Here is a 144179-nt window from a genome sequence, read left to right on the forward strand (position 1 = left end):
CCCATTCTCTAAAGGAAAGGTTATCTATTGTAAAAGGGATTAGCTGATTTTTGCGTCAGTATTAATTTTGGAAATTGGTAATTGGTTTTATTCCTTTCTACATGAATCTTCTTCCAAATATTGAGCAGATGATGTAATACTGGAGAATTCCTACGTTGTACCAATTTTTCATCCCATTTATATAATATATGTTCAGGTATCTTCTCCCCTATTTTATCTAGTTCTAATCTAGTCCAATCTGGCTTTTCCCTTGTTTGATAAAAATCTGATAGGTATCTTAATTGTGCAGCTCTATAGTAATTTTTAAAGTTTGGCAGTTGTAAGCCTCCTTGTTTATACCATTCTGTTAATTTATCTAGTGCTATCCTCGGTTTCCCTCCTTTCCATAAAAATTTCCTTATTATTTTCTTTAATTCCTTGAAGAATTTCTCCGTCAAGTGTATTGGCAATGCCTGAAATAGGTATTGTATCCTTGGGAAAATTTTCATTTTAATGCAGTTTATCCTTCCTATTAGTGTTAGTGGTAAGTCTTTCCAATGCTCTAAGTTGTCCTGTAATTTTTTCATTAGTGGATAATAAGTGAGTTTATATAGATGGCCGAGGTTTTTATTTATTTGTATACCTAGGTATCTTATTGCTTGCATTTGCCATCTGAATGGTGATTCTTTCTCAAATTTTGAGAAATCCGCATTATTCATTGGCATTGCTTCACTTTTATTTGCGTTAATCTTGTATCCCGACACTTCTCCATATTCCTTCAATTTCTTATGTAATTCTTTTATTGATATTTCTGGTTCTGTTAAGTATACTATAACGTCATCTGCAAATAAACTGATTTTATATTCCTTGTCTTTTATTTTTATCCCTTTTATTTTATTTTCTGTTCTTATCAATTCTGCTAGTGGTTCTATAGCTAACGCGAACAATAAGGGCGATAGTGGGAATCCCTGCCTTGTTGATCTGCTTAAGTTAAATTGCTTTGATATATATCCATTTACTGTCACTTTCGCCAATGGCCCCTTATATAATGCTTTAAACCAATTAATATATTTCTCTGGTAAACTGAATTTTTGTAGTACTTCGAATAAATAATTCTATTCTACTCTGTCAAAGGCCTTCTCTGCGTCTAAAGCAACCGCTACTGTTGGAGCTTTATTTCCTTCTACTGCATGAATTAAGTTAATAAATTTACAAATATTGTCTGTTGTTCGTCTTTTTTTAATAAATCCAGTTTGGTCTAGATTTACTATTTTTGGTACGTGGTCGGCTAATCTGTTTGCTAATAGTTTAGCTATTATCTTATAACCTGTGTTATGTAAAGATATTGGTCTATATGACGCTGGTGCGAGTGGATCTTTCCCTGTCTTTGGTATTACTGTAATTATTGCTGTTTTGCATGAATCTGGTAAGCTTTGTGTTTTATCAATCTGGTTGATTACTTCCAGGAGGGGAGGAATTAATAAATCTTTAAATGTTTTATAGAATTCTATTGGGAATCCATCCTCTCCTGGTGTTTTATTATTCGGTAGTTTTTTTATTATCTCTTGTATTTCTACTATTTCAAATGGTTCTGTTAATTTATTTTGTTCTTCTATTTGTAATTTCGGTAGTTCAATTTTAGTTAAAAATTCATCTATTTTGTCTTCTTTCCCTTCGTTTTCAGTTTGGTATAATTGTTCGTAGAATTCTCTGAAGTTTTCATTAATCTCCGTTGGATTATATGTGATTTGTTTGTCTTTTTTCCTTGATGCCAATACCATTCTCTTAGTTTGTTCTATCTTAAGCTGCGATGCTACAATTTTGTGCGTTTCTTCTCCTAGTTCATAATATTTCTGTTCTTCTCCACCTTAAATGTTTGTAGTGTTTCATATTTTATTTTTTTATCTGCCAATTCTCTTCTTTTAGTTGTGTCTTCCTTCATTGCTAATTCTTTTTCTATATTTGCTATTTCCCTTTCCAACTGCTCTGTTTCCTGATTGTAGTCCTTCTTCATCTTGGTTACATAACTTATTATTTGCCCTCTGATGAATGCTTTCATTGCGTCCCATAGTATAAACTTATCTTTCACTGATTCTGTATTTATTTCAAAGTACATTTTAATTTGTCTTTCAATGAATTCTCTAAAATCCTGCCTTTTAAGTAGCATGGAGTTTAATCTCCATCTATACATTCTTGGAGGGATGTCCTCTAACTCTATTGTCAATATCAGGGGTGAGTGGTCCGATAATATTCTAGCTTTATATTCTGTTTTTCTTACTCTGTCTTGCATACGAGCTGATAACAGGAATAGGTCTATTCTTGAGTATGTTTTACGTCTACCCGAATAATATGAATATTCCTTTTCCTTTGGGTGTTGTTTCCTCCATATATCCAAAAGTTGCATTTCTTGCATCGATTTAATTATAAATTTGGTTACTTTGTTCTTTCTGTTAATTTTTTTCCCAGTTTTATCCATGTTTGAATCCAAATTAAGGTTGAAATCCCCTCCTATTAGTATGTTCCCTTGCGTGTCTGCTATCTTCAAAAAAATATCTTGCATAAATTTTTGATCTTTGTTAGGTGAATATACATTGAATAAATTCCAAAACTCCGAATATATCTGACATTTTATCATTACATATCTCCCTGCTGGATCTATTATTTCCTCTTCTATTTTAATTGGTACATTTTTACTGATTAATATAGCTACTCCTCTAGCTTTTGAATTATACGACGCTGCTGTTACATGTCCTACCCAATCTCTCTTTAATTTCTCGTGCTCCATTTCAGTAAAATGTGTTTCTTGCACGAATGCTATATCAATTTTTTCATTTTTTCAGTAAATTTAGCAGCTTCTTCCTTTTGATTTGGTTATGTATTCCGTTAATATTTAAAGTCATATAGTTCAATGTAGCCATTTCATACTTTGTTTATCTTTCCTTTCCGTTTCCTCATCATCACCTTTCCTTCTTACCCATTTCTGCTTTCTTTTTTTGGACACTTTATAAGACAACATTTCTAAAACATCAAACATTTCCCTTATTCTCCTATCTAAAATTTCTTTAACCCCATTATCCCCTCCCCTTCCTGAGTTGCCCTTTATCCCTTGTCGGGCAACCACATCTCCCCTCTCCATTTGGATTTGCGAATTCACTCGCAAGCGTCAACTGATTTCGCAGTGACCGTAACTCCTCCCCACCCAGCCCCCCCAGAAAAGATTTTAATTTTCATATATAACAAAGGTCACTCTCTTAATTCCCTCCTTACTTCCTCTCTTCCCTTTCTTTCCCTTATTAATTCTTATCTATACTCTATATATTTTCCTTTAAATACGGATACACTCATGTACACATATACACACACACACACACACACACATATATATATATATATATATATATATATATACCCATATACACACATACATATAGTTCGTGGTCATTTTTACTCTCGTTACATGTCTTCATCTCTCTGCCTGTTTTGTAGTTGTTCTGCAAATTTTCGTGCTTCCTATGGATCCGAGAATAGTCTGTTTTGCTGCCCTGGAATAACTATTTTAAGTACCGCTGGGTACTTTAGCATAAATTTATATCCTTTTTACCATAGGATCGCTTTTGCTGTATTAAACTCCTTTCTCTTCTTCAGGAGTTCAAAACTTATGTCTGGATAGAAAAAAATTTTTTGACCTTTGTATTCCAGTGGCTTTTTGTCTTCTCTTATTTTCTTCATTGCTTTCTCCAATATATTTTTTCTTGTTGTATATCTTAGGAATTTTACTAAAATGGATCTTGGTTTTTGTTGTGGCTGTGGTTTCGGGGCTAATGTTCTATGTGCCCTTTCTATTTCCATTTGTTCCTCTAATTCTGGTCTTCCTAGGACCCTGGGGATCCAATCTTTCATAAATTCTTTCATATTCTTGCCTTCTTCATCTTCCTTAAGGCCCACTATCTTTATATTATTTCTTCTATTATAATTTTCCATTATATCTATCTTCTGAGCTAACAGCTCTTGTGTCTCTTAAACTTTATTAGATTCTTCTAATTTCTTTTTTAAGTCCTCTACTTCCATTTCTACGGCTGTTTCTCGTTCTTCCACCTTGTCCACTCTTTTTCCTATATCTGACATGACCATCTCTAATCTATTCATTTTTTCTTCTGTACTTTTAATTCTTCTTTTTATTTCACTCAATTCTTGTGATTGCCATTCTTTTACTGATTCCACATATTCTTTAAAAAAATATATATCCATTGTCTTGCCTTTCCCTTCTTCTTCCATTTCTCTATGTTGTTGTTCTTCTTCTTCCTCTGGGTTGGTCATCTGTTGTTTCCTTGTTTTCTTTTTACTCTCTTCTTTCTTGTTCTCGTTGTTTTCTATGTTCTCTTCCTGTTGTTGTGTTGTAGCTGTGGAGATCGACTCCTCAGCTGTTCCCCCCTCCCATCAGTGTTTTTTTTTGTCATGCGCGGTTGCACACTTTTGCTTGGCTCCGCGAGCCATTTTTGTAGTCCCGAGCTGGGTAAGGCTTTCACCTTCTTCTTCCGACGTCCTTTCTTCTTCTCTTCTTCCCGTTGCTTTCGACTTTTCTTTCTTCGCTGCCATTTTCTTCCCACCTTTACTTTCACTTTATTTTAATTTTTATGTTTGTGCCTTTGTGTTTTCTGTGTTTTTTTTTACTTTTCCGGAGAGGGCTGGAGTTCCCCGACCGGCCACTACTCCATCACGTGACTCCTCTTCTTCAAGTTCTTAAGAAAAAATATTTCATGAGAACATGAGTGGGAGTCGGCCACCCGGCCTATCGAGCCCTGCTCCGCCATTCAATGAGATCGTGGCTGATCTGATGATGGGCTCATCTCCACCGACCTGCCTTTTCCCCATTTCCTTCCCCGACAATGTAAAAATCTATCCAATTTTCCAATGATCTGACCTGGGGACAAGCACATTGACATGATGGTCACGAATGATCACCAACGCAGAAGAATGAGGAAGTTCAGTATTGTGACTGAGTATATAGAGGTGTTTGGGAGATAAATTGGGAAAGGTTTGTTGGAGCAGGTCACACACAAACAGTTTAAAACAGAATCTTTGCTGGAGCTTTTACAAGAGGCTCAGACTCATCACGGTTGTTTGCAAAAGGCAACAAATGTAACAACAGGCAGTCGCAGCTTTGTCTGGAAAACAGAACCTACTGTCTGGAGGGTCATGTGATCTTTGCAGGCAGAGAAAGGAAAAAAAGAGGCTTTGCTCTCAGAGAGGAGGGAGTGAGAGAGAAAGAGGAGAGATACAGACATCGATTCCAGAGGGACAAGTTGGCAAGCTTTGGAAGACGGCCTGGTCAAAGGAGAGGACTGGCTGTCCAGTGTTTCCCTTGGAATAGGTGAAACAGAAAGGACCTCTGTGGTGACCTGAAAGAAAAAGGTTATCATCTGGAGAACCCTGAAAGGGGGCAAGTTTCGTCAGCAAGACACTGGAGTGGCTGATTAAAAAGGAATCAGTTGTGGATGTCCTGGAACAAGAACAACTCTCTCTCTGAAAACAAACAAGAACCCTCCTGAGTGGTAACCATTTACCTGTTAAGCACCAAAGCCTGGTGAACTTTATTAATGTTAACTTCTGTGCACAGTACAAGAATGTCCTGAAACCAGTGAGATTGGACTGTGAACCAAAGAACTTTGCTGAACATAATATACATGTGCGCTTAGAATTAGAAGGGGGTTAAGTGAGTCAATAGAGAGAAGTTAAAGTTTGATTCTATTTTCATGTTCAAAGATAATTAAAAGCAACTTTTGTTTAAGTAACCCTTTGTCATGGTGCATGTCTTTTGCTGCTGGGTTTTGGGATCTTCTGGACTCATAAAATTTTATAGGGGCTCCCCCCCGCACCACCCCCCCCCCCCCCCCCCAGTCTGACAACATCTTCCACAGGTACTCTATCAACAGCAGACTGGCTGGGTGCATCATGGCGCGGGATGGAAGCTGCTCTGCTCAAGTTTGGAAGGTGTTGAAGGAAGTGGTGAATCCTGCTTGGAACATCGCGCAAATCTCTGTCCCCTCTGCAGACTTTGCCTAAACCTCGCGCTATCGAGGAAAGGCAGCCAACATACTGAGAAACCAGTCACAATCTCATCTCCATTCGGCATGAAGGCTTAAGAGTTTGAAGCGTGAACTAATGGGCATCAAGACAGTTTTTCACTGCATCTATCGGGCTCTTGAACGAACAGTGTTGCTGTGTTGCCTTTGCTTCGTGCTTTGGCAGAACGGTTAGAACAGTGCTGTTACAGAACCAGCGACCAAGGTTCAAATCCCGTGCTGTCTGAAAGGAGTTTGTACGTTCTCCCTGTGTCTGCGTGTTTTCTCCATGGGCTCCGGTTTCCTTCCATCCTTCAAAAAACGTATGGGGGTTTGTAGGGGTTATTTGGGTGTAACTGGGATCATGTGCCGAAAGGGCCTGTTACCGTGCTGTGTGTCGAAATTAACAAATTTTAAATTTTCCTTTTCATTTCAATCCAATATTCTACAAATTTTGTTCTTTATCTCCAAGACATCTGTAAGCAGCAGTGTCTTAAGAAAGCAGCCGCTATCCTCAAGGACCCCCACCACCCAGGCCGTGCCCTCTTCACTCTCCTACCATCGGGAAGGAGGTCCAGGGGCACTCAGCTTCTATCCCTCTCCGCCATCAGATTCCTGAATGATCAATGAACCAGACACTGCCTCACTTTGACTTTTCCTTGAATTATTTTTATTTATTTTTGTAGGTTGTTTATATAAATGTTTGCCCTGTAACATGCCATAAAATAATGAATTTTGTGACATGTTCATGACAATAAATTATGTAATGTTGGAAGACTACAAGAAATGGGAGCAGAAGGAGGCCATTTGGCCCGTCGAGTAAGCTCTGCTATTTCATCATGAGCTGATTCATTCTCCCACTCGGCCCCACTCCCCATAACATTTGATACCCTGACTCTTCAGTTACCTAACAATCTCTGCTTTAAATACACCCAATGACCTGGCCCCCACAGTCACCTCCTGGCATCAAATTCCAGAGGTTCACCACTGTCCAGCTAAAGAAATTCCTTACACCTCTGTCTTAAATGGGTGCCCTTCAGGCCTGAAGTTATGCCTCCTTGTCCTAACCCGTGGGCCTGTGCAGAGAAGCCTTCTCACTGTACGAGTTATTTTGTGACAAATATCATTAATTGACAAGGCTCCGAGTCCACGTCCAAGTGAGCACACAGATCTGGGTGACCATAATATGTTAGAATGAGGGAAGGCAAAAGAGGAGAGACAGACAGAGAAAGAGACAGAGAGAGATACACAGAGAGAAGGACATGGAGATATTTATATATATATATATATATATATATATATAGACAGAGCGAACAATGAGAGAAAGGAAGAGAGATACTTAGAGGGAGACCGAGAGAGCGAGAGAGAGAGAGAGAGAGAGAGAGAGAGAGACAGAGACAGAGACAGAGACAGGACATAGATCGGAATAAGAGCACTGATACACGGTGTGAACTTGTTCAATGTTTAATAAATAAAACGTCAACTTTCAGAGATATACACAAAACTTTTCACTCCACACAATAGTTCAAATATAAACATTCAAAACTCTGAAAAATGTAAGAGGTACAGATCAATTAAACTGAAGCCTTATCACTCTGAATTAAACGTCAGTGGTATTTAAGAGTGCAATCTTCACTAAACTCTCAATGAAACACTTCTGAGATTTGGTTCCGTTGGCTACAGTCGAAACTAAATCTCCAAGATAATGGACAAAGACAGGGCAAATTTAAAACCTGGTTACTTTCCTATTGTGTACTGGAGGCAATTCACAGAACCTTTCCAGAATGACAGAATATTTCAACGTATAAGATGACCTTCAGATAAGACGGGTCCAATTAGTTGGTTTTATGAAGATGACCCCCCCCCCCCCAAAATACACATTGACGGAACTGCTGGGCGTGGCCAGAAGGTTGGGTGTTATCAGGGATGGTACTGAGGAGGATTGATTGTGGGGCACTGACAATGAGGCGGAAGCGGACTCATCAGATTCAGAGTGGGACCCGCGTAATGACAGTGTACACAGTGAGGCTCCGGATGTGCTCACCGAGGTCTTTGCCTCAGACAATGATAGTGATTTTGAATGATTTTAGACGAGCTTTTTTTTCCACAATTTCTTTTGGTAGCTTAAAAATTTGTTGTGGGGTGGCGTCTGAGAGGATTATGGAACCAATCGAGTGGCATTTTGAGTAGAATTTTAAGGACGTGTTTTTTTGTATCTGGTCAGTAAGTCAATCCCTGTATTTGTGTGCTTCAAGGGTCATCTTATATGCCAAAATATATGGTAGCCTGGTAAATTCTATTCCCACCCCCCCACCCCCAATCAACCTCAGGATCCAGTGGCGGTGGGGGTGGGGGGGTTAGTTCAGATCCCACCACAGTGTCTAGGGAATTTAAAATCATCGATTCAATGTTGCAGATGATCAGCGAGAAACCACCAGACTCTCGTTAAACTTTACACGATTTACCTGTTGCTGTGGGCAAGGGGCTTTGCTATTTTTATCCACAGCAGACCTATTGCCGACTCCAGTCCCACAGACATAAGAGGCCATTCGGCCCCTTGGAGCCTGCTTCACCAATCAGATCGCAGCTACTTTGAACTTCAGCTCAACTTCTGCATCCAGTTCCAAACCAACAGCTACATTTACGTACATCTCAGCCCCCAATCAGGCTGCTCTTAATGAGGACGATCCCAAAGGTTTGAATGTATACATTACAGCAGAGTACAGCCCTTCAGACCACAATGTTGTGCTGACCCATATAAACATACCAAAAAAAATAAACTAAACCTTCATAACACTTTATTTTTCTTTCATTCATGAGCCTGTCTTAAAGGCCCCTATTGTACCAGCCTCTATCACCATCCCTGCCAATGCATTGCAGGCACACACAACTCTCTGTGTAAACATCTGACTTATGTCTCCCCTAAACTTTCCTCCCTTCACTTTGTTTGCCACTCCCGCCTTGGAAAACAGGCGCTGGCTGTCCATCCTGTCTATGCCTCTCATAATCTTGTAGTCTTCTCTCCTCCTTCAGCACTCCAAAGAGAAAAGTCCCAGCTTTGCTACCTTCACCTCATGAGATTTGTTTCCCAATCCAGGCAACATCCTGGCAAATCTCCTCTGCAACCTCTCCAGAGCTTCCCCATCCTTCCAAGAGGAGACCAGAACTGAACGCAATACTCTGAAGTGTGGTCTCACCAGAGATTTATAAAGTTTATAACATGACCTCACAACTCCTGAACTCACTCCCCTGACTAATGAAGCCCAGCATCCCCTAGACCTTATTAACTGTCCTATCAACCTGTGAGGCCACCTTGAGAGTTGCATGGATTTCAACCCCAAGGTCCCTCTGTTCCTCCATACTGTTAAGTATCTATTAACCCTGTACTCTGCCTTCAAGTCCAAAATGCATCATCACACACTTGTCTGGATAGAATTCCATCTGCCATTCTTCCACCCAACTCTGCATCCTGTCTTTATCCTGTATGACAGCCTTCAACACTATCCACAGCACCTCCAACCTTTGGAATCCATGACATAAATTTGCCACCTGTATTAAATGGGCAAGCTCTCATCTCCTCACAAGTTCTAGATTGACCAACAAGAGGAATCATTCTCTAAGGATTTGTCCTATCAAGGCTGTAATATTTTTCCGCATAAAGACAACAATGTGACAGACTTGGATGTGTCCCAAACCACCCAGCAAGCCAACAGCCCCAATGACTGCAGAGGAGATTTACCGGGATGCTGTCTGGATTGGAGAGTATGTTAGAAGAAGCACAGATGACAGAGCTGGGGATTTTTCTCTTTGGAGTGATGTAGGATAAGAGGGGACTTGATAGACATGCACAAGATTATGAGGGGCTTCGATCGGGCAGACAACCAGAATCTTTCTCCCCCAAGGCGACAATAGCAAATACCAGAGGACATCCGTTTAAGTTGAGTGGAAGGAAGTTCAGGGGAGTACTGGCATCACTAGGTGGGTACAGACTGCACTGAGTGACACCATTAGAGGGGGTGACACCAAAGTGACTGTCCATAAAACGTTTGTGCAGTGTTTCAGCAGAAATTTATTATCTTTTAATAAAAATTTCCCTGTTGTTCATTATAACAACAAAAACATTCTTCATAAGCCCAGCTCACATGAATCAATATACCTACGAGGCTAAAACTCGAAGCTGCTCATTTACTGTTTGAACCTTCGAACGCGCTCTGGTCAGAGCTGCCGTTGTGACCCAATGACAACAAGGCTTCGAATCACATGGTTCCATCCGCACACGCCCATCAGCAAATGATGTTGTGCTTGTTGCTGCCGGGGTTTTTACAGTCACTGCTTTTGTCAAATGTTCTGGGGTTTCAGCTACAATATTGTGGTCATTAGTGTTTGTAAACTGAGATCAATAACATTTTGGAGAATGAAGTCGTACGATACTGTAGTTTAAAGGTGTAATTTTAATTTTGCTGGTTGTCTATTTCACTACTGTCACCGTTACATTCAGTGATCTACGGGAATTATGGGGTAACGTTAGTACAAAAAACATTACCAAGGATTCTGGATGGTCTGGGATGGGAGGAGGTCCATGGTGGGGTGTGGTGACACCATGAGTTACCGCACTGGGCAACACCAACCCTCATGATGCCACTGCAGGGGAGACGTCAGAGGCAAGTTTATTTTACACAGAGTGGTGGGGGCCTGGAAAGCATCACCTGGAGTGGTGGTGGAGGCTGGAACAATAGGGATATTCAAAATACTCTCAGGCAGAGTAAGAAAAACAGAGGGTTATGGGTGTGAGGTGGGGGAAAGTTAGATTGTAGGTTAACATCATGGGCTGAAGTGCTTGTACAGTTCTATGGAATATTCTATGGAATAAATGAAGATGATTCAGTGGCCAAAATGAGACACCACACCTACATAAACTTTGTAAGGAAAGTAATTCATTCTGTCCTGGACCAGTGATGTGGGCATTCAGGAAAAATATAAATGATTCTCTCCCTTTTAAGTGGTCAAGCATTAAGCATTTTGTACAAAAACGAGTAATTTGTGTAAAGTTTTCTTTAAAATCAGAGGGTATTCATTTTGAAAAGTCATGCAGGGAGGGATCCATTATGCCCACTGAGGCCCTGCTGGCCCCTATGTACATTCTGTGACTTTCACCTCCCTCCCTGCCAACTATAGTGCTGCTTTAAGGTAATAACAGTTTCTTGGGCGGCGCGGTTAGCACAGGTGTTACAGCGCCAGCGACCAGGACCGGGGTTCAGTAAGGATGCTCACATACGGACATCCATGCACACCCATGCATGCCCACAGACTTGCATGCATACTCATACACTCACATGTACACAGGCATTCACACACCCGTGTGCACACCCACTCATAAACGCACATACACTGGCACACACTCATAAATGCACATAGACATCATCGACCCCCCCCATAAAACACGGAAAAACCTAAATCCCCAGAAAACACGATGGCTATCTCACCAATCAGCCCAGGGAGGGAGTGGAAAACTGCTAGAGGATTTAATCCTTGATCCTAGTCACCCATACACCACAGGTCTTACTCAACATTATCAAGAATGCATAGCGTAGTTACACATTTCTAATTCGCACAGGGGTTGGCCAGCAGTGCCAGTGTGGAGGTAATTTGGCAGGGTCCAAGGATGCCTCCCCTCTTCTCCCATACATCCACCCCCTGAACCACCTTCATCATTGCACCCTTGAACTTCACCTGAACACACACTAAAAAACCTCCCTACAAAACAGCAGGGAAGTTGACCCTTCGGTCCACTGAGTCCATGCTGGTCCTCATCTACCCACCTGCACTCGTCTCTGTTCTTTACTCCCCGCATGCTTTTCCTTGACTCCCCCCCACATTCTGCTGTTCACCTCCAGGATCTCTCAGGGGGAAATGACCAAGGTGAATTAGCCCAGTGACCAGCGCTGTTTTGGGATAAACAAAAATGGCGGCGTTGCCGGAGCAGATGGGAGAGGGGAAAGCGGAGACACAGCGCTGCCACTGGAGCAGACTGGGGAGCGGGTGGGGGGGGGGGGTGGTGAGCAGAGACACAGTGCTGCTCCACAGGATACAACAGTTCTAATGCTGGCAGTTCTGTAGAGGTATTAGACAGCCTATTAGAGGAGCCGATGGGGCTTTTAAATTAAAATCCTGCCACCACAGAGGGGCAGCAAACCACGAGAGGTTGCAGACTCCAGGGGAGCAGTGGATTGGCACAAGGCACCAGAAATGAGGAGAACACTCCCGCTCCAGCCCCCTTCAAGAAGGACAAGCAGAGGAGGTGATCCTGCAGGGACACTGGCCATGGCAGTGGACCAGCAAGGAGCACAGCAGCTGAAGGAGCCCAACAGGCCCCACGTGGGCCGCTGGAGACTGGATCATGGGAACCAGGTATCAGAGCTGGGATTCGAGAGGGCGCTGAGGGAAAGAAGGGCCCCCTGGAGGGCCCTTGGGTGGTGAAGGCTTCCTGATCGGTGACAGAGGTTTGGATGTGGAGGCGATGGATCGGACAATTCAGTGTTGCTGCAGGGGCAGCAGGAGCACTGGAGGCGAATCCACTGGACCGTCACTGAAGGGACTCTCTTTGCTTCTCTTTCCCTCATATCATCAGGGGAGCAGGTCAACAGTTGGCACCGTTAATTGGGACGGCGAGGTAGTGGCTTCACCCGCTGCGACACTGTGAAACGTTCCTTTGTGCTTTATCGGGAGACGAAGAAACTCTCTGGGGGAAGGGAAACCCTCATCCCCATAGTAAATAACATTCCACAGAAGTGGAACCAGCCCATTCATACCACTGGAAGTGAATCCAACGCAAAATGCCTCAACAGTTTGCCACACTACAATGCATACAGAAAAGTAAAATGATTCTAGAATTAGCCTCTTTGTTGATGCAGATCTCAAGGAAGAGTTGAAAATCCTGCACATCTATCTGGAATAAATGTCTCCAGTCCTGGTTTTGCATCATCCCCCAAATAAACTCCCGCTAAAGATCCAGTTCTGGTTTTGCATCTTTCCTCAAAGAATCTCAGCCTCTACATATCCAGGTAAAGGACATCGGGGTTCTAGTGTGTACACAAAGAGTGCTGGAGAAACTCAGCAGGCCACGCGGCGTCCATAGAAAGTAAAAGGTGGGCATGAATAAAATCAGCCAGACGTCCAAGGGTGGGGGGAGGAGAGAAGAGGGAGGAACACAGGTAGATATTCATTTCTGGGTTTTGCATCCTTCTCCATCCATTGGATGACTCTAGCCAGGTTTTACCATCTTCCCCCTCTGGCTACTCCCACAGAAAATCCATTCTGGGTTACGTGGCTTTCCCCAACTACCCTCGCTGGTTAATCTCACCAATACTCTTGTAAATTTCTACAGGTGTATCATGGAGAGCATTCTGACTTGGGATGGAGATGCCAATGTACAGGACAGAAAAAGGTTACAGAACATGAACAGCACCATCATGGGCATCAGTCTCCATTCTTATCTTAGAACATTACAACACAGTACAGGCCCTTCAGCCTACAATGTTGAGCCGACCCATATAGACCTTCCAATAAAAAACTAAACCCTCTCTACTTCATCAACTACCCTCCATTTTTCTTTCATCCATGTGCCTAAGAATCTCTTAAACATTCCTATTGTTCCAGTCTTCACTACCATCCCTGGCAATGTGTGAAAAACAACATATCTCTGATTTCTCCATGAAACTTTCCATCTCTTTGCTTTGTACAGATGCCCCTCTGGTATTTGCTATTCCCGGACCTGGGGGGAAAAATATGCTGATTGTCTCAGATGAGGACATCTACAAGAGATGGTCCCTCAAGAAAGCAGCCTCTATCTTCAAGGACACCCCAACACCCAGGTCGGGTCCTCTTCGCTCTGCTACCATCGGGAAGGAGGCACGGGAGGCTGAAGATGAACACCCCACAGTTAAAAACAGCTTCTTCCCCTCTGCCATCAGATTTCTGAATGGGCAATGAACCACAGGCACTTCCTTGCTCTCTCTTCTTTTTGCCCTAATTTATTTATTTTTAAAAAAACGTAATCTAGAGCAATATTTGCACCTGTAATGCTATCACGAAACAACGAATTCTGTGGCACGTTCATGACAATAAATTCTGATTCCACTCCTCAAACTACCTTGGCTTGCTCAAGATCCAGACCTGATTTTGTAGCATTTCTCAACTGCAGCTTCATATCAGCTCTGGTTTCTTGCTCTCCCCCAATTAAGAACATAGGAAATAGGAGCAGGAGTCGGCCACCCGGCCCATCGAGCCTAAGATCATTGACTCAACTCCACCGACCTGCTTTCTCCCCATATCCCTTAGCTCCTTCTTTTATGTAAAATATCGATCTGTTTTTGGCCACCCTCCCACTTTCTGCCCAATTCTTCAGCTGCAGGAGCAGCGGAGATTGCACGGTTGTGCACTCTCTCCACCTGAAGATGCTGGACGGAACCGGAGGCCAAGCAGGGAAGTGGGAATGGGATATTCGGGATGCGAACTTCAATCGACAGACAGCGACGCCACACAGTCAAGGTTATGCAGGGTTTAGTGTTTTCCTTCGTCTCTCCCTCCCCCACCCCCACCACCCCCCACCCCAACCCCAGCTGAGCAAGATGTCTCTTTAAAGGCAGCCCGATCTAGGCCAAACCCATCTCTTCCAGAACACTGCGAGGCGATTCATCATCCTACAGAGAGAAACACATTGGGTTAACCCCATCGCAACGGGAATAGAAAAGTGCCACCTACAAATTAAAGGGTTATCGCACTTTCATGGATTGTCACTTTACACCTGTCCAAAGGAATTATAAATAAATTTTGATTGAAAAGGAACTGTAGAACATTAAGGACAGCATGGCTGGCTTTACAGCACCACCGATTGGGGCTGGGATTCGAATCCTGCGCTGTCTGTAGGGAGTTTGTACGTTCTCCCCATGTCTGCGTGTGGGTTCCGGTTTCCTCCCACCCTTCAAAACATATTGGGGACTGTAGGTTGATGGGGTGTAAATTGGGTGGCACGGTCTCGTGGGTGAAAGTGGCCTGTTACCATGCTATATGTCTAAACTTTTAAAAAAGTTAAACTACAGCACAGAAGCTGTGGTCCTTCTAGTCTGTGCTGAACCATTATTCTGCCTAGTCCCACTGACCTGCACCCAGTCCATATCCCTCCCATCCATGAACCCACATTCACCACTTCGGATTGATCCACACTCCCACCACTCTCCGTGTGAAGAAGTTCCCCCGAATGTTCCCCGCAAGCTTTTCAACTTTCACCCCTAAATCCCACATCCTCTGATTTGCATCTCACCGACCCTCAGTGGAAAAGGCCGACCTACATTTACTCAATGCAAATAAATAAAGTAAATGAAAGGCAGATCATTTGAAAAGTACAAACTTGGAGCAAGTGAAACAGAGATTTATAGGCTTGCTGCCTGGATTGGAGAGCAGGATAGGCCAAGATGGAGGATGAGTGGGTTCTGCATTCTGTACAGTGGGGGAAAGCATCTAGGTTGCCTTATGATTTTGGGGTCCGTGGTAATTGGTCACTCAAAGTTGATAGATTTGTTTCGAAGTGTATAGTGTGTTGGCCTTCATTAACTGTGGGATCAAGTTCAAGAGCCGTGATGCAATATTGCATTAGGAAAGGTATCAATGAGGTGGAAAGAGTGCAGAGAAGGTTTACTAGGACATTGCCTGGGCTTCAGTAACTGAGTTACAGGGAAGGGTTAAACAGGTTCGGACTTTATTTCCTGGAGCCAAGAAGAATGAGAAGAGATTTTATAGTTATTTAAAATTATGAAAGGGATAGACAGAGTAAATGAAGATGGGGTTTTTCCACTGAGGGTGGGTAAGATAGAAACCAGAGGGCATAGGTTAAGGGTGAAAAGGGAAAAGTTTTGGGGGGAAACATTCGGGGGAACTTCTTCACACAGAGGATGGTGGGGGTGTGGAACAAGCTTCCAGCTGAGGTGGTGAATGCAGGCTCAATTTTAGCATCTAAGAAGAATTTGGACAGGTATATGGATAGGAGAGGTATGGTGAGATATGGACTGGGTGCAGGTCAGTGGGTCTAGGAATAAAAAAATTGTTCGGCACAGACTAGAGGTGGCCTGTTTCTGTGCTGTGCTATGGTCCTAGATTAGACCCCACTGGGAATATTGTGCTCAATTCTGGTCACTTCACTACAAGAAGGAAGTGGATGCTCGAGAGAGGGTGCAAAGAGATTCACAAAGATGTTTCCTGGATTGGAGAGCACGCCTTACGAGGATAGATTAAGTGAACTTGGTCTTTTTGATGAAGGATGAAAGGTGACCTAATAGGGCAGCATGGTTAGCATAGCAGCTAGTGCAACACTGTTACTGCGCCAGCGGTCAAAACCTGCGTTCGAATCCTGCACTGTCTGTAAGGTGCTTGTACATTATCCTGTGTCTGTGTGGGTTTCCTCCAGGTGCTCTGGTTTCCTCCCATCATTCAAAAAAAAACGTACCGGATGTGTAGGTCAATGGGGTGTAATTAGGCAGCACGGCTTGTGGCCGAAATGGCCTGTTACCGTGATGAGAGGCATTGATCATGTGGATGGCTGGAGGCTTTTACCCTGGTGGCTAAAATGGCTAACACGGGGGGCATAGTTTTAAGGTGCTTGGGACTAAGTATAGGAGGGGATGTAAGAGGTAAGTTTTTCACACAGAGAGGGGTGGGGGCATGGAATTTGCTGCTGGCAATGGTGGTGGAGGCAGGGACAATAGGATCTTATAAGAGACTATTCGATAGGTCCACAGAGCTGAGAAAAATGGAGGGCCATGCAGTAGGGAAGTTCTAGACAGTTGTTAAAGAGTGGTTTATTAGGTTGGCACAGCACTGTGGGCTGAAGGGCTCCCGGTTTCTATGTTCTAAATGGAGAAAGATGCTAACTATGGGGTAGGGTAACATTGCACAGACAAAAATTGCTGGAGGAACTCAGTGGAACATGAAAGTCTGCAGATGCTCTGATTGTAGTAAAATCACACCAAAATGCCAGAGGAAGTCGGCCGGTCTTGCAGTGTCCATAGGAGATAAAGATATATTGCTGAGGTTTTGGGCCTGAGCCCTTCTTCAGCCTGGTGCAAGACTGGCCGAGTTCCTCCAGCATTTTGGTGTGCTTATGTTTGGCAGACAGCATCCAAGGGGAGGAATGGTCAGGCTTCAGGCCAGGTGCCTCAATGTGCGTGTATATTAATGAGAGTATTTCGCTCACCCCGCCCCCTCCCCCCCAACTCCATGTTCTGGTTTCTTCCCACACTTAAACATATGAGTTACTGGATTAACTGCCCACTGTAAATTGTCTCCTAGAGTGTGGGTGGGGTTAATGGAGGACTACTGTAAATGGGCGGTTGATGGTCGATGTGGATTGGATGGTCCGAAGGGCCTGTTCCTGACTCTGTATTTCTAACTGCATTTGGAGCTGAGTAATTCAGACTGGGGGATTTTCTTTCGAGGCCTGTAAACCATACAAGGCTGTGAGGGGGCCCTGGTTGGAAACCAAGGCATCTGCCTTCCTCTCTCCAGAGCCCAGACTGTAAAAGGAATGGCAGAAATACAGAGCCATCTGCATGGCTAACGCAAGGGGGCACAGTTTTAAGTTTAATGGGAGCAAGAGGCCAGCTTCTTCACACAGAGAATGCATGGAATGCGCCTGCCGGCAATGGTGGTGGAGGCAGGTACAATGGGATCTTTCCAGAGCTGAGAAAAATGGAGGGACAGGCAGCAGGGAAATTCTAGACAGCTGTTGGAGTAAGTTATTTGACCCTGATATTTTCATGTTAGTTTATATTTTGTCTGCGCGATTAAAGATCAGGACAATGAGCTGTTATCTCTGGAGCTAATCGACCGTAAGTGGAGTTGCTGGACAAGTAGTCTATTGTTAAACTTCATGGAGTGAGTCCTTTTGATGAAAATCGACCAGGTTACAGTTCACGGGGAGAAAGGTGTACAAAATTATGAGGGGTGCAGCTGGGGTAAATGCAAGCTGTTTTTTTCCCCACTGAGGATGAGTGAGAGAGGCAAGTACATGGCAATCACGTGTAGGATTCAGGTGGGACGGGCTCCCAAGAACAACATCTCAGCAGCGCCAAGGACCACACCATTCACGCAGCCTCCATTAGCCAGTCTGGCCCTGATTTCCAATATCCCTGCACCATCCGTCTCCCGCACTCACCTCCTGCATGAGGTCAGCTTGCTCGATGGCCTTCAAGACGTTCTTCTTGGAAGTATCTTGGATCTCGCCCCCCATAATGAACTCATCCAGAATGAAGTAGGCTTTCTCAAAGTTGAAGATAATGTCCAGTTCACACACCTGATGAATGACAGGAGCAAAGAGGTCAGCTACAGAGAAGTGAGTGGAGGTGGGGTGTTGCCTCAGCCAGCAGGAGATCGAATCCCACCATAACATCTATAGCAGTTAATTAAATAACAATGGTCAACGAGGATTTTGCTTCCTGAACTCTTTTGGGTGTATTTTATGGATTTTGGGCTGCTGATCACAAAAATCACCTCAAAAATTTCCTGTCACATTTTGGATTTTAGATAGAACCCATTTTGGGGATTTCCTGTCATATTTTAAGTCGACTTCAAGCAGAAAAAAAAACCATGAAGGGCAACATGTTATTGAAAATTCATTTCCTGCACTCGCCCTTGGACATTTTCCCGGCTGATCTTGGTGCAGTCAGTAACAAACACCGTGAAAAGTTTCACCAGGACATTGTGACCGTGGAAAAGCAGCATCAGGGCAACTGGAATCCATCGATGTCGGCCGACTATTGTTAGACACTGACATGAGAGGCATCAACTGCTGAGTACAGATGACAATCAGCGGCAAAACATTTTTAGGTCCGTTGAACTAAAGTAATGTTTCAGCGTCGTGATGCGATGAAACATGCAAAATTCAATGACCATTAATTTAATGTTTCTCCAACTTCCTACGTGATACAGCAAATCTGAAATTATCTTTATATTCAGCTTGAAGTTGTCCATCATAATCTCCAATTTATTTTCAGGAAGCAAACCTTTTGAAAAAAAATTGCTGTCCAGTGTAATGGACGAGTTAATTAACTAATTTAATATTAGCAACAAAGCCATCAGATTGTTGTAAACATCCATCTCTTTCTGGGATGGATTTCTGTGTACCAGTGACTCCAGACTCTCAGTGGGGCAGCACGGTTAGGGTAGTGGTTAGTGCAAGGCTGTTACAGCGCCAGCGATTGGGACTGATGTTTGAATCCGGCGCTGTCTGCAAGGAGTTTATACGGTTTCTCCATGTTTGCGTGTGTATTCCCCTGGGACACCGGTTTCCTCTCACTGTTCAAAACGTAGGGCAATTGGGTGGGACCAGCTCATGGACCGAAAGGAGCTGTTATCGTGCTGTATGTCTAAATTTAAATTTTTAATTGGCAGCCCATCACAGCCACTTTCTCAAAGTCAGTGTAAAGGGGGAAGACACCTCCTGGCCTTGTTTGTGTTGCTACATCCCATAAATGGTGGAAATATAGAAGTTGCAGGCAGCAAAACATTTGGACCACCACAGTTTTCCCAATCTTTAAAATATTTTTTATTGAGTTTGGTATATAAACTTGCACACAAAATTCAATGAGATATATAATCATTCATCTCACATACATGTAAAGAAAATTAGAAAGAATAGCCAGTTGACTATTCATAGGAAAAACAAAGCAATTAACATATTTTTAATGTATATAATTAAACCCATTTACCAAATTATTTGGGTTAAAAAAAAATTAACAAGTAAAAAGAAAAAAAACTATAAAACTAAAACTAATCTATCAAGGTTACTGTTAGTTATACAAAAGGAAGTTTGGGATCAGATAGCAACCTCCAGGCATCAGACGGCAAACAAACTCCCGGACTCTTCAGTTCTTCATTCTTCCAATCAAGAATGGGCCCCACATCTTTACAAATTGAAATTTTCTATCTTTAATATTGTATCTAATTTTCTCCGAGATTAAGACATTACGTCATGTAACCACTGTGTATGGATAGGTGAAGAATATCCTTCCATTTCAGTAAAATTGCTCGTCTGCCCATCAGCATTATACAACTGAGTGGCAGACAGGGCTATATCTGACCTGTTTTTCCAATCAACTAATCCTTAAGAGCTTCTAAATCAGCAGTTCTCAACTTTTTTTTTCCGACTCACCTACCACCAGAAACCAATCCTTATTAACCACAGAGCAGCTGTGGCATCCATCTCTGTGGTTAATAAGGGCTTACTTCAGGTGGTATGTGAGTGGTTTAAAAAAAAAGGTTCCACTGTCCTAGACCAAACGAGTGCTTCGAAGCAGATCTCATTGCCGTGGACAACCTACAGTCCATGCCAAACTATTTACTCACCCCAGCCCCCTTGAGCTGCACCCAGACTATAGCCTTTCTATCCATGAACCTATCCAACCACAAAATGAACCTGCACCCACCACCAATGCTGGCGGTTCTTCCTACACTCTCACTCTCTTCTGAGTGACGAGGTCCCCTCTAATATTCCCCATAAACATCTCATCTTTCTGCCCTCTAGACCTCATCTCACCCAACCTCAGTGGGAAAAGCCTGTTTGCAATTATGTGCCGGTGTATAAGACAGTTCCTGGACATTAAAAATCTCACCCTAAAACCAGGGGCCGTCTAATACACCAAGTATAAAATCCAAACCTTAACTGTGAAGTCTCAGCGCTCCTCTGAGAGGTCTGACCGACCAGTCCGATTGCCGTCGGCTCCATTCAGGCTTTAAACAGCCTGTAAATGCAGCTGACGATGGTTTATTTTAAAATATGCTCATACAATTTAAACCTTTACTGGGTAATTTTCCTTTAAAATTGGAATTAGTATATTAAACGTGCCTAGCAGCATTGCTCCACTGGTCAGCAGTAAGTGCCAGACTTGGGGTAGTGTTATGCACCAAGACAAAGAGTTACTTAAACAAAAGTGGCTTTTAATTATCTTTGAACATGAAAACAGAATCATCTTTAACTTATTACTATCAACTTACTTAACATACTTAACCCCCCTCTAATTCAAAGTGCACGTGTGTGTAATGTGTATATAAGTGTAGAAAAGTTCTTTGGTTCACAGTCCAATCTCACTGGTTGCAGACAATTCTTGTACTGTGCACAGAAGTTAGCATCAATAAAGTTAAAGCCCTAAATGAAAAAAAAAAAAAAAAAAAAAAAAAAAAAAAAAAAAAAAAAAAAAAAAAAAAAAGTTCAGGCTTTGGTGATTAACAGGCACATGGTTACCACTCAGGAGGGTTCTTGTTGGTTTTCAGAGAAAGATTCCTTTTCCAAGATATCCGCACCTGATTCCTTTTTAATCAGTCTTGCTGATGAAACTTGCCCCCTTCAGGGTTCTCCAGATGATCCTCTTTCTTTCAGACAGCCACTCTTCTCCTTTGACCATGCAGTCTTCCAAAGTTTGCCAGCTTGTCCCTCTGGAACCAAAGTTTCTGTCTCTCCTCCCTCTCTAGCTGCTTTCAGGTGGCCAGAATACCCCAACGTAAAGCCACCTAAAATACCCGAATGCGGCTAATGGGAGGCCACCTGAAAGCGAAGAACCCTAACTCAAGGAGTACTTACCCAACTTCATCGGATAGGTGTATTCTCCACTTCTGAGGGCTCCCCCATGGCACCTGAAAACGGGCGGGACTATGGCCACAGTCAACAGGAGACAGCGTTGGCTCCGCGGTGCCTCTCCCCACTGGGGACCTTTCAGATGCCAGAACAGCGCCACGACCTGAATGTCGTTTCGCACACACCTGCAGCTGGCTCCGGAGTCATATTCTCCCAGCTATTCCACCTGAAAGCGGCTTCTGAGAGCAAAGCTGTTCTGCCTCTGCCTGCAAAGATCACATGCTCTTCCAGACAAGCTACTGCCGTATGTTGCTACTTTGTTGCCTTTTGCAGAATAGCACTCTGCAAAAGTCCTGCAAAAATTCTGTGTTTTAAAATGTGTGAAATCTGCTCTAATAATCATCCCAAACCATCTCTAAATACTCTGTCACAGTAATCTTATTCAGCAAGTACAGCTCAAAACCAAAATATTAGGCAAAACTTCAAGGTAATCTTCAGAAACAGAATCGCTTGTCATGAACAAGTCACAAAATCTGTTATTTTGCGGGCAGCGTCATAGAGCAAACATTCATATAAACCACTTTTACATTTTTTAAAAACTGCACGAAAAGCGAGGCATCTTTCGTTCATTGTTCTTTCAGGAATCTGATCACAGAGGGGAAGAAGCTGACCATGTGCCGCTGAGTGTTCGTCTTTAGGCTCCTGTACCTTTTCCCCGATAGTAGCAGAGTGAAGAGGGCCTGGTCTGGGTGGTTGGGGGGGGTCTTTGAGGATAGAGGCTGCTTTATTAAGACACCGCCTCTTGTAGATATCCTTGATGGAGTGGAGGGTGCCCATGATGTCGCAGACCGAGGTATCAACCCTCTGGAGTTTATTCTTGTCCTGAGAGTTGGCGCCTCAGTACCTGACAGTGATGCAAAGGGCCAGAATGCTCTCTACGGTTCACCAATCAAAGTTTTCGAGAGTCTTCGGTGATGTACCGAATCTCCTCAACCACCTCACAATGTATAACTGCTGGCGAGCCTTTATACAGAGTCATCTTATATGCTCATATATACAATTTTGAACACCTTCCTCCCCCAAACTATAACCTAGTCCCTCTACACCAAAAGGACCTACTCCATGCAGTTAAAGAATAGACAGAGGATTACTTACACTGCCAAAATATTTGTCCAGCAACTCCACGTAACGGTGGATGAGTTCCAGAGTCAACAGTTCATTGTCTTGATCTTCAATCGCACAGCAAAAATATAGACTGGCATACCTGCCATGAAAACGTTAGCGAAATAATTCATGAAGCATTTATAACGCATATACTTCTCCTTCCCTTCACCCCTCTATTTTACATACAGACTTCAAATTCTTGTAGATATGAATGCAGGCTTTTCTGCACAAATATAAAAAGTGTGTACATACACATTGAGAAAAATAATGCCCCTCTCTCTCACTTTATTTCTCTTCCCACTGAAACTCTGTAATTATACTCTTGTCCTTTTACTTTCTGTGGCTGTAAGTAGGTTAGTGTTGACCTGTTAAAGCAGACGCCTTCTCATTGTACAAGGTGTAAAGTAACACATAAACTTAATATGCTGATGTCTACACACATCTACACTCACAACTTCAATCACACCCACACCCTCGCGAACACACACCTCCAAAGACGCACACATGCCCAAACACTTGTGCACTCACACACACGCAAACACACCCACCCACCCAGGCCCACTCACACACTTTAAGCCAACTGGTATACTTTCCTCCATTTCTGGCAAATACTTCTTGCTGCCAGTTGGTGAATCGCACAAGTTGTTCACGCTGCCCCGTCACAGCGAGGTACAGGGCATGCTGCTCAAAAGCAGGACCAGGAACTTGTTAATAGTGAACGGAACTAATTCTAAATCATCAGACACATCAAGAAAAAAAAACAATCAAGTCGTCCTGAAATACGTTATAATAAACTTTGCTGGCAATTTTTTCTTCAGCAACTGAAATCTCTAAATGACCAAAATAAAGGTTGCACAAAATAAAACAGATGACAATTTCTCTATTCATTCTCTTCACTCATGCACCAAGACTGACTGTCTCCCTGCAGGGAATCTGACAGACTTCAGTGCTCCTTGAAACAGAGAAACATGCAAGAGGAATGCATTCAGCCCTTCAGGCATCCTCAACACCCCACTCTTGCTCTCTCCATGATCCTTGATCCCTTCCGCCAGTAGGATCCACCTCCCTTTTGATGAACCAGCTTCTACAACTTCCTGTGGTGGGAGTTCCACAAGTTCACAGCTGTCTGAGTGAAGAAAATCTACGGGGTGCGCTGCCGTCAGAGAGCAGCAACAATTATCAAAGACCCATGCCACCCAGCACACATTCTGTTCTCGCTGCTGCCATCAAGGGAAGAGGTCTGGGGCCACAAGACTCGCATCACCAGCTGCTCCCCCTCCACCATCAGACCCCTCAACAACAAACTCAATCAGGGACTCATTTACATATGTAAATATATTAAAATAACTATATTACAGTGCCTTTCGAATCCTAGGTGCTCTCTACAAAGAGTTTGTACATTCTCCTCATGACCTGTGTGGGTTTCCTCCCACCCTCTAGAACGTACGGGGGGTTGGCACCATGGTTCTGATTGGTTAAAACAATGTAAATTTCAATTTTCTACAGGAATTGTGGGTTTCATTGATTGAGGATTCCTCAGCTTGGATGGAACTCCTCGGATTTTCCTAACGAGATCTCTTCTCCTTCAACAGAGGGGCCGGATAGGGGGTCTCACCGGAAAGATGGTACCTTTGGACGGCGCAGTGCTGCTCAAGTGGGTCAGGGCGGTGTGTGTATTGGAGAGTCAGGTCCAAAGCCGGAGGAGGAGGAACGAGATCAGAAAGGGAAGCAGAAACAGAGACAGGGAGTGATGAGCAAAGGGTTCTGCGCTGTGAATAGAACAGCAGAGGTCAGAAATAGTCAGCTGGGCTCGAGAAAGCTCTGCCAAACTGCAATTTAAGGTGAAGAGCAAACAAAAATTATGTAGAAATCAATGAGTGGAGCAATTAGGAGATGATTCCCATCTCTGTCGAGCATCACCATTTCCCTTCAATTCCCCAGCTGGGGCTGAACAGTGCGGAGGAAGGGATCGCTGTTTGAACGCTAATTGCTGGAAAAGATGTAGTAAGAATTTCCGAGCTGATGTACAACTAAGGAAAACCTCTCACCTCCCCCCTCTCTGACTGTTCCAGTGCAAGGTTGTACACAACTGGGAGAGGGACACAGAATCAGTAAGGGGCCTTTCAGCCCCTCTAGGACATGGTGTCCTGGATCTTAACTTTACCCAACTAGCTACCTGTTTAATACCTTTTGAAGCCCATCCACTCGTTTTGCGATTATCAAAGGTTCTTTTTAGATTCACAATTTGTTTTATTGTTACACTAAAAATGTAACATACATGATATAGGCAGTAAATCTGTGGAATTTGTTGCCACGGGTGGTTGTGGAGGCCATCATTGGGTGTATTTAAGGCAGAGAGTGATAGGATCTTGATTAGCCAGGGTATCAAGGTTATGGGGAGAAGGCCGGGCAGTGGGGATGAGTGGAGAAATGGACCAGCTCATGGGGCAGACTCAATGGGCTGAACATCCTATTTTTGCTCCTATATCTTATGGTCTTTGTATGGCGCATGGCAAAAAGTCACCGTGAGCATTGCTCAGCGCCCCTAATAGGAGAAAGAGAAGCAAAGGAGAGTCCCTTCAGAGACACAGTGTCTGTGGATTCCCCTCCAGCGTTCCCACAGCCTCTGCAGCTGTACAGACTCCGTCGGAAACCCGAGCTCCAGATCCAAACCTCCGACGCAATCAGAAGCCTTCAGCGCCCGAGGTCCTTCTTGCCCTCAAGCACCCTCTCGAATTCTGGTTCAGATGTGATATTCACATCAGCCCCTTCAAAGCCGACTGGGTAGAGAAGTGGCCATGGGTACAATGACCTGGGTTTAATCCTTGTGTGGGCATGTAAGTGTAGTTTGCATGTTTCCACACCCAACCAGGAGTGCTCCAGTTTCCTCTAATTAGTGTAATGCTGTTACAGTGCTAGTGACTCTAGCTCAAATCTGCTGCTGTAAGAGGTTCGTATGATCTCCCTTTGTTCCCTCCCACATTCCAAAGGCATGCGGCGTTAGTTGTTCACGTGGGAGTGATTGGGCAATGCAGTTCTGTGGGCCAGAAGAGCCTGTGACCATGCTGGATCTCTCAATTAAAATCCCAAGACATAAGGGCTGGTGGGCTAATTACCCATTGAAAATTATTACCCGGGTGTATGGGCAATGGGCGAGGAGAAGGATCTGGGAGGAGGGGGTGGGGAGTTAATGGAAATGCTTGGGGAGAATGGGTGACACGGAAACTAATGGGGAATGGAGTTGATGGGATTGGGATGAGAAGCAGCGTCGATTGAATCTGTCTATAAAAATCAAGACACAGGAGCAGAAATAGGCTATTCAGCCCATCAAGGCTGCCCTGCCAATCATGCACTGATCCATTTTACCCCCCAGCCTGGCCTTCTCCCCATAACTTTTGATGCCCTGTCTAATCAATCTCTGCCTTAAATACGCCCAATAACCCGGCCTCCACAACCACCTGTGGCCACAAATTCCACAGATTCACCATCTGAAATTCCTCCGCATCTCTGTTCTAAGCGGACACCCTTCAATCCTGACGTTGTGCCCTCTTGTCCTTGATGCTCCCACTGTGGGGGAAACAATCTTCTAGCATCTACTCTGTCCATGTCTTTCAACATTTGAAATGTTTCAATGAAATCTCCCCCTCATTCTCCTAAATTCTAATGAGAACAGGCCAAGAGACGTCAAACGCTCGTTCCTCACATGACAACACTTTCATTTCCAGAATCATCCTTGTGAACCTCCTCTGAATCCTCTCCAATCAGCTCCTTTCATAAGAAAATATACATATGTATAAATTGTATTTCCTATATGTCTCAAGTTTTGTGCTGAATTTCCCAACCCCCCCCCCCCATGAAATATTGTAATGGTTTCCTACCTCACACCCAAAGCCTTCTATTACTCTTTCATCTATCTGCCTGTCTAAGAGTTTTTTAAATGCCCCTAATGTTCCAGCCTCCACAACCACCCCCAGCAATGCATTCCAGGCATCCACTACTCTGTGTAAAAAATAGTTACCCCTGACTTCTCCTTTCTTCAACTTGTATAGATGACCTCTAGTATTTACAGGAAGAAAACAGAGCAAGGGTGGCATTATTTTACTAATGAGACGTCTGTTTGATACTCGATAACAAATCTTTTCTTAAATCTGAGTGGCTTGTGTTTTCAAGGTCACAAAGCAACTGCTTGGTGGGAGGGGATGGGCAGAGAATGTGCGATCGGGATGGGATGGGCCCTTTAATACAATGGCTGCTTGCCCGTGGCACTGGTAAGAGTAAACAAAGAAAGGGAGGTTGGTTCGTGCGAGAGGCCGAGTTGCGATCACAACCCTCCGCGGTTTCTTGGGGTTTTGGGAAAACCAATTCCCATCCCAAGCAGTGATGCGTTTGGACTGGATCTGTGTTGGAGGTTTGGATCTGGAGTCAGGCTTGGACTGAGGCTGCGGGAGCACTGGAGGCAAATCCACGGAGTCTGAAGGAACACTCTTTTGCTGTTTTCGCCCTTACTTTAAGGGGTGCCAGGCAACACTAATGGTGACTCTTTAGGGCAGGCAGAAGGCAATTTCATTCAATATCACATCTGTTTTATTACATGACAATAAAAGAATCTTGAAACTTCTGACAATGCATTATAAAAACTAGCAAGAAATAAAGTCACCGAAGGACTGATTTGGAGGCATTTAAGGAAAAGCTGAATAATTTGAACTGAATTGAATTATTGCCACCTGTGTCAAGCTACTGAGAAAGCTATTTTTTTGCGTGAAATCCAGGTGTGAGAGATGATAAAAACTGACATTGCAATATGAACATGAAGAAATGAAGAAAATAAAATTGATACATAAGTAAATGAATGAAGCCAGTACAAACAACATGAGACATGGATATTAGAAGGCAGGAAGCTGACACTGTCTGAGTAAGATAAGAATCTCCTACAGCAGCAAGTTCACTGAATGAAGGAGAGAAGGACAGACAATTGAGAATAGTAGAGTTAGTCTGAACGTGATAAGGGTCGCCAAGCCCCAGATAGAATTAGCAAGGCTTGCATAAATAATTAGAAGACCTTAGACAGTATTAGCAAGTTATACATATATAATTAGTAAGCCATACACAGATTTTTCAAGTATGCATATTTAACTAGTAAACCCTAGACAAGATTAACGAACCCTGCAGATGAAGGGACTGTAGCCCTGAGAGTCGGGAAGGTGTGAATGGGGACAAGGGCTAGGATGTGAATAAGGACAATGGGAATAATGGCATAAGAAGACACCGACAGGATATCCCCTGGTCCTCCAAACCCATCCAGGGGGCAGAAGAATGTAAGGGGGAGGGTATTCTGATACTGAAATTTACCGTATAAAAGTTGGGTGAGCCCCAGTGTATGCGTGTATTCCCAGGGTAAGGGGAAGCACCCAACTTTGCATTGTTGTTGTAATAAATGTTCTTTGTTCTCAATATTTGTCTCGAGCAATTTCTTTAAAGGTACGTCTATTTCTAACACAGGCAAGTTATTAGCCCATCCAGCAGATGGGCAAAAATGAAACCAAAGTGCAGAGAGTAGTGTTACGGTAAGCCAGAGAGTGCAGGGTCACAAGTGTAGGGTATAGAGAAAAGTGTACGGACATCATCCTTTACCAGCAAGAGGTCCATTTAACAGCAGAACAGAACAGAATTAAACTAGAAATGGATAGGTGAAAGTACAGGTAGATGCCTGAATAAAATGATGGGAGGTGGCGGGGGTGGGGGGGTGGGTGGGAGGAGCACAGGCTAATGGGGAAGAGTAAATTGGTGAATACAGGTTTGGAGGTGATAGGGGGAGAGGGCAGCTCTCTGTTAGGACAAGGAAGGGGGTGGGCAGCTGGAGGGAAAGAGACAGTGGGATAGGGAAAGATTCAGAGGAGGGAGTTGAAGATAATTCTAATGCTATTTGGCTTGCAAGTGCCAAGGTGAAATGTGAGGTGTTGTTCCTCACATTTAACTCTTGCATAGCCAAACCAAGGCCACCTGCAAATCTGGGCCCTCTCCAAGCAGACGGCATTAACATCTCCAATTTGCGTCAACCCCCTTCCCTGAGTCTCTTTTCCTATCCCTCTGTCTCTTTTCCTCCAGCTTCTCATCCCATCAGAGAGCTATACTCTGCCCTCTTTCCCATCACCTCAGCCATTTTCTCTTCAACCCTCCCTCCTGACCTCTTACCTGTTTGCCTGTGCTCCTCCCCTGCCCCTTCCGCCCTCCTCCCCCCTCACTTTTTTATTCAAGCTTGTGCTGTTTTGTTCTTACACCTGAAACACTGGCTGCCCTTTACTTCCCATGGACATTGTGTAACCTGCTTAGTTTCTCCAGCACGTTTGCGAATTGCAGTTGACCCCAGCATTTGCAGTCGACCAATTTTTCAGTTCAAATTTGGGGGGGGTAACTACTTTTGACTGCGTTGAGAACCTGCGATCTTCAAGACATCGGGAGCTTGGATGGCCGAAACTGGGTGGTAAGTCCGCGTTCGGGTTGTCGGGAGCTTGGAAGGGCGGACGGCCTGGGCGTTGGGAGCTCCAGGGACTAGGAAACTACGGCCAGGGCATTGGGAGATCTGGTGTTCATTCGGCTGGGTGGCAGAAACTCAGATGGGCGGGTGGCTGGGGGTTGGGGGGGGGGGGGAGGAGTCGATTTCTACATGTGTCATATGGAAAACATGCGAGTTTTTGACCAAAGAAATAGGGGAGGGTCGACTATTACACGGGACAAATTATTACACGAGTATCTAAGGTATTTATATTGAGATGGAGAGGTGTGAAAGAATAAGTTTAATGAATATGCTTAACAAAGGGTTAATGAATTAGGTGAGAAAATACATAACTTGCCTGATAACATGGTTGGAATGTAATTGTCTTCTGACAGAATCTTCCCAACACCACAAAGAATGCAGTAAAAGTAAATAAACCATGCCATTCCCCATCTGTCTGCAGACGTCATAAGGGAACATGCGTAAAAACAAGAATTGCCAGCTGTATAAAAGTGGGGTGGATACTCTGTATGCTTTGAGTTGGGGCTCAGGGTAGAGGACGTTATTGAACTCTTTCTTTGTACCCCTCACTCCCGCTAGTGTTATCAAGGCTGAATAAAGAAACTGGTTCTGCTGTGTTTGTTTTATTAAACACAGAGGTTGAGGATTAATAGAGTGGTGTGGGGTATAAACAGAGGCAGGGCCAAGCAATTTGCTTCCAAGCTGTGCAATGTTTCGTACAATGGAACGCACCTCTTATAAACAATCTTCAAGTCCTTCCACTCCAGGAAACTACACATCTTGGGTTTGCGGCCAAGCACAATCTGCATCAGTTCTCGCCCGAGCTTCTTCTTCTCCTTCTCCGACATGGCGATGTACCATTTCTGCAGCCTCAGCTTGCCTTGCCGGCTGAACAGCAGCATGAAACGCATCTGCGGAGTGGGGGTGGAGAGGGAGAAAGAGTGAGCTAGCTGTGGACATGCTTTACCAAGAGTGGGTTAATACTCTCTCCTCGTGACCCAGAGCTAGCATCTGGCTGAATCACAAACTACAATGCAAAACAAAAAGACCTGTTAAACGGACATCTTTGTACAAAAGTGACAGATAGGCAGCATTTACGAGTCACATTGATTGATACGTGATAGAAAGAAGATCACCGCCTCTACTTCCTCAGGAGTTTGCGGAGGTTCTGTACGACATCAAAAACCTTGGAAAACTCTTACAGATGTGTAATGGAAAGTGTGCTGATCAGGATGCATCACGGCCTGGTATGAAGACATCATTACCTCCGAGCGTAAAGTCCTGCATAAGTTAGTGGGCACAGCCCAGGACATCACAGGCAAAACCTTCCCCACCGTCAAGAACATCTACAGGGAACGCTGCCGTCGGAGAGCAGCAGCGATCACCAAGGATCCACCCCACCCAGCACCTGCTCTGTTCTCGCTGCTGCTGTCAGGAAAGAGCTGTAGGTGCCACAGGACTTGCACCCCCAGGTTCAGGAACAGAGGCTCCCCCTCCACCATCAGACTCCTCAACCTCAAACTCAATCAGGGATTTGTTTAAGGACTTTTATTTTACACATTATTTATTAATGAATATATATTTTTCTTTATTGCACAGTTTACATTTCAGATTTATTGTCAGAATACATACATGACATCACATACAACCCTGAGATTTTTTTTCTGCGGGCCTGACAGAATTACTACTTATAGGTAGTGAGATAAAAAAACTCTACATAAACAAGTAAAACAGATGAAGAAATTTAAACTTCAACATAGAGTTTGGAAAGATATGATTCAGTGTAAGCAAGAGATATTCCATTTAATTTGGGTATTATGTTTGATGTAGAGGTTGTTATATGTGGATTGTGGAGGAACATGTGTCAACATTGGCCAGATGCCCAGCTCAGAACAGTATAAAACATCGATGCACACCACATTTCTTTCTCTTTGTCTCGTGGTCCAAGTGCCAGACATGGCTCCACACCAGGTCACTATTGTGGACATTGCTGGAGGAATCGTGGGCAAGGTGTGCACTACCCTTACTGAGCCATAGTACTGTGATAGATCAGTGCTTGCAGAGAGCCGCACCTCCATTGCTACAGAGAATCGGGAGTGTGTTTGAAAGTCCCTTTCTGTGAAGTGTGTATATATGTAGGAGCATGCAGAAGATAGGTGGCCACTGGTAGCGGAGTCCAACTTTGGTCTGATGTGAATGTCTAAATAGTTATTTAGTAGTAGAGTAATTATGTATCGTTTGATGTCTTCCCATTTGTCTCCTGTGTGTTCAATAAAGTTAACTTTGATTGTAACACTTGTGTCCAGATTTTTCTCTCTATGAACTCATCGAAATACAACAGACGTCCTGTACTGCACAGTTCTATGTCTTATATTGGATAAGCAATACATTTTAATACCTCTAGGATTAGCCAATGACAAGCTTCCAATGCAAAAAACTGTCTATTCCCTGGGAGTTTAATTAGGGAAATATGGTTGATTAGGGTTCACTAGTTAAGCGTGAGGTTCACATAACTAGTGATCTATTGTGGATGCACAACATCATCTCACTTGTCAGGAAGGCACATCAGTGACTGCATTTCCTGAGAAGATTGAAGCGGAGGAGGCCACCATCACGTCACTACAGGAGCTCTATCGAGACCGTCCTGGCCGGCTGCATCACAGTCCATTACGGTTGCTGCAGAGAAATGGATCAGAGATCGATCCACAGGATCACAAGAGTGGCATACCCACCACATCGACGTGATCTACCGGGATTGTTGTCTGAAGAGGGCATGCAAAATCATTGAGGACCCCTACCATCCCACACACAGCATCTTTCAGCTGCTCAGGAAAGAGATACAGGAGTATCAGAGCCAGCACAGTATCAGAGCCAGCACCTCTAGGCAGAGGAAAAGCTTCTTCCCACGGGCAGTGAGAATGCTGAATGACCAAAGGAACTGCTCACACTGACCATCTGAGACTCTCATATTCATGAAACAAAATATACAAATTTATTTGTATATATGAATACCTGTCCTGCATATGTATTGATAGGAAGGTGCAACAGCGACTTCACCTTCCTGAAAAGACTGAGATGGGCAAGGCTACCGGCCACCATCATATCACCCTTCTGCAGATGTGTTACATCTGGTTATGTGTCAGAGTGTTTTACACCAAGAACCAGAGAATGCTGTTTCGTCAGCTTGTACTTGTGCAATCAGATGGCAATAAAATTGACTTGGATTTCTCACTAGGCCTATCCTTCAGCGTTAGAGTGTTTACAAAACACCAGCTAGGCTGCGTGAAGTATTGTGTGTAATTTCAGTCACCCCAACAGAGGTAGAACTTGATTGCACTGCAGAGTGTGTATAGGAAATTCATCAGGAGGTTTGATAGACACATGGATGTAAGGAAAATGGAGGGTTCTGCACGTGAGGTAGGGAAAGATAAGACTGTGGTGGAGTAGGTTTGCAGAGGTCAGCACATTGTGGGCTGAAGGGCCTGTACTCTGCTATAATGTTCGATGTTCTGAGTTCTAAATCTTCTCTGCAGCCTCTCCAGCTTGCATCTGAACTCTCTCCCTGCAAATACCAGAGGATGGCTCTTTAAGGTGAGTGGAAGGAAGTTCAGGGGAGATTCTAGAGGCAAAGTTTTTTTTCTTGTGGTGGGTACCTGAAATGCATTGTCGGGACATTGGAGGAGGATGGTTCTATAGGGACATTCAAGTGGCTCTTAGACAGCCACATGCTAGGGAAGGTTAAGATTGGTATTGAGCAGGTTTACATAGGTTGTCACAATATTGTAGACTGTGCTTCTATGTTCTAAGAAAGCTTTTCCCTCTTTCCACCTCTCCTTCCATCTGATTTGTATCTTGAACTTGCTGCCAGAGGTCTTGGTGGAATCAGATACAATGTCTATGCATAGGAGGCACTCAGGCAGCCATTCGAATTGGCTCCATCCTCAACATCCATTGGAGCGCTTTCATCCCTAACGTCGAAGTACTCGAGATGGCAGAGGTCGACAGCATCGAGTCCACGCTGCTGAAGATCCAGCTGCGCTGGATGGGTCACGTCTCCAGAATGGAGGACCATCGCCTTCCCAAGATCGTGTTATATGGCGAGCTCTCCACTGGCCACCGTGACAGAGGTGCACCAAAGAAAAGGTACAAGGACTGCCTAAAGAAATCTCTTGGTGCCTGCCACATTGACCACCGCCAGTGGGCTGATAACGCCTCAAACCGTGCATCTTGGCGCCTCAGTTTGGCGGGCAGCAACCTCCTTTGAAGAAGACCGCAGAGCCCACCTCACTGACAAAAAGCAAAGGAGGAAAAACCCAACACCCAACCCCAACCAACCAATTTTCCCCTGCAGCCGCTGCAACCGTGTCTGCCTGTCCCGCATCGGACTTGTCAGCCACAAACGAGCCTGCAGCTGACGTGGACTTTTACCCCCTCCATAAATCTTCGTCCGCGAAGCCAAGCCAAAGATTGCAGCACCAGTGACCTGGATTCAAATCTGGCGCTGTCTGTAAGGAGTTTGTTCATTTTCCTTGTGTCTACGCAGGTTTCTTCCAGGTGCTCCGGTTTCCTCCCACCCTTCAAAACATACAGGGGTTGTAGGTGATTGGGTCCATTTGGGTGTCACAGGCTCGAGGGCTGGAAGGGCCTGTTACTGTGCTGTATATCTAAATTTGAAGTTGTAGGCAAATGCAGATTAGTGTCCGACAAGGTCAGCATGGACTGTGGGTCAGTTTCTGAGTTATGTATGACCGCGATCATTCTTGTCCATGGTATACAACATGCTGTCCCTTCCCCACCAATGTTTGATGAGGGAGCTTGGTGATTTTGACAAGAATAACACAGAGTATCAAAGGTTATGGGGAATGGGGCTGAGTGGATTAGGTCAATGATGGAATGGTGGGGTAGACTCAATGGGCCGAATAGCCAGCTTCTGCTCCTATATAAAATACAAAAATCTTCAGACACCATGACTGACACAATGCTAGAGAAACTCAGCAGGTCAAATTGTACTTTACATAACATAATACATAACCAACGTTTCGGGCTTATGCTCTTCATCAAGGTAAGCGCTCACTGAAGGATTCAAGCTGAAACGTCAGTTCTGTATCTTTATCTTTGCTAAAGGACACTGTTTGACCTACTGAGTTTCTCCAGCCTTGTGTTTTTACTTCAGCTCCTCTATCTTGTGAACAGTGGTTCCAAACCTTTTTCTCACATCCCACTTTAAGTAATCTCGATGCCATCGGTGCTCTGTGGTTAGTGAGGGGTTGCTTAAGGTGGGATATGGGTGGAAAGAAAAAGGTTGAGAACCGGTGTTAGATATTACAATCTCAGAAGGCCCTTAACAGAGCCAATCTCTTCCCCTTCCCACCAGCTCCCACCCCCCCCTTCCCTCTCCATTCAGGCAGCTGTCCCCTCCCCTCATCACCTCAGCTTTTTTCTCGTGTGTTCCACCTCCCCACCCATATCCGCCTCTTACCTGTGGGCCTTCCCCTGTCCTTCCCCCCACGTTTGTGCTTTTTGTTCGTACCTTGATGAAGGGCTCAGGCCCAAAACATTGGTTACGTACCTTTACCTCTGCTACATAAAGAATGTTCTGTGACTTGCTGAAGTTTTGTTTGAACTACAATCACAGCATCTGCAGATTTTCTTGTTTAACTCGAGTCCATTTGCAAGACTGATTATGGGAGAATTACTAACTTGCGGTGCAATTATTTACCAGTTTGGGTAAACTTTTATAATTTGTGCTGGGAATAGGTAATCAGAAAAAAAAAGTCGTTACCGTTCAAGATGTGCAGAATCGGGGTTGATTTTGTTATCTGAAGCTAATATGTAACTTGGGCTGGTTATAACCAGCTACAGATGAAAAACAACACTTGGCCTAAACTCACAGCAGAGAAGGTCATGTAACAGGAAATGTCACAACAGATGAGGCCATTTATCCCACTGAGTCTGTGCAAGATACAATGTTTCATTTCTCCCCAGCCCTACACGTTACACTGGATAACAAAGAATTTGCTTCCTGAATACTCTGGGTGCATTTTCTGGATTTTATGGAAAAGACAAAGTGTCTTTTAAATACAGGTATATGTAGGTAAAGTGTTTTGAGAAACCATTTGTAAACCGAAAATTTGTAAAACGAATTCCCATTGACGAAGGCAATTCTTATAAAAAATACGTCATAATTTCTTCGTAAAAGTTAGATCATTTATATAAACTCAATTATTTACTTTTATTTAATAAAATTAAAGAGAATTTAAATAGATGGAAAGATTTACCTATAACATTAATAGGTACGGTTAATTGTTGATGAATGTTTTTCCTAGAATTCAGTACCTTTCAATCTATTCCTTGTAAGGTTTCTTTAAAAACTTTTAAGAATTTAAACTCTATAATCAGAAAGTTCTTGTGGAGAGGTAAAATGGCAAGGGTTTCTTTACAAAAAATAACTTGGAAGTATGAACAGGGAGGTTTGCAGCTTCCAAATTTTCAAAATTATAATAAAGCAGCACAATTGAGGTTTGTTAATTGAAAGTTTGATTTGGATAATTTGTTAACAAGGGCCAATATCGAGTTATCTAGTATTAGTGAGAAGAGTATGACACAATTTATAAATGGAATAACAAGTTGTTAATCATTAATAATAATTCACCTGTTTTGAGGCATTTAATTGAATTATGGAATAAAATTTCACAAAAACACCTCTATGTCAAGATAAACCTTTTTCTTTTAATAATCAGTTTTTGAAAATATGGAATCAGAAAGGAATTAAAAGAGTACAAGATTGTTATGAGGCTAGTTATTTCATTTATTTTCAGAGGGTGAAAGAAAAATATGAAATTCCAAACAATCCTATCTTTTGTTAAGGTATTGCTATTGGATAATTTTGGGCATACTTTGAGATTATCAAGTTTTGAAACTTTATTTACAGAAGGTGGTTAAAATAAATTTATTTTTGAAATGTATAAACTATTACAAAGTAAAATGCATAAATTAAATGTTCATAAATCAAGACTGAAATGGGAAGAGGATTTGGGAATTACAATCGACCACGATGACTGGAGATCTATTTGTAAGGATAGTATGTCTAAGATTATTAATGTTCAATATAGGGTTAGTTCATTATAATTTTTTGCATCAATTGCACTTAACTCCTCAGATATTAAAGAAATATAATTTAAGTTCTTCAGATTTGTGTTTTAATTTTTTAAACTTTATTTATTTGTTCAAAAAACAAACAATATGACATATACAGCAATTAAACATGAACATGAACATTTTTTTTATATTTTTTATTTATTTCCTTTTTTTGAACTTTTTTTTAATATTAGATTTGTGTTTTAGATGTTTTAAAGAAGTCGGCTTTTTTTTAAATTTGACTTGGTTATGTGATCAGGTTAAACTTTTTTGGAGACGACAAGGAATTTTTAGAAAAAGTTTTAAAGATTCAATTACCAATGGATCCAACATTGTTTTTATTAGGTAATATTAAAAGGTTGAGTTTGATTTTGAGGTTGACTAAGTATAAAATTGCATTTTTAAGGTTGGCAGTGGCAGTATCAAGGAAATATAGAGCACCCTTTCCACTGCCATGGTTCACGATAACATACGGAACCTCCGCAAACTCCTGAGGAAATAGAGGCACTGACGTGCAAAGATGGCATTTGTATTTAACAAGATGTTTAGTGTAATAAAACGCCTGGAGAGGATGGACTTCTATAAAACGTTTAAAGAGTTATTAATTCCTCCTCTCCTGGAAGTAATGAACCAGATAGAAGAAACACAAAACTTGCCAGATTCATGTAAAACAGCAATAATTACAGTAATACCAAAGATGGGGAAAGATCCACTAACAAGTATCTCTACTTAATTCAGATTATAAGATAATAGCAAAACTATTAGCAAACAGATTGGCCGACTGTGTACCAAAAATAGTAAAACTAGATCAAACTGGATTTATTAAGAAAAGACGAACAACGGACAATGTCTGTAAGTTCATTAATTTAATCCATGCAGTACAAGGAAATAAGATACCAACAGTGGCTGTTGCTTTAGATGCAGAGAAAGCCTTCGACAGGGTACCTACCAGAAAAATATATTAATTGGATTAAAGCATTATATAAGGGACCATTGGCAAAGGTGACAATAAATGGATATGTATTGAACCAATTTAAATTAAGTAGGTCAACTAGGCAGGGATGTCCACTATCTCCCTCACTATTCGTTTTAGCAATAGAACCACCGGCAGAACTGATAAGAACAGAAAATAAAATAAAAGGGATAAAAATAAAGGAGAAGGAATATAAAATCAGTTTACTTGCAGATGACATCACTTAACAGAACCAGAAATATCAATAAAAGAACTACATAAGAAATTGAAGGAATATGGAGAAATATCGGGGTCAACACAAATAAAAGTGAAGCGATGCCAATGAATAATGCGGATTACACAAAGTTTAAAAAAGAATCACCATTTAAATGGCAAACACAAGCAATCCAATACCTTGGTATTAGATTAGATAATAATTTAGAACTCCTATACAAATTAAATTATCAGCCATTAATGAAGAAATTACAGGATGACTTAGAACATTGGAAAAAATTGCCACTAACATTGATAGGGAGGGTAAATTGCATTAAAATGAATGTCTTCCCAAGGATACAATACCTATTTCAATCGTTACCAATTCCCTTAACAGAGAAGTTCTTCAATGAACTAAAGAGAATAATAAGGAAATTCTTATGGAAAGGGGGGGAACCGAGGATAGTGCTAGATAAATTAACAAAATAGTACAAACAAGGTGGTTTGCAGCTACCAAGCTTTAAAAATTATTATAGAGCAGCACAATTAAGGTATCTATCAGATTTTTATCAAACAAGGGAAAAACCAGATTGGACCAAGACAAAGCTAGATAAAATAGGGGAGAAGGTACCAGAACATATACTTTATAAGTGGGATAAAAAACTGGTGCAATATACTGCACCATTTACTCAACATATGGAAGAAGATTCACATAGAAAGGAACAAACCAAATTACCAACTACCAAGATTATTATTGACGCAAAATCAACTAATCCCTTTCACAATAGATAACCTTTCCTTTAGAGAATGGGAGAGAAAAGGAATTAAAAGAATAGAAAATTGTTTCTTGGGAAATAATTTATTAACATTTGAACGAATGAAGTACAAATATGGTATAACTCATGGTACAATGTTTGCATACCAACAACTGAAAACCTACTTAAAGGACAAATCGGGAAGCAGGCTGAGATTACCAGAAGGAAGCAGCTTTGAATATGTGATTACAGACATAATGATAATTAAAATATTTATAACGAACATGTACATCAAGCTGCGAGAAGGAAAATTATGAAATAAGCTATAAACCCAAACAAAAGTGGGAAAAAGATTTAAACATAAAGATAAAAAATGAAATATGGGAAAAGTTATGCTCTGGAACTATGAAAAATATAATAAACACGAGGTTACGCATGATACAATATAATTGGTTACACAGGCTATATATCAAGCCCCAAAAGTCAAATAAATGGGACCCAACAGTATCAGATATATGTTTTCGCTGTAAGAAGGAAACGGGAACAACAGTACATGCAATTTGGGCATGTGAGAAAGTGGAAAAGTTTTGGTAAGATCTAAATCAGGTATTAAATAAAATCACAAAAAGCAACATACCAAAAAAATCCAGAGATTTTTCTTCTAAGTAATATAAGAAGTAAAGAACTAAGCCTTAATTTGGATGAAGCACAAAAAAAGATTTATTATGATAGCCTTAGCTGTAGCAAAAAAAGTATAATGTCAACTTGGAAATCAAAAGAGAGCCTGAGAGTACAGCAATGGTACATAGAAATGAATAAATGTATTCCATTGGAAAAAATAACATATAATTTAAAAAATAAAGTCACATTATTTGAACAAATTTGGGAACCGTATATGGAACACAACAGAGAGGGCCTACTGCGGACCTCCACCCCCTAAAATGAAGACAAAATTAACTGACCCAGTGTGTAAGTGTAGATGATACAATTTTCTTGTTTATTTTCATTGTGTGATGACATTGTTTAATGGTTTTATTGTATTGTATATGTTGAACGTTTAATCGGTTTGGAGGGGGGTGGGAAGGAGGGAGGGAAGGGAGGAGGGAAAAAAGGGGAGAAAATGACTGTATATTTAAGAGGGAAATGTTTGTATGTATTTTGATTGATATGGTTCATAGTATGAAAAAAAATTTTTTTAAAAACAAGATGTTTAGTGCAAAAAGATTACAGGCCTCAGGATTAGCAGCTTTGGATTTCAGAGGAGAATAGCACTGGAAGGTTTGGCTGGGTAATCCTAGAATTTGGGGCCCTTTTTCTAAATCTAATAACACCAAATCAGCTGCTTCCGCTGCAATAACTTGATAAAGATGTAAAGGCTATGCAGAGTGTAAGGATTTACCAGAATAGTTCCAGAGAAGAATTTCAGCTACATCTACCTGCTCTTCAATATTAAGGTTTGTCACATGCACTGTAGGGTAGATACAGCTCAGTAAAAAGCCTGCACCACCCAAATACACCCATGTGATCAATTAACCAATGGACCCTGCACATCGTTGGTGGAAACTCACGTAGTCATGGGGAGAATGCACCAAACTCCTTACAGACTGTTCTGAATTCAAAAGTAATACACAAAAGTCTGCAGACACCGTAGTCGAAGTAAAAACACAATATTGGAAAAACTCAGCAGGTCAAACTTTTGGTAGCAAAGCTAAAGATATACAACCAAAGTTTCGGGCTTGAGCTCTTCATCAAGGTATGAAAAGATGTCGACAGACATCTGAATAAAAAGGTAAGGGGGGTCTGGTCGCAAAGGCAGGAGGAAATAGGTGAAGGGAGGGAGGGCACAGCATCAAGCAGGGGGAGGAAGACTGGCAAGGTGAATAGAGAAGGAAGGTGTGGGAGAGCTGACATGGGGAAGGGAAGAGGAGAGCAGGTTAGCAAAAACCATAAAAGTTGATGTTAATGCCATATGACTGAAGAGAGCACAGACAGAAAATCGGGCGTTGTTTCTCTAATTTATGCAGGTGGGATAGTACATAAGGCCAAGTTAGACATATAAGTATGGGAACGTGATGCTGGACACTGGGAGGTCTATGCAACTGGTGTGGACAGAGCGAAGCTATCTCTCAGTCTGCACCCCTTCTCTCCAACGTTGAGAAGGACACAAAGGGAGCACTGGATGCAGTAAATCAATCCTGTTGCTTCACTTGAAAGGGCCATGGACTGTTCTGAATTCCAAAATGTAATAGCAATATGGTTACCACTGGGGTAAAACATGAAAGTCTGCAGACTCCATGGTTGAAGTAAGAACACAAGGCTGGAGAAACTCAGCAGGTCAAACAGTGTCCTTTATCTAGAAAGCATAACCAACATTCTGGGCTTGAGGCCTTCATCAAGGAATGAGAAAAATATAGCAGTTGCCCTACACTAACTGTGAGAAAGTTCATTATGCCTGCAATCCAGACAGCCAGATATAGTACTGTGGACGGAGGGTGGAGTTACAGAGTGGGATCAGTTCATACTGAGCCAAGGTAACATTCTTTCACAGGTGTGAGGTTTATTCAAGAATCTGATAACAGCGACCTCAAATCTGGTAGTATGTGATCTCAGACCCGTGAATCTTCTTCGCAATGGAAAAGGGAGAAGGGAGTGCAGCTGGGCCTTTTCAGTACTTTGGCTGCCTTTCTAGGGTAGTGGATTGATGAATTTCATGGTGGGGAGGGGGTGGATGAGCTGCCTTCACAACTCTTCCTGCCCTGCAGATTCTTCCTGTCAACTGGTAACCACAACCAGTACTCAAGCGGTGAGCTAACTGTGTTTCTTAACTTCTTTTTTTCTTTGGCTTGGCTTCGCGGACGAAGATTTATGGAGGGGGTAAAAAGTCCACGTCAGCTGCAGGCTCGTTTGTGGCTGACAAGTCCGATGCGGGACAGGCAGACACGATTGCAGCGGTTGCAGGGGAAAATTGGTGGGTTGGGGTTGGGTGTTGGGTTTTTCCTCCTTTGCCTTTTGACAGTGAGGTAGGCTCTGCGGTCTTCTTCAAAGGAGGTTGCTGCCCGCCAAACTGTGAGGCGCCAAGATGCACGGTTTGAGGCGATATCAGCCCACTGGCGGTGGTCAATGTGGCAGGCACCAAGAGATTTCTTTAGGCAGTCCTTGTACCTTTTCTTTGGTGCACCTCTGTCACGGTGGCCAGTGGAGAGCTCGCCATATAACACGATCTTGGGAAGGCGATGGTCCTCCATTCTGGAGACGTGACCCATCCAGCGCAGCTGGATCTTCAGCAGCGTGGACTCGATGCTGTCGACCTCTGCCATCTCGAGTACTTCGACGTTAGGGATGTAAGCGCTCCAATGGATGTTGAGGATGGAGCGGAGACAACGCTGGTGGAAGCGTTCTAGGAGCCGTAGGTGGTGCCGGTAAAGGACCCATGATTCGGAGCCGAACAGGAGTGTGGGTATGACAACGGCTCTGTATACGCTTATCTTTGTGAGGTTTTTCAGTTGGTTGTTTTTCCAGACTCTTTTGTGTAGTCTTCCAAAGGCGCTATTTGCCTTGGCGAGTCTGTTGTCTATCTCATTGTCGATCCTTGCATCTGATGAAATGGTGCAGCCGAGATAGGTAAACTGGTTGACCGTTTTGAGTTTTGTGTGCCCGATGGAGATGTGGGGGGGCTGGTAATGATGGTGGGGAGCTGGCTGATGGAGGACCTCAGTTTTCTTCAGGCTGACTTCCAGGCCAAACATTTTGGCAGTTTCCGCAAAGCAGGACGTCAAGCGCTGAAGAGCTGGCTCTGAATGGGCAACTAAAGCGGCATCGTCTGCAAAGAGTAGTTCACGGACAAGTTTCTCTTGTGTCTTGGTGTGAGCTTGCAGGCGCCTCAGATTGAAGAGACTGCCATCCGTGCGGTACCGGATGTAAACAGCGTCTTCATTGTTGGGGTCTTTCATGGCTTGGTTCAGCATCATGCTGAAGAAGATTGAAAAGAGGGTTGGTGCCAGAACACAGCCTTGCTTCACGCCATTGTTAATGGAGAAGGGTTCAGAGAGCTCATTGCTGTATCTGACCCGACCTTGTTGGTTTTCGTGCAGTTGGATAATCATGTTGAGGAACTTTGGGGGACATCCGATGCGCTCTAATATTTGCCAAAGCCCTTTCCTGCTCACGGTGTCGAAGGCTTTGGTGAGGTCAACAAAGGTGATGTAGAGTCCTTTGTTTTGTTCTCTGCATTTTTCTTGGAGCTGTCTGAGGGCAAAGACCATGTCAGTAGTTCCTCTGTTTGCGCGAAAGCCGCACTGTGATTCTGGGAGAATATTCTCGGCGACACTAGGTATTATTCTATTTAGTAGAATCCTAGCGAAGATTTTGCCTGCAATGGAGAGCAACGTGATTCCCCTGTAGTTTGAGCAGTCTGATTTCTCGCCTTTGTTTTTGTACAGGGTGATGATGGTGGCATCACGAAGATCCTGAGGCAGTTTACCTTGGTCCCAACAAAGCTTGAAAAACTCATGCAGTTTGGCATGCAGAGTTTTGCCGCCAGCCTTCCAGACTTCTGGGGGGATTCCATCCATACCTGCTGCTTTGCCACTTTTCAGTTGTTCGATTGCCTTATATGTCTCATCCAGGGTGGGAACCTCATCCAGCTCTAGCCTTAGGGGCTGTTGAGGGAGCTGGAGCAGGGCGGAATCTTGGACTGAGCGGTTGGCACTGAAAAGAGATTGGAAGTGTTCTGACCATCGGTTGAGGATGGAGATCTTGTTGCTGAGGAGGACTTTGCCGTCTGAGCTGCGCAGCGGGCTTTGGACTTGGGGTGAGGGGCCGTACACAGCCTTTAGAGCCTCGTAGAAACCCCTGAAGTCGCCAATGTCCGCGCTGAGCTGGGTTCGTTTGGCAAGGCTAGTCCACCACTCATTTTGGATCTCCCGGAGTTTGCGCTGAAGATGGCTGCATGCGCGACGGAAGGCTTGTTTCTTCTCTGGACAGGACGGCTTTGTAAGGTGAGCCTGGTGGGCAGCTCGCTTCTTTGCCAGCAGCTCCTGGATTTCCTGGCTGTTTTCGTCAAACCAGTCCTTGTTTTTCCTGGAGGAGAAGCCCAGTACCTCTTCAGTGGATTGCAGTATGGTAGTCTTCAACTGATCCCAGAGGGTTTCAGGGGACGGGTCCGTGAGGCGGGTTGCATCGTCGAGCTTTGCTTTGAGGTTTGCCTGGAAGTTTCCTCTCGCTTCGTCTGACTGCAGGTTTCCAACATTGAACCTCTTTCAGGGGGCTTTATTGTTCCTGGGCTTTGGTTTGAAGTGAAGGTTGAGCTTGCAGCGAACCAGCCGGTGGTCAGTGTGGCATTCCGCGCTAGGCATGACCCTGGTGTGGAGCACAATAAGTTTCTTAACTTATTTGGCAATAAACACAGGAGTTCCACATGTCTTCTTCAATGCTCTATTTCTGAGCATGCTCCAGCAGGGATTGCACATGCTGGGAAGGAAGGAACTATTCTCGCAAATCTTTTCTTGTACCTTTCAAAACTTCACATTCTTCTCATAGCCCTCTGACCAGGAATGGAAGCAGATGATTTGATGTTGTTGGCTTTTTTAAACTTCATTTGCTTATTCAGTAAATAGGAGGGGAGAGAAGCAGAGAAAGGGAATTCGAGAACTCAGGGTCTAGGTAGCTGACGAACGGTAAAGGATTAAATTTGGTCATGTTACGAACAGTGTGTAACGAGCAGCAATAGGCAATGAACCTGACAGTTTAATTTTAAAACACTAATTTTATTTCCAACTTAAACTATAATCTTTACTTTTAAACTATCCTTGACACTAAATCTATCCCCAGCTATGAGGTGTGTGTGTGTGCATGTATGCGTGCGTGTTAGACTTACACTATTACAATCCAGGCCAAATCTAGAAAGTTACTTCAAAGTTCAGTCTTTTAAATTCAGTGTTGAAGCGTTGGCCTTTGAAATTTGATGTCCAGAATTAATGTTGAACTGAATTAATGTTGAACTGGAGTTTGAGCTGCTACAGACTCACGAATTCTTCTTGCATTGCCTTTGAAGAAATGCCCATCCACACGAGCTGTGATCACAACACTCCTGGTCTTTTGTAGGCAAGGCTCAAGCCTCCACGAAGCTTCCAAGACCATAGCACTGGTCTCGCCAAGTGACCTTCACTGCTAGTCACAATCAAATTGAAGCACTTGGCTTCCCAAAAAGACCCACCAAAAAAGGCCCAGTCATTCATAGAGCATGCTTTGCTCTGAATTCCATAGAAATAGCTGGCCACAAGAGCTGCTTTCAAAAAGCTGCTTTCTCTTCAGTTTCAGAATCGCTCTCCCTTTGCAAAAATAACAATGTCTTTGCAAATGTATGAAATTCTGGATCAGACTGTAACAACCCTTCCTTCAGTTCTTCCAATGTATTGAATTATTGCCGGGCTGTGACTTGGGTTGTGCTTGTGTGAAATGTTAAGTATTAACTCTGACCATTCAGACCCTCCTGTCTATACTATCCCTTACAATGATAATCCCATTTGGCTTGTAATAGTCATCACCTAGATCAACAGTTCTCAACCAGTGGTGGACTGTAGCGTTCTTCCGTGTGGGTCTTTAAAAATGTTAAATAAAATACTTCAAATTAGATAAAGATGTGTTTCTTACAGAGCTGCCTTTGACTTGAAATATTGCTCAGTCATTGCCACTAGTGGGCCATGGTCTGTTAGGCTGGAAGCCAGACCGATAAAGGTTGAAAACCGCTGACTAGAAGGCAGAAATGGAGTAAGAGAGATTTTTAAACGGCAAGGAGAATGGAGAAGATTATGGTTCGGGAAACAAAATTAGTTTGAAAATCAGAATTAAAGAAAAGAGAGGTGTGGATGAAAGCAGAGAGAGGGTGAGTCAGAGGGTGTGGAGGAACTTTAGCATGTCAACAGCACAGCATGCAAGATTGAGAGGGGGGCAGAAGTTTGGATAATGTCAAGTTTATGGAGGATGGCAGACAGCAATGAGGAAGCGTGGTGTCACAACAGCCTTGCACTCTTACTAAGTTGATTTTGTGGACCTCAAGAAGGGGGGAAACCAGAACAGAACCAGTCCTCATCGAGGGGCCAGCAGTGGAAAGAGTTAATAACTTCAAATTCCTGGGTATCAACATCTCTGAAGATCTATCCTGGGGCCTCCCTGTTGATCCAATCATGAAGAAGGTTCGTGAGTGGCTAGACTTTGTGAGGAGTTTTGGTACATCACCAAAGGCTCTTGCAAATTTCTACAGGTGGACCGTGGAGAGCATTCTGGCTGGTTGCATCACTGTCTGGAATGGAGGTGCCAATAAACAGAACAGGAAAGGTTGCAGAGAGTCTTGAACTTGGCCAGTGCCATCACGGTCACTTGTCTTCGCTCCATTAGGAACACCTACAAGAGTCGGTGTCTCAAGAAGATAGTATCTATCCTCAAAGTCCCTCACCACCCTGGCAATGCCCTCTTCTCACTGCTACCATCTGGAAAGAGCCTGAAGATGAACACCCAATGGCCCAAAAACAGCTTGTTCCCCTCCGCCATCACATTTCTGAACTGGACAATGAGCCACAGACATCAACTCGTTGTCTCCTCTTTTTATATATACATACTAAATTATTTATTTTTTAAAAATGTAATTTTATAGCAATCGTGCATCTGCGATGCTGCCGCAAAACAATAAATTTTGTGACATGTTTACGACAATAAATTCAGATCCTGACCAGAAGCAGACTGGAAAAAGCCAGACCCAGGAAGGATATGGAGAATATGGAGAACAGCTTTCCATCCCTCCCATTTGCAACCTTGGACTCGCAAATCAGTCAGAATGCTTTTGAACAGCCTAACCACAGTATCAAGGATCCAGCAGCACATAACTGGGACAAAAGGGACTATTTTTGGTCCCCACCTCACAGATATTTTGATTCATTGATGATGACACAGGGCTCTTTCTCCTTGGATAATGCAGGGAGGGAGGAGCCCAATTCATTTGGCCAGTGGTCCAGAAAAGCAAAGGTCCGAAACAGGTCTGATTTTGGCTGAAGGGACCGATGTCGTCATGGAGGGGAGAGGGGACGGGATAAACTAGCACGACACAGAGATGAGGGAACCTCGAAAGGAATAGAGGAACGACAGGAAGAGATTTCAGAAAAGTAAGACGTGATATTAAAAAAAACCTAAAATCAAATCATAATCTATCATGGAGTCACAGACACGTACAGCAGGGAACCATACTCTGACTGTCAACTACCCATCTACAAGTCAGGGGAACTCAACCCAGTCCTCATTGTGGGCTCAGTTGCAGAGAGGGTCAAGAACTTCAAATTCCTGGGTGGCAACATCTCAGAGAATTTCTCCTGGAACCTCCACTTTGATGCAATCACAAAGCAGGCTCGCTTTGTCTGAGGAGATTCGGTACGTCACCGAAGACTCTCGTAAACTTCTACAGGTGGACCACGTAGAGCATTCTCGCTGGTTGCATCACTGCCTGGTACGGAGGTGCCAACACTCAGGACAGGAAAAATCTCCAGAGAGTTAACTTGGCCTGCAGCATCGCAGGCACCAACTTCACTCCATCGAGGACATCTACAAGAGGCAGTGTCTAAAGAAAGCTGCCTCTATCCTCAAAGATGCCCTCTTCGCCCTGCTACCATTGGGAAGGAGGTACAGGAGACTAAAGGCAAGTACTCCTAGAACAAGGACATCTTTCTCCCCACTGCCATCAGATGCCTGAATAATCAATGAACCAGAATCACTGCTTTACTTTTTGTGCACTCTTATTTTACGATATATTAGTGTTGTAAGATGGTGTATAATGTGAATGTTTGCATTGTGTGATGCTCCTTCAATCACCGAAATTTGTGACTTGCTCATGACAATACATTTCAAATGTTCACGCAACATTCCAAACATTTCCCTCCAGATTCCAGCACTCACTTCAAGACTCGAGATTCAATTTATTGTCATGTAATACTGTGCAATATTACACAAATTTTGTTTTTGTTTGCCATAAGGCAGACAAATTGCCTGAAGCATCTCTTACAATCGGAAAAAGAAGCAAAAGAGAGTCCTTCTCCCCCCACCTTAGTCACCGAGTGTCCGTGGATTCACCCCAGTGCTCCTGCAGCCACACAGAGTCCGGTCCAAACCATCAGCAGCCTGAGCTCTGAATCTGAACCTCTGACATGATCAGGAACCTCCTTGGGTGGGGGAAAATGGCACGTCTTTGAAATGGGGGAGGAAATTGGAGCGCCATGGGGAAATCGAGACAGGGACAGAGCGAACATGTGCAAACTCCACGCAGACACAGGGGTCGGGACTGAGCTCAGACTAACTGGAGCAACGAGGAGGCCTTGACACCCAAGTGGGTTAAAGTACAGAAAATGCCCATTTGCTGGGAGCACTTCATGTGACGCAAATGTTACAAGACTGAGCCGAGGGTACAGAAACAGGTTTGGTCCAAGTCCAAATTCATGCCATAGCTACATAACCTCGCCACTATTGAGAACATCTCCAGGGAACTCTGCCGTCAGACAGCAGCAGCAATGATCAAGTGTAGTTTAGTTTATTTATATAGCACATTTAAAACAACTCATCATAAGCAGATCATAAATTACATCTTAAGCAGCTGTTTAAAGTGCATTTTAAAACCGATCCCCTAGATTTAGAATTGTACATATCTTGTCTTTGGCTTGGCTTCGCGGACGAAGATTTATGGAGGGGGTAAAAGTCCACGTCAGCTGCAGGCTCGTTTGTGGCTGACAAGTCCGATGCGGGACAGGCAGACACGGTTGCAGCGGCTGCAGGGGAAAATTGGTTGGTTGGGGTTGGGTGTTGGGTTTTTCCTCCTTTGCCTTTTGTCAGTGAGGTGGGCTCTGCGGTCTTCTTCAAAGGAGGTTGCTGCCCGCCAAACTGTGAGGCGCCAAGATGCACGGTTTGAGGCGTTATCAGCCCACTGGCGGTGGTCAATGTGGCAGGCACCAAGAGATTTCTTTAGGCAGTCCTTGTACCTTTTCTTTGGTGCACTAACATGGCAACAATCAACAATCACCTCAAAACAACTTCAACCTGGATTTGAAAGAGTTAAAGGAAGGGGTTGATTTGATGGAGGGAGGAATGTTGTTCCACAGTTTGGGGGCTGCAATAGCGAAGGCGCGATCTCCCTCGAGTTTGCGATTTGAGCGTGGAACAACCAAGCCCCCTAAATTGGCCGATCTGAGGGGTCTTGAAGTGGAGTAGGCTGTTAGGAAATCGGTGACATAGGAAGGGGCTTTGTAAGCAAACTTGGAGAACTTTAAAATCTATTCTGAGCCGTACTGGCAGCCCGTGGAGGGAGGCCAGAGTGGGGGTGATATGGTCCCTCTTCTTGGCTCCTGTCAGAAGCCTTGCTGCAGCGTTCTGAACCAATTGCAGCTGGGATAATCATGACTGACTAATTCCTGAATATAGAGAGTAAGAGTAGTCTGAACGGGAGAAAATGAGGGCATGGATAACTTTGTCAAGGTCTTTTAGTGACAGGGATGATTTGCTTTTGGCAATAACTTTTACGACTACATTGACTTGTTTGTCAACTCGAAGATGGAATCAAATATTATGCCAAGGGATTTGGCATGCGGTTTAATGAGGGTGGATAAGTTGCCAAGGGTATTAGAGATAATTTTGGTGGAGTTGGTGGGGGCCAAATAGGATTTGCCTTCATTTAGCTGGAGGAAGTTTTGAGCATCAAGCATTTTATGTCCACCAGACAGTCGTTGAGGCTGGTTATCTTTGCTTGGTCATTGGATTTCAGGGGGAGCTAGAGCTGGATGTCATCAGCACAGTAGTAGAAGGAGATGCCGTGTTTTTGGATGATATAGCCGAGGGGAAACATGTATAAGGAGAAGAGAATGGGGCCCATAATAGACCCTTGTGGGGCCCTGCAGGAAAGGGAAGCAGAGGAGGATGAAAATTTGCCCATGTTGACTGAGGAAGTCCAATCACTAAGATAAGATTTAAACCAGTTCAGGGTCGCACCATCGACACTGCCCCTCTGCCGGAGGTGATCTACTAAAATAACACGATCCACAGTATCGAACGCTGCGCTAAGGTCCAGGAGAATTAGAAATGGCGGAGAGCCCCGAATCAGTGGAAAGGAGCAGGTCATTGTATACTCTTAGTAAGGCTAACTTTGTGCTACGATGGGCCTTATAACCTGACAAAAATCTTTTGGATATGTTGTTTTGATGTAGATAGGGCAACAATTGGCTCAGAACAACTTTTTCAAGGACCTTTGACAGGAGTGGAAGTTTAGAAACAGTACTCCAATTTTTGGGTGTGGTGGGGTCCAAGTTGTTTTTTTTTAAAGGAGGGGCTGGTCTACAGCACACTTAAAGCAAATTAGAACAGTCCCTGTGGCTAAGGAATTGTTAATAATAGAGGATGCTAGGACCAGCTGAGTCGAAACATCCCTCAGGAGGGGAGTAGGGATCATGTTGAGGGGACAGGACGTCAGCTTCATGGCGAACACTCTCTTTCTAAGGATGGGTAGTGTGATTGGGCTGAAACAATCCAGGTTGGATGAATAGAGCTGTGGTACAGTAAGATTGCGGATGTCGGGGGTAATGTTGGCCCTGATGTTCTCGACTTTATTTATGAGGAGTTTTAAAAATCCTTTGCATTTAGTAAGGGATGCATCAGAGTTGTTGTTAGGTGCAGGATGGAGTTGATGGAATTGAACAAGACCATGGGATTTTGGGAGTTGTTGGAAATTAGGTGGCAAAGTATTTTGTTCTTTTGGCCTTTACTGTTTCTTGGTATATGTGCAGGTTGTTATTCAGAATTTTGAGGGAAATTTCTAACTTATCTCACTTCCACTTACGTTTGGCTATCCTGCACTTCCTCCTCAGGGCTTTGCTGGTATTATTGAGTTTAGGTTATTTTTCTCCTTGAGAGGGGCTACAGCGTTTAGGATAGGTATTGAACTGGGATGCAAGTTCCTTCATGTTAAGATGGGGAGGGGAGCACCTCCATGGTGGTAGTACTTGGGGGTGCTATAAGGGCCTCTGAGAATCTATTTGTGGTCTGCGAGTTAATGTAGCAGGACTAGCGTGTAGGAAGACTAGTTTGTTTAGGGAGCAAGGCAGGGCTAGGTTGAAAGTGACTCCTATATGGTCCAACACACAGATATCAATTAATACCGGGCTGTTAATAGATAGAATCAGATGACAGGACGAGGTTGAGAGTATGTCCTAGCTTATGAGTGGGTCCTGTTGAAAGCAGTTCTAAGTTCTAGGTGCATGAATTCGCTTACAAGAGGTCTGATTGGACAACACACACTAATATTGAAATCACCAAGAATCAGAACTCAATCCAAGTTGGGCATGGTGCTTGGAAGGAAGTCTGCGAAACTGAGTGATAAAATCCTTATGTATTTTTGATGGGCGATATACTAGAATGAATAAAAAGGCCTTAACTGTGCCCACTTTAATTAGTTGGACTTTTCGAAGGAGGATAAATAACCAGAATTCAATAAAAAGCATTTGTACTCCATTTTGAACACAACAGCTAAACCCCCACCTTTCCCACAGGGTCAGGAAGTGCTACGAAAGTCAGTTTTGCAGGCAAAGCTCATGCAATGGAGCCATCTCGCCAGTGTTTAACCAGGTTCCTGTCAAAAGTAGGAAGTCCAAATCTTGAGTGTTGAAGAACTCATTAAGGATACAAGTCTTGTTTGATAAGGATCTGGCGCTGACCAGAGCCATTTTAGTTCGGATGATCTTGTGTTCCGATAATGGTACCAATTTTAAACAACGGAGATGTTAGAAGACTCACCGACACTTCACCAACAGCCTAGCAGGCAGCTTGCAAGGTGGTGATTTGGCATTGGCATTTGTAGTTGGGTTTATCAGTTGGAGAATGCCACCTAGTACCTGCCCTGTTCTCACTGCTGCCGTCAGGAGAGAGGTATCAGTGCCCCAAGACTCACACTGCCAGGTTCAGGAACAGCTGCTCCCCCTCCACCCTCAGACTCCTCAACCACAAACTCAATCAGAGACTCATTTAAGGACTCTTACTTGTGCACTTTATTGATTTTCTTTTTTATTCTCTGCATTGGAGTTTGTGTACATTTGTTATCTGTTAACAGTTTTTTCATCTGTTCACACGTGTACATTATGAACAGTTTTTTTTTGCGCTACTGATGAGCGGTAATTCTGCCGTGCCTGCAAGAAAAAGAATCTCAGGGTTGTATGTGCTCTTGACAATAAACCTGAAATCTGAAATAACTGTCTTCATGTGGTCAAGGTGCAGGGTGGGGGGAGAAGGTGTCAAGGAATGTTTACTAGGGTTAATAGATGGAGTTTCTTAATTTATGCTCACAGAATGATAAATCTATTGAATTATTTGCTGTTTGTGGGGAGTACATTTAATTGGCATCCCTCAATGCCACTCCTATATTCTGAAGCCATATCTGGTTCTCTGAAGAAACTGAAAATCTCTCCCATTCAGCAACCCTTGAATTGCCATTCGTCATTTTGAGTGGGATCACGATGCTGTTAACCTTTCAGTTGATGATCAAAATCAGCGTAATATGCCTTTTAGCTTTTTCAATGATTTTAAAAGCTCCACGTGTGGCAAGTTCTGTCTTACCTGAAAATTTGACTTAAAGACAGACCTAGGAACAGATCTCATTCACAATGTCCGTACTAAGGCCAAATCTGATTGCCCCATCACAGAAGGGATGTGGAGGCTTTAGGAAAGAGTACAGAAGAGGTGTTGCCTGGTTTACTGTCTTCAAATTACGGGGAGAGTTCGGGCAAACTTGGGTTGCTTTCTCAGAGACCAAGTGGGGGGGGGGGGGGGGGGGGTGCTAGGCATTGACAGGGGAGACAGCCAGAATCTTTATCCCAGGGTAAAAGTGTCACACGATTTAAAAATATATAAGCACACATAGTGGCGGGTACCTCGAACCAGGCTGCCAGGAGTACGTGGAAATGGATACAAAAGGAGCCAATTAAAGAGTTTCTTGATGGACACGTGAATGTGGCAGGAACAGAGGAATATCCATTCACGTGCAAGCAGCCGAGTTTTAGTTTGGTTGGACATCATGTTCGGCACAGATTCACGAACCAAATGTCTGATGTGCTGCTATACTCTTCTACATTCTACACCAGTGGTTCTCAAACTTTCTCCCCACCGCCTCTCACTACCACCTTAAGTGATCCCCGACTAACCTGAGAGCACTTATGTCATAGGAGTCTATAGGTGCTCTGTGGGGAGTAAGGGATCACTTAAGGTGGTAGTGTGGAAAATGTGACAGAGTATTTAGAGGTGGTTTGGGATGATTGTTAGAGCAGTTTGCACACAAACATTTTAAAACAAAGGATTTTTGCAGAGTGCTATTTTGCAAAAGGCAACAAAGTAGCAACATACGGCAGCAGCTTGTCTGGAAGGTCATGTGATCTTTGCAGGCAGAGGCAGAACAGCTTTGCTCTCAGAGAGTGAGGAAGTGAGAGAGAGGAGCGACAGACTTCAGTTCCAGATGGCCAAGCTGGCAAACTTTGGAAGACTGCCTGGTCAAAGGAGAAGGCTGGCTGTCTGAAAGGAACTCTATGGTGACCTGAAAGAAAGAGGTTATCATCTGGAGAACCCCGAAGGGGGAAAGTTTCGTCAGCAAGACTGATTGAAAAGAAATCAGTTGCGGATGTTGTCGTGGAGCAAAGGAATCTCTCTCTGAAAACCAACAAGAACCCTCCTGAGTGGTAACCATTTGCCTGTTAAGCGCCAAAGCCTGGTGAACTTTATTAATGCTAACTTCTGTGCATGGTACAAGAATTGCCTGCAACCAGTGAGATTGGACCGTGAACCAAAGATCTTTTCTACACTTATATACACATTACACACATGTGCGTTTAGAATTGGGGGGGGTTAAGTAAGTTGATAGTAATAAGTTAAGGTTTGATTCTGTTTTCATGTTCAAAGATCATTAAAAGCAACTTTTGTTTAAGTAACCCTCTGTCGTAGTGCATGTCTATTGCTGCTGGGTTTTGGGGTCCTCTGGACTCCGTAACAAAATAAAAGGTTGTCAACCACTGTTCTGGACAATTAGAATGAACCATCAGTTGCAATAGGTATGATTCAATTCAATGTTACACAAGAAAAACTAGTATTTAATTCTAAAGTAAATTGTTTTAATTGTGTCAGAGTGATTAGAGTAATTAAGTAATTGGGGTGTTCCTAATGCCACATTATCTTTTGTATAGAATGCCAAACCAACCAACCAGCAGAAGAATGTTTCTCTGGATATGTTAGCAATCAAGGGCTTCAGGGAAGGAATTAAATCATCCCCAAAAAGTTGGCAGCATGTTAACCATTTAAACTCCAGTGCCAAATTTATGGGGTCAGGTCTACTTTGTGCCATTCAAGCCAGAGTTTTTTGAAGAACTTGTTCCGAACTGGGTTTTTACTACCTGTAATGTAATGGTTTTGTGGCTGATTGAGAATTTGGGCAGTGAAACAGCAGTTTTAAATGGCAGGGAACTTCCAAGTTTTGTCTTGAATTTTTTTTCTTTTCGCAGGCACTGGTCAAAAGTTGTCATGGACCCTTCCAGTGGCCACGCATTTTAATTCCCCGTCCCACTCCCTTGCCGACATGTCTGTCCATGGTCTCATGCGCTGCCAGACCGCAACACCACCCCCCCAAAGATTGAAGGAACAACATTAAGATGTAATGGTTAGCGCAGTTACAGTGCCAGCGATCGAGGACTGGGGTTTGAATCCCCCGCAGTCTGTACAGAGCTTATACATTCTCCGACGTCGGCGTGAATTTTCCCCAGGGTCTCTGGGTTCCTCTCACTGTTCAAAACACCGGGGTTTGTAAGTTAATTGGGTGTAAATGGGCAACACGGGCTTGTGGGTCAAAAGGGGCTGTAACCGAACTGTCTCTAAATTTAAAAAAAACACCACATATTCCATCTGGAAACTCTCCTACTGAATGCCATTAACATTGACTTCTCCGGTTTCCATTAGACCACCCCCAATCCTTATTTCTCCTTTCCTCTAGCTCGGACTCTCCCTCTTCCCTTCCCACCACACCCCCCCCCCATTTCGCCCTTGGGCTACTTTCCGCCAGCTCTGCATTCACAGAGCCAGCCTCCCCACCCCCACCCCCATCTTTCCTTTCTCCTATCCATATTGAATTAATACCTTTTGTCTGTGGGTCTATACTCTTCCCCCTGCCCTTTCTTTTAATTCAGACACCTGCCTGCCTTTTACTGGGAGTCCTCATGCATGATAGCCTGAAGGTAAACTTGCAGGCTGACTTGGTGGTGAAGAAGGCAAATGGAATGCTGACTTTCATTTTAAGATGGAATACAAGAGCAGGGATGTGATGTTGAGGCTTTACAAGGTATTGATGAGATCTCACTCGGAGAAGTTTTGGACTCCTCATTTAAGAAAGGATGTGCTGACAATGGAGAGGGTTTAAGCAAAGTTCAATAAGATAATTCCTGGAATGAAAGAGTTATTATACAAGGAGCATTTGATAGCTCTTGGCCTTTTCTCATTGGAATTTAGGAGGGGGGGGGGTTCTTTTCTTTTTTTCTATATATGTAAAAAAAGTTCATGTTTATGTTTAATTGCTGTATATGTCATATATTATTTGTTTTTTGAACGAATAAATAAAGTTTTTTTGAAAAAGAGGAATTTAGGAGAATGAGGGGGGATCTCATCAAAACATTTCAAATGTTGAAAGGTGTGGACAGAGTAGATGTAGAAAGGTTGTTTCCCCACAGTGGGAGAGGTCAAGAGGGCACAACTTCAGGAATGAAGGGCGTCCACTTAGAACAGAGATGCATAGAAATTTCTTCAACCAGAGGGTGGTGAATCTGTGGAATATGTTGCCATAGGTGATTGTGGAGCGATTGGGCAGTGATTCTTGATTAGCCAGGACATCAAAGATTATAGGGAGAAGCTCAGGCAGTGGGGCTAAGTGGAAAATTGGATCAGCTCAGGATTGAACGGCAGGGCAGACTCAATGGGATGAAGGGCCTATTTCAGCTCTTATGTATTGCGATCAACTCATTCCTCGAAAAAGGGCTCAAGCCCGAAACAAGGTTACCAAATATGTTGATGTATAGGACGACCCCAGAATTTCCACCCAAAATGTACGCTTTGAGTGATATCCTCTTTATAGACAACCCACCCCCACCAAAAAAAAATGGCACTTACCACTAACCAGGGGATGTGGTTAAAAGAAAAGAATTTTCTCTGTGAATGAAAATTGGTGGTAGGTCACTGCTAATTTTAAGTTTTTAAAAAGTGTACATGCAGTCATGCACATTTTAATGTATTACCAGTACAATTGATCAGTAGCAGCAGATCTTTGTATCTCTAAGCAGCCTCTAGAGAGGGCTCAAGCCCAATCAAGTCGGTTACGTATCTTTATCTTTGCTTCATAGCATAAACCGTTCAATCTGCTGAGTTTTTCCGGCATTATTTTAACTTTAATCCATTTATTTCTTCCTGTCCTAACACAAGGCGACTGTTAGAGGATGTGTACAACACTCCCACAAGTGCCTTTACCCAAACTCCTTCTACAAAAACAAACAATAAAGTGCCCAAAGCAAGAGTGCTTAAATGAGTCCCTGACTGAGTTTGTCGTTGAGTCTGATAGTGGAGGGGTAGCAGCTGTTCCTAAACCTGGTGGTGCGACTGTTGTGGCACCAACACCTCTTTCCTGATGGCAGCAGTGAGGACAGAGCGGTTGCTGGGCGGGTGGACCCTTGATGATTGCTGCTCCACTCTGACATAGACTTGATGGTGGTGATTTGCCCGTAATGTTCTAGGCTGTATCCACTATATTTTTCAGGGCTTCACACGCAGGGGCCAGACTAGACCATGATGCAGACAGTCAACACACTTTCCACCCCACATCCGTAGAAATTTGCCAGTGTTTCAAACCTCCGCAAACTCCTGAGGAAGTAGGGACGTTAATGTGCTTTCTTCACAATGCCATAAGTGTGTTGGCTCCAGGAAAGATTCTCTGAGATAGTGACTCCCGAGAACTTAAATTTGAATACTGGGCTTGTTTCTGGGGAGTATAAATGTTTGAATCATACATTATACAGCTCAGTATTAGAGAACGGTATAATCACCCACAAATCTTTTAATTTAATTAGAAAGTTTCTTTCGGAACTCAGTGTGCCCTGAAGCAGTTTACAAAACAATGTCTATTTAAATAGCACATATAACGTTCTGAAATGTCACTCTGGAGTACTATCAAACAAAGTACAACTCTAGGCCATTTAAAAATGCTGGCTCCAAAGAGGAAGCTTTTACTGAGCTTTTAATGACGCAGACCTCCTCGTTATTGAGATTCAGTCATATTGTTTTGAGAAAAGGTCCCGACCCAATACGATAACTGACCTTTCTACCCACAGATACTGCCTGACCTGCTGAGTCCCACCTACTTCTCTTTGTTTTCAGGAGGTCAGTGGGAATCAGATCAGACAATAGTCTCATCTAATAAAGCACAAATCTAATATTACATGATATTGCCTTTTGTCTGGCACAAAGATTGACCATTAGCATCGCCCGGCGCACCTTAAAGTCAGAGAAAGAGAAGCAAAAGAGTCCCCCCAGGGTCACTGAGTGTCCATGGTTTCATCTCCATCGCTCCTGCAACACAAGACTCCAGCTCAGTTCAACCCATCGGCAACCTGAGCCCAGATCCAAACCTCCAACATGGTGAGGAAGCCTTCAATGTCCAGAACATTTCGGGAGCCCACCTTCCCTCAGCATCCTCTCAAACCCTGGTTATATACAGTACCTAAAAAAAAAACCTTCTCTTCCTCATTACCCACTATTTTTTTCATCTTTGTGCCTAAGAGTCTCTTGAATGTCCCTACTGTTTCAGCCTCCATCACCACCCCTGGCGAGGCATTCCAGGTCCCCACAACTCTGTGTAAAAAAAACTTAGCCTGATGAATCTCCTGAACTTTCCTCCTTCACATCTCTGATGAGGCTTGAATTCATTGTTCATTCCCAAGAGCTCTTTGGATTGAGAGCGGAGGGCAGTAAAAGTCAATCACATTGTCAACTTGGAGTCAAGTTCAAGTTTATTGTGACATATACCAAAATGTAGCAGATCGGGTCATGTGCAGGCGGGCTCCTGGCAAGGCTATCAGATTTCATCCCCAAATGGCCCTGGCCCAAAACGATGGCTTTACTTCCTGTGGATGCTGCGTGACCCGTTGAGTTTGTGTGTGGCACTCAACCCCAGCGTCAGGAAACAATCTTGTTTCACTCAGTAAACTGCATGGATTTTAAAGGCTGTTTGGTGATTTCATGGTCATTTTTATTGTTACATATTTTATTGAAAATTGCATTTAATTACACGAATTTAAAACCTCAGCTGCCATACTCCCAGCAAGTTAACCATTACATTACACCCCTAAAATTAGCCCAAGTTGGTTTCATGTTGTCATCAACTTTCAAAATTCCTTTAATGTCTTTGAGGATAATAATGAGCTCGGTAGATGAAGGGGAGTAGATGGACGATGCTTACTTGGATTTCCAGAAGGCACTCGATAAGGTGCTACATAAAAGTCAAATACATACCATAAGGATGCAGAGTTGGGGGTGATGCATTGGCATGGATAGAGGATTGGTTAATCAATAGAAAGCAGACAGTTAAGATATAAGGGGGTGTTCTTCTGGTTGGCAATCAGTGGTGAGCGGGGTGCCGCAGGGGTTAGTGCTGGGCCCGCAACTGTTCACGACAAAAATGAACAATCTGGAAGAAGGGACAGAGTATAGTGTATCTAAGTTTGCCTATGACACTAAATTGAGTGGAAAAGTAAATTGTGCAGAGGAGACAGAGAGTCAGCAGAGAGATAGGTTAAGTGAGTGGGCAAGGGTCTGGCAGATGGGAGTACAATGTTGGAAAACGAGAAGTTAACCACTCTGGAAGGAAAAATGGACGATTAGAACATTACTTAAATGGCAAGCGACTGCAGCATGCTGCCGTGCAGAAGGTTTTGGGAGTGCTTGTGCATAAATCGCAAAAGGTTGATTTGCAGGTGCAGAAGGCTGTCAAAAAGGCAAATGGAATGTTGGCCTTCATTGCTAGAAGGATTGAATTTTGGAACAGGGAGCTTCTGTTGCAACTTTACAAGGTACTGGTGAGGCTGCATCTGGAGTACTGTGCGCAGTTCTGGTCTCCTTACTTGAGGAAGAATGCATTGCCTTTGGAGGTGGTGCAAAGGTTGTTCACCAGGTTGATTCCAGAGATGAGAGGGTTGGCATATGTGAGGAGAGATTGAATTTTCAAGTACTCACTTGAATTTAGAAAAATGAGAGGAGAACTTACAGAAACGTTTAAAATTATGAAAGGCACAGATAAGATAGGCAAGTTCCTCCCATTAGTGTGGGAGACTAGAACTAGGGAACATAGGTTCAAGATCCAAGGTAATAGATTGAGGACAGAGATAAGGAGGAACTGCTTTTCCCAGAGGGTGGTGAATCGATAGAATTCGCTGCCCACTGAAGGCTACCTCAGTAAATATATTTAAGGCAGGGTTGGATAGATTTTTACAAAATTGGGAATTAAGGGATATGGGAAACCAGGAGAAAATGAATCAGTCCTCATCGAAGGGTCAGCAGTGGAGAGGGTCATGAACTGCAAATTACTGGATGTCAACATCTGTGAAGATATGTCCTGGGGCCTTTATGTTGACGCAATCATGAAGAAGGCTCTCCAGCTGCTATACTTTGTGAGGAGTTTGAGGAGATTTGGTATGTCACCAAAGACTCATGCAAACTTTTACAGGTGTCCGTGGAGAGCATTCTGACTGGTTGCATCACTGTCTGGTACGGAGGTGCCAATGCACAGGACAGGAACAGGCTGCAGAGAGTTTTGAATTCTGCCAGCGCCATCACAGGTACCAGACTTCACTCCATTGAGGACATCTACAAGAAGCGGTGTCTCAAGAAAGCAGCCTCTATCCTCAAGAGCCCTCACCACCTTGCCCATTCCCTCTTCACACTGCTACCATTGGGAAGGAGGTACAGGAGTCTGAACATGAACACCCAACAGTACAGACACAGCTTTTTCCCTCTGTCATCAGATTTCTGAATGGACAATGAACCACAGAAACTATTTTTTTTTAAAAATGCAATTGATAGTAATTTATACACCTGTAATGTAGCCATAAAACAACGAATTTCAAGACATGTCGTGACAATAAATTCTGATTCAGCATCGGAGGTGAGTAAGAAGAAATTTTTGATATTTTGAGTACAGACCTTTCATCAAGATTGATCATGGGGAGGGGAGAGAGCCAGTAATAAAGAGGAGGCTAGGAGGAGTGAAACAGGAGCCAATAGAGGGATGAAGGATGATGGGTAGATGGAGCCCAGTAGGGGAAGATGAGGGGTAGGGATGGGAAACAGAAGCAGGTTATTGTTAGGTGCCAAAGGCAGGGAGAGCAAAGGGGGAAAAAAAACAAAGGAACCGGTTTTGATTTCTTGATTTTGACATGCAGTACATACAGCAGTGGTTCTCAACCTTTTTTCTTTTCCACTCACATATCACTCCATCGGTGCTCTGTGATTTGTAAAGGATTGCTTAAGGTGGGATGTGAGTGGGAAGGTTGAGAATCACTGCCCTAGGCCCAATTGTTACTGAAATACTTTGCTCAAGAAAAACTGTTATTAACCCATTTCCTTTAGAGTTATGAAACCATGCACTTAATGAGTCAATGAGATACGATTAAAGCAGTGGTTTTCAAACCTTTTCTTCCCACTCACATACCATCTTAAGCAATCCCTTACTAATCACAGAGCACTTATGGCATAGGGAATACTTAAAATGGTATGTGAGTGGAAAGAAAAAGGTTGAGAACCACTGGAGTACAGTAACGGGCCCTTCCAGCCCACTAGCCCGTGCCGCCAAAATACACCAATTTTACCCCAGTACATTTTTGAAGGGTGGGAGGAAACTGGGATGCCCAAAGGAAATCCAAGCAGACACAGGGAGAAAGTACAAAATCCACACAGAGAGCGCCGAATTCAAACCTGGGTCCCTATCATTGTAAAAGTGTTGTGCAACTGCTTCGCCAATTGTGCAGATCAAATTCAATATCATCTGACTGTATATATACAACGAAATTAAACTGTTTTTGGGACCAGGGCTGATGATCGGGAAATGGAGAAGATGCGGGTGAGGGCAGAGTTGATGGTGGTGGAGGGGAAGCCATGTTTGTGGAAGAAGGTGGACATTTCAGATCTGGACTGGAAGACCTCATCTTGGGAACAGAAGTGATGGAGATAGAGAAACTGTGAGAAGGGAATAGAATCCTTTTAGGAGTCTCTGTGTGAAGATGTAAGTGGTCATAGTTAGATGCAGGTGGGATGCTAGAAGTCAAAGAAGGTGAGCAGTGATGGGGAAGAGGTCAGAGGGCTCAGAAGGGTAGCTCTGAATGGAAAGGTAAGTACTTCAGGAGGTAGTGGAGAGTGTCAAGAACTTCAAATTCCTGGGTGTCAACATCTCCGAGAATCAGTCCTGGAGCCTCCATGTTGATGCAATCACAAAGCCCCACCAGTACCTATACTTTGTGAGGTGTATGAGAAGATTTGGTATGTTACCGAAGATTCTTGAAAACTTCTACAGGCGTACCACGGAGAGTATTCTGGCTGGTTGCATCACTGCCAGGTACAGAGGCGCTATCTCCCAGGACAAGAATAAACACCAGAAGGTTGTTAACTCGGCCTGCGACTTCACGGGCACCAGGCTTCACTCCGTCAAGGACATCGACATGAGATGGTATTTTAAAAAAGCAGCCTCTGTCCTCAAAGACCTCCACCACCCAGGCCGTGCCCTCTCCACTCTGCTACCATCGGGAAGGAGGTACAGGAACCTAAAGACAAGCACTCAGTATAACAAGGGCAGCTTTTCCCCTGCTGCCACCAGATTCCTGAATGATCAATGAACCAAAGACACTGTCTTCCTTTTCGTGTTCTATTATTTTTCATATATTAGTGTTGTAAGATGGTTCAGAATATTACTCTGCCGCCAAACACTGAACTTTGTGACTTGTTCATGACAATAAATTCTGATTCTGAAAGAGCTGCAGGAAAAGAGACAGAGGGATGAGGGAAATGAGAAATTGTAGGTCAATATTGATGTCGTCAGGTTGGAGACGGCTGAGACTCAATATAAGGTGTTGTCCCTCCAATTTGCAGGTGGCCTTGATTTGGCAGTGCACCAGTCCATGGATAAGAATTGTTGGTGTGGGAATGGGGTATGGAATTGAAATGGCTGGCCACTGGGAGGTCCTTGCTGTTGCAGTGGACAGAGCGAAGATGAATCAAGATAAGCCTGGAGGGGGGTGAAGTTGGAGACAGCTGATGGAGGGTGATAAGTCTCAGGGTGGGAATAAAAATTGCTAAGGAGAGAAAACAGAGTATCAGAACAAATTAGTGGGAACTGCAAGCACAGACGGCAAAGCTACTAATTATGTAAAAAGGAAAATAACAAGGGAAGCTGTAGGTCCCTTAGAGATTGGAGAATTTATAACTGGCAAGGAATTAATCTCTCAGAAATACAGGAGGCTTCAGTGCAAGGGAGATTTTAGTTTAAAAAATTCAGTATCTGCAATACATACTATCAGAAAAAGCACTGCTTTACCCACATAAGTTATTCAGACACTACCTTCCAGACAGCAGATGCACAGGAACACTATCTTTCACAGATCTATCTCGCCAATCACCCATTGTCCTGACTTGAAAGACATTACATGACCGGGTCAGGAGGTCAGAACGACAGCACCATCTCAAGGAGTATTCAGAGCTCAGATACAAAAACCCAGCCCATAGAACACTGCAGCATGTGAACATGCCCTTCTGGTCTGTTCTGTCTAGTTCCACTGTTTTCTTTCCTTTCTCACTATTTAGTTTCTTCTCTGTTAGCACATTGTACATTCCAGCACAGTACAGGGCCTTGGCCTATGAAGTTGTGCTGACCTAAATAAACTTACTCAGTAATCTAAATCTTCCCTACCTCACACCCATAAATCTCTATTTTCCTTACATTCCATGTGCCTGTCTAAATGTCCCTAATATTCCAGCCTACACCACCACCCTTGGCTAAGGCATTCCAGATGCCCATAACTCCATATGTAAAAAAAACCTCACCCCTGACACCTCCCCTAAACTTTCCTTTTCTTCACTTTATACAGAAAATCTCTGGTGTTTACTACTCCTACCTTGGGAAAAAAGTGCTGGCTGTCCACTCTATTCTGGCTCTCATGACCTTATACACCTCTGTCTTTCTTTGCTCCAAAGAGAAAAACAGTAGCGCTGTTAACCTTGGCTCACAAGAAGACCATGCACCTCCATACCCCTCCCATTCATGAACCTGCCCAAATTTTTCTCAAATGTCAAAATTGAGCTGGCGTTCACCACTGCAGTTGGCTGCTCATTTCACATTCTCGACATGAAGTTCCCCCTAATGTTCTCTTTAAACTTTTCCCCTTTCACCCCTAACCTCCAGTTTTTAATCTCACCTAACCTCAGTGGGGAGAAAAAAACTGCTTGTATTTACTCTATCGCTACACAGAGGTGTTCTTTACATCGGAGAGACCGGTCGGAGATTGGGAGATTGCTTCACTGAGCAACTCCTCTCCGTCTACAACCACAGCAACCTCCCAGTAACCAACCATTTCAATTCTGAGTCTCACACTCCCAGAATCACGTCTATCCATGGCCTTTTGCACCATCCTTTTACCACCCACAAATTGGAGGAACAGCACCTCATCTTCCGTCTGGGCACTCTCCAACCAAATGGCGTGAACATTGCTTTCCGTTAAACTTCCTCGCATTTTCTTTCCCCTCCCACTTTACTGTCTTTCCAGTTCTCCTCTCCCTTCCCCCTTACCCACTCAGCTATCTCTCCTACCCCTCAATGCTGCTGTCCCCTCTCTCCCTTTATCCACCTATCATCTCCTGCCTTTGTCATCCTTCTCCCTTTTGTTTGGATGCCTGCTGGCATTCTCTCATACTTTGATGAAAGGCTCAAGCCCGAAACGTTGGTTAAGTACTTCTCCCTTTGCTACATAAAGGACACTGTTTGACCTGCTGAGCTTCTCCAGCGTTTTGTGTTTTTTATTACACATAAACAACTCTAGTGGAGAGCACCGCACCAGGATCCTCAGAGTTCACTTAATTAGTGAGCTATTGTGGACACTCAACATCTCCTCACTTGTCAGGAAGGCTCAACAATGAGTGCACTTCCTGAGAAGGCTGGGGCGGGCAAGGCTACCGGCCACCATCACGTCAACCTTCTGCGGAGCTCTATAAGGAGCATCCTGGTCGGCTGCATCACAGTGTGGGGCACGGTTGGTGCAGAGAAATGGATCGGAGGACTTGAAGAGTGGCAGAGAGGATTACTTGGGTCTCCCTCCCCCACATCAACATGATCTACCGGGATCGCAAAATCATCGAGGTCCATTTCCACCCCGCAAGCAGCATCTTTCAACTGCTCCCGAAGGGGAAGAGATCCAGGAGGATCAGAGCCAGCACCACCACGCTGAGGAACAGCTTCTTCCTCCGAGCAGTGAGAATGCTGAACGACCAAAGGAACTGCTAACACTAACCATCCAAGACTCTAACCTTATTAAACAATTTTTTTTTAGAACAGGAAATATTTGTCCTGCATATGTATTATTTCTCTGTCCTTTGATGAAGGGCTCAAGCCTGAAACACTGATGTACCTTTATCTTTGCTACACAGATGACACTCTTTGACGTGCTGAGTTTCTCCAACATTGTGTTTTTACTTCAACCACAGTGTGTACAGACTTTTGTGTTTTACTTTTGTTTCTCTAACATGTGTTAGGTCTAGTGTGTGTCTTGCAACAAGGAACGGAGAATGCCGTTTTATCAGATTGTACTTGTGCATCTGGATGACAATAGACTTGACTTAATGAAACATGAAAGTCTGCAGACGCTGTGGTTATAGTAAACACACACCAAAATGCTGGAGGAACTCAGCCAGTCTTTCAGCTTCCATGGGAGACAAAGATCTATTACTGACGTTTCGGACCTGAGCCCTTCTTCAAGGATAAGCACAATGAGTTAAATTAAGGAAATATCAGAATAGAGACAGAGCTGTCTGGGGCAGCTCTTCCAGACGAACAGAAGTTAATTGGATATAAGAAGGAGAGGGGTGAGAATTGATTTTGTCTGTGCGAAACGAGACAGGGAAAAAGGAGAACGACAAAGCTAGGGGAAGGTGGCGGGGAAAGAAGATGGGGGGGGGGGGGTTTTAACAAAGCCAGAAAGTTGATATTAATGCCATCTGGTTGGAGGGTAACCAGGTGGAAGATGAGTGTAAAGCCCTGAAAAAGGTAGTGGACACAGCCCAGGACATCACAGGCAAAACCTTCCCCACCATCAAAAAGATCTACTGGGAGCCCTGCCATCAGAGAGCAGTAGCAATCATCAAGGATCCACACCACCCAGCAAATGCTCTGTTCTCACTGCTGCCATCAGGAAAGAGGTCTCGGGGCCACGAGACTCACGCCCCCAGGTTCAGGAACAGCTAATCCCCTCCACCATCTGACTCCTTAACAACAAACACAATCAGGGACTCTGACTTTTGCACTTTGTTGTTTTATTCCTCTTCATATTGCAGTTAGTTGTTTGCATTTGTTTACATGTGTAGAGGTTTTTTTGCACTACCAATAAGTGGTAATTCTGCCTTACTCACAGGAAAAAGAACATCAGGGTTTTATGTGATGTCATGTATGTATGTACTCTGACAATAAACCTGAAATTTGAAAAGAAAGATAGAGACAGGGCTAGGGAAGGCGACAGGGGAAGAAGTGAAGTGGGGGGGAGGGCACCCATTTGGAAGATGAGGTGTTGTTCCTCCAATTCGCGGGCGGTCAGTGCACGCGTCCACAGACAGCAAGGGAACGGGATGGGGATTTTAAATGGATGGCGGGGGGGGGGGGGAATAAACTTGACCCTCTGCTCCTCAAATTAAACCAAAGATGTGATTCAAAGGGTTAAAAAGCTGCTCCCATCTTAAAATTGGCATCTTCCACTTGCTTACTTTTTGCTTTTGAAGCCCAAATTCCAAAAGACGGGGCCAAAGCAGTAATTAATAGGAAGGCAGGAGCCCAGTCAATGCACTGGCTGCAGAGAGTGGGCCACCTGGTGACGTCACGCGCCCTCACCTGGCCGCAGGTGAGCAGAAGCCGGAAAGAGGCGGCTGTTCTCCCACACTGTTTCTTTTTATTCCTCGCCCAATCCCTCGAGGCTTAAGTGCTCTTACCATACCGGCGGTGTACCAACTCCGATCGCGACCCTCTACCCCCGACGCTGTCCCGAAAACTTGCTTCGTCCACCGCCTCTCTCTCTCTCTCTCTCTCCCACCGCGCACACACACTCTCTCTCTCTCTCTCTCTCTCCCGCCGCCTCCGCCACTGCTGTCACTCAGCCATCGTGCGCCGCGCATGCTCCCACCACGCCTCCCGCTCACCTCGGCTTCAAGGTCGCGTTCGGCACTTTCCGGAAGACTTCGGCCGTGTCGGCTCGGTTCAAAGGATGCAGCGCGCATGCGATCTCCCGGCCGGGCGCCGCCGAGGGGCCCTCGGCCCTTCTCCCCCTCGCACCGAGCTCGTCCTTCGGTCTTTTCCGGATGCCTTCGGTCCTTCTGACCGGCGGCTCTCGGCGCGTGCTGCCGTTCAGCGGGAAAGGTTGCCCTGGCAACAGCGGCCTATGATGGAGGGATGGGACTTTATCCTAAAATGAAAACTAAATATGTTATTTTCTGTCATTTTTTAAAAGCTATTTAGCTTCTCCTCCTTCAGAACATAGAACATTCCGGCATGATACTGGCCTTTCGGTGCACGATGTGTCGATGTCCAAAACCTTGTCAACAAACTAATCCTTCCCCAACTCAACCCAGAACCTTCTATTTTTCTTGCACCATGCGCCTGAGTCTTTTAAATGCACCATATGTTCCAGCCTCCACCACCATCCCGGCAATGCTCCTGACGTCTCCCCTAACTTCCCTCCCTCCACTTTGTACTGATGTCCTCTGGTGTTTGCTATTGCCACCCTACGGGAAAAAAGGTGCTGATTGTCTTCTTTATCGATGCCTGTCATGATATTACAGACTTCCATTAAGTTAATCCCAGTTCTATTAACCTTGCCCCAAACAACACCTTCTCCAATCCAGGCAACATCCTGATAAATCCCCTCTGTTCCTCTCCATAGCTTCCACATCCTTCCTGTAATGAGGTGACCAGAACTGACTCCAAGTGTGGTCTAACCAGAGTTTTATAGAGCTGCAACATTACCTCACAACTCTTGAACTCAATCCCACGGCTAATGAAGGCACACATACCATAGGCCTTCTTAACTACCCATTCAACCTGCATAGCACCCTTGAGAAATCTATGAAATTGGACCCCAAGGTACCAACATACCTTGAAGAAGGGCTCAAAATGGTGGTTATAAATCTTTACCTCCTAAGGAGGTTGCAAGACCACCTGAGTTCCTCCAGTATTTCTGTGTTTTTACTATAATCATAGCATCAGTGTTTCACTCCATGGACCCCCAAGACCCTTCTGTTCTTCCACACTGCTAAGAATCCTGCAATTAACAATGCATCTTGCCTTCATTTTTGATCTTCCAAAGTACATCACTTCACACTTATCCGGATTGAACTCCATCTGCCACTCCTCGCCCAACTCTCCATCCCACTGTGAGAAGTGCCTTCACGTTCACAAAATATGCTCGAGACAAAAGTTGAGAACAAAGAACATTTATTTACATTTACAGCATTGAAAGGTTGGGTACTCTCCCCCTACCTTGGGAAAGTACACTGAGGGCGGGAAGCTTCTTTGTTTTTATACATTTTTCAATTAACCTCCCCTTACATTTTTCTTACATTTATCCTTCTTGGATTGGTTTGGCACTTTTCCCTATTCACCTGACTCTTGACTGACTCCGACATTCTCCTATCCCGTACTCACACCTCCTTTCCCCACCCCCTATTAAACAAGCCCTTTGTGTGTACGTGCATATTTCTTTATCTCCTTAAATTCCTCTGTTATCTTGTCTACTTTTTCATGGCCATTTTACACAAAGAACATTTTAGCTATTTCCTTGCTTTTTCTACCTTCTATAACTGTTTCTAAACTCCTACAATAATCAAAAAGTAACTGTTTCTAAACTCTGACAATCATCAAAAAGTAACTGTTTCTAAACTCCTACACCACCTATATCCTGTTGAAACCTTCGACAACCTTCTGCACCATCCACAGCTCCTCCGACCTTTGAGTCATCAGCAAACAAATCGACCCATCCCTCTATTTCTTTGTCTAGGACACATAAAAATCACAAAAGAGCAGGGGTTCCAGAACAGATCCCTGTGGAACTCCACCAATCAATGCATTCCATACGTTCCTTTACTGGAAGAGATCACTCAGGCTGCACGGGATTTGTACTTGAAGTCCAGTTATTTTTCGCACTACCGGTAAGTAGTAATTCTCCCTTGCCTGCCGAGAAAAGAATCTCAGTGTTGTATGTGATGTCATATACGTGGCTTTCCCTCCAACTGGATGGGATTAACATCGACTTCTCTGGCTTTTGTTAAACCTCCATCTCCCCTCCCCCACTTATTCACCTGTCATCTCTCCATTCACACAGACATGATAAATTTGACCCAGTCCCTCGTCAACACCTTCTGTTGGTCTGGATTCCTCCCCAAATTGTTTGAATTCAGAGACTTTCTGGGATATCCTGCCTTTTCTGAGTTTTTCTTGCAGCCTGTCGGGTTCCACTTCATGTTGTGCGTATACTCTGACGGTAAATCTCAAAACTGATATGACTGTTCAAATGCCCATATTACAACTTAAAGGTAATACCAAAATTGAGGATCGCCTTTGAAGTTCATCACTGATCATTTTTTAAAATCTACTTTCAGGTCCTTGAGTTACTGATGAGAAGGTGGTGATGGAATGCCTCACTTGTCAGGCAGTTCTTGTGAAGGTCCTCCCTGAAATGCTGTTGTTAGGGTGTCAGGAGTCAGATTCAATGACAATAAAGGAACAATGAAATATTTCCAAGTTTAGATGGTGGGAAATTTCAAAGGTTTTTTTCATTGTCATGTAATAATACTTTAAAATGTAATATACTTCAATATTTGCCCGCCCCAAGGCAAAAAATGAGTTGCCGTGAGCATTCCCCGGCGGCCTGTAACAATGGGAGAGAGAGTCCGTTCGGAGATGCAGAGTGTCCGTGGATTCGCCTCCCATAGCCCCCAGACCCCTGTCCGATCCACCCGAGTTCCAGATACGAACCTCCAACACTGATCAGGAAGCCTCCAGTGCCCACCCACCCACCCCCCCCCCCACTCCAACCAGGCCCTTGGGGATCCCCCTTCTTGCCCTCAGCGCCCTCTCATGGGCCCTAGTTCCCATGAGACCTTTCCCCCCTCCCCCACAACCAAATGGCATTTCCGTGTGGGTCCCCGACTGCAAGCAGCCAGCAGCCCATGCGGGCCCCTCAGCCGCTGAGCCCCTCGTTGGTCCGCCACCATGGTCCTCATCTCCTCTGGTTCTCTTTCTCAAAGTAAGGGGGAGGGGGTGTTCTCCCTGGTTTTCGCTTGTCCACTGCTCCCAGAGTCTGCAAACGCTCTGTTGTGAGAATGAAAACTTGGTGGTTGTTTTCCAAACTTTAATCAACTTAATTGTATGGATACAGTTAGAATTTATAAATAACATTCTAAATTCCTAAAGAGAAGTGGCGGCAGTCAGGATCAACTAAATATGAAATGCAAGCTCATTAACAATTAAGAATAACTTTGTAATATTACACCCTCGTAGTAACTGCCCAGCACAGAACTTTTGGATCCAGAACTCTGTGGTTGAAGGATTTCTGATTCTGTTTTTCTTGAGTACCCCATTCATCAGAATAATTTGGTGGAAATGTGATGCTGGCCTCCATTTCAAAAGGAATAGAATATAGAGCAGGGATGTGATGTTGAGGCTTTACAAGGTGAGACCTCACTCGGAGCAGTTTTAGGCTCCTCATTCAAGAAAGGATGTGCTGACGTTGGAGAAGGTCCAAAGGGGGTTCACAAGGATGATTCCGGGAATGAAAGGGTTTGATGGCTTTTGGCCTGAGCTCGTTGAAATTTAGGAGAATGAGGGGAGAATCTCATTGAAGCATTTTGAATGTTGAAAGACATGGACAGAGTAGGCGTAGAAAGGGTGTTTCCCCATGGTGGGAGAGTCTAGGACAAGAGGGCACAACTTCAGGATTGAAGGGTGTCCACTCAGAACAGAGACGGGGAGGAATTTCTTCAGCCGCCTGAATCTGTGGAATTTGTTGCCACGGGTTGGTGTGGAGATTGATGAGTTCTTGATTAACCAGGGCATTGAAGGTTATGGGGCAGTGGGGCTGAGTGGGAGAATGGATCAGCTCATGATTCGATGGGCTGAATGGCCTATTTCTGCTCCTATGCCTGATGGTAGCCAACATCTTGGCAGTGATCTCTGAAACTCATATTAAAGTTGGTTTTGCAATCCAGCAGACGGTGGTTGTGAAATGGGTGGGTTTACAATTTCTCACTCTTTCTGATGCATCTTGCACATTACCTTGGCAACAGTGATGTAAGGGGAAATGAATGAATGCATAAACTCCTGTGAAGAGATGTTCTGTTCACAAAAGGTGTGAGAGACAAGAATAACATTTTACAGCCTGTAAGAAGGCCCCTGTAATTTGGCCTCATGCATTTTCAAACAAAGGCCACCCGTAGATTGGCATGTCACCAAAGACAACCAGCAAAATTAAAATTACACCTTTAAACTACAATATCACGCGACTTAATTCTCCACAACCTATTCAAACTCAGTTTTCAAACACTAACGACCACAATATTGTAGCTGAAACCCCAGAAAATTTGACAAAAGCAATGATTGTAAAAACACCGGCAGCAACAAAATCAACAGCGCTTGCTGATGGGCGCATGCAGACGGGACCACGGGATTCGAAGCATTGTTGTCATTGGGTAATAATGACAGCACTGACCGGAGCACGTTAGAAGGTTCAAAAGGTAAATGAGCATCAAGTTTTAGGTTTGTATAGTGATAGATGTCAGAGGGGCTGACGAAAAATGCTTTTATTGTTATAATGAATGACAGGGATATTTTTTATAAAAAAATAATAAATTTCCACTGAAACACTGCACAAAAATTTTACAGAATGTTATTTTGGGGTCACCCCCTCTGATGGTGTCACCTGGTGTGGTCCGCACCCCCCTAGTGACACCAGTGCTCCTCACCCTTTTGTTCGACCGTTCTGCCTGGACCTTGCAGTTCCTGTTGAAAGGAATCTCACTGTGGATGTGGCCTGGCTCGCTGAGTTCTTTTGTCTATTGCTCCAATTTTACACCATTTTGTTTGTTCCAGCATCCGTAGGCTTCTTCTAGAAACACAATGCTGGAGAAACTCAGCAAGTCAAATAGTGCACTTTATATAGCAAAGATAAAGATACATCACCAATGTTTCAAGCTCCAGCCCTTCATCAAGGATGTTTCCCCATGGTCAGGGAGTCTAGGACAAGAGGGCACACTTCAGGATAAAAGGGCGTCAATTTAAAACAGAGACGCGCAGAAATTTCTTTAGCCAGATGGTCGCAAGTCTGTGTAACTTGTTGCCACGGGCAGCTGTGTAAGCCAGGTTGTTGGGTGCATTTAAGGCAGAGATCGATGGGTGTTTGGTTAGGCAGAGCATCAACGGTTACGGGGAGAAAGCTGGGGAGCAGGGCTGAGTGGGAGGACGGATCAGCTCTTGATTGGCGGGCCAGACTCGACAGGCCGATGGGCCTACTACTGCCCCTATGTCTTGTGATCACTGTTCCTTCTAAGCTGTGGGCGTGTGCACGTGCGCAGACCTGTTTTGCAACTAGGAAATGAATGTGTGCACAAAAAGTTAGTCACCAAACTGAACAAAGAATTTAAAGAATAGAATAAAATCTTAACTAAATAGTTTACTTCGTAGAATGCAATCATTCTTGTACGATATTAAAACATGCCTGTACAGTTTTATTAGCTATGAGACAGAGGCTGTGCCCAGATTATCTAGAAACAATGTTGTTTACATTTGCACAAGCATTCAGTTGGCATATACTGTTGTCACAGGGAAAAAAATTGCACAACTTGAGACTTTTGCACACATGGACTACTAAAAATGAGAGGGAACATTGGTTATGATTGTATAACCTCAGCAGGTTAAGCAACATCAGTGGGAGAAAATAACTGGCTCTTTCCCCCTCACCCCCCCCCCCACCCATTCACGCCACTCAACCTAGTGAGTTCCTCCAGCCTTTATTTTGCCACAGATTCCAGCATCTTTGGGCTCTCAGGTCTCTCCTATTTGCAGGAGGCACCTTGTTCCCTTTCGTTAGCTATCTCGAGCATTGCAATGGTTGTCCTTCTGGCAGGGAGGGACAAAACCATTTCCCGCTTCTTTTCATTCCTCTCATATTTCACAGGCCCAGGAATTTGCAGAGGTTCTGTGTGTCACCACAAACCTGTGGTGGAAAATGCACTAACCGGCTGAGTCACTGTCTGGTACGGGGACACCAGTACTCCCAAGCATTATGCCCTGTAAAAGGTAGTGGTCGCAGCCCAAGACATCATGGGCAAAAGCCCTCCTCCAACGTTGAGAGCATCTACTGGGAACGCTGCCATCGGAGAGCAGCAGCGATCATCGAGGACCTACCCCACCCAGCACAGGCTGTGTTCTCGCTGCTGCCATCAGGAAAGAGGTCTCAATGCCACAAGACCCACACCATCAGGTTCAGGAACAATGGCTCCCCCTCCACCATCAGACTCCTGAATGACAAACCCAATCAGGGGCTCATTTAAAGACTCTGGCATTTATACTTTATAGATTTTTGTTTTCTTTGTATTGCAGAGTCAGTTTGTTTACATGCATTATCTGTTTCCAGTTCTTTATTTGTTTACACGTGTACACTGTGTACAGTTTTTTTTTTGCACGTCCAATAAGTGGTAATTCTGCCTGGCCCACAGGAAAAAGAATCTCAGGGTTGCGTGAACTCTGACAACAAATCTGAACTTTGATTTCCTATGCCCAACTTTACCAGAAGCCAAACACTTTCCCTGGACCCTGACATTTTTTTTTACATATTTTTGCCCTGAATTCATCTATCATTCATGCATGGACAAGAAGGTCCGTCTATCCTCTTTAAATATCAGTTTCAATGTCATGTTGGAAATTCTATGTTACAAATCAAAACTTGGAAAAATATGCCAAAATAGAGTGGATGTTGAAACTTTATTCTGGTCAAATCTGTATTTAGTGTGAATGCCTCGAGTACGTCCCAACAACCGCCCAGCCGGCAGATCCTGACATTTAATTACAGAGGAACGGCTGCGTGGAATTGTTTTGTAGGAAGTTTTTAACTTTCCATTTTGCTGTGCATTTAGCTTTAAGGCGGGAACTTAAAGGCAATGTGAACTTGATGCACCATCAATAATCACAACAGACTGGAGTTGTGGAACTATCAGGCTTTTATTAACGATAAATTGGAGCAGTCACCATCCTCACTGACTGATCGAAGCAGAGTGGAAGGGGCTATGAGTAGGATCGGTCTCGGGAGTCGAGTCCAACCGGCAGCAGCCAATCATGGCGTAACAGTGGTTCACCCCAAAAACCCAACACGAATGTTATCGTGAAGAAACCAGGTCAGTGCCTCTACTTCCTCAGGAGTTTGTGGAGGTTCATCGGGAAACATCGGGAAACACTGGCAAATTTCTACAGATATATAGTGGAAAGTGTGCTGCGTCCTGGTCTGGTACGGGGACACCAATACCCCCACCCCCTCCCCCCCGAGTGTAAAGCCCTGCAAAAGGTAGTGGACACAACTCAGGACATCACAGAATAAAAACCGTCCCCATCGTCAAGACCATCTACAGGGAATGCTGCCATCGGGAGAGCAGCAGCAATCATCAAGGATCCACCCCACCCAGCAGACACTCTGTTCTCGCTGCTACCATCAGGAAAGAGATAGCGATGCCACAAAACTCGCACCCACCAGGTTCAGGAACAGCTGCTGCCCCTCCACCATCAGCCTCCTCAACAGCAAACTCAGTCAGGGACTCTTACTTATGCACTTTATTGATTATTGAATATTTATGTTCTGTATTTTGTTTCTGGTGCCTCCTTGTTTATATTTCTCTCTTTTGTAGACCTGTCTTCTTCAATCTGACCATCTGCCCGGCCTTCTCCCCACAACCTTTGACACTCTGGCTAATCAAGAACTTATGCCTTCAACCCATCCAACGACCCGGCCTCCACATCCTCCCATGACAACATATTCCACAGATTCACCACCCTCTGGCTGAAGAAATTCCTCCATTTCTCTGTTCTAAACAGATTCCCTCTTGTCCTAGACTCTCCCACCATGGGGAAACAACCTTTCTTCTTTGGCTTGGCTTCGCGGACGAAGATTTATGGAGGGGGTAAATATCCACGTCAGCTGCAGGCTCGTTTGTGGCTGACAAGTCCGATGCGGGACAGGCAGACACGGTTGCAGCGGTTGCAGGGGAAAATTGGTTGCTTGGGGTTGGGTGTTGGGTTTTTCCTCCTTTGCCTTTTGTCAGTGAGGTGGGCTCTGCGGTCTTCTTCAAAGGAGGTTGCTGCCCGCCAAACTGTGAGGCGCCAAGATGCACAGTTTGAGGCGATGTCAGCCCACTGGCAGTGGTCAATGTGGCAGGCACCAAGAGATTTCTTTAGGCAGTCCTTGTACCTTTTCTTTGGTGCACCTCTGTCACAGTGGCCAGTGGAGAGCTCGCCATATAACACGATCTTGGGAAGGCGATGGTCCTCCATTCTGGAGACGTGACCCACCCAGCGCAGCTGGATCTTCAGCAGCGTGGACTCGATGCTGTCGACCTCTGTACTCTGTCCACACCTTTCAACATTCAAAATGCTTCAATAAGATCCCCCTCTCAAAATGACACTATGTATATTCAAGAGGGAAATGTTTATGTATATTTTGGTCAATATGGTTCATACTGTGAAAAATAAAAAAAATTTAAGAAATAACATCCCCTCTCATAATTAGACTCCAGCCAATTACTACAGGTGCACCGTGGAGAGCATTTTGGCTGGTTGCATCATTATCTGGTATGGAGGTGCCAATGCGCAGGACACGAAGAGACTTTGGAGGGTGTGAACTCAGCCTGTGCCTTCATGATCATTAGTTTTCATTCCATTAAGGACTTCTACAATAGACAAAAGAATTGATCATTAGTTTTCATTCCATTAAGGACTTCTACAATAGACAAAAGAATTGATCATTAGTTTTCATTCCATTAAGGACTTCTACAAGAAAGCAGCCTCTATCCTCAAGGACCCACTCCCCCACCCACCACCCAGGCCGTGCCCTCTTCACTCTGCTACCCTTGGGGAAGAGGTCCAGGAGCCTGAAGACAAGCTCCCAGCAGCACAAGAACAGCTCCTTCCCTCCGCCCTCAGATTCCTGAACGGACAACGAACCACAGCCTCACTTTTCACCTTTCGTTTGCATTAATTAATGAATTTTCACACAGATGGCGTAGCAGTCAGCGCCGCGCTGTTACAGTGCCACACTGTTACAGTGCCAGCGGCCCTAGGGTTCGAATCCGGCACCGCCTGTAAGGAGAGTTTGCATGTCCTCCCCATGTCCACGTGGGTTTCCTCCGGGTACTCCAGTTTCGGGGGGGTTGCGGTGGGGGGGGGGGGGTTGTTAGTTGACCGACCTCCCACCATTCAATTGGGTTAACTGGGTGTAAATGGGGCGGCAAGGACACGTGGCCTGAAAGGGCTTGTAACGTGCTGTATGTCTGAATTTTTTAAAGAAGAATTAAAATGTAATTTATGGCAAGTTTTGTACAATGAATTTCCTGACACTTGTTCAATAAATTTTAATTCAAAAAATATATTTTGTGTTCCTGTTATTTGCAAAAGTAATTTGTTTTATTCTGAATAATTCTTGGACATTTTGAGAGATGAGATAAGATGCACTGTAATTATAAGTCTTTCTCTTATCCTTTCTTATCCTTGTTAAAAGCTGCCTCTTCCTCCAAGTGTCATTACTGTACAGAACAAGCTTAATTAAAAATATTTGCAGAGCTGCAGTGATCAAGGAAACCAGGCAACCAATTAATGAAGCCAAGCATAGGGTTATGCCACGGATATAATCTGACTGATTTGCCAGTGAACAGCACAGAATTTCTCTTCCTTCCCCCTGCCTGAGCCTTCTCCAACAATCAGTAAGGTCAGAGCTGATGTGATATCTCTTCCCAGCTCCAATTTCCTGCCAGTTTCATTAACACTTGAATCTCCTGCAGTTCAGCCTTGAATAATTTCAACTCAGCTTCTCGCCACCATCCCAGAGAAGATATCCTTCCTCGTTTCCACTCCAGTGGTGTATGCAAGTGACATGACCCTTCATGGTTAACCGTGTTCTCACTGGCCGGCTCGTGACTCCTCTCCTTTCTCCCCCCCCCAATAAAGCTTGTCGGCCTACAAGCCTGCCCCCCCCCCCAGTTCAGCATGTGCCAGCAACACTAAGGGATGGTGTCCATCTCCTGCCAATAAATGCCTTCAGTTCCAATGACCTCAGTCTTTGCGTAACTGATCGTGCATCACATCCATACAGTGTGATAAAAGGCCCTTCCGGCCCATGAGTCCGTGCCGCCCAATTACACCCGATTGACTTACAACCCCCGGTAAGTTTTGAAGGGTGGGAGGAAACCGGAGCCATCGGAGGAATATCTGCACACATTACGGGGAGAATGCAACCGCTCCTTTCAGACAGTGTGGGATTCGAAATCTGATCCCCATCGCTGCCCCTGTAACAGCACTAGCCACTACGCCAACTGTGCCCGCCCTGTAATGTAATGACTGGCAGGTTAGGCAGCATCTGTGGAGAGTGAGACAGAGTTTATGATAGAGGTTGATGAATATTCCATGAGACCATAAGGCAGAGGAACAGAAATAGGCTATTCAGCCCATTGAGTCTGCACCACCATTCAATCATGACCTGATCCATTGTCCCACTCAGTCCCAATGCCCAGCCTTGAAATTTAAATTTAAAATTACTGTACAGTAACAGGCTCTTCTGGCCCACGAGTCCGTGCCGCCCAATGTCGCCCAATTGACCTACAATTCCCGTACTTTTTGATTTCTCCCCGTCACCTTGGATGCCCTGGCTAATCAAAAACCTCTGCCTTAAACACACCCAATGACCTGGCCTCCATACCCCCCCCCCCCCCCGGCAACAAATTCCACAGATCTACTGCCCTCTGGCTGAAGAAATTCCTCCTTTCTAAGCGGATGCCTTTTGATCCTGAATTTGTGCCCTCTTGTCCAAGACTCTCCCTCCGCGGGGAAACAACCTTTCTACCTCTACTCTGTCCACGCCTTTCAACATTCGAAATGTTTCAGTGAGATTCTCTCAAATTCCAAGGAGTACAGGCCAAGAGCCTCATAGATTAACTCTCTCATCCCAGTTCAGAACAGGGAAATTGAAGGTGTTTTTAATTTGGAGAGGAAGGGTGGAGGAACAATCCCCCTTCTTTTCTCTTTGACATAAATTGTTCGACTTCCCACCTCTCCCGGTTTAATGTTAATGGACTAAATAACACGATCAAGAGAAAGAGGGTATTGGCTTATATTAAAAAATTGAAGGTTGATGTGGCCTTCTTGACTAATAAAGAGCATCAAAAATTATAAAGAGATTGGGTTGGATAAGTTATAGCGTCCTCTTTTAATTCTAAAGCAAGGGGATTAACAAGAAGTTAACTTTTAAATTGGAGTCGGTTTTTGAAGCGGCTGGTAGACTTTTGATTGTTAATTGTACATTTTTTTCTGAATGTTGGACTTTAATGTATGTTTATGCTCCGAATACTGATGATGAACAATTTATGGTGGATTTTTTATTTCATCTAAGTCACGTTTACGATAAAATTATGGTAGGGGTGATTTTAACTGTTGTTTAGACCCATTATTGGACAAATATCCTAAATTGGCAATTAGAACTAAAATGGCTAAGCAGCTAATGGTGTTAATGAATACACATGAATTTAGTAGATATATGGAGGAAATTAAATATTCAGCACTTTTTGAATTGTTTTTCTCCACCCTGAGGCTTTTCCCGCTCGTTTTCACCAAGGATTGTCATGAGATAAGCAGGCGGAGAAAGCTCAAAGTTCAGATTTTTCGTCAGAGTACAGGCATGTACATGAACCCTGAGGTTCTTTTCCCTGTGGTTGAGGTAGAATTTATAGTGTAAGACTGTAAGATCTACTCACGAGAAAGATAACCGTATAAAAGAGAGAAATGTAAACAAAGAAAGAGGGAGAGGCAGAGAATAACGTGTGTGTTTAATGAAAACACACTGGTGAGGTGTCAATTATGATTCAGATCCCTCCTCTCTCTCTCTTTATCTCTCTCTATCTCTCCTTTCTTTTTCTGCTTCTCTCTGTCTCTCTTTCTCCCACTCTCCCTCTCTTTTGCTACCTCTTTCTCTCTCTCCCTCCCTCCTTTTTCTTTCTCTCTCTCCCTCTCTCTCCCTCTGTCTCTCTCTTTCTCTCCCTCTTTCTTTCTCTCTCCTTCCATTCTTTCTCTCTCCTCTCTCTCCCTCCCTCTCTTTCTCTCTCCTGCTCACTTTCTCTGTCTTTCTCCTTCTCCCTCTCCCTCTCTCTTTCTGTCTCTCTCTTCCTCCCCACACCTTTTACATTTTCTCTTTCCCTCTAAGCTCATTTCGAGCCAAAAGCCTGGGGAGTGTTTAAAGCCGTCATTAATTTCTCCATTTGCCCAGAGTATATCTCTGCCTCGGAGCATCGTACTTCCCACGTGGTTAACATTGATCCAGACTGCTAAAAGGAAATATTTCTGGGGGATGCTTTCTCGAACGCTTGCCTTGTTTTTGACACAGTTTGTTGTAACAGGGCCACGAGGGAGGCCACTTCAGAGAGTACCAGAGAAGCAGCCAGATTGCTGTGGATTGAAGCAATAAATACTGAGGTTTGTCACTCCCTCTCGGTTTAGCTTTATCCAGAATGGAGGACCATCGCCTTCCCAAGATCGTGTTATATGGCGAGCTCTCCACTGGCCACCGTGACAGAAGTGCACCAAAGAAAAGGTACAAGGACTGCCTAAAGAAATCTCTTGGTGCCTGCCACATTGACCACCGCCAGTGGGCTGATATCGCCTCAAACCGTGCATCTTGGCGCCTCACAGTTTGGCGGGCAGCAACCTCCTTTGAAGAAGACCGCAGAGCCCACCTCACTGACAAAAGGCAAAGGAGGAAAAACCCAACACCTAACCCCAACCAACCAATTTTACCCTGCAGCCGCTGCAACCGTGTCTGCCTGTCCCGCATCGGACTTGTCAGCCACAAACGAGCCTGTAGCTGACGTGGACTTTTACCCCCTCCATAAATCTTCGTCCGCGAAGCCAAGCCAAAGAAAAGAATAGTTTCAAGATGTGGGTGACAAGGTTAGCGCGGTGCTATTACAGTGCCAGCAGCCCGGGTTTGAATCTGGCACTGTCTGTAAGGAGTTTCTCCATTCTCCTTCATGTCTGCGCGGCTTTCCCCTGGGGGGTCCGGTTTCCTCCCCCCTCCATAGCCATAGGACAACCTCAAGATCCAGGGGAGTAGAATGAGAGGGGATCTCGTGGAGAGGTATAGAATCACGAAAGGCATGGATAAGATATTGGTAGGTAAGTTGTTCCCATGGGTGGGGGAGACCAGAACCAGGGGACGTGGCCTCAAGATCCAGGGCAGTAGGTTTAGGATGGAGATGAGGAGTAACTGCTTTTCCCAGAGGATGGGGAACCTGTGGAATTCGCTGCCTATTGAAGCAGTGGTGCCCTAGTTCTTGTCTCTCCTGTCAGTGGTGTTACAACTCAAACCAGCAAAGAACAGAAGACACAATTCAAAAGGTTTAAATCATAGCTCTAAATTTTATTAATGACTATTAACAATATAGTGTCTTAAACCATTTAACCCCACTATATCTATAACGAATACACAGATATCATACCTTTATAAACAGTGGCTATGTAAAAAAGACCCTAGACCACGTGTCCAAAGAGAAAAAATCCCCCCCAAAAACCCCAGGTCAGTCGGTCAAGTAAAAATGGAGTCTGCAGAACTTGATCCCAGAGCTCAATGTCCAAATTCAGTCCCCCCACCTGAATAACAAAAGGATGCCGTATTGAACTTTGGAGAGAGAAATGACTGACGTTACGTTGCCGTAAGCTTATATACCCTTTCTCAAGACTTCCTTAGACGACTTCCCTCGGTTCTCAAATTGTGGTTCTTAATCCTTCATGCACCTTTCACACAGCTTTCCTGTCAGTCTCTGCCGCTCCGACTGCCGTTCTGAGCATTCCATTCTCTCTCTCTCTGTTTACCCAGCTGCACCACGAGTCATGCAGAGTTCCCAGCAGAATTCCAGCCTTTATGAGGACAGTCCAAAAGGTCAGTCCATGCTCCATAACTTATCTATGCCTTTCTTCATTTTGTCCATTTCTATAAGATTCCCTCTTATTCTTCTGAATTCCAGCGAGCTAAATTAAAATCCAATACAACAGATCTGTGTATTTAATGTGTCTGCGGAGAAAGACAGACAGAGAAGCAGGCGAAATAGCCCCTTGCATTGATTAGCACAGTTGTCAGGTATGGTAGACTGGGTTATACTGTCTCTGCAGTATTGAGAGAGAGGTGTGCTGTCTTTCTAACATTGAAAATCTTGGCAAACTTCTAAAGATGTGTGGTGGAAAGTGTGCTGCATCGGGGTCTGGTACAGGGACACCAATACCCCCAAGCGTGAAGCCCTGCAAAAGGTAGTGGACACAGCCCAGGACATCACGGGCAAACCCCACCCACTGTCAAGAACATCTACAGGGAACATTGCCATCAGGAAAGAGGTATAGGTGCCACAAGACTCGCACCACCAGGTTACCTCTCAACCATCAGACTCCTCAATGACAAACTCAATCAGGGACTTATTTAAGAGCTTTTGTTTTACACATTATTTTTATTGAATACAGTCAAGTGTCACTTAACATCCACAATATGTTCTGTGCAATAGGACGTTATATGATTTGGATGTTGTGTGAGCACCATATTATAGTTACATAGGCATTTATTATGACTATTAAGAGATGTATTATGGGTTATATCTGTACTGTACCATTATACACCTGACAGCACATCCACTTTGTATACAAGGGACATAAGATATACGTGTTGCGTGTAAGAAGCCGCTACATCCCGTTCTCCGATCAGGAGAATTCTTGGGTGGCAACACATCCGAGGATCTGTCCTGGATGCGATCACAAAGAAGGCTCGCCAGCGGCTGTATTTGGTGAGGTGTCTGAGGAGATTCAGTACATTACCGAAGACTCTCATCAACATCTATCGGTTGCATTCTGACTGGTTGCATGACTGCCTGGAACGAAGACATCAATGCTCAGGACGAGAATAAACCCCAGAGGGTTGTGAACTCGGCCTGCGACATCACTCCACTCCATCAAGGATACTGACACGAGGCAATAGACAATAGACAATAGACAATAGGAGCTGGAGTAGGCCATTTGGCCCGTCGGGCCAGCACCACCATTTTAGATCATGTCCTCAAAGACCCCCCCACCACCCAGGCCATTTCCTCTTCACTCTGCTACCATCGGGGAAAAGGACAAGGAGCCTGAAGACAAGCACAAGGACGGCTTCTTCCCCTCTGCCATCCGATTCCTGAATGATCAATGAACCACAGGCACTGCCTCACTTTTCGTGCTCTGTTATCTGTTATTATAAGATGGTTATAATATGAACGTTTGCCATGATGCTGCCTCAAAACCCCAAATTTCATGACTTGTCCATGACAATGGATTCTGATTCTGAGATTTTGAACTCTATTTTAACCTTGTGGGTTCAGAGACATATATGCAGCCGGGCGTTGCCCGAACGGACGTTATGCAGCGCATGACAGTCATCAGGTCAAGTTGATTGCCACCCGACTGCACAAGTACAACCCGACCAGGCAGCGTTGCCAAACACAGACAGGCAGAAAGCACACACGAGGCACAGCCAGAAAAATAATGCTGGGAATGTCTGACTTGGATATTGGCTGAAGCCAGTATCATTCTTTTTCTGTCCTGCTGAATCACAATCTTCCTCCTTCTCCTTTCTCAGTGATTGGGAATTCCTCCAGGAGCGGAGGGCAGGTGAATGAGAGCTTTGTGCTGAGGTGAGACCTTGAATAAAAGCAGATGGCTCCATATTATTCATTCCCTCAGGAGATGTTTTATTGAAAGACCCACTTACTAAACTTCTGTTTACAACCATGTCTGAATCAAGATGTTGCCTGGTTTGGGAAATAAGTCTTATGAGGCAAGATACTGGGATTTTTCACTTTGGACCATAGAAGGATGAGAGGAGACGTGTTAGAGGTCGACAAGATTATGAGAGGCCTAGATAGGGTGGACAGTCAGCGCCTAATTCCCAGCAAGCATCGTGTAGAAAGTCAAGGGAGGGAAGTTTAGGGGAGACGTCTGTAGCACTATCAATGAGACAGTCGAGATCAATAGGCTTTAATCACTATAAATGCAGTCATATCTTACGTGCAGTTGGCCCGATTCCAAGGAAGAGGGACTGGGTGAATCTGCCTTTATTAGTGATCCCTGGAGGGGGTGGAGTTACAGAATTGTGGTGTGGAGGGGGGGGGGGGGGGGGGGTGCGGGCCAACCAGTGCAATGACTGCAATACAGTGTTCCATGGAGGATAAGTTTCACACACAGAGAGTTGTGAGGGCCTGGAATGCCTCGCCAGGGTGAAGGTGGAGGCTGGAACATCAGGGGCATTTCAGAGACTCTTAGACAGGTACATGGATGGAAGAAATATAGAGGGTTACGGGGTAGGGAGGGTTTAGTTTTTTTTTAAAGGAATATATGGGTTAGCACAACATGATGGATTGAGTGGCCTGTACTGTGCTGTATATCTGTGTTCTCTGCGTACAGAAGATATTATAAGTGTGCAAGATTCTTTTTAAAACTGTGCCTTGAGCGACAGGATGACGTTTATCACAGGGACACAACATCAATTTCAAATTCATAATAGTATTAGTAGGTTTGTAACACTTACGAGTTACTCCAAATGGGATAAAGACAGTGTATGGGTGATGCTCATCGCAGGAAGTCTTCAAGGTTCAAGGCTTCTTTTATCACCATGTAATAATACTTTAAAATGCTACATACATGATTTATTGTAACTTCTGCCGGTTGTAAGGAAGACAAAGAGCGGCCATGAGCATTTCTCGATGACCCCAACAATAGGGGAGAGTCCCTCCCGAGACCTCGGCTCTGTCCGCCGTAGTAGCGTGGATCTCCCAGCAGCTGCCCCTTTTAACCACCCGCCCCGTTCCCTCGTTGACAGGTCTGCCCAGAGTCTTGGCGCACTGGCAGACTGAGACCACCCGCAAATTGATGGAACAACACCTCATCTTCTGAGACCACCTGCAATTTAGGGGAACAACACCTCATCTGGATGGCGGTGGCATGGGCTTCTATTAAACGCCCCCTCCCCTTCTTGTTGCCCCATCACTTCTCCCCATCTCGCTCTCTCTCTCTCTCTCTCTCTCTCTCTCTCTCTCTCTCTCTCACCTCTCCTCTTATCGTAACCAATGAACGCCTTTTGTTGGTCTGGACCCCTACCCCGGCTGGTCTTCAGTCTTTCTTCTGACACTTCCTGTCCTCTGCTTAATCCCTGGGGAAGGGCTCAGAGCCTGAAACGTTGGTAATATATCGTCACCTCCTGGGAATGCTGCGAGACTGGCTGAGTTCCTCCAGCATCTTACTGTGTACATCACTTGGGATAAGCTTTTCAAACGTCGTGACGGTCTACGCAGGAAATATTCAACTAGAGCTGCCATTCTCAATGGCTCATACGCCCCTTCCCCCCCCCCCCCACCCCCCACCCCCCACCCCCGGAGCCCATGGCCCAGGGGAGGGAGAGGGCATGGACTGAAATCATAAAATACTTTTAATTTTGTTTTATGCAGTCGGTCAGAGAGATGTATGGAAGAAACCAAATGAAGCTGCCTACTTCACAGGCAAAGGGGGCCTGTGAACTCGAGGTTCAAAGTTCAGGTTTATTGTCAGGTTTATCGAGGACGTCCACAGGAGTCGGTGTCTCAAGAAATGAGCCTCTATCCTCAAGGACCCCACCACCACCCAGGCTGTGTCCTCTACACTCTGCTACCATCAGGAAGGAGGTCCAGGATCCTGAAGACGAGCACAAGGACAACTTCTTCCCCTCTGCCATCGGATTCCTGAACAGACAATGGACCCCAGACTCTGCCTAACTCTCTCACACCAATTTATTTAAAACCTAGAGCTGCCTGAGGCACTGCCACTAAACAACAGATTTTGTGACCAGTTCAGGACAATAAATTTTGATTCTGATTGGTGAGGTGGGTGGTGTGTGTCCCAGGATTGATGAGTTAGGTGTTGGGCATCTCAGTTTGTACATGGTTTGAACAGTCGAGGTCCCAAATCTCAGGATCAATGAACCAGGGAATCTTGAGATTGTCTAGAATGGCAGAATTATGTCTCAGGAATGGGGGCCCTGGCACAGTCTGACTTGGGATGAGTACGTTTTGACTCAAGGTGGTAAGCTGAGCCAGGATTGATGAGTTATCAATGACTAAATTTAACCACATGACCCCAAAGATAATCCAACCAGTGCTTGGAATGTCTGAGAGGCCAAATGTTCCTTAGAATAGGAATATGTAGAAGCGGCCCAGTTGGCGAAGTGGTTGGCGGAACGTCTTTAAGTCCGTACATTCTCCCTGTATCCCCCGGGGGGGCCTTTGGATTCCTCTCACTGTTTGAAACGTATGGAGGGGTTTGTAGGTCTGTAAGGAGTTTGCACATTCTCCCTGTGTCTGCGTGGGTTTCCCTGGGGGAGGGCTCCAGTTTTCTCCCACCATTCGGAACGTGCGCAGGTTTGTAGGTCAATCGTCTGCAAGGAGTTTGTATGCTCTCCCCGTGTCTGCACGGAGGTTTCCCTCCAGGGGCTCTGGTTTCCTCCCACCCTTCAAAGCATTGCCATCTCAGGCCTGCACGGAGTCGATGGCAGTCGGGCTGGGCAATAGGACCCTGCGGGGGCAGCACTGTGTCTCTGCTGCCCCGCTCTCCCTGGGTCCACATTGCTGTTATGGGTGGGGAATTTTTCTCCGGGGTTGGCCAGCAGATGCTGAACAAAAGGGATGTAATAAGATTTCTGGGCTGGATAGATTTCTTGTAAGAGCATTAAAGATTACGGAGCCAGTGCGATTAAGTGGGATAATGATTCAGATTATCCGTAATCCAACTAGTTGGCAGTATAGCCAGGAAATAGGCTTTGAGCCCAGTGCTTCTGTACCCAAAACATGTTCACTGTGCACTCAACTTGGGGAAGAATCTGATTGTGGGCCACTGAACAACAATATAAAAACACAAGGCTGGAGAAACTTGGCAGGTCAAACTGTGTACTTTATAGAGCAAAGATAAAGGTGCATCACCAATGTTTCGGGTTCAAGCCCTTCATCGAATAAGGCAGGTGCCCAAGCAAAATGGTGGGGGGGAGGGTCACGGACCCACCAGCAGGAGATAATAGGTGGAGAAGGGAGGGTGGGCACAGCAGCGAATGGGGGGGCGTGGGGGGAAGGAACGGCTCTGTGAATGGGGGTGGAAAGCTGGGGATGGGAAAGAGAGGGGGTGAACGGTGAGCACCAAACAGAGACATGGATGTTAAGGCCCTCCGGTTGGAGAGTGCCCAGTTGCTCCTCCAACTTACGGGTGGCGCCTGGGTTGGTGGACAGAATTGTCGGCACGTGGGGGTAGGGCACAGAATGGAAACGGTTTGCTCCTGGGATTGGTGCGGGCGGAGCGAAGGCGCTCAGCGAAGTGATTTCCCCCAGTCTGCGTCCAGTCTCTCCGATGTAGAGAAGGCCACAACGGGAGCGCCAGGATGGTGGTTTTCAAAGTGCCCCCCCCCTCCCAAACCGGTACCACCTTCAGTAATCCCTAGGCCATTGATGTTCTGTGGTTAGTTAAGGTGGGATGTGAGTGGTAAGAAAAAGTTTGAAAACCACTGTTTTAATCGTCCCTCATTGACTTGTTACGTGCATCATTTCGGAACTCCAAAGGAAATGGGCCAATGACAAATTTTCTCAAGCAAAATATTTCAGTGACAATTGGGTCTGGAGCAGTGCTTCTTAACCTTCCTTTCCCCCCACATCCCACTTTAAGCAACCCTTTACTAATCACAGAGCACCGATGGTGTAGGGATTACTTAAGGTGTGATGTGAGTGGAAAGAAAAAGATTGTGAACCACTGGCTTAAGGTGACTTGTTGACTCATGTGCAGGGTTCAACACTCCAAAGGAAATAGGCAATGACAATTTTTCTCAAGCAAAATATTGGTTCTAGAGCAGTGATTCTCAATCTTCCCTTCCCGCCCACATCTCACCTTAAGCAATCCCTTACTAACCACAGAGCACTTGTGGCATAGATATTACTTAAGGTGGAATGTGGGTTTAGGGGGGAATGTTTGGTGGACACTGACCCGCGGATGCTTGAGGGAAGTGTGGTTTCACTTGGAAGGACTGTTTGGGGGCCCCAAATGGTGCTGAGGATGGAGGTGTGGGCACAAGTGGGGGAATCTCCTGCAGTAGGTGCCAAGGGGATGGGAGTTAGATGCATCAATATAGTATTTATGTTGCTATATACAAAGCTTTTAAGATCATAGGAATAAATTAAAGAAATTGCCAATATATTACAAACAGAACTATGACATTTCATATATGCAAAAGCATTTTGGAATTCAAAAGTGCAACTTTGAGATCGGTCATTTATAAAAGAGGATGGAAATTATATCTTTCCACATTCACAGCGGATAAAGTGGACAACGAGTCCCCTGGAGATCAACTCAGTAATAATGAAGGCATGGCCAGCCCCTGCAGGGCTGTCCTCCTTTGGCGGCAGCGACCGCGGTGCTGTCAGAGAGGCCCGGGCAAGGATTGGCAGCCGTTGCGATATGGTGAGGGAAGGAGTCAATGTTCAGCGGTGGGGTGGGGGGGGGGTGTGATGCGGGTTCTCTTCGACACCGAGCTACATGGGTGGTGTTGGAGCTGAATTCATTCAGGGATTTTAAGAGGCTTCTAGACCAGCCATTCTCCCGCCCCCCTCCCCCCACCCCACACTTGTACAGGACTCCTCAAAGTTTCAGTCAAGTTCAGTTGGTTTCTTTCTACTGATGGCATAAAGAACCGTGGAACATTAGAAGAGAGGCCCTTCGACCTTTCTAGTCTGCGGTGATGTATTATTCCGCCTAGTCCCACTGACCTGCACCAAGCCCATACCCCTCCCATCCATGTACCTGTCCAAATTAAATGTTAAAACTGAGCCCACATTCACCACTTCACCCCCACCTCTCTCTGTGTGAAGAAGTTCCCCCTAAACATTTCCCCTTTCACCCTTAATCCACATCCTCTGGTTTGTATCTCACCGACCCTAAGTGGAAAACCCAACTTACATCTACTCTGTCTGTTCCCCTCATAATTTTAAATATCAAATCTCCCCTCATTCTTCTACGCTCCAGGGAATAAAGTCCTAACCTGTTTAATCTAACCCAGAATATTTAGGATTTCAGCCCTTTGCTCCCCTTAAATTGTGCTGTGATCATCAGGGGCAGGGGCTCTTTGACCCACCCCTTTGAGAATGGCTGTTCTTGACAGACTGCCCAGCAATTGGAGGGAGACCCATCAAATTCAAGCAGCAGCTTCAGTTTGATTTGAGCATTGTGCTCGGCAGGGAAACCTCGACCAACATTCTTGTGCTGTAAGTGGAAGATGGATACAGGAGGTCTGCAGAGAGATATGGATAGGTTCAGTGAGCGGGCAAGGGTCTGACAGATGGAGTACGATGTCAGCAAATGTGAGGTTGTCCACTTTGGGAGAAAAAATGGAAGATCAGAATATTATTTACATGGCAAACGATGGCAGCCTGCGGCTGTGCGGAAGGACTCGGGAGGGTTTGGGCATGAATCGCAAAAGGTTGGTTTGCAGGTGCATCAGGTTAGCAAGAAGGCAAATGGAACATTGGCCTTCATCGCTGGAGGGATTGGATTTAGGAACAGGGAGGTTCTGCTGCGACTGTACAAGGTCCTGATGAGGCCCCATCTGGAGCATGGTGGGCAGTTCTGGTCTCCTTACTTGAGGAAGAATGGACTGGCTTTGGAGGCGGTGCAGAGGAAAGTCACCAGGTGGATTCCAGAGATGAGGGGCTTGGTCTATGAGGAGAGATTGAGGCATCTGGGACTGTACTCGCTGGAATGTAGAAGAATGAGAGGGGATCTTATAGAAACATATAAAATTACAAAAGGCATAGATAAGATTGAGGTAGGTAAGTTGTTCCCATGGGTGGGGGAGACCAGAACTAGGGGACATCGCCCCAAGATTCAGGGCAGTAGATATAGGACGGAGATGAGGATGAACTGCTTTTCCCAGAAGGCAGTGCCCATTGAATCAGTGGAGGCGACCTCAGTAAATATATTTAAGACCAGGTTGGATTGTTAAATAGTCAGGGAATGAAGGGATATGGGGAAAAGGCAGGTCGGCGGAGATGAGCTCATCATCAGATCAGCCACAATCTCATTGAATGGTGGAGCAGGGATTGATGGGCCAAATTGCCACCTCCTGCTCTTATTTCTTATGTATTCCAGTGCACTTTGGACCCAGACGCCTCTCAGGGGTTACGAAGGGTCATGTATGAAGGCTACCCACCCTTACTACCGCCACATAAGGAACAATTTCAATCAGTCATTGTCGAGGTGAGGAGCCGTGTCTCTATGCTCTGCACGATGAGGACCCCACTTCTGGGTCACTCATCCACCAGTGAGACATAGTCCACAAAAACGGGAAATTCCACCATGCTGACGGTTTGCTGCTTGCTGGCAAGTGGCCTCCCGGGCGCGGCGTCTTCGCCTAGCAAGCATTTTTGAGAGGTGATGGGGAGCTTGTACAGTGCATGAGAACAGGTCCAGGAGGTAACGTGGCAATAATGACAATCTCCTGAGTCACTGTGGGTAACGTAGGCCAGCCGCAGATCCACGGCATCAAAACCTTGCCTTGTTGTAGCTTTCTCTGCCAGTTTAATTCCAGTCTTCATTATGGTTTTACTGAGTATTGTCTTTACAAGGCGATAACTTTATGGTTCCATTACTTGTCCCATAAATAGAATAACACCTGTTAAACAAGAAAAAGCACTGTTAATATCAGACTCAGGTCCATCTTCTTCAAAGTTCAAAGTTCAGATTTATTGTCAGAGTACATACACGACAACAAGTACAACCCTGCGATTCTTTTTCCTGCGGGCCAGGCAGAATTACCACTAATTGGTAGTGCCAAAACTGTGTACTCAAGGAAAGAAACATATACAAAGGAGGGAACTGTAAAACAGGTAACAAATGTAAACAAACTGACTGTGTGATACAGGGCGAACAAAAAGAAAATCAATAAAGTGCACAAGTCAGAGTCCTTAAACAAGCTCCTGATTGAGTTTGTCATTGGGGAGGGGGAGTAGCTGTTCCTGAACCTGGGGGGGTGCGAGTCTTGTGGCACTGAGACCTCTTTCTTGATGGCAGCGGTGGGCTGGGTGGGACGGGGTCCTTTGATGATCGCTGCTGCTCGCCATTCCTTGTTACTTAAAGTGGCGCAGAAATAGGCCAGATTTTTTTTTCTTCTGTTTACAACACAGGTCGAAGCCGATTCCGGGCCATTTACAACCATGCCACCTGATTACACTCAGATTAACCTACAAGCCAACCCCTGAATGGGTTGGAGGGTGGGAGGAAACCAGAGGGCCCAGGGGGGAGAAAACCCACTTGGGACACGGATGAGATCATGGGCCTTACGGCAGGCAGATGGGAATTTTGTGTAATATTACACGTTCCGTAATATTACATGACAAAAATGGAATTGTGGACAAAGTGAGCTTCCATTTCTTAAGTTCCTTACAGGGGCTTTTGAATTTCTCCAATTCCCAAATCACTGTTTTCTCAGATTAAATAGCAGGTTAAATGGAGCTTCTCAAAATGAATTTCGATTGACCCCCTGCAGGGTTTGGGCAGAACATCAGATCGCGGGTCAACCCACAGGACCATAAGAGCGGTGGAGAGGATCAATGGAGTCTCCCCTCCCCCCCCCCCCCATAGACGTGGGACTGCTGTCCGAAGAGGGCGCGCAAAATTGTCGGGGTCCCCTTCCACCCCACACTGAGCGTCTTTCAAGGGGACCCATCGGGGAAGAGATCCAGGGGGATCAGAGCCAGGGGGATCAGAGCCAGGCTGAGGAACAGCTTAGAACTCCAGAACAGAAACCAGGCCCCCTTCAGCCCTTCGAGTCTGTTATTATTACTTCTGCCTCGTCCCACAGACCTGCATTCAGCCCCTAACCCTCTGCCCCTTTCCCATCCAAATTCTTCTTCAATGTTAAAACTGAGCCAGCATCTTTCAGCTGCTCTCGTCAGGGGAAGAGGATCAGAGCCAGCACCACCAGGCTGAGGATTATCTTCTTCCCTCGGGCAGTGAGAACGCTGAACGACCAAAGGAACCGCTCCCACTGACCACCCGAGTCGCCACTATTTATGAAGCAATATTCCATTTGTTATACTATTTAGATGCACCTTCTGTGCATGTGTATCACGTGTCTGCCCACGTGCGTGCTTTTTGCACTGGAGAACACTGTTACGTCAGATCACGTTTGCGCTGTTGGATGTCAAAGGAACATACCTGTCGGGTTATGCCGTACCAAGAATAGGAAGGGCCGGTCGATCACAACTTCAAGGGGAACCATTCTCTCATAAACAATGGCAGCTGGAGAAACAAATTGACAACTCAGTACACCTCGACTGACTCTAATGCCGCGGGCGGGACCACGATGAGCTTTCCGATTCTAGGCTCGCTGGCGGCCAACGTTTCGTTGAAAGTTTAATCAGAGGAACCAATTTTTTTAAAGTCAGTTCAGGTTTTTAAATTGGATAATTTAACAGTTAATGCCTTTGCCCCAACCCGACTTTTGATTTAAAATGTTTTACAGATTGAGAAGATCTTTTCCTTTATTTTAAAAAAAAGTAAAATAGCCGGCTTGTTGACATTGGGAGAGCAAATATTTGCCTATATCACCAATTTATTATATCATTTACCTGAGAGAATAACAAGACGGCCTTGATCGTCTAGAACTCTACTGTGGTGTACAAATATTTTGATGAATCAAGGCAGAAACTCCTTGGGCTCACTTTGGACAACACAAATACTCCTCTACCTTTAGCTTCGGAAGAAGAATGAAAACATTGTCCCCTTGGGACGGATTGGCAATAAAGAAGGTGAACACTGTTGACATTCGTTTCAAAGGGGATTGTGTATAAGAGTAGAGAGGTGTTGGTGAAACTCTATGGGACACTGGTGAGACCTCATTTGGAGATTGGACCTCATATCTTAGAAAGGGTCTAGCAAGGTTGGAGAGGGTACAGAGGAGGTTTACCAGAACGATTCCGGGAATGAGAAGGCAAACATATGAGGAACGCCCAGTGGCTCTTGAACTCTATTCATTGGAATATATAAGAATGAGAGGGGATCTCGTAGAGACATTTTGAATAATGAATGGTTTGGATGTAAATAATCTGGATTCCAGGACAAGAGGGCACAGTCTTAGAATTTAAAAGTACCAATTTGCAACAGAGATGAGGAGAAATTTCTTCAGCCAGAGGATCATGGGTTTGTGGAATTCGTTGCCACGTGCAGCTGTGGAGGCAGGATCATTGGGGGAGTTTAAAGGGGAGATTGATAGGTATCTAATTAGTCAGGGTATCAAGGGATATGGGGACAAGGCCAGAACTTGGAACCGTTCAGCTCAGGGGGGTTTCATGGAGCAGACTCGATGGGCCAAATGGCCTGCTTCTGTTCCTTTCTCTTGTGATCTTGTGAACAGGGCCCAAGTTTCTAATATGGGGATCTTGGAGAAAAAGAGAAACAAATATCTGCTCTTAGTTGTCTACGGCAAGGCATTACTCTGCGCCGTTTAACAGGCCCATTTGTACCTTTCACAAAAGAAGAAAATATTTCTAATTCATTTGAAAAGAACATTTTTCCTTTATTTCTCTTTCTTTTGGGTTGGGGTCTTTTCTCTTTGTTTGACATTATGTTTGACTACACTATTACCAACGTGTGTTGGTCCCTTGGATTCGGTTCATATTTGAAATCTTTTTCCTGAATTTTAAATGTTTAGCACATTGTAATATCATTCAACATTGTACCAATAAAAATATTTTTAAAAGAAAGATTAGTGAGAATACAAACTAGACAAATGAAACATGATTCTGTGCTGAAGAGGAGTGGTGTAAACTGTCGGGCGTATGCTCAAAGGAGCTGATGGTGGGCGTCAGGACGGGTAAGTCAGAAGAACGTGGCCCGGTCCTCATCATGGGGTCAGCAGCGGAGAGGGTTGTGAGATTCAAATTCCTCAGTGCCCGAAGACCTATCCTGGGGCACCCCCAGATCGGCACCATTACGAAGAAGGCTGCACACTGTGGGGAGTTCGGTGCATCGCCGAAGGCTCCTGCAAACCTCTGCGGGGTGGGGGGGGGGGGGTGCATGAGGAGCATTCCGAATGTTTGCATCACCGCCTGGTACGGAGGTGGCCAATGAACAGGACGGGAATAGGCTGCAGAGCTATGAGCTCAGGCCGGCGATGTCACAGGCACTAGGCTTCCCTTGTCGAGGACATCAAGTGGCTGAGTATCAAGAAGGCAGTCTCTGTCCTGTTATTTTTAAATAGTGTATTTATGGGGAATATATATTTTTTGCACCTGTAATGGCACAACTCAGTGACCAGAAAACAACAAATTTCCAGACACATTCAGGACAATAAACCTGATTCTGAATCTAGGGAGAAGGCCAGGGGAGTGGGGCTCATGATAGAACAGTGGAGGAGATTCAATGGGCTGAATGGCCTACTTCTGCTCCAACTGCCTATCTTATGGTCGAAGGTATTATCGTGCTTTCTGACTGATCAGGTTTACTATAACGTCCATTTTATCACCATTGCTTTAATTTAAAAATCACCGCATGGTTGATCCATGGCTGGCCCTTCCCTTCTTTATTTGATGTTGTGACGGTTCATTCACAAGGACGATTCCGGGAATGAAAGGATTATCACACGAAGAACATTTGACGGCTCTTGGCCTGAACTCATCAGAATTCAGGAGAATGGGGAGGATCTCACTGAAATATTTGGAACGTAGACATAGGAAGGTTGCCTCCCTTCACAGCAGGAGAGTCTGGGACAAGAGGACACCACTTCAGGATTGAAGGGTGTCCGCTTAGAGCAGAGGAATTTCTTCAGCCAGAGATGGGGGTGGGGAATCTGTGAAATTTGTTGTCATGGGCGGTTGTGGAGGACGGGTCATTGAATGTGTTTAAGGCAGAGGTTCTTGATCAGCCAGGAGATCATAGAACATAGAACACTACAGCACAGTACAGGCCCTTCGGCCCTCGATGTTGTGCCGACCCATATATTCTTTATACTAGCCCCTCCCTACCTCATAACCCTCTATTGTTCTTCCATCCATGTGTCTGTCTAAGAGCCTCTTAAACACCCCCAATGTTCCAGCCTCCATCACCATCTCTGACAACAACTCTCTGTGTTAAAAAAAACCCCATCTCCCCTAAACTTCCCTCCCCTCATTTTGTACAAACGTCCTCTGCTGTTCCCACCCTGGGGGAAACAGGTCCTGACCGTCCACCTATATCTGTGCCCCTCAGAATCTTGTAGGCCTCTATCCAGTCTCCTTCCATCCTCCTTCGCTGCACAATCGTGGGGAGAAGAGGGGAGATGGGCCAGCTCGCGATTAAGTGGTGGGGCAGGCCTGATGGGTTGAACGGCTCCCACGTCAAGGCAGCCAGACTCACCGGAGGCTGCTGATGCCTTGGTCCCACTCTCGTTCACTTCGATCTTGACCTTCTGCAGAGCCTGCGCAACGAAGAGCCGCTGCCTTTCTGTAACCACGGAGAGAGGGGGAGGGAGAGAGTGATTAGTTAATCGGCTTACCCACCCATCTTCACCCTCCCACCACTGTGGATCTGAAGCGCAGTAGTCAGTTTCATCCCAGTCCACGCTCAAGTGATTGCGCAGAAGATCTGGATCCCATTGCCTCTCTACAGAGATGGCGAGGCCTTTGGAAAGTGAGCAGCCAAGAGCTTTGGGCCGTCTCCGTGTTCTCAGAATGACTGACTCAAACTTCCTTAATTGTCACGTAATGGCGCAGAGTGTGTAATATTACACAAAATCGCCTTCTACCTGCTGTAAGGCAGAGAGTCGCCTACAGGACAGGTCCGAGGGTGAGGGACCCCCCCCCAGCCCCCTCCCGACGGTCATGTGTGCCCGTGCGGGCCGCTGGAGACTAGCCTTGTGGAAACTAAGTATTGAAGCCGCGATTCAAGAGGGCACTGAGGGGCAAGAGGGGGGCCTCGGGTGCCGAAGGCTTCCTGCCAGAGGTTTGGATCAGGCTGCCGATGAATGTAGGAGAATGGGGAGGGGTAGGGGGGGAAATCTCATTGAAAACAGATTGAATGTCGAAAGGCGTGAACGCTTCCCCAGGGTGGGAGAGTCTAGGTCGGTGGTTACCACTCACAGAGCAGGTATGGCATTCTATGCTCTGTGGTTAATAGAGAATCACTTGAGTTGGGATGTGAATGGGGTGGGGGGGAAACAGTTGAGAACTACAGGTCTACGACAAGAGGGCACAACTTCAGGACTGAAGGGCGCCCGCTGGGAACAGTGACACAGAGGAATTTCTTCAGCCAGAGGGCAGTGAATCTGTGGAACTTGCTGCCACGGGCAGCTGTGGAGGCCGGGTCATTGGGTGGGTTTAAGGCAGAGGTTCTTGATAAGCCAGGGCATCAAAGATTTTTGGGGAGAAGGCCGGGCAATGGGGAAATGATAGAAAGGTGGGGCGGGCTCAAAGGGCTGAATGGCCTATTTCTGCTCCCGTGTCTTCCGATGGAACACCACCACTTTCCAGAGGTAGGGAGGGATGGGCCGATTGTTACCTTCTGGGTAAGGCCACGTCCAGCGTGGCTCTTCTGCCTCTCCCACCCCACCCTCTGCAGCCAAGACGTCTCAGAAGATTGGCGTTTTTCCCCTCGAGAGTCTTGATGATGCTTCTCAAGCCCGATGTTCCTCCCTACCTCCACCTGACAGCAGAGCCCCGATCAGGTACTTACTGTTAATCTTCGTGAAGTCCGCCTTTGCACTATTGAACATGTCCTTTATTCCCATGTTCACCAGCGGCTTTCTCAGATCTGTCTCACTTTCCAGGGAAAACCTGAGGTGGAAAAGGGAAGGAAAAAATAAACCATCAAAGGAACAGCAGCAAACTAGGCCAAGACGGTTGAATCTGCTGGCCCCGATGAACAGTTTAGCAGGCAGAGATGCTGAAGGAACTCGGCCAATCTCGCAGTGTCCATGGGAGGTAAAGGTACATAACCAATGGTTTGGGCTGAGTTCTTCAAGGAACAGGAAGGTGTCAGAATAAAGTCTAAAGAATGGGAGGGGCAGGAATCCAGACCAACAAAAGGTGGCAATTGGATATGATAAAAGGAGAGGTGAGAATTGGTTTGGGCTTGGTGAATGGAGATAGAGGGAAAAGGGGAGAGAGGGGGAGAGAGAGAAAGAGATGGGAGAGAGAGAGAGGAAGAGAAAGAAAGAAAGAGGAGACATAAAGAGAAAGAGAGAGAGGGGAGGGAGAAAAAGAAAGGGAGAGGGAGAGAGAGAGAGAAAGGGGGAGAGAGAGAGAGAGAGAGAGAGAGAGCGCTGTGGGAAAGCAGATGGGTGAAGGCAGGCAGAAACTGGAGAAGTTAACGTTAATGCCATCCAGTTGGAGGGGGCCCAGACGGAAGATGGGATGTTGTTCCTCCGATTTGCGGGTGGTCTGGCCATGCACGAGGCCATGGATCTCGTCAGCAAAGGGAATGGAATGGGAAATCGAAATGGGCGACCACTGGGAGACCCACGCTACTGCGGTGGGCAGAGTGAAGCCATTTTCCAATCTGTGCCCAGTCTCTCCGATGTAGTGAAGGCCACTGCGGGAGCGCTGGATGCAGGAGACGACCTCTGCAGATTCAGGAATGAAGTGTTGCTTCACTTGAAAGGAGTGTTTGAGGGTCCAAATGGTGGTGAAGATCCTTCAGCATTGTGTGTGCGTTAGACAACCGCAGAGGCCTTCTGTTAATCTGCCTTCACATTCAACTGGCCGAAGTGAACCACTTCACAATATTTTGTAATTGAAATAAAGTGCAAGACCCTCACCTTTCTCTTATCCCCTTTTCCCACCAGGTGATGTCACTTACTTGGGCAGGATAAGATGGCGTTTGACGGTCTGCAGTTGGTTCTTCCACTCGTTGACCAACTGGATAGAGATGATGTTGGTGAGGGCGGACAGGGGGTCTTCCTTCTGATATGGCGCCACAATGTACATGCTGAACGTCTCCCCGTGATAGGGTAGCTCAATGACGTCGTAGTCCACACCACTGGGAGTCACAAATTCGCCTGTGATCAACAAAGCAGCACCATCAGTTCTCTGGCCGAGCGGTTGGGCTTGGCCGGGCTGGCTTTGAGAGGGCTAGATCCCTCCTGCACGCCTGCGACCCACGTGGCCCGGGGTGGAGTGGGAGAAAAGTGAAGCTCGAAAGAGCGGCGTGGGGATGGTGGGAGGAAACAGGAGCACCACCCCCCCCCACCACCAGGGAAATTGTAGGTCAATTGAATGGCGTAGACTTGCGCTGTTGCCGTCTAAATTTAAAATAAATTTAAGAAAGTCTGCAGTGGCAGTGAGTGTAGTGAAAGCACAGAAATGCTGGAGGAACTCAGCAGGTCTTGCAGCGTCCACTGGAGATCAAGGTGTGTATAACTGGCGTTTCGGGCCTGAACCCTTCCTCAAGGTGTGAGCAAAGCACAGGCAAGGAGTCTCCGTTAAAAAGTTGGTGAAAGGCGGAGGAATGGGAGGGGGGAGGAGTGCAGACCAAAGGTGCCAGCACGCTCATGCACCATATTTGACTCCCCCCCCCCATCAACTCCCACAACATCTATTGTTGCCCTCCAAAATATAAAAACATCACCAGGATTATTGCTGAATGAAACTTGACTGCAAGCTACCTGTTAGATCACAGGAGCAGAAGTCGGCCCAGCAAGTCGGCCCCGCCATTCTAATCACGAGCAGATCCATTCCTCCTGGTCAAAAACCCCGCTCTCTGGTCTTCTCTCCGCAATCCTCGGTGCCCTGACTGATCCAATACCTGTCGATCTCTGCCTTAAACACACCCAACAACCTGGCTCACATGGCCACCTGTGGCATCAAGTTCCACAGACTCGCGACCCTCTGGCTAAAGACATTTCTCCGGGTCTCTGTTTTAAATCAACGCCCTTTTACTCTGAAGGTGAGCCCTCTTGTCCTAAACTCCTCAACCGTGAGGAACCATCCTTGTCCCATCTATTCTATCCAGGCCTTTCAGCACTCAAAACGCCTTGTCCTTCTGAATTCCAACGCGTTCGGCCCAAGAGCTGACAATCGCTCCTCATACGTTAACCCTTTCATTCCTGGTATCATTCTGGTAAACCTTCTCTGAATCCTCTCCAACACCAGCACCAATAAGGTTCCCAAAACTCGCCACAGTGAGGCCTCACCAGTACTTTGGCAAGTTAGGGCAGAGACTTGGTCAAAGTGGTTTTCAGACACGCACTGGGAAGTGGAAAAAGAGCAGAGGTAGGGAGAAGACCGGGAGTGACGAAGCTACTCAACCTTCCAAAGAAGAGCGGGCCCTGCTGCTGCTGCCATCGGGTACCAACTTACTTGCATTCAGTTTGATGATCTGTGACATCATCGGTACCAGGATCCTGGTCCCGTCTGCTTTGTAGAACTCCCGCTGGTGGGTGCTCTCGGTGGGGAACGGCATCTTCCACAGGCCCTTGAAGAAGATGGCATTGACCAAAACCATACGGGTTAGAACAGGGTCCAGCAAGTCGGGGCAGAGAAAGTTGGGGATCATTCCTGGAAGAGGGGTTTTAAAAAAAAACAAACACAAATCCAATTAAACCCAACAATTCTGGTGGACAAATGAACCCAGACCATAGTGAAGATCCCAAATATTCTTCTGCAAATGTCACCAGAGAACGCAGGCCCACAATTGTTACCGAGTGTGTGTGTCCAGCATTCAGAGCAGGTTCAATCTGGTACAGGTTGTTCCCATCAGAAAGACAGGGTCTCAAATCCCATACCAAATTTGGAGAGTGGCTTTGAGTTGATCAGGAGAGCATGACCCAGTCCTTATCGAAGGGTCAACAATGGACAGGGTCAAGAACTTCAAGTTCCTGGGTGTCAACTGAGGATCTGTCCTGGGGCCTCCGTATTGATGCGACATGAAGAAGGCTCGCCAGTGGCTAGACTTTGTGAGGTGTCTGAGGAGATTCGGTACATCACCGAAAACTCTCATAAACCTCTACATGTGGATCGTGGGGAGCATTCTGGCCAGTTGCATCTGTGCCTTTCATAATTTTAAATTTTAAATAAGATCCCCTCTCATTCTTCTAAATCCCAGCGAGTGCAGCCCCAGACAATCTCTCTTCGTAGGCCAACCCCCCTCATCCCTGGAATCAACCTGGTGACCCTCCTCTGCCCCGTCTCCAAAGCCAGTCTGTCCTTCCTCAAGTCAGGAGACCAGAACTGCATGCAGTTCTCCAGATGCGGCCATTAAATATCAAAATCAATCCCACATTCAGCCCATTTCCCACTCCCACGCATCACTAAATTTTAAATGTAGACATACTGCACAGTAACAGGCCATTCTGGCCCACGAGTCCGTGCCGCCCAATTTACACCCCATTAATCTACAACCCCCAGTACGTTTTGAACAGTGGGAGGAAACCGGAGACCCCCCGGGGAAAACCCACATAGACACGGGGAGAACGTACAAACTCCTTACAGACAGTGCGGGATTCGAATCCTGGTCCCGATCACTGCACTAGCCACTACACCAACTGTGCAGCCCCTCCCCATGTGAAGAAGTTCCCCCTTAAACCTTTCACCCTTAATCCATGTCCTCTAGTTCTTGTCTTACCTAACCTCAGTGGAAAATGACTGCTTGCTTTCACTCTACCCTACGGTCTTCGTTCTCTGATGCCCCAGGGGATGACAGACGTCGACGGCCTGATTACAGACGCCTGAAGAGGTACAGCCTACAGGCAAGATCTGCCACTCACCTAGCGTTTGAGTCTTGACCCATGTGTTAATGATGTGCGTCACCTTCCTGTTGTCCTGGAACAACACCTGTTTTGGCCAGCTGTTAAATAGATTCCGGTATCTTATCATGTATGCTTTTGGCAGTTGCATGCTTCTCTGGATGAACACAGCGCTGGCGTCCCAAGCGATATCCTGGTTGCTCTTGGCAGTGAGAGCTTTCCGGAGATGTTTCAGGGCCATCGCCACATGTTTATCTGTGCAGCAAGGAAAGAGGTTCAAATTCAAAAGTTCAAAGTTCACATTTACCATCAGAGGATGTACATGTCATCGCCTACAACCTTGAGATTATATTTTCCTGCGGGCCAAGGCGGAATTTACATTTACACTGGCCAATGAAGAATTTGCTTCCTGAACACCTTTTCGGGTATTTTATGGATTTTGGAAAATCGCCTTAAAATGTTGTTTTGACATAACCTATTTCTGTGATTTCCTGTCATACTTTGTCTACTTCAAGCAGCCAGAACCTTGAAGTGTAACGCGTCACTGAAAATTCATTTTCCACACTTGGACATCCTCCTTGCTGATCTCAGTGCGGTCAGTGACGGACATGGTGAAAGGTTTCACCGGGACATTGCAACCATGGAAAAGTGGTATCAGGGCAACTGGAACCCATCGACGCCAGACGACTATTGTTGGACACTGACATGAGAGGTATCAGATGCTGAATATAAACGAAAATCAGCGGCAAAATATTTTTACGTCAAACTAATGCAATGTGTCAGCATCGTGATGCAATTTAACGCGCTCAATTCAATAAAAGTTAATTTAATGTTTCTCCAACTTCCTTTGTGATACAGCAAATCTGAAATTTTCTCTGTGTTCAGCTTGAAGTCGTCCATCATTATCCCCAATTTTTTTTCAGGAAGCAAACCTTTTGAAAAGAATTGTTGTCGGCAACTGTAAGGCCATAAGATGTAGGAGCAGAAATAGGCCATTCAGACCATCGAGCCTGCCCCACCATTGAATCATGAGCTCATCCATTTCCCCACTCAGCCCCACTGCCCGGCCTTCTCACCATATCCTTGGATGCCCTGGCTATTCAAGAACTTATCAACTTCTGCCTTAAATACACCCAGTAATCCGGCCTCCAGACCGCCTGTGGCAACAAATTCCACAGATTCTGGTTGAAGAAATTCCTCCGCGTCTCTATTCTGACCGGATGCCCTTCAGTCCTGAAGTTGTGCCCTCTTGTCCTAGACTCTCCCACCATGGGGAAACAACCTTTCTACATCTACTCTGTCCACGCCTTTCAACAGTTGAAATGTTTCAATGAGACTCCCCCCCTCATTCTCCTAAATTTCAATGAGTTCAGGCCAAGAGCCATCAAAGGCACCTCAGACGATAACCCTTTCATTCCTGGAATCGTCCTTGTGAACCTCCTCTGAACCCTCTCAAACGCCAGCACATTCTTTCCTAAACCAAGGAGCCCAAATCTGCTCCTTAAGCTGTACTCAAGGAGAAAGGTACGTGCACGACAGAGAGAAATGTGTATCGGGTCAACGCTATCGCAGTGTCAGCTGTCCGAATCCAAAAAGGAGTATATATGTCCTCCCTGTGACCTGCATGGGTCCCCTCACAGAGGGGGACGGGCTTTGTAGGTTAATGGGTCACACGGGCCTATTTGGCCGGCTGGGGCTCGTGGGGGCGGATTTATTCCACCTTTTTAAAAATAATTCACGGAAATGTAATTTCTAGCAACGACCCGTACCATTCTGCTGCTGCAAGGTAAAACGTCCAGTGACGCGTTCCAGGCAATAACCCGGATTCTGATTGTGCACTACCGGCTCCTGCCACATGAGGCCAGCGGTGAGCCATGCAAACACAGAGCTGAAGGGGAAAGGAAAAAGATGTGGAATTGGACGTCGGACGTACATGGTGAACGGTCGGGCACTAAGGAGTGCGGCAGAACAAAAGGATCTGGGAACACACATACATAACTCCCTGAAAGTGGCATCACAGGTGGACAGGGTTGGAAAGAGAGCTTTTTGCCAGATTGGCCTTCGTAAATCAAAATATCGAGTCCAGGAGTTGGGATGCTATGTTAAAGTATAAGACATCGGTGAGGCCAAATTTGGAGCATTGTGTACAGTTTTGGTCACCAAACTACAGGAAAGATCTCACTAAGATAGAAAGAGTGCAGAGAAGATTTATTAGGATGTTGCCCAGACTATGTTACAGGGGAAGGTGAAACAGATTCGGATTTTATTCCCTAGAGCATAGAATGAAAGGAAATTTGATCGAGGTTTTTAAAATTGTGAGGGGGACAGATAGAGTAAATGTAGGTTGACTTTTTCCACTGAGGGTGCAAACCTGAGGACATGGGTTAAAGAAGAAAGGGGAAAAGTTTAGGGGGAACTTCTTCACACAGAGAGTGTGGAACGAGCTGAGATGGTGAAAGCAGACTCAATGTTAACATTTAAGAAGAGTTTTGGACGAGTCTGTGAATGGGAAGGGGGATGGACTGGGTGCAGGACTGTGGGACCAGTCGGGAAAAAATGGTTCATGGCACAGACCAGATGGGCGAAGGGCCTGTTTCTGTGCTGCATTGTTCAATGGAATGAGGTTGCATTTACATTGTCCATTTCGAAACGTGGCCAAACAATCCCAGCAGCTAGAAAAATGAGATCTGCAGACATTGAAATCTTGAACAAGAAACTTGGGGGGGTGGGGGGGGGGGGGTCAGGCCGAGGGGATGATAAGGTAAACCCTCTCCCCCCATAGAAATACTGGAGGAGCCTGGCTGGTCTCGCAGCGTCTACAGGGGTGACGTTTCGGGCCTGAGCCCTTCCTCGAGGTGCGGGTAAGAAGCAGTTGGGGAAGGGGGGGTTGGGCCTGAATTAAACAAAAGGCCAGGGGGAGGAGAACAGACCCACCGACAAAAAGGTGTTCATTGGAGAGGAGGACAGGAGAGAGGGAGAGTGAGAAGAGGGAAAAAGGAAAGATGAAGCAACAGAACGAGAGGAAAGGAGGCATAGGGACAGATATGGGGGGGTGCTAATGGAAACTGGGCTTTCGTTAAACACCCACCTCCCCCATCCGGCCCCCCTCCCCGTCACCTTCCCCTAATTCTGTCTCTCTACCCCTTTCCACAGAGCCAATATCAATTCTCACCTCTCCCCTCATCGTTAACTCATGGACTCCTCCCCCAGCCAGCACTCTTTCCTGTTCCTTGAAGACGGTGGCACGTTTGGCCTTCACACCCCCAGTGACTGGGGTTCGGATCCCATGCTGCCCGCCAGGAGATCTCCCCGCATCTGCCTGGGTTTTCCCCACCCTTCGAAACATGCCGGTGGGTTAATGGGGTGTGCGTGGACCGGAATGGCCTGTTACTGCGCTGAACAGCTAAATTTATTTTTAAAAAGGGCCCAGGCCCAAAATGCCGCTAATATATCTGGGCGCTGCGAGATGGGCTGAGTTCCTCCAGCATTTAGTGGTGTTTTTCCTACAATTACACAGTCCACGGACTTTCCTGTTTCACTGGAGGCCAGGAAGGCCTTCGACTGAGAAACGTTGAGACCCACTGCCCACAGCACTGACATTGCATTTATCGTTAGAGTACGACCCTGAGATTCCTTTTCCTGCGGGGCCAGGCAGAACTTTCTCTTCTTGGTAGTTCAGCGTGCACGTGTAAACAAATAAAGAAATGTAAACAAACCGACTGTGCAATACAGAGAGAATTTAAAAAATCAGTGAAGTGCAGAGTCCTTCAATGAGTTTGTCATTGAGAGGTCTGGTGGTGGAGGGGGAACCTGTTGGGGTGAGGTCTTGTGGCCCCTGGACCTCTTTCCCAACAGCAGCAGCGAGAACAGGACGGGGGCTGGGTGGGGTGGGATCCTTGATGATCACTGCTTCTCTCTGTTCCCCTCTTCCCCTTTTGGCACTTGAGCCTCAGCTTGAGAGTATTCCTCTCCTACCCTTTTAAAACCATCGCCTTCTGAGTCAGAGCAGAGGGTGGCCCTTCTCCCTAAACCCACAGGGAGGTCTGTCCACACCTTGTGATGTCTGATGAAAGCAACAGTTCGAACAACAGGGGGGAGCATCATGACTCATTCAACCACGCAGGCTATCCTGTTGACACACAATACCTCAGGGTCATAGTGTCATCATGGCAGAGGATGATGAGGTGGGGGGGAGGAGGTTGGGTGGTTTAACGAAACCTAGGGCCTCAACGAGTGGCCCTGGGTTCAGTGTTTGCATGGATCAATCTGCAGATCAATCTGGCCCCAGTAGAGGAGGTGAGGGAGGGAGATTCAGAGAGACTAAGGCAAGGAGAGTGATGGCGAGGTGGGAGACACGTGTACGTGAGCACACAATACGCCTGTGAGGAGGAAGTGATGGGGACAAAGAGTGTGTGTGTGTGAGTCTATGTCTGTGTGTGGGTCTGTGTGTCTGTCTATGTCTGTGTCTGTGTTTGTGTCTGGGTGTGTGTGTGTCTGGGTGTGGGTGTGTGTGTGTGGATGTGTGTCTAGGTGGTGTGTGTGTGGGTGTGCGTGTGTGTGTGTGTGTGTGTGTGCTTGTTTGTGTAGGTGTGTGTGGTGTGTATCTGGGTGGTGCGTGTGTGTGTGTGTGTGTGTGTGTGTGTGTGTGTGAGTGTGTGTGTGGGTGTGTGTCTCGGTATGGTTGTGTGTGCATATGGGTGTGGGTGTGTCTGAATTTATGTGTGTGTGTGTATGTGTGTGCCTGAGTGTGTGTGTGTCTGGGTGTGGGTGTGTGTCTGTGTGTGTGTGGGGGGGTGGGTGTCTGGGTGTGTATGTCTGGATCTGGATGTGTTTCTGGATGTAGATGTGTCTAAGTGTGTGTGTGTTTCTGGGTGTGCGTGTGTGTTGGTGTGTGTGTGTGGGGGTCTGGGTGCTTGTGTGTGGGTGTGTGTTTGTGTGGTTGTGTGTGGGTGTGTGTGTGTGTTTGTGTGGGTGTGTCTGGTTGTGGGTGTGTGTGTTTGTTTGTGTGGGTGTGTGTGTTGGTGTGTTTGTGTGTGGGGGAAGTCTCTAGGTGTGGTTCTGGGTGTATGTGTGATTGTGTGTGTGAGTGTGTGTGTTTGTTTGTGTGGGTGGGTGTGTGCCTGGGTGTGTGTGTGGATGGGTGTGGTTGTGTGAGGGTGTGTCTTGGTGTGGATGTGCATGTGTGTGTGTTTGTGTAGGTGTGTGTGTGTTTGTGTGTATCTGGGTGTGGTGTGTATCTGGGTGTGTGTGTTTGTGTGTGTGGGTGTGTATCTGGGTGGTGTGTGTCTGGGTGGTCTGTGTGTGTGTGGGTGTGCGTCTGGGTGAGGTTGTGTGTGTGTCTGGGTGTGGGTGTGTCTGAATGTGTGTGTGTGTGTCTGGGTGTGTGTGGGGGAGTGTGTCTGGGTGTGGGTGTGTGTGTTTGTTTGTATGTGTGGGTGTGTGTGAGAGAGAGAAACAATGTTCACACAACAGTGGGGAGGAAGGCAAAGAGAGAAGGAGGGAGAGAGTGAGTGTGTGAGAGAGAGAGAGGGCCAGAGAGAGAGAAAGAGCTAGAGAGAGAGAGAAAGAGAGAGAGAGAGATAGAGAGAGAGAGAGAGAGAGAGAGAGAGAGAGAGAGAGAGAGTGAGAGAGAAAGAGAGAGAGAGAGATGCAGACAGCCCGAGGAACAGAAATGTTGGGTCGATGGTTACATGCTAAACACGAGCAGCTACAGAGAGCTGGCACTCACCTTCCAGCCTGTATCCCATGGTGTTCCCAAGCTGGTTGAGTGTGTTCCCTGCTGCGCCCAGCTGCGACATCCCCATTAGTGCCGCCACACCATGGGGGGAGAACACCATGTTCTGGTCGCTGGCGGCGCGGGTGATTTCCTGGAAAACACGGATGCCAAAGTCGGCGCTGAGCTCAGCCACGGGGGGAGCAGTCATGTCCTGGCCGAGTGTCGAAGCGGCCACCAGGAGGGCGGCCAGGCACAGCAGGGGCTTTCTGTTGAGCAGCATGGTCCTTCGGGGTGCCTGCGAGAGGAGGGAGACAGAGACTGAGCCGTCACCGGGTCTAGCATCCCCAGTCCCACCGTCACATTGCCGCCTGTCGGAGGAGTAGGAGGACCTCTCCCTGCCTGCCTCCTCCCTCACCCATCACAGCCGAGGTCCTGCATTGAGCATCACCTGCCCCCAAGGGAGAGAGGAGGGAGAGAAAGAGAGACAAAGAGGGAGAGAGAGAAAGACTGAAAGGGAGAGAGGGAAAGAGAGAGCTCCACACCTATTTTCAGTCACCTCACCCCTTAGAACTGTCTCCAGTGTGATCACGGTCCCATCAAGCACCATAATCCCCCACCCCTCTCCTCCAAAACCGCCTGGCTAACTTCATCTGCATTCCAGGTGCTAGACAAATGAAACCTTGCTCAACACTGTGGGGTGAGAAGGGAGCATTGTTCTGAATTAAAAGCACCACCTCCTGGACTTTGAAGACCCCTTAGCCCATCCCTGGGGCCAGGAGCATGTCCTTTAGCATGGGCTCATACGATAAGATCATAGGAGCAGAAATAGGCCATTCAGCCCATTGGGTCTGCCCCACCATTCAATCATGAGCTGATCTATTTCCCCTTGCCCGGCTTTCACCCCATAACCTTTGATGCCCTGACTCATCAAGAATCTCTGCTTTGAACACACCCAACCACCCGGCCTCCACTCCTGCCCGTGGCAACAAATTCCACAGATTCACTGCCCTCTGGCTAAAGAAATTCCTCCTCCTCTCTGTTCTAATGTACGCACTTTCAACCCTGAAGTTGCACAGAAATGTGAAATAATTTCTTTAGCTTGAGAGCGGTGAGTCTCTGGAATTTGCTGCCACAGGTGGCTGTGGAAGCCAGGTTGTTGGGGTGTATTAAAAGCAGAGATTGACTGGTATCTGAATAGTCAGGGTATCAAAGAATGTGGGGAGAAGGCAGGGGACTGGGGCTGAGTGGGAGAATGGATTGGCTCGTGATGAAATGGCAGAATGGACTCGACAGGCCAAGTGGCCTCCTTCTGCTCCTATCACCCTGCAAGATTCCCAAACTCCCAAGATGAAGGCACACTCGGGCACACACAGACAAGGACAGAGGGAGGCGGCGAGAATGAGAGAGGAGCGCGCATGAACACAGGGTAAGTCACCCAGCACCAGCAGGGGGGGGGGCGTGGGGGGGTGAGCTCGGCGCGATTGAGCAGCGTCAGGGGGAGAAAAAGAAGGGTCGACGTTTTGGGCTGGGACCCTCCCGTTCGCAAGGTCAATCAAGGTTTGGAAAAATATGAGTGAAACGCGAAAGTCTGCAGACGCAGTGAAAAGACAGCGATGATGGGGTAAGTCGGCTGGGTCTCGCAGCGCCCGCAGGAGGTACCGACGTTTCAGGTCTGAGCCCTTCCTCAAGGTATAAGCAAAGAAAAGGAAGGCGTCAGAACAAAGACTGGTCAGGAGAGGAGTCCAGACCAATGTTCGGTGTTAATTGGAGATGGTAAGAGGAGAGGTGAGATTTGATTTGGGCTCTGTGAAAGGAGATGGAGGGAAGAGCTGGGGTGGGGGGGGGGGAGAGGCAGTGGGGGAGGAGCAGTTTGATGGAAACCGAAGAAGTCAATGTTAATGCCACTTGGTTGGAGGGTGCCCAGATCAGGAGATGGCTTTGTTGAGCACCTCGGTTCTGTCCGCCGCGCTAGTGTGGATCTCGCCTTGGCCACCCATTTCAATCCCCCACCCCATTCCCTCACTGGCATATCTGTCCGTGGTCTTGTGCATGGCCATACTGAGACCACCCGCAAATTGGAGGAACAACACCTCACCTTCTGACTGAGCCCCCTCCAAGCAGACGGCATTAACACCAACTTCTCTGGCTTCTGTTAAATAACCCCCCCCTCCTCAATTTTTCTCCCCTGGTCACCTTCCCCCCCCCCCCAGCTCTCTCTCTATCTACATTCACAGAGCCCAAATCAGTTCTCGCCTCTCCTTGTCATATCCCTGACCAGTCGTCCCCCTTTCTCACTCCCCCAGTCTTTAATTAAGATGGCTGCTCACACCTCGAAGAAGGGCTCAGGCCCGAAACATCGATGATACATCGTTGACTGCAACGGAGGCTGTGAGACCAGCTGGGACTCCTCCAACCTTCACTGCGTGTTTTTAACCACAATCACAGCGTCTGCAGACGTCCGTGTTTCGCTACGTTCAGGGTTAAGAAAGAGGACACAAACAGACCTGATGAGAGTAAAATCTCGTGCAGACAGACAAGTTCAGACACAAGGACAAACTATTGTGAGAGAATGGAGATGCAGAGGATCAATATTCCTGTCAACTTGGAGAGAGAGAGAGAGAGAGAGAGAGAGAGAGAGAGAGAGAGAGAGAGAGGCAGGAATAGAGAGGTCACACAGGGGCAGAGGTTCAGCTGGAGAGTATTAAGGGCCAATGTACACAGGCAGGCAGAAACACACGGTGTCCAGAACAGATGTGGAGAGATGGAGTTCTACTCACGCAGAGGTAGACAATCGACGCGGTGACTCACAGTGCCAGGCAGTGCTGGGTGCTCTCGGATCTGACTGCAGCAGACCTTGTGTGAACTCTCGCCAGAGTGCACAACTCAACTGCCTTGCTTCCCACTGGCCACTTATATATAGGGCTTGAGGGGCGGAAGCTGATTTGCTGAACGCATCAGGCCGTCCGCCCGGAATGGTCTGCTCCCTCCCCTGGTTACTGTAAACAAGCCCACACAGGCTTTCCCAACACTAACATCTCGAAGAACAAGCAGCTACCCTCCACATCCTGGCCGGGAACATTCATTAACCAGTTCATCACTGGTCTGCACACAGGCCCTCAAACCAGCCGGGTCTTTGAGAGTTAACACCAATTCGGGGGATTCAGTACCAATTTAGGGCGAGTCTGAAGTGAAGAGGGGAACGACATAAAACTGGGATGGAAATGGTAGGGATTGCCTTGTTCCTGAATAACACTGAGGTACAGTACTGGTGGGGACTGCCCCATCACTGAATAATACCGGGGCGCAGTGTTGGTGGGAACTGCCCTGTCACTGTGTAACGCTGGGGTACAGTACTGGTGGGGACAGGTCTGTCACTGTATATCACCGGGGTACAGTACTGGTGGGGACTGCCCTTTCACTGTGTATCACTGGCATTCAGTACTGGTGGAGACGGGTCTGTCACTGTGTAACACTGTGGTACAGTACTGGTGTAGCCGCTGGCGGGCCTTCATTTTCTGCGGGAATGGTTGTAGCGAACGGTTCCACCGTTTCACAGGGCAGGTGCGCAAGGAAGCAAAGAGCAAACTTCTGGGTGCAGTGAAATGGTCGGGCAGCATCTGTGGAGGCAGCAGGGCGTTTCGGGTTGAGTGGGAATGGCTCATCGATTCAACTACAGAATGGCAGGTGGTCAAGTGGAGTGTAAACGCTGCCCAGGGCTGAACAATCTGCCTTCGTGTTGGATCCCATGCATGGGATTCGAATCATGGCTCACTCCCTCTCCCCCGCGCAGGGTTGGCACCAGGATGAGTCTTAGGAGGGATGGTGGTGGGGGGGGGGGTTAAATTAGGGTAACTGCAAGGGGCACAATTTGAAAACACAATCAATTCGGGGGAGGGGTGCAGGCAGTGTCTACCTGAACCTCCTCTGTGTGGTGGTTTCCCTCCAATGTAGCAGATAAACACGCTGCTTATGACACAGTGGGTGATAGTACAGATTCTATCACCAATGTGTATATGTACAGATGGAAGTGTAGGATAACTGTGATTGGCTGAGAGCGTAGCCACACCTACTTGCAGGTCTTAAAGGATTGCTCCTAGCCAGACCAGGTAATTCTGGACTGGTCGACCTACATATGATATGCTCCAGACTTTTAGTTAATAAAAGCCTTGGTTTGGATCAACAAGTCTTTGGTTCTTTCGACAAGCACATTACAATTAGTTCTGTGGGTTGGGGGGGTCACAATACCTCCTTGGAGGGGGGGGGGCCATGCTCTGACTCTGCAGGCTCTGACTCTGCTCTCTCTCTCTCTCTCTCTCTCCTGCCCCCTCCTCCTCCCTCTCTTTCTGTTTTATTTACTCTCTCTCTCTCCCATTCTCTCTTTCTTTCTCTTTTTATCTCTCTATCTTTCTCTCCCTCCATCTCTCTTCTCTTTCTCATTTCATGCTCTCTCCCTCTCTCTGCCCTTCTCTTTCTGTGTCTGCCTCTCTCTCTCCCCCCCCCCTCCCCCACTCTCTTTGTTCCTCTATTTAACAATGTGAAGAGCTTCTGTCTGTGAGGGAAACAATCTGACATCTATTTGTACATGTTGACAACTCTGTCCCACAGTCGAAGCCTCGTGACTATGCCTTGCCTTTGAATATGCCCTTCTCTTATAGAACAAGGTAGTAGGAGACCACCAGTCTCCCTCCCTGTTCCACAACCCCCTCTCCTGTCAGAGAGGACGGGCAATATGCATGTATGTAATATCCTGTCTAAACACTTACGTTTAAACTCCTAGAAAGAAACTTGAGGTTGGGGTGGATTTTATTGGAAAAAAATCCACTACCTACAATGCCAGCTGATGGAGATTAAAGCATGTCTTTGGCTTGGCTTCGCAGACGAAGATTTATGGAGGGGTAATGTCCACGTCAGCTGCAGGCTCGTTTGTGGCTGACAAGTCTGATGCGGGACAGGCAGACACGGTTGCAGCGGTTGCAGGGGAAAATCGGTTGGTTGGGGTTGGGTTTTTTCCTCCTCTGTCTTTTGTCAGTGAGGTGGGCTCTGCGGTCTTCTTCAAAGGAGGTTGCTGCCTGCCAAACTGTGAGGTGCCAAGATGCACGGTTTGAGGTGATATCAGCCCACTGGCGGTGGTCAATGTGGTAGGCACCAAGAGATTTCTTTAGGCAGTCCTTGTACCTCTTCTTTGGTGCACCTCTGTCACGGTGGCCAGTGGAGAGCTCGCCATATAACACGATCTTGGGAAGGCGATGATCCTCCATTCTGGAGACATGACCTACCCAGCGCAGTTGGATCTTCAGCAGCGTGGATTCGAGTCATCTCGAGTACTTCGATGTTAGGGATGAAGTCGCTCCAATGAATGTTGAGGATGGAGCGGAGACAACACTGGTGGAAGCGTTCTAGGAGCTGTAGGTGATGCCGGTAGAGGACCCATGATTCGGAGCCGAACAGGAGTGTGGGTATGACAACGGCTCTGTATACGCTAATCTTTGTGAGGTTTTTCAGTTGGTTGTTTTTCCAAACTCTTTTGTGTAGTCTTCCAAAGGCGCTATTTGCCTTGGCGAGTCTGTTGTCTATCTCGTTGTCGATCCTTGCATCCGATGAAATGGTGCAGCCGAGATAGGTAAACTGGTTGACCGTTTTGAGTTTTGTGTGCCCGATGGAGATGTGGGGGGGCTGGTAGTCATGGTGGGGAGCTGGCTGATGGAGGACCTCAGTTTTCTTCAGGCTGACTTCCAGGCCAAACATTTTGGCAGTTTCCGCAAAACAGGACATCAAGCGCTTAAGAGCTGGCTCTGAATGGGCAACTAAAGCGGCATCGTCTGCAAAGAGTAGTTCACGGACAAGTTGCTCTTGTGTCTTGGTGTGAGCTTGCAGGCGCCTCAGATTGAAGAGACTGCCATCCGTGTGGTACTGTTAGAAACAGAAGTACCTTCACAGAAATTGCTCGAGACAAAAATTGAGAACAAAGAACATTTATTATACAACAATGCAAAGTTGGGTGCTTCCCCTTACCATGGGAATACACACATACACTAGGGCTCACCCAACTTTTATACAGTTCATTTCAGTATAGGAATGCCCCCCCCCCCCCTTACATTTTTCTGCCTCCTGGAGAGGTTTGGCATTAGGCAATCCTGCCTACCTACGTGCTCTGTGAGCTTGGAGGACCGGGGTATCCTGTCGGTGTCATCATGTCATTTATCCTCATTGTCCTTATTCACAAACCTGTCCTTGTTCTAATTTACACCTTCCCGACCCTCAGGGCTGTGTCCTCTTCATATGTAGAACTGGCTAATACTGTCTAAGGCTTACTAATTACATATGCAAACCTGCTAATTCTATCTGGGGCTAGAAGACCCTTATCTCATTCAGACTACTACTTTACATTCTATTTATTGTCTATCCTTATCTCATTCATACAGTGAACTTGCTGATTCTGTCTAAGCTAGGAGAATCTTATCTTACTCAGACTGATTCTGCTTCCTGCATTCTAATATCCATGTCTTATCCTGTTCATACTGGCTTTATTCATTTACCCATGTATCAATTTTAGTTTCTTCATTTTCATATTTTTATATCAGTTGTACTCATCTCTCACAGTATCAGATGTAAACAGCGTCTTCATTGTTGAGGTCTTTCATGGCTTGTTTCAGCATCATGCTGAAGAAGATTGAAAAGAGGGTTGGTGCGAGAACACAGCCTTGCTTCACGCCATTGATAATGGAGAAGGGTTCAGAGAGCTCATTGCTGTATCTGACCTGACCTTGTTGGTTTTCGTGCAGTTGGATAACCATGTTGAGGAACTTTGGGGGGCATCCGAGGCGCTCTAGTATTTGCCAAAGCCCTTTCCTGCTCACGGTGTCGAAGGCTTTGGTGAGGTCAACAAAGGTGATGTAGAGTCCTTTGTTTTGTTCTCTGCACTTTTCTTGGAGCTGTCTGAGGGCAAAGCATGTAACTAAGTATGAATCACAATTAGACGTGTAAGCACCCATGAATCATAGGCGTAACTACCCATTCATCGCAAGCACATCCATGCACATTCACACATACGTAAAGACCACACAAGCGTGTGCTTGCACACATGTATGAATGTTCACACACGCGCAAACTCACATTTGCACACTCGCGGACTCACACTAGCACACAAATATGTTGTTCACACACACACACACACACACACACACACACACACACACACACACACACACACACACACACACACACACACACACACACACACACACACACACACACACACACACACACACACACACATCCTTGTAGATCCAAGTCCATTATTTGGACCACTATAGTGTCTGCAGTCCATATAACCAAGTTTTTGGCCCACCTGCATGCATTCTCCCTGCAGAGTATACATCTGGGTCGGCCATGGGAGCGATGTCCAAACTTGCTGCCTTGCAGGCAGTCTGCTGGAACACTGCATTCCTATCCGATTGTCAGCCGAGATACCAACATTCCTCTCACATTAACCCTGCTCATGCTTGTGAAGTTTGGAACTCTCCTGCTCCTTTTCTTCACATTTTTTAAAATAAAAATCCCACAGCCTTGTTAACTCTTCATGACCGTTTGTGGTCAGTTGGACAGCTCAGAAGGGCCTGTGTGTCTAAACAAAAATGTATATGCTGCGAGCTCCTCCAGCATTTCTGCTTTTAATTCAGGGACCTGCCTGCTTTTAACTTGAAGCAGGGCTCAGTCCAAATGCCAGTCATATATCTCAAGCCAGGTTTATCGTCATCCGATTGTACAAGTCCAACCTGACGAAACAGCGATCTCGGGTCCTCAATGCGAAACACGCAGACACACAACCAGACATAACACACGAACACAGACAAACAGTACACACGCAGGACAAGTATTCATTCATACAAATAAATATTGTTTCATGAATATGTTGGTCTTGGAGGGTCAGTGCAAGCCGTTCCTTTGGTTGTTCAGCATTCTCACTGCCCGTGGAAAGAAGTATCTGTTGAGCTTAGAGTGTGGATTGGCACGTGGAATTATGACATTTATTTGTGTCGATCAGTGAAACCTGGGTTGAAGGAGGGGTGGACTGGCATCTCAACGTTCCAGGCTTATGTTGGTTCAGTCACAATGTGGTGGGGGAGGAGAGGCATTGCCCGTCTGGGAAAATATCACAGCTGTGCTCAGACAGGACAGATCAGAGGGCTCGTCTACGGGTGGAGCTGAGGAACGGGGAAGCTAAGACCACATTCATGGGGATGTATTATAGATCGTCCAATAGTCAACGTGTGGTGACATACCACTAGCCGACTGCAGGGGGCGACCTGTGTACCTGCAGGAGGGGCACTGGAGGACAGACCACACCTGGCCGGCTGTCAATCACCCTCCAGGCTATAAGCTAGATCTGGACCCTCCAGTCAGTCTCAGAGCCAGCACAGCCACTCTCACGGCCAGCACTGTGGAAGTTTGTGTAGAATGAAGCCTGTAGAACAGACTTTATGTTTTGTGTCTGCTTTCTGCTCGACAGCGCATCACACAACGAGAATTGGAGAAACAAATCTGTAGAGAGATAGCAGACAGCTGCAGGAAACATAAAGATTTTAACTTTCCACATATTAACTAGGTCTCCCATACTGTAAAAGTGTTGGGTTTTGTCAAATGTGTTCAGGAAAGTTTTCTAAATCAATATATCGAGGTACCAACTAGAGAGAGCGCAATACTGGATCTCCTATTAGGGAACGAGACAGGACAGGTGACAGAAGTATGTGTAGGAGAACATTTGGATCAAAATGCCATTAGTTTCAAGTTAATTACGGAGAAGGATGGGTCTGGGCCTCAGGTTGAGATTCTGAATTGGAGAAAGGCCAATTTTGAGGAAATGAGAAAGGATCTCGAATGCGTGGATTGGGAAAGGTTGTATAGAGTTTGCCCTCTCCTGTCAGGATTAAAGGGAAGGATAATAGGCACAGGGAACGTTGGATTTCATGGGTTACTAAGTATCTGGCTAGGAAGAAGAGAGATGTTTATAATAGGTGCAAATGAGGTACTTGAGGAGTATTAAAAAATGCAAGAAAAAACTCAAGAAGGAAATCAGGAGGCTAAAAGCAGACATGAGGTTGCTTTGGCAGAGAGTGTGGCTAGGGGATCAGTGCAGGGACCAATGTTGTTTGTCATTTATATCAATGATCTGGATGATAACGTGGTAAATTGGATCAGCAGGTTTGCAGACGACACTAAGATTGGAGGCATTGTGGACAATGAGGAAGGTTTTCAAAGCTGGCAGAGGGATCAGATGGAAAAATGGACTGAAAAGTGGTAAATGGAGTTTAATGGAGACGAGGGTGAGGTGTTGCATTTTGGAAGGGCAAACCAAGAAAGGATGTACATGGTGAACGTTCAGGCATTGAGGAGTGTGGTAGAATAGAGGGATCTGGGAATATAGATACATAATTACTTGAAAGGGTTGTAAAGAGAGCTTTTGGCATCTTGGCCTTCATAAATCAAAGCATTGAGGACAGGAGTTGGGATGTGAATTGGATTAGTAAATATGCAGACGATACAAAGTTAGGTGGAATAGTGGATAATGAAGAAGGTTTTCAAGGATTGCAGAGGGATTTGGGCTGCTTAGAAAAGTGGGCTGAAAAATGGCAGATGGAATTTAATGCTGATAAGTGTGAGGTGCTTCATTTTGGTAAGAAGAATCAGAATAGGACATATGTGGTAAATGGGAGAGCATTGAGGAATACAGAAGAGCAGAAAGATTTAGGAGTAACGGTACATCGTTCCCTGAAGGTAGAAACTCACGTGAATAGGGTGGTGAAGAAGGCTTTTAGTATGCTGGCCTTTATCAATCATTGCATGGAATATAGGAGTTGGGAGGTGATGTTGAGATTGTATAAGACGTTGGTGCGGCCTAATTTGGAGTTCTGTGTGCAGTTCTGGTCGCCTAATTATAGGAAGGATATAAACAGAGCCACAAACGAGCCTGCAGCTGACATGGACTTTTTACCCCCTCCATAAATCTTCGTCCGCAAAGCCAAGCCAAAGAAGAAGATAAACAGAGTGGAGAGAGTGCAGAGAAGGTTTACCAGAATGTTGCCTGGGTTTAAGCATCTGGAGTATGAGGAGAGATTGGACAGATTGGGTCTTTATTCTTTGGAGCGTAGAAGGTTGAGAGGGGATTTGATAGAAGTATTTAAGATTATGAAAGGGATAGACAGAATGGATGTGGATAGACTATTTCCGTTAAGAGGAGGAAAGATTAAAACAAGAGGACATGAGTTAAGAATTAAGGGGCAGAGGTTTAGAGGTAACATGAGGGGAAACTTTTTACTCAGAGAGTGGTAGCTGTGTGGAATCATCTTCCGGGAGAAATAGTGGCGGCGGAGTCAATTGTATTATTTAAGAAAAGGTTGGACAGGTATATGGATGAGAAGAAGATGGAGGGTTATGGGCATTGTGCAGGGAGGTGGGACTAGAAAGGGGTGTTTGGTTCAGTGCGGACTAGAAGGGCCTAATGGCCTGTTTCCGTGCTGTAATTGTTATGTTATATGTTATGTTATGTGATGGTAAAGTTGTATAAGGCTTTGGTGAGGCCAAATTTGGAGGATTGTGTGCAGTTTTCGTCACCAAACTGCAGGAAAGATATTGATAAGATCGAAAGAAGGCAGAGAAGATTTACTAGGATGTTGCCTGGACTTCAGGAACTGGGTTACTGAGAAAGATTAAACAGGTTAGGACTTTTTTCCCTGGAGCGTCGAAGAATGAGGGGAGATTTGATCAAGGTATTTAAAATTATGAGGGGGACAGACAGAGTCAATGTAGGTCGGTTTTTCCCACTGAGGGTGGGTGAGATACAAATCAGAGGATGTGGGTTAAGGGGGAAAGGGGAAAAGTTTAGGGTGATGGTTCTCAACTTTTTTCCCCACTCACCCATGGCATAAGGTGTCTTGGTGCTCTGTGGTTAGTAAGGAATTACTTAAATTGGTAGGTGAGATTAAAAAAACCACCGGATTAGGGAGAACATTAGGGGGAACTAATTCACACAAAGAGTGGTGAGGGTGTGGAAGGAGTTGAAGTGGTGAATGTGGGCTTGATTTTAACATTTAAGAGGAATTAGGACAGGTCCATGGATGGGAGGGCTATGGAGAGCTATGGAATAAGTGCAGGTTAGTGAGACGAGGCAGTGTAATAGTTTGTCACAGACTAGAAGGGCCAAAGAGCCTGTTTTCTGTTCTAAGCTGTTCCTCAGCCTGGTGGTGCTGGCTCTGATCCTCCTGTATCTCTTCCCCGATGGGAGCAGCTGAAAGATGCGGTGTGCGGGGGTGGAAGGTGGTCCTCGATGATTTTCGCGTCCTGTTCAGACAACGATCCCAGTAGATCACGTCGATGGCGGGGGGGCAGGAGGGTGGGAGAGGGAGACTCCTGTGATCCTCCCTTAGGATCCTGTGGATTGGCTACCAATCCATTTCTCTGCAGCAACCCGTACCCACACGGTGATGCAGCCGGCCGGGGCGCTCAGGATGGAGCTCCTGTAGAAGGTTGACGTGACGGCGGCTGGTGGCCTCGCCCGACTCAGTCTTCCCAGGAGGTGCAGTCGGTGTGGTGCCTTCCTGACGAGTGAGCAGACATTGAGTGTCTGTGATAGGTCACCTGTTCAGTGAACTCTGAGGAACTTGGTGCTCTCCACCACCGAGTGGTTAGAATGGGTCTTGTGTGGGTCGGTGCTGATCGGCCCAAGACCCACAAGAATCTAGAGCAAACAATGAGGGGCTCATTGGGGTCAGGCCACGAAGGGCAGCCAGCTCTGACTTCACTGAGAGCTCTGCATCCTCAAAAGGAGGTGCTTTCAAGTGACATCAGCTGACCCCGGGGGTAGGGGGTGGGGGCAGGGGGCATTGCAAAGGTCTAAATCATTGTAGCGTAAGTCATGGGATTTCTGTCACTGTGGGATGAACTGGGCTTCGAATGAAGGAGCAAGAGTTGGAAGCCTGATTACTCATCTCTGCACAAGGCCTGGGTCTACATACTTCTGTCGTTACACACAAGATTCCAAATGCTTGAGAATCAAACCCTGTGGTGTGCATGAAATCCTCATCCGCAGCATTTTAATCTAATTCATAACCTTTGACCTCACTCCTTTCCTTACAGCTTTGACCATGAGGCCTTGAAATGGGGATCTGAAGGGAATTTGCAATCCCCACCAATAAACAGAGATCCTGTCGAATCTCAGCATTCAAGGCTCAGATTTCAGATTTATCGTCAGACATCACATACAACCCTGTGATTCATTTTCCTGCGGGCCAGGCAGAATTACCACTAATCGGTGCAAAATAAGCTGTACATATGTAAACAGATAATGAAATGTAAGCAAACTGACTATGCAATGCAGAGAGAGCAAAGAAAATCGATAAAGTCCACAAGTAAGAGTCCTTCAATTAGTCCCTAATTGAGTTTGTTGTGGGGGATCTGACAGTGGAGGGGTAGCGGCTCTTCCTGAACCTGGTGGGTGCGAGTCTTGTGCCCTGCCACCTCTTTCCTGATGGCAGCAGTGAGAACAGGGCGTGGGCTGGGTGGGGTGGGATCCTTGCGGCTGCCCTCTGACGGCAGCGTTCCCCGTAGATGCTCTCGAAGGTGGGAAGCGTTTTACCCGCGATGCCCTGGGCTGTGTCCACTGCCTCTTGCAGGGCTTCGTGCTTGGTGTACACCCCCCCATACCAGACCGCGATGCAGCACACTTTCCACTGCACATCTGTGGAGGTTTTCCAAAGTTTTCAAAGTCTGAAAGAGAGCACACCTCTCCCTCAATACCACAGAGACAGTATAACCCACCTAACCAACTGTGCTAATCAATGCAAGGGCTATCTCACCTGCTTCTCTATCTCTCCTACTCTCCACAGTCACACTGACTGCACAGATCTGTGGTGTCATTACTCGCTGCAGTTCATGAGAAGGGATCTTATAGAAATGTGCAAAATTATGAAAGGCATCAATAAGATTGAGGTAGGTAAGTTATTCCCATGGGTGGGGGAGACCAGAACTAGGGGATGTGGCCTCAAGATCCAGGGGAGTAGATATAGGATGGAGATGAGGAGGAACTGCTTTTCCCAGAGGGTGGAATTCACTGCCCATTGCAGGCGACCTCAGTAAATATATTTAAAATAAGATTGGATAGATTTTTACAGAGTTGGGGAGTTAAGGGATATGGGAAAAAGGCAGGTCGGTGGAGATGAGCCCATCATCAGATCAGCCATGATCTCATTGAATGGCGGAGCAGGTTCAACAGGCCGAATGGCCAACTCCCTGCTCCTATATTCTCATCATCTCCAAACTGCAACCAAAAAAAAAACCCCTCTTTTAACTAACTTTGCTGTAAACACTTCTGTTTCATTTTTCCACAGTGTGTTTCTAACACTCTGTAACTTTCTCTGCCCAGAGAATAGACTCCGATTCCAGGAACTTCTGACTCAGGGTCCAAATGGGTTAATGTCATAACTTATCGAGACATCCTTTTGTTTCCCCTCTGCATCTGCTTTCCGTCAGGATGTCAGATAACGGGTGCACATGAACACTAATAGCAGCTTTATCAGTGTCACATAGTTGGAAAGTGCCTTGGTGGTGTTTTGTCTTTGACAGGGCTATGGATAAACATGATCCATTCCTAGGATCTCTGGGACAGCCACACAGAAACTGCATAAGATCAGTGGGGCCACTGAAGCCCACAGATGCGTGTGACCATTTAACACCACTAATTCTCTTCCCCCCCCCCCCCCCGATATATTACCAGATCCAAAACTCCATCAATATTTTAAGTCGAAGTTGCATGTCCCGAAGAGCAGTGATAAATCCCAGCAGTCCGGCTAGATATCCCTTACGTCAGTGGTTCTCGACCTTTTCTCTCCCTGAAGTATGGCTCAGAAACCCTGCAGTTAGTAGGGAGGTGCGAGTGGGAAGACAAAGGCTGAGAACCACTGGTCGAAGTCCTGCTGCAGCCTCCAGGTTTCCTCAAACCACATAGAACACTGCAGCACAGTACAGGCCCTTCGGCCCTCGATGTTGTGCTGACCTATATATTTCTACAGAAAAAGTACTACCCCCTCCCTACCCCGTAACCCTCTATTTTCCTTCTATCCATGTGTCTAAGAATCTCGTAAATGCCCCCAATGTTCCAGCCTCCATTACCACCCCCCGGCAAGGCATTCCAGGCACCCCCATTCCCCTAAACTTTCCTCCCTTCGCCTTGTACACATGTCCTCTGGTATTTGTTATTCCCACCCTGGGAAAAAGGTGCACAAATTACTGTATATTACAATTCCATAAATACAAGCTTTAAAAATAGGTGCTCCTCAATAAAGAATACTGCACCTACCATTTTCTACACTTGATAAAAACCATTAACGTACACGACAGAAAGAACACTGGGCATGAAGAATGTTTGAGTTGAATCAGCATCGCGAGGGGTTAGGCTGTACAATACTCTCGTGTGAATTTGCCACCACCCAGCATCGTGCCATAACAGCGTATCACAGATCGGAATTCAAAATCAAAAGTGTCGAACCATCGGAACTTTGTTGCCAGACGCACCATCGTAGTCGGGAAAGGGAGGGAGCATCTGGGGTTCATTGTCCACTCGGGAATCTGATGGCGGAGGGGGAAGGAGCTGTCCTCGTGCCGCTGGGGGATCGTCTTCAGGCTCCTGTACCTCCTTCTTGAAGGTAGCAGAGAGAAGAGGGCCATCCACCTTATCATAATCTTGTCGACCTCTTGGAAGTCACCCTTTTTTGACCCAAAGAGAAAAGCTCTGTTAACCTTCCCTCATAAATCAGGGTCGCCAATCAAGACAATATCCTGGTGAATCTCCTCTGCACACTCTCCATAGCTTCCACATCCTTCTTGTTACAGACAGAGATCAGAAGGAAAGCAAAAGTTGCTGAAGGATTATGTCCTCACATTGATATTGGGTGGACAATTTCAAAGATTCATTTCACTGTGGGTGAAGCAATTCCTTTGCACTTCGATCCTGAATGAATGACCCTTCATAAGACCCCCAGACATAGGAACAGAAATAGGCTTTTCAGCCCCTCGACTCCGCCCCGCCATTCAATCATGAGCTGATCCATTTCCCCACTAACCTGCCTTCTTCCCATAACCTTTGATGCCCTTGTCCTTAAATACAACCAGTGACCCAACCTCCACAACCGACAATTCCATAGATTCGCCGCCCACTGGCTGAAGAAATTCCTCCGCGTCTCTGTTCAAAGAGAAAACCCTTCAGTACTGAAGTTGTGCCCTTTTGTCCCGGACTCTCCCACCATGGGGGAACAACCTTTCTTCTTCTACTCTGTCCACACCTTTCTTCATTCAAAAAGTTTCAATGAGACACTCCCCCCCACCATTTTCCTAAATTCACCTGTTGAAACAGGTCTACTTTTGAGCTGCCAGATACAGTGGACATCAGGTCCACCTCACTGTCTCACCACCCCCGATTTTAGAGGCCAGACCATCATCTCTGCAAATTTGGTGATAATAACCCAACAAGGTTCACACTTCTATCCTCAAGGACACCCCCCCCCCCCACCACCACCACCACCACCACACAGACCCTGCCATCTTCTCTCTGCTACCTTCGGGAAGGAGGTACAGGAACCTGAAGAACAGCCCCCAGCGGCACAAGGACAGGCTCCTTCCCCCTCCGCCATCAGATTCTTGAGCGGACAATGAACCCCAGATGCTCCCTTCCTTTCCCGACTACGATGGTGTGACTGGCAACAAAATTTCAATGGTTCGACACTTTCGATTTTGAATTCCGATCTGCGATATGCGGTACACTGTTATCACGCGATGCTGAGTGGAGGTGGATTCACACAAGAGTATTGTACAGCCTACCCCCTCACGATGCTGCCTCAACTCAAACATTCTTCATGCCCAGTGTTCTTTCAGTCGTGTACGTTAATGGTTTTTATCAAGTGTAGAAAATGGTAGGTGCAGTATTCTTTATTGAGGAGCACCTATTTTTAAATCTTGTATTTATGGAATTGTAATATATAGTAATTTGTGCACCTTGTCCTGCCCAAGATGGCCGTGGCAGAACAACAAACCAGGACACACTGCAAGGTCAGCAGAGCGGGGCTTTTCTCTTTGGAGCGTAGAAGGACAAGAGGTGACTTACTAGAGGTCAACTAGATTACGAGAGCATAGACAGAGTGGACGGCCAGCGCCAGTTTCCCAGGGCGGGATCAGCAAACACCAGAGGACGTCTGTACAAAGTGAGGGGAGGGAAGTTTACACAGAGAGTTGTGGGCAGGCACATGGATGGAAGGAAAATAGAGGGTTTACCTTTTTTTTAAGGTTTACAGGTAGTCCTCAACTTACATTCCGGCACTCCCATCGTAAGTCGAAGAAGGGCAGTGGGGTCAGTGTGGGGACTGACATGGGGCTGTCAGGAGGGAGCGGGGCAGTGGGATCAGTGTGGGGATCAACACTGGGCTGTCAGGAGAGAGCAGGGCAGTGGGATCAGTGTGGGGACCGACATGGGGCTGTGGGGAGAGAGCAGAGCTGTGGGATCAATGTGGGGACCGACATGGGGCTGTGGGGACTGACATGGGGCTGTGGGGAGAAAGCGGGGCAGTGGGATCAGTGTGGGGACTGATACAAGGCTGTGGGAGAGAGCGGGGCAGTGGGATTAGTGTGGGGACTGACATGGGACTGTGGGGAGAAAGCGGGGCAGTGGGATCAGTGTGGGGACTGATACAAGGCTGTGGGAGAGAGTGGGGCAGTGGGATCAGTGTGGGGACCAACATGGGCTGTCAGGAAAGAGCTGGGCAGTGGGATCAGTGTGGGGACCGAGACGGGGCTGTGGGGAGAGAGCGGGGCAGTGGGATCAGTGTGGGGACTGACACAGAGATGTGGGAAGATACTGAACATCAGAGCCTAGCCAAAATTCAAAGCACAATATGGATTCGAACCATCGTAACTTGGAAAAATCGTAAGTCGGGGGACTATCTGCATATGGATCAGCACAACATCGAGGGCCGAAGGGCCTGTTCTGTGCTGTAACCCTCTCTGCTCTACATTGATGTCAATAAAGATTAATCCAATTCCGAAGAACCAACGGCTGCTGACAGACAGTGAGAAAGTGAGGCGGTGAGTGACTCATTGACAAGCACTGATGTATTCATCTTAAAAAAGGTTCGGATTCATTAAATCTTTTATCGTGGCTCTCAGCATTTTCCATTTCATAAGTAAATATTTTTGTGAGCTGCTTTGACTGTTTCCCAAAAGCTATTTTTGGCATTTGAAAAGGATAAGTGGGAGGGGGGAAAAAAAGGAACTGGCAACATCTTGGGCTCGAGGTCTTCATCGAGATTGTTGAAGATCAGTCCTCTCAATGAGTTTATGATGGACTGTTGGGACTAATTGTAGGGTTAATGTAATTCCACACACTCATTAAGATTGGCCGACTGGTTTCGACGTTGTATAATCACAGAAAGGCTTGTGGTCTTGCAGTGTTCATAGGAAGTAAAGTCACGCACTTTGGTTAACAAAAAATAATTTTACTTTGGACATACAGCATGGTAACCGCCCAATTACACCCAATTGCCCTACAGCCCCCTGGTGTGTTTCGAATGGGCGAAACCCACGCAGACATGGGGAAAACGTACAACAGGTAGCAGTGGGATTCGAACCCAAATCGCTGGTGCTGTCATGGCGCCATGCAAGCCACTGCACGAGACGTAGCTGGCAGGCTATTTTCGAAACGGGGCGAAGAAATTAAACATATCTGGATCCAAAATGACCTGGGAGCAAGCCTCTGGACTTTGCTGGCACGGGCGGCCAGGTCGCTTGAGCGCTTAAGGCAGAGATCGATAGGAATCTGAACAGTCAGGGTATCAAGTGTTGTGTGGAGAAGACAGGGGAGCAAGGCTGAGTGGGAGAATGGATCAGTTCAACAGGCCGAATGGTCTGCTTCTGCTCTGATTTGTGATAGTCCAGTGGGATTTCTCGTTGAGTCGGTGGGGGTGGGGGGGAGGGGTGAAGGCAAACGCGACGCTGTCATTTGTTTCAAGAGGAACAGAATGCAAGAGCAGGGATGTGATGTTGAGGCTTCACAAGGCACTGGCAAGACCTCACACGGTGAATGGTGAGCAGATTTGGGCTCCACGTTGAAGAAAGGATGTGCTGACATCAGTGACCATTAGGCTGAACCCTAGGCTAAGTGGGCCCGAACGGCCCGAGATGTTTCAGTACTTTCGCGTATATGATGTTTACCGTGTCCATGACTGCAGGCGCTGCCATTGTAGTGCAATGCGCCAATGAGCTGGAGCATGGTGGCCAGCATCTGTATGAAGTGAAGGGTAGCCTGGTCTCGGTTTATCGTTTCACACGTACTGCGCGGGTGACTGCGGGTGGCGGCATGAAGATTTGTGGCGTATGCAAGGATGGGGGGTGCACTCCAACCTGCCCCCCCCCCACCGTGGTGGTAAGTGAACAAAGGGAGGGTCGCGCGGCCAGTGGTCGGCACAGCTAAATACGACGCCAGAGGCGGGTGGCCAGGCCCTCGCCAGAGAGTGAGGGGTGGCATGCAGCCCCGGTGGTGGGGAGAGAGGGGCAGCGGGGCCATGGCGGGAAAAGGTCAGAGGGGGGTCTGTGATAGTATAGGTTCTATCACCAATGTTTATATGTACAGATGGTAGTGTAGGATGACTGTGATTGGCTTAGAGCATAGCCACACCTTCTTGCAGGTCTTAAAGGATTGCTCTTAGCCAGACCAGGTCATTCTGGACTGGTCAACCTACTTGTGATATGCTCCAGTCTTTTAGTTAATAAAAGTCTTGGTTTGGATCAACGTCTTTGGTTCTTTCTACACACTCTACAATTTCATTAACTAAAAAGTTTTGAAGGGATGGAGTGTATGCTACGGCTGAAATGCCTCGACATCGACCCACAGTCAGCTACAGCCTCGAATGACTTTAAGCACTGGGTGAGATGCTTTGAAACATACATACAGTTCTCTGACCCTGCCATGATAGAGGACAGCCATCGACTACTAATATTGATGACTATGGTGTCCCCGAGAGTCTACCAGAGTGTCCAGGACGCGACCACTTACGCCACAGCCATGAAGGTGCTGAAAGGGCTCTACGAGTGACCGGTGAACAGGGTCTATGCTTGGTACAAACTTGCTACAAAGAGGCAACAGCCCGGTGAGTCCTGTAGAGCTTATATTCAGGCACTAAGGGCAATGGGCAGGGACTGTGCCTGCACAGGCAGAACTGCTGAGGAGTCCACAAACGATCTCATTCGGAATGCCTATGTGGCCAAGGTTCAATCAAATGAGATGAGGCTGCGCCTGCTAGAGCACGAGGGAGAAAACCTAGAAGATGTGGTCCGGATCGCAGAGAAGATGGAAGCTGAGGTCTTAAGTATGGACATGTACTCTCGGGGCTGGACCCCACACTCTGATGTGAGTAGGATGCCCTCCCTCTACCCTACTACTGCCGCTGCACTGCCCGATGCAACCCCAAAGTGTTATTTCTGCAGGAGGATCAAGCACAGCAGGTCCTAGTGCCTGGCGAGAAAAGCCAGATGCCAGAAGTGCCTTAAAAATGGCCACTTTGCTGTAGTCTGTCGCTCCAAAATGGCCACCATCAAACACAGTGCCTCGTGTGAAGCCCAATCACCACTCTCCTTCATGTTTAGCAATACCCAGCGAGTTAAGATCAAGATTGACAAAATCGCCAGGTGGAGAATCAAACTCTCCACCTTTAATTATGACATACTGTATAGGTCTGGTAAACTCAATGACCTGCCAGATGCACTTTCCAGGGGGACTTGCATCAACATACAACTGGACAGGCTGCAGAGACTCCATGAGGAGCTCTGTGCATCCAGGGGTCACAAGGTTCGCGCACTTTGTCAAAGCTTGCAACCTGCCCTACACGGTCGAGGAGGTTCACTCCATGACCCGAGCCTGCTCGGTGTGCACTGAGTGCAAGCCCCATTTCTTCCGTCCGGAGAACGCCCACGTCATCAAAGCCACCTGCCCCTTTGAGCGTCTCAGCATAGACTTCAAGGGGCCTCTACCGTCGACCAACTGTAACACCTACATCCTTACAGCCATCGACAAGACCTACTGCTTCCCGTTCGCTGTGCCCTGCTCGGACATGACTGCCTCCTCAGCTATAGATGCCCTGCACAGCATCTTCGCCATCTTCGGGTACCCCAGTTACATCCACAGTGACAGGGGATCCTCGTTTATGAGTGCAGAGCTGCGGCAGTACCTTCTGGAGCATGGTATTGCTTCAAGCAGGACCACCAGCTATAACCCACGCAGTAATGGGCAAGTCGAAAGAGAAAATGCCACTGTCTGGAAAGCGGTTACGGTTGCCCTCTGGTCCAAAGGTCTCCCCACCTCTCGCTGGCAGGATGTGCTCACTAGTGCCCTACACTCCATCCGCTCCCTCCTATGCACCACGACCAATGCCACACCCCATGACAGGATGTTCTCTTTCCCGAGGAAATCCGAATCAGGAACAACCATACCAGCGTGGCTCACGGTTCCCAGCCCGGACCTCCTACGACACCATGTCCGGTACTCTAAGAACGACCCCTTGATTGACCGAGTGACTGCTCCATGCGAACCTGCATTATGCCTAAGTTGAGTACCCTGACGGGCGGGAGGACACAGTCTCGGTAAGGGACCTAGCCCAAGCCGGATCAGGCGGAGCAGTGCCTTTAACCCAACCTCCCCCTATTCCCCAGGTCATGTGCTTGAACAGGGGGACGAGTACCACCCCACCAGCTCAGGCCAGACTGTCGACAATGCCATTGGGGAATTGAGCGAGGCAGTGGCCGCCCCCTACAGGCCTGCCGGTGACACGACTCCGGCAACCCCAATCCCAGCACCACGGCTGTCACACCAGATGGTCAGGCCCCCTGACCAGTACAGCCCCTAACCTCCATCCACCCTGGCGTCAGTTCTCAAAGAAGGGGTGAATGTGATAGTACAGATTCTATCACCAATGTGTATATGTACAGATTTTAGTGTAGGATGACTGTGATTGGCTGAGAGCATAGCCACACCTACTTGCAGGTCTTAAAGGATTGCTCCTAGCCAGACCAGGTCATTCTGGACTGGTCGACCCACATATGATATGCTCCAGTCTTTCAGTTAATAAAAGACTTGGTTTGGATCAACAATTCTTTGGTTCTTTCGACGCGCTCTACAGGGGCCTGACTGAAGCTCAGCCTAGGGCCCGGATGTTGTTAACCCGCTACTGGCTGACATTGGAGAGGGGTCAGAGGAGGTTCGCAAGGATGGTTCTGGGAATACATGAGGAGCCTCTGACACCCCTTGGCCTGAACTCGTTGGAATTTAAGAGAATGAGGGGGGGAAATCTCATCGAAACATTTGGAACGTTGAAAGGCGTGGAGAGAGTAGACTTGGAAAGGTTGTTTCCCCCGTGGAGGGAGAGTCCTGGACAAGAGGGCACAACAAGATTGAAGAGCATCTGCTCAGAACAGAGAAGTGGAGGGATTTCTTCAGCAGGGGGGAAATTGTTGGTTGTGGAGGCAAGGTCATTGGGTGTGTTTAGGGCAGAGATCAATAGGTTCTTGATGAGCCAGGGACGTCAAAGGTTACGGGCAGTGGGGGAATGGATCAGCTCATGATTGAATGACGGGGCAGACTCGATCGAGGGAGGAAGCCTTCGCAGGGAGAATGCAATAACTCTTGTCTCTTATTATCTCTTTCCGATTAAATTTGACACAGACCATTCTAGTTTTCCTCCCCAATGTGGCAGTATCGACCGATTCTGTTGGCAGCCTTGAGGCCGAGGCGTTTACCCGAGGCCACCACCTTGCAGCATTTTCCTTTCAGTTTGAGTCCCTGCAAGAGGGATTGTCACCACAGGGTGCAGGCGAGGCTCTGCACGTTCAGACTCAGTTCTCCAGACAGACAGGAAGTGGTGGGTCAGGGGCAGTTTACAGTGAATGAAGCCCGACACCTCTGTCTGACTAACAGAGGACCAGCCATTAGTGTCAGGGCCTCTGGATCCGAGCGGAGCAGTTTGAAGGCAAAAGCTTTCCACCGGCCCAGCCCCCTTCTTGAGACCGCACCACATTATTCATGCAGTAGACCTTGGGGCGGAACCGTCTGAGGCTTGGGAGTTCAGAGGGCGTCTGAATTCTACTCAGAAATAAACATTGAAACAAATAAACACAGAACATTCCAGCACAGTACAGGCTCTTCGACATCATACAAACCTACTTCCAGCCTCCAGCACCGCACCTGGAAAGGCTTTCCACTCACCCACAACTTTCTGTAAAAAACACCCTCTGACGTCTGCCCTAAACTTCCCTCCCTTCACTTTATACACACATCCTCTGGTGTTTGCTGATCCTACCCTGGAAAACAGGCACTGGCTGTCCACCCTGTCTGTGCCACTCAGAATCTTGTGGACTTATATAAGTTTCCTCTCATCCTTCTGAGCTCCAAAAGGTCCCAGCTCTGCTAACCTTGCCTCATAAAGACTTATTTTCCAATCCTACATAAGACATCGGTACAAGAGAGTGAGCAGAGTTACATCGACCATCTCCTGTCCTCGCATCCATGTCCAACTAACACCTCCTCTCTGTTGTTGGTCTGGGCTGCCCCCCCCCGCCCTTTCTTTCCTTCTCTCCCCCGCCCCCAGCCTTTGAATCCGGCGCCCGCCTGCTTTTTTGCTCACACCTTGAGGAAGGGCTCAGGCCCGAAACGTCGGACGGGTCTCCACCTCCTGCAGATGCTGCGAGACCGGCCAAGCTCCTCCAGCGTTTCTGCGCTTTTGCAACAATCTGCAGTCTTTCATGCTGCACTTTCATGGGACATTCCAGGACAGTGCAGGTCCTTTGGCCCACGATGTTGTGCCGACCCATATAAACCTACTCACCTATCTAACCCTTCCCTCCCTCACAGCCAGAACCCTCTATTTTTCTTCCATCCATGTGCCTGTCTAAGAGTCTCTTAAATGCCCCTAATGTTCCAGCCTCCACCACACACCTGGCGAGGCATTCCAGGCCCCCATCATTCTAAAAACATATCCCTAACGTCTCCCCTAAACTTCCCTCCCTTCACCTGTACAGACGTCATCTGGTGTTTACTGCTCCCACTATGGGAAAATTGTGCTGGCTGTCCACCCTATCATGGGTTGGACTGGTGTTGTCCAACCCATGATAGGGTTTATTGTCATCTGATTGCACAAGTACAACCCGATGAAACACGTTTCTGGTCCTGGGTACAAGGCACGCGGACACACAGCCAGACAACACACACATGCAGGATGCCACGCAGGTTTTCCCCGTGGGCTCCGGTTTCCTCCCACCGTTCAAAACACACTAGGGATTGTAGATTAATTGTATGTAAGTTGGGCGGCACAGACTTGTGGGCTAAAATGGCCTGTTACCGTACATTTTTTTAAAAATTTAAAAATTCAAACACCAGAGTAAAAGCTGCTAAGAATTCTAAAACAGAAATCAAAACCTTCTACAGTTAAGTTTATTGTCATCTGATTGTACAAGTACAACCTGATGAAACAGCATTCTCCGATCCTCGGTGCAGAACACATGGACACACACCCAGACATAACACACAGACACACAGTACACACGCAGGACAAGTATTTCATACAGACAAATAAGTGCTCTTTCGTGAATATGAGGGTCTCGAAGGATCAGTGTGAGTGGTTCCTTTGGTCATTCAGTGTTCTCGCTGCCTGTGGGAAGAAGCTGTTCCCCAGCCTGATGGTGCTGGCTCTGATCCTCCTGGATCTCTTCCCCCGATGGGAGCAGCTGAAAGATGCTGTGGGTGTGGTGGAAGGGGCTCTCGATGATTTTGCACGCCTTCTTCAGACAACGATCCCAGTAGATCACGTTGAGGGGGGAGGGAGATTCCAGTGATCCTTTCTGCTTCTCTTATGGTCCTGTGGACTGACCATCTCTCTGCAGCCACACTGTGATGTAGCCGGCCAGGACACTCTCGAAAGAGTTCCTGTAAATGGTTCACATGATGGTGGCTGGTGGTCTCGTCCAATTCAGTCTTCTCAGGAAGTGCAGTCGCTGTGTTCTACGTTCATAATGTTGTCTGTAAGGAGTTTATACGTTGTCCCCGTGTCTGCACGGGTTTTCCCCGGGGGCACCGGTTTCCTCCCACTGTTTGGAAAGTACTGGGGTTTGTAGGTTAATTGGATGTAAGTTGGGCGGCAAGGGCCCATGGGTCAGAATGGCCTGCTACTGTGCTGTACGTCTAAATTTAAATGTATAGTTCTCCTGCGTATTCATCGTTCATCTGTATGTTTGCTATGTCTGGTTGTACATCTGCATGTTTTGTGTCAGGACCAGCGAACTTTGTTTTGTCAGGTTGCACTTGTACAATCAGATGACAATAAACATGAACTGACTTAAGGAAGGAAAGACTTGGGGGGGGAAGGTAGGGAATCATTGTCGCTGATGTGAGAGGGGAGAATGTTGGAATGTGCTGAGGAAATGATTACAAGGCCCTGTTAGGAAATAATAACAGGATTGAACAGAGTCAATATGAACCTGATTCATGTTTCACTAATCTGTTGCTTTTCATTTGAGCTTCTGAATATTCTGCACCTACTGGTTCCCCCCACCATATCGGAATAGACAGTGGGAAGCCAGTAGTTGGAGAATTTTTGGAAGCCCTGCCAGAGCTTTTCTCTTTGGAGTGAAGAAGGATGAAAGGTGACTTAATGAAGGTCTACAACAGTGGTTCTCAACCTTCCCTTCCCACTCGCATCCCATCTTAAGTAATCCCTAAGCCATCGGTGCTCTGCAATTAGTAAGGGATTGCTTAAGGTGGGATGTGAGTGGGGAGGTTCAGAAACACTGCTTGAGATCCAATTGTTACTGAAATATTTTGCTTGAGAAATTGTCATTGGTCCATTTCCTTTGGAGCTCGGAAACCATGCACATAACAAGTCAACTTCCCAGCCACATCCCACTGTAGGCAGCCCCTTACTAATCACAGAGCCATGGTGGCCTAGGGATTATTCAAAGTGGGATGTGAGTGGGAAAGTTGAGAACCACTGCTCTAGACCCAATATTTTGCTTGAGAAAAATTGTTATTCGCCCATTTCCTTTGGAATTCTGAAACTGCACAGAACGAGTCAATGAGGGACAATTAAAACAGTGCTTTTCAAACCTTTTTCTTCCCACCCACATCCCACTTTAAGTACTCCAATGCCATATGTGATTAGTAAGGGATTGTTTAAGGGTGGAAAGAAAAAATTTGAAAACCACTTGTTTTAATCGTCCCTCATTGACTTGTTATGTGCGCCGTTTCAGGGCTCCAAAGGAAATGGGCCAATGACAATTTTTCTCAAGCAAAATATTTCAGTGACAATTGGTCTAGAGCAGAGATTCTCAACCTTTCCTTCCCACTCACATCCTACCTTAAGCAGTCCCGATGGCAGAGGGATGACTTAAAGTGGGATGTAAGTGGAAAGAAAAAGTTTGAAAACCACTGATCTAAACCATTACAAGAGGCATAGATAAGGTGGACAGCCAGAACCTTTTCTCCAGGGTGGGAGAGGCAAACACCAGAGGACATAGAACACTGCTGCACAGTACAGGCCCTTTGGCCCTCGATGTTGTGCTGACCCAGATATTCCTTAAAAAATACTAAACCCTCCCTACCTCGTAACCCTCTATTTTCCTTACATCCATGTACTAATCTGAGAGTCTCTTAAATGCCCCCAATGTTCCAGCCTCCACCACCACCCCTGGCAATACATTCCAGGCCACCACTTACCCCTAAACTTCCCTCCTTTCACTTTGCACAGACATCCTCTCGTGTCTGCTGACCCTGCTCAGGGAATCAGGTGCTGGCCGTCCACCCAGTCAATGCCTCTCATAATCCTGCAGACCTCTTGCATTTTGTTTATTTTCTATTGACGTGACCTAATAGAGAAACTGTACAAGGTGAATGGACAGAAGTTTAGGGGAGACATGAGAGGTGGGTTTTTTTACGCAGAACGTTGTGGGGGCCTGGAATGCCTTGCTGGGGATGGTGGTGGAGGCTGAAATATTGGAGGTGTTTAAGAGATTTTTAGACAGGCCCACGGATGAGAGAAAAATAGAGGGTTATGGGGTGTGAGGGCGCGAAGGGTTAGATTATTGAATAGATTTACATAGGTCAGCACAACATCATGGGCTGAAGGGCTTATGGCCATAAGACGTAGGAGCAGAAACAAGCCATTGAGTCTGCCCAGCCATTCAATCACGACCTGTTCCATTTTCGGGTCTTGTGGTGACCACTACATCGGCTGCATTCCTGCCGGCCTCCTGCAGGGGGCAGCCACTGTAACTGTAGGTCAGCAACCTGGGAGGCTGGTCCCACCTAGCTGGCTGTAAATCATCGGCCCGTATAAAGACTTGAGTCGGCCCCTTCGGGAGCCCATCGGGCACGTGGAGCCAGGAAGGTACAGAGCCCTGGTGTGTACAAGCTTAAGCTGATTGAAGCCTGTTGCGCAGTCTGCGGACTTTGTGGCCCCCAGTTTGTGGCTGGACGTTATGGCCCGCCCGCCCCACTCACCGTCTGCCGGCCAACTCTGTCCCACCGCACTGCCTGAAACCCTCCCCCCCAGCATTGCAGAAACTCCCAACCCCCCCCCCCCACCCAGGAAACCGCTCCCTGGCAAACAAGGGCTTTTCGTGGCTTAAAGCGATATATTTAGTCGGGGCACAATCAGAAACGAGGGCTTTGGGTCATTTATGACGATGTATTTATTTTCAAATTTAATTATATAATTAATTGATTTTTTAAAATTTTTTAAAAATTAAAAACACTTGTTAAAAACAATTCAGTTATAAAATCTTTGTACTGCAATCCTGGAGCAACTCACTGCAACCACTGGGACTAGAACCGCTGCCGTCGTTCTTTCTGCACTGTCGTCAACCCAGCTTTTGACCAGAGATTGCAGTAAACGATGGAAAGTAAACCCCTCTCCCCGCCCCACCCCCCCCCTGTTAACCATACAGAGCCGTTTATAGTCACAACCCTCGGTACAAGGGCACTATTAACAAGAAACGTGTATACACAGATGTAGGATTAATATCCTGCTTAATGACAACTACCGTTCGATCTGCTGTTGACATTGCCAACAGGGGATTTGTTACCCGGGTGGGGGGGGGAGAGGGAATTTATGAAATGCTGGGAGCTGTCGGGCCAGCGACAAACTCTGCGTGCCAAAATGTCTGAGGAGCTACAAAAGACTTTTTTTTCCCTACCAAAATGTTTGCCACTAAACCGCGAGTCTCAAAATGTCCGATTCCCTCCATTTTTCCCTGGCCTTCTCCCCGAAACCTTCAATGCCCTGGTTAATCAAGAACATCTGCCTTCAATGACCAGCTCCCCCACCGCCGAAGAAATTCCTCCGCCTCTCTGTTCCAAGCGGACACCTCTCAATCAAAAATAAATAACTACACGAGCGCAAAAGAGTGGCGGTGAGCACCACGCCTTGACGGGTACTCCGAGTACAGGCCAAGACCTTTTCATTCCTGGAATGATCCTTGTGAACCTTGTGTTGTAATGTTCTATTGAAAGAGATGGGAGGAGATGAGAGAGTTGGGAGGGGAGGGGGGGGTAATTAACCAAAGTTGGAAAAAAAATCAATCCTCCGTGTGTCAGGGAGATGCTGGTTGGTTTACATCTGACATGGCTGCGTAAAGGACCATCTCGGACAGGGCTCAAACTGCTGACTCAGAGACAATTAAGACTGAACTCAACATTCTTTGCATTCCCCAGCTGCTCCGAGCCTTTCGGTTTGCAGCCCATTTTACATGTTAAACACCATTGGGGCCTTTTGAGGTTGGTACAGGGGTAGCCGGGTGAGTCAGACTGGAAATAACAACCAGCCGGAGTGAGGGATTCAGAGACCAGAAGGCCATCCGTCTACACATATTGTGGGTAGCCTTTTAAGGCATGGAGAGCATTGAGGGGTGAGAACATCAGATTGAGTTGGCTTGTGAATAATAGAGTGTTTGTAAAATGACTAAGGGCCTGTATATCTAAATTTAAAAATTGAGTTTTCCCACATTATCTCAGTTGTTGATTTCATTTCTGAACAGCGCAGTAGCAAACCCACACCACCCAAATAAGCATGCTGGATGTCTTAAAAAAAATAGTGGATGTTCAAAGGTTTCTTTTATTGTCACGTAATAATACATCAATAATATATATGATGAATTTCAATCTTGGCTGGCCCCAAGGCAAACAAAGAGTTTGATCGTGGGTGATCCCAGAACCAGAATCAGGATTTATTGCCGTGAACAAGTCACGAAATTCAGGGTTTTGCAGCAGCATCACGGGGCGAACGTTTGTATTATGACCATCTTACAACATTGCACAAGAAGTAAGGCCTGGTCTGTGGTTCATTGATGGTTCAGGAATCTGGTGGCGGAGGGGAAGGAGCCATCCTTGTGCTGCTGGGCGCTCATCTTCAGCCTGAACATTCATGAGATCTCAGATGCTAAGAAGGTTTCAGCACTGGAGGGGAGGCCGTCCAGGAACACCAGGGTGATGTGGGTTTCCGTGAGGGGTGCCGGACAAAGTGGTGACTCTGGGCCTGCCTGACGGTTGTCAAAAGTTAACAAATTCCATGTACGTTACATTCTAAATGCAGTATTATGTGACAATAATGGAACCTTTACCCTTTACCTCCTGTGCCTTCTCCCTGATTGTAGCAGAATACCCCACCTGGGTATTGGGTGGTGGGAGGTCTTTGAGGATAGAGGCTGCTTTTTTAAGACACCGCCTCGTGTCGATGTCCTCGATGGAGTGGAATCTGGTGGCCGTGATGTCGCACGTCGAGTTAACAACCCTCTGGAGTTTATTCTTGTCCTGAGAGTTGGTACCTCCGTACCAGGCAGTGATGCAAGTGGCCATAATGCTTTCTGCAGTCCATCTGTAGAAGTTTATGAGAGTCTTTGGTGGCGAACCGAATCTCCCCAGACACCTCACAAAGTACAACCGCTGGCCAGCCTTCAGAGACGTTGACCTCTCCACTACTGAGCCCTGGGTTGTGTTCCCCTGACTTCTGAGCTCCAGATCCAAATCTGACAAGACAAGGAAGCCTTCAGTGCCCGAGGCCCTTCTGGAGCCCTGCTGGCCCCCAACGCCCTCTCGGATCCCGGTTCCGATACCTGGCTCCCATGTCCCAGTGTCCAGCGGCCCACAGCCTGTGTGGGACCTTCAGCCACTGAGCACCTCGCTGTTGTAGTCACCGTCCTGCAGGCCCTTCTCAATGGGGGGTGGGGAGGGGCGTGCGGGAATATGAGAGCTTTCTTAAAATTAATTGTAACAATACATTACGGTAGAAGGCCCTTGCAGATTTGAAAGTGTCGTGGCCCAACTACAGCCAATTAACCTACCGACCACATATGTTTTGTAGGGTGGGAGGTAACCAGAGCGCCCAGAGGAAACCCACACAAATCATGGGGAGGTCTGCTTACAGGCAGCTCATGCTGTCATTTTACTGTGTAAACCACCAAGCCTGGGTTTCCCAAACAGGGTCCTGTGGAAAAAATAATGATCTGCGCGAATGAAGCTGGTGACTGCGGGCTGTTGCTTTCTGGGAGCTGGCTGGCGACGGCACCAAGATTTGTAGCATGTGCGAGGAAGTGGGGGGGGATGCCTCCAAAATACTGGCCCAATAATGCGGTAGTAAAGTGAACAACAGGCGGCGCCTGATGCAGCGGGGCATGAGGGGCAGCGGCAGGATCACAGGCCTGTGGCGGGGTGCAGTCTGGGCCGCAGTGGGGAGCAAGAGGCAATGGGGGGTGTCAGGGAGACGGTGTAGCCCAGGCACGTGGCGGGGCAAGGTCGGGGGGTGGAGTGGGAACCTAGAGCCCAGGTGGTAGTTAATCCGCTCTTTTTCTCTTTGGCTTGGCTTCGCGGACGAAGATTTATGGAGGGGGTAAAAAGTCCACGTCAGCTGCAGGCTCGTTTGTGGCTGACCAGTCCGATGCGGGACAGGCAGACACGATTGCAGCGGTTGCAAGGGAAAATTGGTTGGTTGGGGTTGGGTGTTGGGTTTTTCCTCCTTTGCCTTTTGTCAGTGAGGTGGGCTCTGCGGTCTTCTTCAAAGGAGGCTGCTGCCCGCCAAACTGTGAGGCGCCAAGATGCACGGTTTGAGGCGTTATCAGCCCACTGGCGGTGGTCAATGTGGCAGGCACCAAGAGATTTCTTTAGGCAGTCCTTGTACCTTTTCTTTGGTGCACCTCTGTCACGGTGGCCAGTGGAGAGCTCGCCATATAATACGATCTTGGGAAGGCGATGGTCTTCCATTCTGGAGACGTGACCCATCCAGCGCAGCTGGATTACTGTGCTTGTGTATATTTGTTCAGGAGCCTTGTCGTTTGGCGTGGGCGATCATGCCTCTTTGTCCATCACAGTCTCGGGACCCTCTGAATTATAGTTGCTGTTGCTCAACCCAAAGTTAATCCATCTCTCATTTCCACTCTCTGTCGGCCTTGGCTTCTTCTATGTCCAAAGCTTGTGTACGTACCAGGTCTTTTAAACTGTAATTGACGATTGGGAATCTGCAGTCTCCAAGTGATCGAAAAGGGTTCTGTCAGCTAAAAAGTTTGGGAAGCCTTGCTCTATGCAAAACGTTGTTTATTGTCAAACATAATAGCACAGAGGCTCTGAAATTCTTACTTACTGCAGTCACACGGGTATGCAAGGTACACCGACCACAACAGTATCAATCAGTGATGTTCAAACTGCCCCCCACCAAACTCATATCCCACTTTAAGTAATCCCTAGGCCATCAGTGCTCTGTGATTAGTAAGGGGTTGCTTAAGGTGGGATGTGGGTGGGAGGAAAAGTTTGAGAACCACTGTTTTAATCATCCCTCATTGACTCATCAATCGCTCACTAATCACAGAGCACCAATGGCCTAGGGATTACTTAAGGTGGGATGTAAGTGGGAAGGTTGAGAATCACTGCTCCAGATCCAATTGTCACTGAAATATTTTGCCTGAGAAAAATTGTCATTGGCCCATTTCCTTTGCAGCTCTGAAACTGCGCACATAATGAGTCAATGGGGGACAATTAAAGTAGAGGTTTTCAAACTTTTTCTCTCCACCCACATCCCACCTGATGTAACCCCTATCACAGAGCACCAATGGCCTAGGATTAGTGGGATGTGAGTGGGAAGAAAAAAGTTGAGAACCACTGCATTAGATGATACAATGACCCTCTGATTGCTCAGTGGTTAGACCACTGGTCTCGTAAACCAAGGGTTGAGAGTTCTGCGAGGGGTCACTTGACAAAGTGGTGACTCTCTGTCTTCTTTACTGTAGACAAGGTTAACGAATTTCATGTATGTTACTTCTAAATGTAGTGTAACCGTGCATCTTGGCGCCTCACAGTTTGGCGGGCAGCAACCTCCTTTGAAGAAGACCGCAGAGCCCACCTCACTGACAAAAGGCAAAGGAGGAAAAACCTAACACCCAACCCCAACCAACCAATTTTCCCCTGCAACCGCTGCAATCGTGTCTGCCTGTCCCGCATCGGACTTGTCAGCCACAAACGAGCCTGCAGCTGACGTGGACTTTTTACCCCCTCCATAAATCTTCGTCCGCGAAGCCAAGCCAAAGAAGAAGTGTAACATGACAGTAATGGAACCTTTACCACCTTAAGCAATCCCCATGCCGCAAGTGCTCTGTGATTGGTAAGGCGTGGCTTATGCAAGTCTAGGGGGTCAGTTTGAAAACCACAGGGATAAATAAGCTGTCTTTTGATGGACACAATTGTTTCCCATTTCTCCTTATCCCTATGCCCCTCCAATCTGGGGAAGACCACGGTGACTCTCTTCTGCACTCTCCTGGGAATTATAGACCAGTGAGTTGTGGCCAAACTTCTGGAGAGGATTCTTAAGGTTAGGATTTACGAGCATTTGGAGAAGTCTTCTCAGGGATAATCAGATGGCTCTTTGAGGGGAAGGTCATGCCTCCCAGGCCTAATTGAGTTTTATGGGGAGGTAGATGTAGTCTACGTGGATTTTGGTAAGGCATTTGGGGGGGGGGTTGAGCATGGTTAACGCAACTTTGTCACAGCGCCAGCATTCGGTCCAAGCTGTCTGTAGGGAGTTGTCTCGTTCTATCTGTGTCTGCTGAAGGGTCCATTTTCCTTCCACCATTCTGAGGGTAATGTAGGTCAATTGGGTGGCACAGGCTCATGGGCCGAGCGAGCCTGTTACTGTGCTGCATGCCTAAAGCTTCTAAAAAATTGACAGGATCCCCCCGTGGGAGGCTCGTTCACAAAGTCATGAGGCACAGGATCCATGGAAGCTGCATGTCTAAATGTGAAATCCCTTCACCATCCCTCCCACACTGACCTGGCCTCACCCTTTACCAGTAAACTCGAGGAACAATGGCAATGGCTTGCCTGTAGAATGCAGAGAGTAGTAGTGGACAGGGAAGTATGCTGCCTGGAGGTCGCAGAGATCTGTTCTGTGTGATTTTTATAAATGACCCAGATGAAGAGGTAGAGGGATGGGTCATTAAGTTTGTGGATGATACGAAGGTTGGAGGTGCTGTGAAGGTGTCTGTGGTAGGTTACAATAGGTTGTAGACAGGATGCAGAGTTGGGTGAAAAAATGGCAGATGGGTTTCAATGTGAGATGATGCGTTTTGGAAGGACAAACCAGAAGGTTGAGTACAAACCAGAATGGTTGGTTACTTAATAGTGTGGAGGAACAGAGGGACCTTGGGATCGAAATCCGCGCATCTCTCAAGGTGGCCACACAGGTTGATCAGAAAGCCTATGGGATGCTGGGCTTCAGAAGTCAGGGAACTGAGTTCAGGAGTTGTGAGGTCATGTTGCAGCTCTACAAATCTCTGGTGAGATCACACTTGGAGTGTTCTAGTCACCTCATTACAGGAAGGATGAAGAGAGGGTGCAGAGGAGATTCACCAGGACATTGCCTGGATTGGGAAACAAGTATTATGAGGCAAGGTTAGCAGAGCTGGGACTATTCTCTTTGGAGCATAGAAGGATGAGAGGAGACTTGATCGAGGTCTACAAGATTATGAGGTGTAGACAGGGTGACCAGTCAGCATCTATTTCCCGGGGCGGGAATGTACAAAGTGAAGGGTGGGAAATTTAGGGCAGATGTCAGGGGTGTATTTTTTTACACAGAGATTTGTGGGGGACTGGAATGCCTCGCCTAGGGTGGTGGTGGAGGTTGGAATATTAGGGGCATTTAAGAGACTCTTAGACAGGCAAATGGATGGAAGAAAAATAGAGGGTTACAGGGTAGGCAGAGTTTAGTACTTTTTCAGTAGGAATGTACTCTGCCTTACATACACCACTAAATGCGGGCCAGATAAAGGCAAATGGGACAAACTCACATAGGCAACGGGTCAGCATGGAGTGTTGGGCAGAAAGGCCTGCTTCTGTGCTGTTATTGGTCGTCGAAGATCATTTACATCAAGTTATCATTTTCTTTGGAATTTCTGTGCATAATTTCATGCTTTCAATTCTTCATGAGTGCCGTGGATCACAGGCAAGGTTATTGGGGATCTCAGCTTACGACCGCGGAACGAGCACCCCCAAGTCCTGGAGGGAACCCGGTGGGGGGGAGGGGGTGTGAGGAAATGGTCAGCGGAACCGGGTGGGAGAAGGGGGTGGTGGACTTCGACAGCGTCGTGCCAATGGGACCCTGCTCCATTCCATCCAGCAAGACTTGGTAAGGAAGGAGAAGCATTTCGGACCCTGGCTGGGAGTCACCTCCATCTCATCTAGTCACCTCCCCCTCCCATAGAGGGCAAAGTTCCACACACTGTGTCATCGAGGAGGGGAGCTCCTCAATTTTTTTGGTGGTGGGGGGGGAGATAATGTTCGTGTCATTGCTTACCTTAGCCTGGGGAAGGAGAAATCCCAAACACAGTTATGGCTAGTACATTACAGCATAGTTCAGGCCCTTCAGCCCACAATGTTGTGCCAATCTATATAAACCTACTCAACAATCTAACCCTTCCCTATCTCACACCCATAACCCTCTGTTTCTCATCCATGAGCCTGTCTAAGAGTCAAGCCTCCAACACCACCCCTGGCAAGGGACTCCAGCCCCCCACAACTCTCTGTGTAAAAAAGTAACCCCTGACATCTCCCATAAACTTCCCTCCCTCCACTTTGTAGGCACGTACTCTGGTGTTTGCCACTCCCGCCCTGGGAAACAGGCATTGGCCGTCCACCCAGTCTATGCCTCTCATAATCTTGTCAACCTCTATCAAGTCTCCTCTCATCCTTCTTCGCTCCAGAGAGAAAAGTCCCAGCTCTGCTAACCTTATCTCATAAAGACTTATTTTCCAATCCAGGCAACATCTTGGTGAATCTCCTCTGCACCCTCTCCATAGCTTCCACATCCTTCCTGTAATGAGGTGACCAGAACTGAGCACAATACTCTATGTGAGGTTTCACCAGAGATTTGTAGAGTTGCAACATGACTCCTGAACTCAGTCCCCCCACCACACCCACCCCCCCCCCCCCAAAGCTTAGCATACCATAGGCCTTCTTAAGTGTCCTCAGCAACGTGCGCAGTGACCTTGAAAGATGTATGGATCTGGACTCCAAAATTCCACATAACTGACCATTAACCCTGTACTCAGCTCTTCACACATATCCCGGATTGAACTCCATCTGCCGCTTTTCCGCCCAACTCCACATCCTATTGCTACCGGCGACAACCCCATTCTACTCTATCCACAACATCTCTATATCATCGACAACCTTCCAGAACACCTGGCTCACGGTTGGGGGGGTGGGGGGGATTGCTGAACCTTGATGAGTGGGGGGTAGGACCTGTTACCACACTGAATGTCTAAATTTTGAAAAGTTTGTATAAGTTCAAAACTAATACTGGCCAGACTAATGGAAAGTTTGGGTGTGACAAAGCCCACAGAAGGTTTAAGTCTGGATCACAAGCAGACAACCTTGTGTTTTATTTCACCAATGTTACAAAGTGCACACACACATTTTCATCTTGCCACTGGGCTGGTTAATATTTGGGAGCATTTCGAATGTTGAAAGACCTGGATGGAAGAGATGTGGCCGAGGAGTTCAGGACAAGAGGGCACAACTTCAGGATTGAAGAGTGCCCATTTCAGAAAGGGATGTGGAGGAATTTCTTCAGCCAGAGAGCCTCTTATATATGCTACCACGGGCAGCCGTGGAGGCTGGGTCGCTGGGTGTATTTGCTGGAGAAACTCAGCAGCTCTCACAGTGTACTTTATAGACCACAGATAAAGATACAGACAGAGTTTGGGAGGTATCTTAATAGTCAGGGATTAAGGGTTATGGAGAGAAGGCAGGGGAGTGGGAGAATGCATTAGGACAGGATTTAATGGAGGAGCAGACCCGATGGGCCGAGTCACCTACTTCATTCACCTCTAAGACCCACACAGGCAGATTCTGGCACTACTAAAAGACACTCTCAAGCAGGAACTCGACCAAATGACATCACTAGGGTCACCTGGGGCAACATTGTTGGCATATTGGTGAGCATTACGCCTTTACTGATATCCCGCCTGAGAGAGAGAGAGACGGAGAGACCCTGGTCAGTGTACAGATATCCCCCTGAGAGAGTGAGGGACAGAGAGACACTGGGTCAGTGTACACATATCCCCCTGGGAGAGAGTAGGATGGAGAGACCAGGTGGTGTCTCTTCATCATCGATCTGAGTCCAATGCAGACAAGTGGCTGGGAAACAATCTGGCCTGCTGCATAATCCAAGCAAAATAAAAGTTGACCTGGGTGATCTGGACAAAGAAGACAAGGCTGTCTCAGCCTGTCTCCTGACAAGGGTGTGTCCTGGGTCAGTGAATCCAGTCACCGAGGCATCTTGAATAGGAGTCTCATCTCTGGGTGACCAGTTGCCAGACGGAACCATTCAGACCTCCTCCTCCTCCTGTCTGTGTTTTCTTCCTGCTCCCTGATCAGTTCATCTGTCCGTCGTCGTTATTTCAGTCAGTGAGCCTGATTTCCCATTGACCGGGATGACTCGTGGATGTTCGCCAGATTCCTCTGAGAGGTTCCAGCTCGGAGGTGGCATGAATCAGTGATGTTTCATTAACACTTCAGAGACAATGACAGCTCAGGAACTTGCATGACAAATCTTTCTCGAGTTGTCCTTTTAATCTGAATTCAATAAATCATGGTATTGTTCTGAATTGTTGAAAACATGTTTTGATTTTCCTTGATCTTTTATTGGTCAAAATAAACACCACCTCATCACACACTCCCAACGATGGAGAGCGCAGTTTATGTAGAGTGTATCTCCCTCCGCACTGTCCCATCACACACTCCTGGGATCAGACACAGTGTGAAGATCCCTCAACACTATCCCATCACACACTCACGGGGTCAGACAGAGTGAATCTCCCTCTACACCGTCCCATCACACATTCAAGGGGTCAGACAGAGTGAATTTCCCTCTACACTGCCCCATCACACACTCACGGGGTCAGACAGAGTGAATCTCCCTCTACACTGTCCCATCACACATTCACGGGGTCAGACAGAGTGAATTTCCCTCTAAAATGTCCCATCACACACTCCTGGGGTCAGACACAGAGTGAATCTCCCTCCGCACCATCCCATCACACACTCCTGGGGTGGGACACAGAGTGAAGCTCCCTCTGCACCATCCCATCACACACTCCCGGGGTCAGTCACAGAGGGAAGCTCCCTCCACACTGTCCCATCACACATTCCCGGGGTCAGACACAGAGTGAATCTCCCTCTGCACCGTCCCATCCCACAGTCCCAGGGTCAGTCACACAGTGAATCTCCCTCCATACCGTCCCATCATACACTCCCGGGGTCAGACACACAGTGAATCTCCCTCAGCACCATGCCATCACACACTCTTGCAGTCAAATCACATGCTGAGGGGAAAGAGTGTGTTAGGAAAAGTACAATGGGAGCAGGTAATAGATGGAAATAGTAGATCTGGATAAGGATGGGGGCTTGCCTAAACTCAGAGAACTCTATCCTTTGGAAAGGATTAAGAACATCTCTGAAGATCTATCCTGGAGCCTCCATGTTGATGGAATCATGAAGAAGGCTCGCTAGCTTCATGAGGAGTTTCAGGAGATTCGGTACGTTGCCAAATTTCTACAGGGGTACCGTGGAGAGCGTTCTGACCGGTCGCATTATTCCCTGGTATGGATGTGCCAATGCACAGGGCAGGAACAGGCCACAGAGTGTTGTGAACCTGACCAGCGCCATTGCAGAACAATGCGACTTCCTCCAATCGAAGGATGACCAATAAACTTAGACAAATGGATGATAATAACGAACTGGAACTCGTTCAATAACAACAAATACTTGGGTGCCATGGTTAGCACAAGTCTATTACAGCACCAGCAACCCAGATTCATGGTGCTGTCTGTAAGTAGTTTGTATGTTCTTCCCCTGTGACTTGTTCCTCCGGAAGTTCCGGTTACCTCCCACGTCCCAAAAACGTACAGGGGTTAGTAGGTTAATTGGACACTCCCAAAACATATGAAGCTTCTCAAATGTTACACTAATTCCATAAAAACGAGATCCTTTAACTTTAGACCTGTCCACCACCTTCAATTGCAACAACGACGTGCACATAATGAGGACTCATTGATCAAATTAAGAGCTGTGCCCCAATCCTTCACTGACAAAGCACAGCCACCGAGGCCATTCTTTAAATCTGTTCAATTACTATAAATATTTGATATTGATTCTCCCTGGGAGAATCAGTCCCTACCCGGAACTGGTTTATCAGCACAGGGCCATTCACGGCTATACATTGTCAATGAGTGGAAGAGATCCCACTAGGCCCTTTCAAACTGTCGTGTAAAGTGGTGCAGTGCTGAGAAAGGGTCCGACCCGGGTCCCCAGCCTACCTCAGAGGGAGTCAGGGAACCCAGTTAAACTTGCCCAGGTCACGCCCATGGGCAATTTATTGCCAGCCAGTGCGTGATTTGACAGACACCGTGATCAGCTGCCGGTTGGGCAGAGAACTATTCATGAATGGAAGCTGCAAGGGGAGGGTGGATCGACCCATTAAATCACCAACCTGGCGACTTAAGAGGGGGGGATCCCGCCCCCGCGTCGATGCACTCACCGGAAGTACCGCCGGATGTTCAGAAGCCGGCTGCCTGGTGATGCAAGCACCGACGTCACCAGAATAAGCGGGCCATTCAAATCGCCCGTGGACGCGACCTGGGCAAGTTTAACTGGGTTCCCCAACCACCTCTGAGGTAGGTCAAGGACTCGGTTGGGTTCCGGTGGGGTTGACCATGTGGGACCATTTCTAACTGCTGTGTAACTGGGGTGCTAACCGGGCAAATAGCCCAGCGAACCCCATTTTGAAAGGATCTAGTGTCTTCCTGACATTAATACTATTCATTCCCGCTGGCGTGATTCGAATAAAATCTGTATCTTGTACTTGGTTCACAATTATTACAATACCTTGTGTAAAAAATTATTAAACTCAGTGAAAGTATTTTAAAAAGTAGGTTGCTTGGGTGTACTTGGACCAGAAGGGACCGTTATCCGTGTCTAAGTATAAAACTTGAATTTGGAAGGTGGAGCACAAATGTTGTTGAAGATCCAAAAGCCTGGAAAATAAAAACAGGGAGGGTGCAGAAAGGCCAGGTCAAGGAGGAGAAGGAGCCACATCACAACTCGGCCCCTCTTCCTTCTCCCTTCCCCAGTGATTTCTTCCAAAGCCAATTGGTCACAGCCAGGCCCATGGAGTGAGTGAGCTGTGACGACATGCCTCACTGCAGATGCTGGGGTCGAGGGCAACACGCGGATGGGCTGGACGAGCTCAGCAGCAGGAAGAGGTCCAGGGCCACTTGGACGCTTCAGAAAGGCAAGGGATTCCTGGAGAAAGCTCAGCAGGTCACACTCCGATGTGGAGGAGGCCACATCCCGGGGATTTAAAAAGGAGTAAAATCAACAAAGTCTGTAAACCCCCCCAGGCTGGAGTAAAAACACATGGCTTTATGGAGCAAAGATCTGGGCTTGAGCAAACGTCGGCGGGAGCCTGAATAAAACAGTGGGGGAAGGGATAGGGGAGGATCAGAGACAGGATAAGGGAGCGAGGGCCCACCAGCAAACTGGGGGGATGGGGCGGCTCTGTGAATGGAGAGGGAGAAGGGGGCGAGCGGAGGAATCAGCATTCATGGCTCCCAGTTAGCTGGAAAACGAGGGACTGCTCCTCCAGTTTATGGGTGGCCTCGGGTAGGCAGTGCACATGGTCGCGGACAGACTTCTGCACCTTACACGAAAGAATCCCTTCCTGATGGAAGGTTGATCATCCCTCTCAACCCATCCTTACCAGTGGATCCGTCCAAATGCATGGGGAGGACCAGTGTCCCACCTGCCTGCGTTCTGCCCCACGTTCCTCTAAACCCGCCATTCTCCACATAAAATCCTGCTTTTCTTTTTGCTTAATATTTTTTACATATTTTTTCCCATGTGGTCAGCAGAAGTACAAGAAGAAACCGCTTGATGGGGGGGGGGGGGGCATAAACTTTGAGCTGAAACTCTGCCAAGTTTCTCCAGCACTTTTGTTTTCAGCCATCACTTTTGGACAAACGTCAACTTCCAGGACCTTCCTGTCAG

The 144179-nt window shown here is 46.3% G+C and overlaps 3 protein-coding genes across 8 annotated transcripts; 1 reads left to right on the forward strand and 2 right to left on the reverse strand.

Annotated features, from left to right (window-relative positions):
• Nucleotides 1-7482: 7482 nt before the first annotated feature.
• On the reverse strand, nt 7483-65945 carry LOC138754910 (AP-1 complex subunit sigma-1A). Of its 4 annotated transcripts, none has more exons than XM_069919905.1 (5): nt 65921-65945; nt 30071-30249; nt 22816-22924; nt 18247-18384; nt 7483-14740 (listed from the first exon to the last, which is right to left on the reverse strand). In XM_069919905.1, exons 2-5 carry the CDS (start codon nt 30247-30249, stop codon nt 14693-14695), a joined length of 474 nt encoding a protein of 157 aa, XP_069776006.1. In that variant the 5' UTR covers nt 65921-65945; the 3' UTR covers nt 7483-14692. The 4 variants fall into 4 exon arrangements, with proteins under 4 accessions (XP_069776006.1, XP_069776007.1, XP_069776008.1 ...); XM_069919906.1 differs by lacking the exon at nt 65921-65945 and adding an exon at nt 65714-65883; XM_069919907.1 differs by lacking the exon at nt 65921-65945 and adding an exon at nt 35121-35220.
• LOC138754909 (uncharacterized) lies at nt 65926-83911 on the forward strand. Its single transcript, XM_069919903.1, has 3 exons — nt 65926-66137; nt 67774-67924; nt 83534-83911. Exons 1-3 carry the CDS (start codon nt 65986-65988, stop codon nt 83834-83836), a joined length of 606 nt encoding a protein of 201 aa, XP_069776004.1. The 5' UTR covers nt 65926-65985; the 3' UTR covers nt 83837-83911.
• Nucleotides 83912-84986: 1075 nt separating this feature from the next.
• serpine1 (serpin peptidase inhibitor, clade E (nexin, plasminogen activator inhibitor type 1), member 1) lies at nt 84987-107434 on the reverse strand. 3 transcript variants are annotated; one of them, XM_069919911.1, is made up of 9 exons: nt 107330-107434; nt 104534-104816; nt 98827-99060; nt 97421-97618; nt 95922-96120; nt 94797-94897; nt 93483-93569; nt 90306-90389; nt 84987-88761 (listed from the first exon to the last, which is right to left on the reverse strand). In XM_069919911.1, the coding sequence occupies exons 2-9, from the start codon at nt 104799-104801 to the stop codon at nt 88724-88726; spliced, it is 1209 nt and encodes a 402-aa protein (XP_069776012.1). In that variant the 5' UTR covers nt 104802-104816; nt 107330-107434; the 3' UTR covers nt 84987-88723. The 3 variants fall into 3 exon arrangements, with proteins under 3 accessions (XP_069776012.1, XP_069776011.1, XP_069776010.1); XM_069919910.1 differs by having other exon boundaries at nt 107299-107427; XM_069919909.1 differs by lacking the exon at nt 107330-107434 and adding an exon at nt 106851-106979.
• Between the last annotated feature and the right edge of the window lie 36745 nt (nt 107435-144179).

This window comes from Narcine bancroftii, chromosome 2, assembly GCF_036971445.1.
Source record: "Narcine bancroftii isolate sNarBan1 chromosome 2, sNarBan1.hap1, whole genome shotgun sequence".
In the NCBI taxonomy this organism is placed as follows: Eukaryota; Metazoa; Chordata; class Chondrichthyes; order Torpediniformes; family Narcinidae; genus Narcine; species Narcine bancroftii.

What these genes read in the sequence shown, in the direction of transcription:
- LOC138754909 (XM_069919903.1), top strand. Translation starts at nt 65,986, where the DNA reads ATGCAGCGCGCATGCGATCTCCCGGCCGGGCGCCGCCGAGGGGCCCTC. An exon ending in GCTGCCGTTCAGCGGGAAAG is followed by an intron (nt 66,138 to 67,773) that starts GTTGCCCTGGCA and finishes TTCTTTGTCTAG; the next exon opens with GACACATAAAAATCACAAAA. An exon ending in AGTTATTTTTCGCACTACCG is followed by an intron (nt 67,925 to 83,533) that starts GTAAGTAGTAAT and finishes TGTTTTATGCAG; the next exon opens with TCGGTCAGAGAGATGTATGG.
- LOC138754910 (XM_069919906.1), bottom strand. An exon ending in TTGAAGATTGTTTATAAGAG is followed by an intron (nt 22,925 to 30,070) that starts GTGCGTTCCATT and finishes TTTTCATGGCAG; the next exon opens with GTATGCCAGTCTATATTTTT. An exon ending in AAGCTGACCTCATGCAGGAG is followed by an intron (nt 14,741 to 18,246) that starts GTGAGTGCGGGA and finishes TTCTCTCTGTAG; the next exon opens with GATGATGAATCGCCTCGCAG.
- serpine1 (XM_069919909.1), bottom strand. Translation starts at nt 106,889, where the DNA reads ATGTATCATCGATGTTTCGGGCCTGAGCCCTTCTTCGAG. An exon ending in GGTCAAGACTCAAACGCTAG is followed by an intron (nt 97,619 to 98,826) that starts GTGAGTGGCAGA and finishes CCCCTCTTCCAG; the next exon opens with GAATGATCCCCAACTTTCTC. An exon ending in GGACTTCACGAAGATTAACA is followed by an intron (nt 93,570 to 94,796) that starts GTAAGTACCTGA and finishes CCGTGGTTACAG; the next exon opens with AAAGGCAGCGGCTCTTCGTT.